Source organism: Fundulus heteroclitus, unplaced genomic scaffold (assembly GCF_011125445.2).
Source record: "Fundulus heteroclitus isolate FHET01 unplaced genomic scaffold, MU-UCD_Fhet_4.1 scaffold_79, whole genome shotgun sequence".
NCBI classification, from domain to species: Eukaryota; Metazoa; Chordata; class Actinopteri; order Cyprinodontiformes; family Fundulidae; genus Fundulus; species Fundulus heteroclitus.
The window spans coordinates 1,873-146,051 of NW_023397241.1; the positions used below are offsets into that span (position 1 = coordinate 1,873).

The 144,179-nt window shown below is 41.4% G+C and overlaps 2 protein-coding genes and 1 long non-coding RNA gene across 4 annotated transcripts; 2 read left to right on the forward strand and 1 right to left on the reverse strand.

Moving 5' to 3' along the window:
- The first annotated feature begins 5,740 nt into the window (after window positions 1–5,740).
- rnf2 (ring finger protein 2) lies at window positions 5,741–55,201 on the forward strand. Of its 2 annotated transcripts, none has more exons than XM_036134294.1 (9): window positions 5,741–5,838; window positions 17,107–17,203; window positions 31,870–32,030; window positions 37,308–37,390; window positions 38,053–38,185; window positions 38,271–38,370; window positions 43,763–43,935; window positions 44,277–44,466; window positions 51,852–55,201. In XM_036134294.1, exons 2-9 carry the CDS (start codon window positions 17,117–17,119, stop codon window positions 51,951–51,953), a joined length of 1,029 nt encoding a protein of 342 aa, XP_035990187.1. In that variant the 5' UTR covers window positions 5,741–5,838; window positions 17,107–17,116; the 3' UTR covers window positions 51,954–55,201. The 2 variants fall into 2 exon arrangements, with proteins under 2 accessions (XP_035990187.1, XP_035990188.1); XM_036134295.1 differs by having other exon boundaries at window positions 5,820–5,842.
- A 1,754-nt stretch (window positions 55,202–56,955) lies between these two features.
- Window positions 56,956–66,269, reverse strand: LOC105922680 (actin-related protein 2/3 complex subunit 5-A). The gene is made up of 4 exons (XM_012858613.3): window positions 65,996–66,269; window positions 65,413–65,485; window positions 62,564–62,740; window positions 56,956–57,554 (listed from the first exon to the last, which is right to left on the reverse strand). The coding sequence occupies exons 1-4, from the start codon at window positions 66,133–66,135 to the stop codon at window positions 57,492–57,494; spliced, it is 453 nt and encodes a 150-aa protein (XP_012714067.1). The 5' UTR covers window positions 66,136–66,269; the 3' UTR covers window positions 56,956–57,491.
- Window positions 66,270–135,732: 69,463 nt separating this feature from the next.
- LOC118562007 lies at window positions 135,733–136,231 on the forward strand. The gene is made up of 3 exons (XR_004930431.1): window positions 135,733–135,795; window positions 135,934–136,010; window positions 136,141–136,231. It is a non-coding gene; the product is annotated as an uncharacterized LOC118562007 (long non-coding RNA).
- The last annotated feature ends 7,948 nt before the right edge of the window (window positions 136,232–144,179 follow it).

Below are 144,179 nucleotides of genomic sequence, written 5' to 3' on the forward strand. Positions count from 1 at the left end.
CTATGTAATAAATATCAAATATATGAAGTGTGATGTCTGAAGTTTTTAAAATCCGTGTTTTTGGTCAGTTCCTGAAAAATAAGAGTATAGGACACAAGGGGTTTGCCCCGACAGCAGCATAATCCATAAATACTATAATGAACTGATTATTAATGTGCATGCAACATTATTGACAGCGTCTTTCCCAGTCTTTGATGTCCTAAACTATCACAGTTTTAACAGGAATGGGCAGAATTATTTATTAATTGAGGCTCCAAATCTACTGACGAGACTGAGAAACACACTGAACCCACAGAGGAACTTTGAGGGATACTGCAAAGTCTGCAACCGCAGTAAAATATTACACAAAAAGAAAAAGCTGAAGGGAATGAGGCTCCTCATTTTATTCATAGAGCTGTGACAGCGTGCTCTAACTGTGACCAGTGGCCAACAGCATTTAACACTGTTCCAAAACAAAGTATGAAAAGGCTCAACATTATACATCAACTATATCCCTGGTGTGACTCATTGGCTAAAAGCTGTGAAACAGAATAGCTGATATAGCAATAAAGCTAGCGTAGCAATATAATGGAGAAATAGAAAACTAATAAATGACAAAAGTCCTGTTGGTAGCATAGCTATAATTATCCTAGCATATATGCTAACAACAGAGCTAAGAAGACAAAGCTCTTACCTTCATAATCGAAAAGGTATTGTTCCACAAAGAACTTGTAATCTTTATCGAGTTTGGAGGCTGGTGTGGCCGAAAGCTTTTGTACCAGTCTGTGCACGTCTCCCAAACGAAATTTTGGTAGATTGGTGTAGGGACTGTGTGAATTCCCTATGTAAAAACACTGCTAGCGGAGAAAGCGGAAATAAAGATACCCTGCTTCACCACAGAACGGAAGTTGCATGACGTCACCGTGGAAAAAGGTCTATGGCATAGCTCTCAACTCTCACGCATTGACCGTGTGACACACGCATTTCACTAACTTCACACGCTCACACGCAACACATGACATTTCACACGCAAACATGGCATTTTCTCACGCATAAAAATCACAAAGCCCATCTGGGCTGCGGACGACAAAACTCCGCCTTCTGCTGAGCTGTTTCGGCTTCTTTCACAGCTTGTGGCCATCAGTAATTCCTGCTCCAGTTCGTGTTAACAGAGCAGCAGGAAGAGTGATCGGAGTTATGAATAATTTTAGTCTTAACAGTGGTGAAAGTGAGCCGGTAAGGTCCTGTACCGCGTACACAGGAGGAGGGGAGGGGGCGGAGCTGCTGCGAGATGACCGGTTCATTCAGAACCAGCCATGGCTGCACGCTGATCATAAAAACAGTTCTGCTAACCAGATGCAATTTAAAACGCCACTTGGTCAGTTTATAAGTTTCGTTTTATTAATTCTGCATTTTTTAACTACATGCACCGTATTTCTGTGCCTCCGTGCTTGCTGCTCTCCCCCCCTCCCCATCCCTCGGAGCAGGTGCTTTCTGGGCGCCCAGAGCGCACTGACGAGAGCAATAGAGATTTGTCTGGTCAGCGCGGCGACTGACTGAGAAACCTGTCGCTGTGAAAGGTGATGAGAATGTTATAAACTGTAACAGTCTAGAAGTGCATTGAGCTGAAAAGAGGGAAACATCAGCAGCTGGATTGTGCGTAAAGACGCAGCGGGAACCTCTGTGTGCTTCAGTGTTGCTGCTGAGGGGAACATAAAGGCTTGATGAAACTCAGCCTGAATCACCAATCAGGTTATAGATTTACAATGATAAACAACCCATAGATGAATGTGTAACAGTATAATAATTCGGTCAATAATTAACATCTACTTAATTTTATTCAGTATTATTTGAACAATTGTGTATTATATGTGTTTTAATCCATTAACTGAACAATAAAGTATTAATATTTCTCTTTCTCTTTTTAACACAAGTAATACATGTCTACTTCATTGTCTGGTGGGGTAAAAATGAGATGCAGCTGACTCCACCGGCTCTTCCAGGGTCCAGTTAGCCCCGCCCCCAAACAAGCCCCGCCCCCAAATTAGCATAATCTCACTCCTATCTTTTGATAAAAGTTGAGAGGTCTGTCTATGGCAAGAACATTTGCAAAGATCCATAGTTCAGATATGGATCAGACTTATTCCAAAAGTAACACTATAATATAATATGGATAGATAGATAGATAGATATGAAAAGGAGTAATAGCACTAATGGTTTAAAGGTCACTGTAAATGAAGAACATTCTACTGCATGTGTATATGTGTATGTGTGTGTACATTGCTGATTATTCTAAAACCCTAACAGATTTTAACATGTCCTTCATAACCCATACTCCAAATAAGATTCACATCCCGTGATGTTTCTAAGCGGAGCAGGAACTTGAAGAGGGAGGAATTGCAATTTGAAATCAGAAAAGCTCAAATTAATAAAGAAAGTATTGTAGCAGTGTTTTTGATATTGAAAAGGCAGATGATATGTTGTGGAAAGAAGGTTTATTAATTAAAATTATAAGGATGGGTATTACAGGTAGGATGTATTGGTGGATCAAAGATTTTGTAACTAAAAGACAAATACAAGTTTTAAATAGGTAATTATCATTCTGAGAAATATATTGTTGAAAATGGTACTCCACAGGGAAGTATAATAAGTCCTTTATTAGTTTCGATAATGATAGATGATGTGTTTCAAAATACAGATAATGGAATGGGTTTTTCTGTTTTTGCTGATGATGAGCTATGTGGAAGAGAGGAAGGAATTTGGAGTTTATTACTAAATAGATGCAAGAAGCTATTTTTAAAGTTGAAGAATGGTCATTAAAATGGGGATTTAAATTCTCAGTGGATAAGACTAAAACAATGTTTTTTTTTCAAGGAAGAAAATGAATGATGTTAAATTAAAATTATATAATCAAGAAATACAAAGAGTGAAACAATTCAAATTTTTAGGTGTTTGGTTTGACGAAAGAATAACATGGAATATACACATTTAAAGAGTCGTAGACAAATGCAAGAAAGTAATAAATATTATGACATGCTTAATTGGTAGGGAGTGGGGAGCAGATAGAATAGCACTAAAGAATATATATACAGGATTAATTAGATCAGTGATTATGGAAGTATTGTTTATAATTCAGCAGCAGAGAAAAATCTACAAAAATTAGATCGGATTCAGTATCAAGCATTGAGATTATGTACAGGAGCAATTAAAACTACTCCAACAGCAGCATTATTAGTAGAAATGGGAGAAATGCCGCTTGCATTTAGAAGAGAGCAATTAACATAAAAGGTCATAGAAAGGATCATCCAACTCTGCAGGTAATAAAACCCTGTTGGGAAAAAGAAGTAATAGATATTAGAAGTTTTGGTTGGACTGTGCAGGAAAAATAACAGAATTCAAAATAGATCAGATTAGTATAAGTCAAACAGTTCCATTATCAGTTATACAACCATGGATAATTCCAGATGCTAGGGTAGATTTTACTTTGTTGAAAAGAAGAAAGGATAAGAAATTTATATTAAACTCTTATATAGAACAGGAATATATTAATAAATATTATACTTATGTAAAAATGTATACAGATGCCTCTAAAAATATAACAAATCAAATAGGAGTAGCCTTTATCGTACCAGAATTTAATGTTAAAATTAGGAAACGAATAAGTGATGGACTTTCAGTTTATACAGGAGAAATGATTGCAATATTATTAGCTGTTCAATGGGTTGAAGAAGTTAAGGCAATAAGATCAGTCATATGTTCAGATTGTAGTTCATACTTAATTAGTTTGCAGTATAATCACTCAGAAAGCATCTCAGTCATCTCTGATCAGGCCCACCACCGTCGTGTCGTCTGCAAACTTCACGATGTGATTGGTGGTGAACCTGGGGACACAGTCGTGTGTCATCAGGGTGAACAGCAAGGGGCTCAGGACACAGCCCTGAGGAAAGCCTGTGCTGAGGGTGATGACATCAGAGGTATTCTGTCCGACCCGGACCAACTGAGGTCTGTTGGTGATGAAGTCTAGCAGGCAGTTGCAAAGAGGTGTGCTGAAGCCCAGATGTTCCAGTTTTGATGGTGTTGAACGCTGAACTGAAGTCCAGAAACATGCTCAAGGGGGCGGGGCGTGGGTGGGCTTGGAACCTGTAAATAACTGCTTGCAGTTCTAGTTATTTATTGTTATTGTGATCATAATTTTAATGTCAGAATAACGGACTTTCGCTCATGTTTCATTATAGATTTATTCCAGTCAAGAGCAGAGCGGCCCAAGCAGCCACAACTAAAATCTTCCCTAGAACCTGTCAAGGGGACAGAAGAAGATGCTTTTCTAAAAACTGGTACAACACATGTAAATGGCTTGAATTGAGCTTGGTAACCAGAATTGGAGACTATGGATCTTTGCTGGGAAGTTATTTTTGTAAAAGTAATTATTATTTTTGTTTCAGACTAAGTAAAGGTATAACTGTTTCTTACACATACAGTATAACCTTGTAATCAAAATATGACTGTTGTTCCCTTTTTCCCTGAGATTCCTGTTACATAAATAAAGATATTGTTTCTGTTCTTGCTTTTATTTTTATCTGCCCAGTATTTTTTAGTTTTCAATAAATTAATACATTTACACCCTATTCCTACATGACTACACAATATAAAGCAATTATTGTTCAACTCAAAATGTTAACTGTACTGTTATTGGTCTATGACTATGCACATTAGATCATTAGTAACATTAAAAATCACACAATTTTCTAAAGGCAGCTTTACTACAACTATAGAATACAATCCTGAATTTATGGCTTTTAGTTTCAGTGTGCCACCCCAAGAATTTTAAGTGGCCCCATCTGGCCACCCCTATGAAAAATTTCTGGAGGCGCCACTGTGTGTGCTCACAGATTGATCTACACATTTGCAAATCTCAGTACACATTTGTAGATGTGAATACAGATTTGTGGATTTTTTACACATTTGCAAAACGGATTACACACAAGTAGTTTTACACATTTGCAGATTGTTGTACAGACACACAAATCTCCTCACACATTTACCGATTTTTTTTACACATTTCCACTGAACACACACACAAATTGAGGTACAGACACACAACTCTCCATACACATTTGCAAATTATATTGCAACAATAATGGCCCCATACCTATGGACAATACCAAACAGACCATGAATTATTTATTAAACATTAACTAACTAAAAAAAACGTGTGCAATGGCACAATACAAGTAAGGCTAAATGTCTTAAAAAATGTATTGCCAAAATGTGGGATATTTTAAGACATGTTCAAGATGTTAGTATAATTCTGACAATGATAATTCAAGATATCTGAAATAAAAATGCTATCTGGATTTAAAAAAAAGTGTTCAAAATACCTCCAATTTATTTGGATAAACCTTAAAAGATATTTCAACTGGTCAAACATACAGTTTTAGATGCCTTATTTTTGACAACGGATGGATGGATCTTATGAAACATTTATAAGTTCTTGAAATTAGTAACTGATGTTCTGCAAACTGGAAATCAAAGCTACTTTGGCCTTTACTCAGGAATTTCACAATACGATTTTGGACTATAGGCTACTGAGGAATGACTTGTCTTAACTTGACTCAAAACATGACTTACAAAAGGGTGGCAAGTGTTTGTCCTAGCGTCTGATTTACACATTAAATGCAGTATTTCCCCAAAGCAAATTTTGTTTTAGGTATATTTTTAGCTGTGTACAAAAAATAAAATAAAAATCAGGGTTTATAATTTGCCTTCATTTCCCAGATTGCATCGCTCTTAGCGTGTCAGCCATATTGCCTTCGCCTCAACGCGCCTGGCTACATCGGGGCCGTGCTTAAAACATAACATGTAAGTACGTGTAAAATAATATTTCTCGCAGATTATAGCAGTTCTACTTTCGTACCTTAATTACTGGATGAAGCACATTGCTGAAATTAGTTCTCATTCGTTTAAAATTAGAAGATTGTATGTAAACCCTGCAGTGCAGACCTGCGGATGTCGTATCGACAGCCTCTCTGTTGTTGTTTTGTTTGTCACAGCGATACATTATACTCACGACTTGGTTACATCGGGTTCACCAGCTCACGGTCCATCTTTGCGGTCTCCAAACTGTGCTAAAACAGCAAATCTGCGCCTCCCTGCTGTTTCCATGTCCCATAGTAAACATGTTTTGCTCTCCTTAAGAGTCAACGCTCCGTAGTATGGCCACAGCAGCATCTGGAGCTGGATGCTAGTTAGCTTTAGCCGAGTTTCTCTTACAATCTCTGAGAAATCAGAATGAATGCGCAACATAAACTGGGTTTAATGTTGGTTTGTGGATCAGGTATATCAGGCCAGCAAGACTTTATCAAAGTCTGCGCTTACAGCTAATCGGATGGTGTTTGCTGACATCGACAAATGATTAGCTTACAGTGAGAAAGGAAAAACATAAATTCTTGTTGTTTTATTGACTTCTTGTTTACAGATCGACAGTTTTTTGTTTTTGTGGTAAGTGACTACTTCATGGTCACATGGTCACAGCTACATCTATGCACAGATTTTCTTCGCTGACGCTCAGGTTGGTGGACAACGTCAGACAAAAGATACGGATTTGGTACTCTTGGGGAATCTTGTCAGTTGCTTTGCCAGTAAATACCTCAATGACTCAATGTTGAGGCGAAAGGTAAAGTTAAAAACAATCACAATTAGTGATTTGACGCCCTTTCTCTCGCCTTTATGGCAGTTAAAATTGGTTGAGGCTGTGACTTCACTGGAAAAATAAAATATTTTTGTCAGTCAGGTTCCAACATTCTTAGCATTGTATGATGGAGCTCTGTTATAGACTTTCATTTTTCACCCCAGAGTTCATGTTTAGATTGAGATAAATGGTTTGCTGGCGTTGCAATTGAGCTGAGAAGAAATATTTTAAAGCCTCTTGCTGTGTGGCAAAATCGTCCTCAAAATCCTGTTTATCACCAAACAAACTTGGAATCAATGGAAATAAAAAGGTATACAATTTCTACTTGTGCTTTTCCTTCAGAGCAGGGATTCCCAAATGTGATGCTGGGGCGCGAGCTGAAAAATGTAACAGCTGTCTGACAGTTGTTTTCCCCCCACACCATAAAGACGTGTAAATAAACATTTCCTTTGTAAAAATTACAATCAAAAATTGTGAAATAAAAATGTATTGTAATGATCCGTATTAAAGTGCTGTTGCACACTTATTGTTTCTTTAAGTTAGGTTTTGGGTTTATACTGGAAGAAATGTGTGGCTTCTGGGGGAAGGAGTGGTGGTTCAGGGGACTGGCGGATTACTCTGTGAAAGCTGTCCCGTTCTCTTCGTCCTAAAATTATGTGTTGGTCTGGTGCTTGGGTGTCATAACGGAACAATACAGTATTCACCCGAAAATGTATTTATTTTGAACAAATCTTCTACGCTTCATTTGAAGATGAAATATACGCATTGTGCTGTATATGCGCACCTTGCTTGTGGCCTCTGCTTCAATCATTCTTGCAAATATGCTAATTTGGCTGAAATTAGGGAAACTGTCTGGTAGGTGAGACATCCAAGGTCAAAGTTTGTGATGAAGGAGGAGAGGAACAAAGAGAGAGTGAGAAATCAGAGGCAACAGAGGAGAGAATTGCAACGGATCCGGGAGAAGACAACGAGCGAGAATCTGTCTCTTTCTCTCTCCTGACTTTACATTATTTATGCCAGCAGATGAAAAGTAGAATTCTGGCCAAAAGTTTTATTCACGAGATTAAATTGAGTGTCTGTCTTTCTATGGATCGCGCAGCACTTAGAAACAGCGCTGCTGCCGTGACTGAACCAGTGACAAGCACCGATGCGCATGTCACGCCCACACCGCTGCAGCCTTCGCTGCTGCTGGTAAAATTGGTGCTAGACACGATTTCCTCACTATGTTTACGCACAGAGCTGTAATACTTTTCATTGTGATTCAGACTGGTGCAGTTCATTTTAGAGTGTTGTGCAATTATACACTGTTAAAAGTTATTTAATGTTTCATAAATAACTCTCTGTCTGTTAAGTATTGTCTGGTGATGATCAGCTCTTACGCTGATATCAAGACAACGGTTGAAAGGGATGAATTCGAGCACTAGCGATCTTTTAACAGCAAAACCTGCACACACGTAGAATAAAAGAGTGACAACTTCTTTTCAAGTTCAAGAATTTAATAACAGAAATAAAATGAACATCCAGAGAACATCACTATGTAATGCTGTTTACCTGAATTAACACAATATTTCGATTTAATAAATCCTCTCTACTAAGCTAGTGAAACCTAACTAAACTACCAAGCAAAATGAAGATAAAAAGAAGCTAAGCTAAGGAACTATTTACATGCAAAACACAAACAAAAGTGGTTGATCATAATCAGAATACTTCAGTGAATCCTGGTTCACTGCAGATCTGATTAACAAAAACATGGAATGGAGTTAAAAAACATCTGCCGTGTATTTCAATCCATTCACATTGCAAAGCCCAAGTCAAACAAAACATTATTTGTTGAAATAATATTCTGAGGACTGTTTTGTCCTGTAAAATCATTTAATTCAGAATCGCTTGCCTTTGTTTATGCGATTTTACATCCGGCCGCTAGGGGTCGCTGCAGCGATCGTCGCTAACCTGGTTAAAATCTATAGTTATCAAAATTATCTTGAAAACCGGCATTAATATACCATATTGATGCGGGAATAAGGCTCATAACACCATCGGGGGATGGCGGCGCAGAACAGTTACGCTTTATGCTTTAAAACGAACTTCTTCTGAACTGTCTGAAACCGGATGTTAGCAAGGCTAATTGCATGTTTGGCTAGCGCGACCTACCGGTTAGCCCTTTGTTCTAAACACCACGGTTTACAAACATTTCCCAATAAACCTTTTTCTTCACCCTCAGACCGCTGCCCAAACCTCTGTCCTTTGTTTTGTGTCAGTCTTGTCTAGTTTTGGCCATTCACGGGAGGAGCGTTGAAGGAGGGAAGTTGTTGACTAGCGGCTAGCGCTTGGCTCTTGGCAGGCTAGCGTTAGCCTTGCAGCAGCGTGTAGCTGACGGCGTGGTCTGGGTTGGAGGCCTGGTCCTCCAGGCAGACTCTGACCCCGGTTGCAGTCACAATTTAAGCAGATCTCTCCTCGGCATGGGGACGTTGCTTCTGTGCCGGCTTTTCAGCTCTGCGTTGCCTGGAACCAGCTCCGTCTGTGGTGCGCTAAGAAAGCAGAACAAAGCTGGCATAGACGGATTCCTTCACTTCGGCATCTGTTTTAAGCAGAAGTGAGAGACTTATCTTTGAATCGGCTGGCAGTTTCTCCCTATGCCAGGGACAGACCTCTCAGCTTTTATCAAAAGTTAAGAGTGAGATTATGCTAATTTTGGGGGCGGGGCTTGTTTGGGGCGGGGCTAACCAGACCCTGGAAGAGCCGGTGGAGTCTCAACTCCATCTCATTTTTATCCCACCAGACATTGAAGTAGACATGTATTACTTTTGTTAAAAAGAGAAAGAGACATATTAATACCTTATTGTTCAGTTAATGGTACTAAAACATAAAAACACACAATTGTTCAAATAATACTGAATAAAATTAAGTAGTTTTAAGTTATTGACCGAATTATTACACTGTTACACATTAATCTATGGTTTTTTTTATCATTGTAGATCTATAACCTGATTGGTGAATCAGGCTGAGTTTCATCAAGTCTTTATGGTCAACATTTTCCCCTCAGCAGCAACACTAAAGCACACAGAGGTTCCCGCTGCCAAAAAACGCATCCCCTGCTATCTCAGAGGAGTTGACACTTGTATGACTGTATTCCTGTATATCCATCTGTAATTAAAGGACAAGGGTCAGCAAATGCAAATTCTGCCCTGTAAAACAATGACAGCGCAATTGTCGCTCTATGATCTGAAGCCCCATTTGGAGCTTTTAAACAGGCTTTGAAAAACTTTGATAATTTGCTGCTGTAATATTATAGAATTTTCAGAATAAAAAGCTATCAGATGTGCAGAATCAAAACATAACAGAAATACAATTATAGAGCACTCAGTATTGTAAGAAAGCCCACACTGTTTCTGGATAAATAGATTATTGTATGAGTTAAGTTCTATTCCGTTTTATGCCTCTTTCCTTGTAAGTTTGAAATGTCCCATGCTCCTGAATGCACCATAGCTTTCTGACGCTCACGAATGCATCCCACTGGTCTATGAACGGTGTGTCTGCACGTTTGATCTTCCGCTTAAGAAAAAGCTTTTCAGTTTCAAAACTCACGTCGGCTCTCACGGTTTATTGTTTTGTGTGAATAACAAAAGACCACAACAAATAAATCAGCCGTACCTCGGATAAAAACTTTGGATTTCACACCCGTACTTTTGTAAACGAATCTGCCAAATACAAACAGTTTTTTTCACACTAGAAGTACATTTAAACGTTTTTATATAATTAATATAAGAACAAGTCGCTCCGTTGGTCGTATTTTAATTTGTTTTCCGTCGATATTCATTTGTACAGAGCGAGGCGCGCTCCCGCGACAGGGGATGCATATCTCGGCAGGCATGCACTTTTGAGCATAACACTGGCTCACTTTCACCACTGGTTAAGACTAAAATTATTCATAACTCTGATTACTCTTCCTGCTGCTCTGTTAACATGAACTGCAGCAGGAATTACTGATGGCCACAAGTTGTGAAAGAAGCCGAAACAGCTCAGAAGAAGGCGGAGTTTTGTGGTCCGCAGCCCAGATGGGCTTTGTGATTTTTATGCGTGAGAAATGCCATGTTTGCGTGTGAAGTGCCATGTGTTGCGTGTGAGCATGTGAAGTCAGTGAAATGCGTGTGTCACACGGTCAATGCGTGAGAGTTGAGAGCTATGGCCAGGGAGGAATTGAGTTTCAGAAAGGCTCATTCGGACTTAGCTCGCGGCCTCTTCCAGGCCCCATCGATGGTTCCCGGTGGCCTTCAGTCACATGGCTCCCCCCTCTCCTTGAGTGCTGGTCCTCAGAGGGTTTTGGAGGTGTGTGTCTCAGCAGCTTGGAGTCAGGGGAAGAGGTCTGGAGAAGTGGGGATCTTTGTCTGTGGGAGGAAAGTTTTTATAGCAAGCAGGGGTCACAGCTGACCTCCTGCTGGGAAGAAGGGCCGTCCAAACCTTGAGAGTCTCGTGTTACCGGCAGAGTGGAATTCCTTTGTGACCCTTCCACTGTTCAGAATTCATTCTGATATCAATTATTTTGATGATCCTGGCGGTAATATCACAACAAGAGTTTTAGCACGTATTCAGACTGAAACTGAGAAACCGGGGGTGGGGCTGCGGGGAGCTGAGGTGTGCTGCTATGGGCGTGTTTACCTGCTGGATGTAACCGCTGTGAAACAATCAGAACATATCGTTTTATTTTTCTGATTAATAATATCTTTATGGAGCGCTCTGTTATTGTTACTCTGTGCCACTTTATCAGTTCTTTCTCTGGCCCGCTCGCTGATTGGATGGAAAAAAACCTGTCTGTAATTGGCTGCTGGAGTGGACAGTTTTTGAAGTTGCGAGCTCAGAAACAGCTGAGCGAGCGCCGAGCGCACAGATGATGTTGAGCGAGGAAGGAGCAGGTCGAGTGCACGAGCAGAGATGGAACTGAGCGCGAGGACAGTGGGTTGAGAAGAGTTTTTCAGAGTTGACCGCACGCCAGACCGGTTTTGGGCGTGCGTGTTGTCTCACAGCGCCCTTGGATTGATTCCTGCACGCTCAATTAAAAGGCACACATATCGCTCCAAACAATCCCGGGTGGATGAGTGGCGCTCTGCAGAACGAAATCCATCTGTTGAGAGTCAGGTTACAAATACTCATTTAAAATACATTATTTCTTTATTCTGTATTCAAGAATAAAAATAACAAATATGAAATGTGACTTAGACAACTTTGTCATTTTGTATGTACAGAGTGCATTGCTGAAATTTCGTAACTGTTAGATGCCTGACTTGATATTTGTTTTGTGCTGATAAACAAAAAAAGATCCTAGCAAGAACAAAATACACAACTTGGACCCTTAATGACGGAACAATATAAGGTAATATGATAAGAAAATCAGAAAAATCTACATAAAATGTCATTGATTCCATTCTGGTCATATCTTAAATCAAGGCAGCGGATTGCTTTTTTTCAGTACCTTCCTTCATACCCGTAATCTTGATGTTCTAGTGCCTGCTTTGGTTCTCAAAACTGTCCAGAGTACTTTTTTCTCCGTATTATCCAGTCTTGGTGAGCTTCTTGTCGACGCGTCTTCCAAATCAACGCTGTTGTGCAGTACCCATTCTCTGCACTATGTTGTTAAACTTCTCTGAGAGTTTGGTCTTGGGCTAAAGGGTGGCAGCTCCTTTTTTTTGTTCAGCATTTCTTTAATATTCTTAGTAACTCTTAATATTATGGCGTCTTCTTTTAGAGTGTTAACTTGTTCCGCATGACTCTCCATGCTTCCCTGGTCTGTGTTTTCAGTCACACTGTCACAGCACCATCTTGCCTCTCTAGGCAAGCTACAGACATGCTAGCATTTTCCAACGCCAGTAAAGCGGCTGCAAAGAAGTTATCCATAGACATATCAAAGCTTACCACAGCTGTTTTACCACATCACACGGCAGGAACATTGACTCAAATAATAGTTTTACACTGGGTGCGATTTGCTGGGGGGGATGGGTGGGATTTACCCCCCCCCTCCCCCTCTGTTTGTGACGTCCCCCCCTCTGGTCATTCATGTTTTATCCCTGGATGGGATACATATTCCTCCCACCCTCTGGTCATTCATGTTTTATCCCTGGGGGGGATATATATCCCCCCCCCCCCCCTCTGGTCTGAATAGGTAATATTATGGATTTTCAGTTTTAACGCGTTACTAACGTGTTAGACCCACTGAGCTATATTATACACTGGAGTGCTAATCACCGGCTGTTAAAACGAGTCGCTTTGAAGCCACCAGCCGCCATATTGGTACTCCCTATTTTCCCCCAGTAAATAGGGAATATGTGCGCTACAGCATCGAATAACGAGGATTTTTTCATGTTCGGGGGGGCTTAAAACTTTTAAAATGTCAAATGCCATAAACTTTTATGTTATGTTCGAAAACTGTCAAGTACTGAGACAGTAATGTGCTGAAATATTTAGCATTTTATTTATTTAAATATAGATGTATAAAATTTATAAATATATAAATAACAATATACGAAAACATATATTTACATATATGTATACATAAATACATATACACATATTTATTTATATATATATATATATATATATATATATATATATATATATATATATATATATATATATATATATATATATTAGTGCTGTCGGCGTTAACGCAAACCCATTTTAACGCCGACAATTTTTTTTTTGTCGCCGCGCGTCAAAACACACACACTGTTCCCTAATGTTTTTTCCCCCGCCGCGCTCTCCGGACTGTGTTTCTTTTACCCTCGGCGCTTTCCGTAGTTTCAAGAGTGCTAGAGACCACAGACATATATACGTAGACGCGTCACAGGGCGCAGGTTCGCACGTCAACCTCACCGCCATATTGTATGTGGCAGAAAAAGTTGAGTTCTGTTATTGTGAACGTGGATCAGAGAAGATGCCTCATTCCTGTGCTGCAATAAATACACACACACACACACACACACACACACATATATATATATATATATATATATATATATATATATATACATATATATATATATATATATATATATATATTTTTTTTTTTTTTTTTTTTTTTTTTTTTTTTTTTTTTGTATGTGTTATGAATATAAGGATCAATTTCTTAAATCTAAACATTGTTGTCTTCATTATTTCGTAAAACCGTGTCACATATGAACCTTTAGGAACAGACTTTTGGGTGAGTATTAAAAAGGTAAAATTAATAATATGAGGATAAAAAGTCCAAGGTCAATAAAGTAAAAATAAACAAACAAACACAAAAGTGATAATGTTATGATAAAAACATCATATTATGAGAATCAAGGGGGAACATTTCCAGAATAAACACAGTTTGCAGAATTATTTCACTCCTGGAGTAATAGGGCCAGGTTAGATTATTTTAAACATTTTTATTCTTTAGGAGAATACATTCAGGAGAATGAAGCTAAAGGGATACGAAAATAAACTTGTAATATTACAAAAAAATACTACGAATACAAAGTATATTCAGAGATTAAAGTCCCTCTGATACTGTTTAAGTGACTGAGTAACTGCAGATTTGCCACATTTAAGATGGCGGACGCTCTGACGCATCGCAGCATAGGCAGAACCCGCCCAACGACGCGTCTACTCTTATATTATGTCTATGCTAGAGACTGTAGCAAAACAGACCCGCCCCGAAGGGTTTCTTTTACCCTCGGACACATGCGACTTTGGGCTTCTTTTTTCTAAAAGCGCTTCTAAATTTCAAGAGTCACGGGTTGCGTTTTTTTTTTTGGGCACGTTTCTGAAAGTGAAATCGCTTATTTGGGCTCTAAAATAAGTTACGAAACAGCGGTTATTATGAGACCTGCCTGCACTACATTAGAGTGTATCCAGCTGAAATATCCCTCCGCCATAGGAGCCGACGGTAGTAAAGGCAGACAGAGCAACTCTGCATGTATTTTCTGCAGTTTACGATGCAATAACCGGTGATAACTGCTGAAAGTAGATTACATGGTGCAGATCACCATTTTATCAGACATTGGTTCTGAAGATGAGCTTTTACACGTTGAAAAAATTGCAGAAACCCAACCCATAAACCGTACTTTAATGCTTATTAATTTGTTTTCTCTGTATTTGACAAACTAAGGCTGAATCACGTTGCCAAACGAAGGACCTGGAGTTACTAAACCATTGCTAATCAGTTTCATTCAGGGTACTGAGCTCCTGCCCATTTGCATGCAAAGTGTAAGACTGGAATGACCTGGAGATTTAAAACCTTTTTCATGCTTAAACTCTATGAATATGGATAGAAACAGCAAGCAAAAATATTCAAAGAAATTATTGTTGTTGGTGTGAAAACTCAGAATTAGATGTGTGAGAGAGAGAGCGAGTGAAGAAATGAACAAAACTTATGACTTTATTGAAATGTACAATTTTTATTAATTTATATGTTTATGCATAATACCATGTCTAGCTTTGTTTAAGAGGCAAAAAAAATATATCGGCATGAAAACAGGTATTTATTTACAAATTTATTTACACATTGTGTAAACATCAGGGTGTCATGATTAGTCATTTAGCCATTATAGTCCAGAGTTTAACATTTGGCACTAGGATGTTTTCATTCCAATTCTCAAAAGTGCTTGAAAAATAACAAAATAAAAATATTTTTTGTACAAGCATGTATTTTATTAGTGTCATTTATTGCAAAATAGCATATTAAAATGCCCAAACAGGCTATTACACTTTCAGAAATGAAAGGATAAAATATGCGATTAATTTGCGATTAATCTCGAGTTAACTATCGACATTATGCGATTAATCCCGATTAAAATTCTTAATCGTTTGACAGCACCTTCACTGGTGTGAAGGAGCTGCGGAAGCGCTCTCATTTATTGGAATTTGTAAACCACATTTTAATATGCTTAAATTAATTTTGAATTATATATTTAAATTGTTGATATTGTAAGAATTTACTTTTATTAATACGGTATTGTATATAACCAATTTTCTTCAAATAAATGTTCCAGGTATTCAATACCTTTTTATTTTTCCAGTATGGAAAGTTTATCATATTGTTTTTTTTGTGGGATATCAGGATTATTCCAGATGGGTGTAAGGCTGCACAGGATAAGTGATGCCTCTGTCATTTTAAGAAACTCCCACCATGCTGTCAGAGAAGAGCTGATGTTGATATTTCTGAAGCATGTATGCCATTTTATATTTGAGCTAATAAATGGCAATAAATCAAAAATCTTGATATTGCATATTTTCTGTTCTGTGTCTAGCTAGGGCTCATCTAAGGGATTATGTTTTAATCGTTTGTTTTCATTCCAATTCTCAAAAGTGCTTGAAAAATAACAAAATAAAAATGTTTTTTGTACAAGCATGTATTTTATTAGTGTCATTTATTGCAAAATAGCATATTAAAATGCCCAAACAGGCTATTACACTTTCAGAAATAAAAGGATAAAACATGCGATTATTTGCAATTATTCTCGAGTTAACTATCGATATTATGTGATTAATCGATTCAAATTAGAATTTTTAATCGTTTGACAGCCCTAATATAAATACATGTCTTGTGTCCTTCACATTTGTTAATTTAATTTTTTGTTGTCTGTTTTAAAAGAGTATTAATACATTTTCTGCTTGAAGCGGTTGAAGTAAACTAATACCCACTCCTGAGTCCAGACAGTAGATGGCACAAGTTTAAAAACAATAGTCTAACCTACTGGATCTAGCTATTTACCTGAAAGAGCAGCTGCTAGCTAACCAAGTAATGAATGAGAACGTGTGGCAGCATGAACGTCACCAAAGTATTTTGTCATATTTTGGCTTGAAAAATCAACAGAAATGGTAAAGAGTAGATGACGGGACAAACAGCCATGGTAATGTTACAGGACAAACTTTGGTGGATGATGAAGATTTGCAGGCAGTGTCACAAGACAAGAAGCAGCAGCAGCAGCCGATTTTGCCACCCTCCCGCCCAGGACAGGTTACATGCTGTCTCGAGCCAGACAGCATGCAGGTCACATAACCTTGTTGTTATGTTCATTTATAAAACAATTGAAATTATCCCCCCCTCTGGTTTTTTTTTTGCAAATCGCACACTGGTTTTACATCTACCTTAAGAGGAGATGGAAAAAGTCTACTGCTATTCAGTTAGTGTACATCATATGACCATTCTATCATGATCTAACATCAGCAAAGTTGTCCGCTCTTATTGTGTACCATCTGTTTACCATCTGCAAGCAAGCCAACAATCTTGCTTGCTGGAAAACAGCAAGCAGATTCTGGAGCGCTATTAGTAGGATAAAGTATTATTGTTGATGGGATCAGTCATCGGAGTAATATGCTCCTGTAGGATGAAACAGATTTTTAAAAGTTGATTTGCACTTTTGATTTTAATGCCAAACCCACTGTTAACTCTTCCACTGTACTTTGTTTTTCTGTTCCAGTATTGCAGTCATGACCCAGACAGTGCAGACAAATGGGGTACAGTCCCTCAGCAAGACCTGGGAACTAAGTCTTTATGAACTACAGAGAACACCACAGGTAAAGCCTCGAAGATCACTTTTCATATTTCATTTAGTTTTCTTCCATTTATGGAATGTAAAAAGTCCCTCTTCCTATGTAGCACTGCGGACTCTGGCTGGATGCGGGTGGGTTCTGTAAGAATTCCTATGAAAAAAGAGTTATAATCCAAACAGTGAATTCTGTTTCTGATCCTACTGGGATTTAAATAAATCTCCTAACTGATGTGTCCAAAAGGAATTTTGATAATTTGTATGGATCACTTTGACTGATTTCTGTTGATGGAGAGAAGTGGAAGCCTTTCTCTGTGCTTCATCTAAATGGCTGAGCCTAACCACAGTATATTGTCTGTCTAATAAACTAGCCGTTAATTACTGTATCTCAGTAATTATTAAATGTAGAACTATTACACCTATTTCCTAATCTTCTTTGTCCAACAATTGGGAAATTTTGGCGTGACAGTGGCAAAAACACAGAATTGCATACTAAATTAGTAATGAAAAAAAACAGGTAATCTGATATTAGATTGACTAATCTAAAAGTAATTCCAAAGCAACAGAGGATGAATTCATTAAAGGCTAAAATAAAAGTAAAAAAAAAAAATACAGCCACTGCTAGCTATATATATATATATATATATATATATATATATATATATATATATATATATATATATATATATATATTAGTGCTGTCAGTTAAACGCGTTATTAACGGCGTTAACGTAAATCTATTTTAACACCGACAATTTTTTTGTCGCCGTTAATCGCGCGTCAAAACACACACACCGTTCCCTAATGTTTTTCCCCCCGCCGCACTTTCCGGACTGTGTTTCTTTTACCCTCGGCACTTTCCGTAGTTTCAAGAGTGCTAGAAAACTGTAGCAAAACAGACCCGCGCTGCGTGAGCGCGAAGTTTCTTTTACCCTCGGACACATGCGACTTTGGGCTTCTTTTTTCTAAAAGCGCTTGTAAATTTCATGAGTCACGGGTTGCGGTTTTTTTGGGCAGGTTTCTGAAAGTGAAATCGCTTATTTGGGCTCTAAAATAAGTGCCGAAATAGGGGTTATTATGAGGCCTGCTTGCACTACATTAGAGTGTATCCAGCTGAAATATCCCTCCGCCATAGGAGCCGTCGGTAGTAAATGCAGACAGAGCAACTCTGCACGTATTTTCTGCAGTTTACGGTGCAATAACCGGTGATAACTGCTGAAAGTAGATTACTTGGTGCAGATCACCATTTTGAGCAGACATTGGTTCTGAATATGACCTTTTAACATGATGATAACATTGCAGAAACCCAACCCATAAACCGCACTTTAATGCTTATTAATTTATTGTCTCTGTATTTGACAAACTAAGGCTGAATTACGTTGCCAAACGAAGGACCTGGAGTTACTAATCAGTTTGTTTAAACAGTCTCTTTCAGGGTACTAAGCTCCTGGCCCAGTTGCAAGCAAAGTGTAAGACTGGAATGACCTGGAAATTTAAAACCTTTTTCCAGGGTTAAACTCTAAGAATATGGATAGAAACAGCAAGCAAAAATATTTTTGAGAGAGAGAGAGAGAGAGAGAGAGAGAGAGAGAGAGAGAGAGAGAGGAGAGAGGAGGAGAGAGAGAGAGATGATCGAGAGCGATCGAGAGATCTCTCGAGCGCGCTCTCGATAGCTCTAGTCGAGATCGATATATAGTATAGCGCGCTCTGCTATCGCGCTCGATCTCTATATCTCTCTAAGCTATCTCTAGATACCATCTCTCCCCCTTCGCTTTTATTGAAATGTACAATTTTTATTAATTTATATGTTTATGTATAATACCATGTATATCTTTGTGTAAGAGGCAAAGAAAATATATCGGCATGAAAACAGGTATTTATTTACACATTTGTTTATACACTGTAAACATCAGGGCGTCATGATTAGTCTTATAGCCATTATAGTGCAGTTTAACATTTGGCACCAGGATGTTTTCATTCCAATTCTGAAAAGTGCTTGAAAAATAACAAAATAAAAATATTTTTTGTACAAGCATGTATTTTATTAGTGTCATTTATTGCAAAATTGCATATTAAAATGACCAAACAGGCTATTACACTTTCAGAAATAAAAGGATAAAATATGCGATTAATTTGCGATTAATCTCGAGTTAACTATCGACATTATGCGATTAATCCCGATTAAAATTCTTAATCGTTTGACAGCACCTTCACTGGTGTGAAGGAGCTGCGGAAGCGCTCTCATTTATTGGAATTTGTAAACCACATTTTAATATGCTTAAATTAATTTTGAATTATATATTTAAATTGTTGATATTGTAAGAATTTACTTTTATTAATACGGTATTGTATATAACCAATTTTCTTCAAATAAATGTTCCAGGTATTCAATACCTTTTTATTTTTCCAGTATGGAAAGTTTATCATATTGTTTTTTTGTGGGATATCAGGATTATTCCAGATGGGTGTAAGGCTGCACAGGATAAGTGATGCCTCTGTCATTTTAAGAAACTCCCACCATGCTGTCAGAGAAGAGCTGATGTTGATATTTCTGAAGCATGTATGCCATTTTATATTTGAGCTAATAAATGGCAAATCAAAAATCTTGATATTGCATATTTTCTGTTCTGTGTCTAGCTAGGGCTCATCTAAGGGATTATGTTTTAATCGTTTTGAGATGTATTTAAGCCTATTTGCTAAGAAGTAATGATAACAGTTAGGCAGATCTAGTCCTCCTCTATCTTTACTCCTCTGTAGCGTCTTCAAGCTGATAGGGGGAGGGGGGGTGTCTTTCCATGGCCGCCAAAGTGGGGTGCTGGGGGTGCTGCAGCACCCCCTAGTGGTGAGAGGAAGATTTTTAACATGTATTGAAAATACTTTGCACAATTTATAAATTTCTTATAAATATTTTGGGAAATGATTTTGACTTTTTTATTTTACTATTACGTGTATTTGGATTTTCAATTCATTATTTTGAGGCCTAATCAACACAAGTTCACAGAAGTTACGTTGTCATGGCAACGTCAAGCAAGCTAGTGGTCGCCGAGTAAAGAGGTATCCCGCTCGTGGCAGCAGACTTATAAATTTACATAGTGTAACGACAGAAACGAGGAGGAAATATGGCACAGAAACGCATTTAGGATTTTTTTTGGAAAACCACCACCACTGAAGAAGAACACTAATACCGCAACCACAACAACAGAGAGCAGCCGGAGTGAGGAGACTGTCCGCCCGCCTCTGATGGCTGTTGTACCGGCAGGTCCAGCCCCTACACCCGCAACCTAACCTAGCTGTCAGGATTTGTCTTTGATGAACCCAGAACCACACACACAGGACTAAAGTTGAGGAGTTTTATTGACAGGTTTGATGGGATGGTGGGTGATGTAACCAGAAATCCAGGAACACACGGGTACAAGGGTGTAGGTGAAGGCAGGAGCTGACAGCCTGGAGAGAGAGTCCAAACAAAGCTGGGAGGCTTGGCACCGGGCAGAGCTTTCTCAGAGTGGCTAGTCAGGTTAACAGAACTTGAGAGACACCAGGGCACAGAGCTGAGTTTCTCCAGGGCGGCTAGTCAGGTTAGCAGAACTCTGGAGACACCAGGACACAGAGCAGAACCTCTCCAGGAGCAAACAGTGAACGAATAGTCTTTAGAGTGACTGGCAGGACTAACCTTAACAACAGGAGTGAAACAAAGCTTCCAAGGCAAACGGGAACTGGCATGGAGAGGTGTGGAAAGATGACGGACCGGCAAAGGAGTGACAGGCAGAGTGAGGCTTAAGTAGGGAGGCTGGCAGGTGAAGTGAGTCTGGCTAATTAGTGGCTGGCAGGTGTGACTAACTGCAGTGGAAGGGAAGGCTGAAGTGAGGGGATGGAGAAACTAAAAACAATAAATAAAGTCAAACCCTAACTAAAACAAGGTGGAAAAACCAAATACCAATGGCAACAAAAGCTGAATCAAAACTAAACCATGACATTACCCCCCCCCTCAAGGCCGGTCTCCGGACGGCCTAACAAGCCAAACAACAACCAACCCAGGGTGGGTGGATGGTGGTATGGATGGCGGGCTAGAGTCAAACCAAACTGATCAAAGCAGGGTGGGTGGAGGGTGGCACGGATGGTGGGCCAAAATCAAACAAAAAACTACCCACTCAGGGCGATCCGAAACAAAGGAAAAACAAAAGCGGACTAAAAGGGGTTTCTAACAACCCCTGGTAGGCAAAACAAAGAACGTCTAGCGGATGCTGAAAGGCCAAAAAAAAGGGCGTCTAACCGACGCTGACTGGCAAACATCGCCACCAGGCAAGACGGGCGAACATTGCCACAAGGCAAAACGGGCAAGGCCAGACGTACTAACGGCAGAGGGAAGGAGTAGGCGCGCTAATGTCAAAGGGTAAGTCCAGACATGCTAACGCCAGAGGGAAGAACGGGCGTACGACAGCGCCAAAGGCAAGAAACGGGCGCACGACAGCGCCAGAGGCAAGAAACGGGCGCACAACAGCGCCAGAGGCAAGAAACGGGCGCACGACAGCGCCAGAGGCAAGAAACGGGCGCACGACAGCGCCAAAGGCAAGAAACGGGCGCACGACAGCGCCAAAGGCAAGAAACGGGCGCACGACAGCGCCAGAGGGAAGGAACGGGCGCACGACAGCGCCAAAGGGAAGGAACGGGCGTACTTAACGCCAAAGGGAAGGAACGGGCGTACTTAACGCCAAAGGGAAGGAACGGGCGTACTTAACGCCAAAGGGAAGGAACGGGCGTACTTAACGCCAAAGGGAAACCCGCCGGGGCGTGAGGGAAGAGAATGTCGGGACGTGAAGGGAGCAGGAACATCTAAAACGCCTAGGAACAAGAACGGAGGGCGCACTTACACGCCGGGGAACCGAGAACAGAGGGCGTCCTAACACGCTGGGGAACCGAGAACAGAGGGCGTCCTAACACGCCGGGGAACCGAGAACAGAGGGCGTCCTAACACGCCGGGGAACCGAGAACAGAGGGCGTCCTAACACGCCGGGGAACCGAGAACAGAGGGCGTCCTAACACGCCGGGGAACCGAGAACAGAGGGCGTCCTAACACGCCGGAGAACCGAGAACAGAGGGCGTCCTAACACGCCGGGGAACCGAAAACAGAGGGCGTCCTAACACGCCGGGGAACCGAAAACAGAGGGCGTCCTAACACGCCGGGGAACCGAAAACAGAGGGCGTTCTAACACGCCGGGAAACCGAGAAGTCTAAATACTAGAAGACAGAGGAACAAGGAGGCCAAAAACAAACTAAGGAAGCTCGAACTAGCCAAAGCTAAGGAGCATGAAACAGCTCAGGACCAGGGGTCAGAAATCTAAACGAGCGCTAAAACCTAAGGAGCGCTGGAAACTAAGAACGCAGGACAAAAATAAAGAATCAAACCAAGAACTAGAAAATAAGGGCAAAACTAGAGCAGGGATAACACCACAAAACTAAAGCTAACCATTAAATCAAAACAAACACTAAAGCAGAAAATGAAACTAAAGCTAAACTACAAATAAAAGCAAAACAAGAAAACTAGGACTTGAACAAGTACACTATCGTGACAACCAGAGAGCTAAAGCTAAACTGACAAGGCTAAGCAAACCTAGAAAACTAAGGCAAAATCTAGAATCCTAAAACAGAGCAGGGAAAACAAAGCAAACAAAGACTAAGAACTCTAAGGAAACGAAGAACCCCCTACTAATTCCGAACTGAGGAATACTAAATAACTCTAAACTAAGGCCGAGCTTTAACAAAATAAACAGAAGGCACTGGCCTTAAGGGCGCAGGCAAAAACGGCTGCTAAGCAAAAAGAAAAGTGTTCGTGGAGGTCGTCCTGGACGAGGCATGCGGCGGAGCAGCATCGCCCGACTAAACCCTCGAGGAGGGCGGCCCCGACGAGGCAAAGTCAAGCGGCCCGGAGACCGCGGTCGGCGGCTCCGGCCGAACAGAAAAGTCAAAAGCGGGCGCCGTGGTGGACGGCCCCGACGAGGCAAAGACGAGCGGCCCGGAGTCCGCAGTCTGCGGCTCCGGCCGAACAGAAAAGTCAAAAGCGGGCGCCGTGGTGGACGGCCCCGACGAGGCAAAGTCGAGCGGCCCGGAGTCCGCAGTGTGCGGCTCCGGCCGAACAGGAAAGTCTGGTGCGGGCGTCGTGGAGGACGACCCCGGCACGATGAACCAGAAACAGGAGTAGCACCAACCAAAGCCTCGGCCTGAGGCGAAACTGCTCCCTCGGAGGCCTCGGCCTGAGGCGAAACTGCTCCCTCGGAGGCCTCGGCCTGAGGCGAAACTGCTCCCTCGGAGGCCTCGGCCTGAGGCGAAACTGCTCCCTCGGAGGCCTCGGCCTGAGGCGAAACTGCTCCCTCGGAGGCCTCGGCCTGAGGCGAAACTGCTCCCTCGGAGGCCTCGGCCTGAGGCGAAACTGCTCCCTCGGAGGCCTCGACCTGAGGCGAAACTACTCCCTCGGCGGCCTCGGCCTGAGGCAGTGCGGCTCCCTCGGAGGCCTCGGCATGAGGCAAAACTGCTCCCTCGGAGGCCTCGGCCTGAGGCAGAGCGGCTCCCTCGGAGACCTCGGCCTGAGGCAGAGCGGCTCCCTCGGAGACCTCGGGCTGAGGCAGAGCGGCTCCCTCGGAGACCTCGGGCTGAGGCAGAGCGGCTCCCTCGGAGGCCTCGGGCTGAGGCAGAGCGGCTCCCTCGGAGGCCTCGGGCTGAGGCAGAGCGGCTCCCTCGGAGACCTCGGGCTGAGGCTCATCGGCCGGCGGATCTATTTTCTTGTCGGCCGGCAGAGCGGAGCTTTCGGCGGCCGGCAGAGCGGAGCTTTCGGCGGCCGGCAGAGCGGAGCTTTTGGGTGGAGGCGGAACCATCTCCCCGGCTACCTCGGACGCCGCCGGGCTACAGGCTTCGGAGAGCGCCGCCGGGCTACAGGCTTCGGAGAGCGCCGCCGGGCTACAGGCTTCGGAGAGCGCCGCCGGGCTACAGGCTTCGGAGAGCGCCGCCGGGCTACAGGCTTCGGAGGGCGCCGCCGGGCTACAGGCTTCTGAGAGCGCCGCCGGGCTACAGGCTTCGGAGAGCGCCGCCGGGCTACAGGCTTCCTCGGCGGCCTTGGACTGAAGCAGAACAACATCCTCGATGGCCTCGGACGGAGGCAGAAGAGCTCCCTCTGAGACCCTTACACGCCGGCGTCTGCGCCGGGAGGAGCCAGATGGCGTAGCAGAGGCTGCTTTGGAAGCAGCAGCAGACCCATGGGGAAGAAGGTCATCCCGGTCACCATAATAGAAACTCCACAGCTGTTCCTCCTCGATGTGTGGGGCTCGGATAGGTGGAGCGTTGAGCTTTACTCGGGGGACCAGCTGTGAGTCATAGAGGCGACGACCGAGACGACAAGATTCTGAGCGGCTTCTCTTCTCGTGCTCCGGGGTAGCCGAAACAACGCCCACATAAAACATCCGGGGAGTGGAGTCGGCCTTGATCGGAGGCGCAGGATCCTGGACAGAAGCCGCCTTGGCGTACCTCTCTCTTCTCAGGCGTTCGCACATGTCCAGATATGCGCGGACCTCCGGGGTGTCAACCCCTGCAGGTAAGTCCCATGTGGTGTCTGGGTTCATCCTTTGGCCGGTCCGTACTGTCAGGATTTGTCTTTGATGAACCCAGAACCACACACACAGGACTAAAGTTGAGGAGTTTTATTGACAGGTTTGATGGGATGGTGGGTGATGTAACCAGAAATCCAGGAACACACGGGTACAAGGGTGTAGGTGAAGGCAGGAGCTGACAGCCTGGAGAGAGAGTCCAAACAAAGCTGGGAGGCTTGGCACCGGGCAGAGCTTTCTCAGAGTGGCTAGTCAGGTTAACAGAACTTGAGAGACACCAGGGCACAGAGCTGAGTTTCTCCAGGGCGGCTAGTCAGGTTAGCAGAACTCTGGAGACACCAGGACACAGAGCAGAACCTCTCCAGGAGCAAACAGTGAACGAATAGTCTTTAGAGTGACTGGCAGGACTAACCTTAACAACAGGAGTGAAACAAAGCTTCCAAGGCAAACGGGAACTGGCATGGAGAGGTGTGGAAAGATGACGGACCGGCAAAGGAGTGACAGGCAGAGTGAGCCTTAAGTAGGGAGGCTGGCAGGTGAAGTGAGTCTGGCTAATTAGTGGCTGGCAGGTGTGACTAACTGCAGTGGAAGGGAAGGCTGAAGTGAGGGGATGGAGAAACTAAAAACAATAAATAAAGTCAAACCCTAACTAAAACAAGGTGGAAAAACCAAATACCAATGGCAACAAAAGCTGAATCAAAACTAAACCATGACACTAGCGTGATTGGATTAGACAAGCCCTTCCAGCCAACATCCAGTTTTAAATATGCTGCACAGCGTTGTGGTAATGAAACGTTCTCAGGTTCTGTGGCACCGGCTTGGTTTGCTAGATGGCAGTGGCTGCATTATGTGGAAGAGACTGATCATATATTGTGTTTCGTTGAATAAACAAAAATGTATAATGTTGCCTTTTGCAAATTTATTGTTTCCTTTGAAATACAAAGTTACTTTTATTTTCACATTGCTGAAACTAAAAAAAAAGATTTATGCTTAATTAACAATAAAGTGCATAACGGCATAACATTCACAATTTAGATAACATACATAAATGGCTCAAAAAGCTAGATATGAAAACAACTTGGTATCAGAACAAACGTTAAACGTTAAACACATTTTTGGATGCCTCCAAGAACCTTATATGTTGCTATGCAGAAAAAGGAGTGCATCAACATTCTCTGGAGTGAGGTTGGAACGTCTCTCCTCAATAATTCTTCCAGCTGCACTGAAACTACGTTCAGAAGGTGTACTCGTTGCTGGGATTGCTAGCAACCTCTTGTCAACTGGCACTAGCCCACCTGACCTCTTTTTCCAGAAGTCAAGAAGAGACTGGAAGCGTGTCCAGTGGGAGTCAGTCATATAGTCAAGTACCAACTGGCGACCCCGTGGTTCCAAAATGCCACTTTCCTCCTCCCTCTCCTCCTCTACGACACAACTTGCGAAGAAATTATGCACTTCTGTGGTCCTTGTGGATGAGCTGGATGGGAGTGAACCTTGAGGAAAAGGAGAAATTATTATAGAACGTTGCCATTTGCAATATAGTTCTTTGTCATCCAAATAGTCTATTTATATGTCTATCACAGGTCATACCTATATAAAACATGACCTATTATTAGATACTGCACACACCTAAGTGTGTGAGTGTATGCCACAAAATAAAAGTAAGTCATTTTGCTATTTACTATTGCTCTGTGCTCTGTTCATGGTAGTGTTAGTCACCCGCTTTCTCCACACAGCCTGTCACTCCCTCCTCTGTCCCTGATGTTTCTATGAGTGCTGCCAGGTTGTTGATGACCTCCTCATACTCATGAACAGGGAGAGTTTTCTTCAAGAAACTCCTTAAGCTAGGTGAGAAAGCTGTGGCTAGCTTATGGTACAGGTGGATCTTGAACTTCAACTCCACTGCCTGGACTAACTTCACTTTCAGCTAGGGGAGGAGGGAAATCACATAATGATACATGCTTTGATATCATGATGATAATATATACATCAACATTTTTATGGAGCATGAGTTCTTAGGCACACAAGCAATGTGTTTTATTTTACTCACGGAACAGTTATGAATTTATTTAATAATTAACATGCCTGTTGGATAACATCAAACACACAATACTTTTCTTGTGTTTATTTGTCTGATATTAGATACGGCCAAGCTCCTGTCAGCAACTGCAGTCACCCCCACTTTAACAACCTAAATCACAAATGTTGTGTATTACCTCTTTCATAACCACACCATCTCCGTCCTGGATCGACAGACCCCTCAGTAGAGTTGCCTTGGTCGGGAGAACGAGTTGAAGGGTTGGTGTCTGCTCAGCAGAGAGGTGTCTGGTAGCCTCTTTAAAAGGTTCCAGAGAAGTTTGATGATGTCCTCGAGCAGATCACAATCTATGTTGTTCAGGTAACGCAGCTCGTTTCGACGGAGCAGGATCTCATGCAGCTTACCAGACCTCAGAGCATCATTAACTGATTGGAGCATTGCGAGTCTGGTATTCCACCTCGTCTCCACAGCTTGCTTCAATGACTGGTCCAGCTCTTTTTGTAGCCTGAAATTCAAAGAGGAGAGTCAAGATTACAGTGATTACAAATTGTAATTTGTTGGTCTTTTTTTTGGGAGGGGGGGGGAATATTTCATTTGAATTCATAATTAGATACAAGACAATATTTTATGGTATCTTACCCTGCTCTTTTGAAGTGTGTGACGAGAGTCTTTGTGTCCCTAAAGAGTTTGATGACGTGACTGTGGACTGGGTTGTCTTCATCCAAGTGGTCAAATACATGTTTTAAGATCAAGTTGGTATTATGGGCAGCACAGGAGATTCTGACATAATCCTTGAAAGCTGCTGTTACGTTGGAACCATTATCTGTCACAAAGACTGTGTCCTTTCTTAGGATGCCAAATTCCTGTTAGGAATTTTTTTTACAAAGACAAATAATAAAAGCTTAGTAAATAGAAGCCCAGACATGAGATCACCATATAACAGAATGATACATAATCATATATTTTACAGAGAACCTCTCAATAATTTCAGAATTATATATATTACTAAAATAACTGCTTACTCATATGCTTTTTCAGTATCTCGTGATTCTTTTGTGAAATACTCTTATTGTACTATGCTCTTTTTTGAAGTACATCTCTTAATAATTTTCCAGATTTTTATGAATTAACTGACAAGTTTTATTTTATATGCCATGCAAATAAAAGTTATCTGATTTAGAGAGCTACCTGAAGAATTCCCTCCACGGTTCTTCTGATGTTGTCACTGGTTTTGACACCCTCCATCTCCCTTGTTGCCAAAATCCGGTTCACTATCTTCCAATCCAGAATGTAATGAACTGTGACGGTGATGTACTGTGTGCTGGTCCTTTCCTCTGTCCAAAGGTCTGTTGTTACAGCATGGTCTGCAGTCTGCAGAAAAACAAATTAAATATTTTGTTTTTCAGCCTCAAATATCTTCTACATAAAATACATGACCCATTCAGAATATTGAAAAATTGACCAGTTAAAAAAATGAAACAAATCTATTGTTAGGATAATTATTGATTAGACTACTGAATGACAAAGTTTTTGTTTGACAAAATAGCTTTATGCAACATACCTGACAGAGCTCTTCCATGACAAGTTGTTTAACTCTGTCATACTCCTCTTCAACATGACGAGACACTGTGCGTGCACACGGCAGTATGTCTACTACTTGCACCTCTCCATACTTGCCTCAAATATCGAGCAGGACCTGTGCAACACTGATGAAGCTTTTCCCCTCAACTGTTGCAAACGGTCTCAAATCTTGACTGCACATGCCAGCAATTTTGTTAGTCAATTGAGTCTTCACATGTGATGGTACTTTTCGCTTGACAAACGAAGAAATGAAAGGCTGATTCTTTCCAGTATGAGCTTTACAAGTGTGTCTTTTGAGACCGCTCGTACCGGACTCACTAGTGTACTTGATTACGGTCAAGCACGTTTTACAAGCGGCATACTTGGTATTAACACCTTGATACTGAACTCTCGTGAAGTTCGGTAATATCTGCGACTTTCCTGTCAGCTCCGTGAGTTTTACAGATACGTCTTTACTTCTCAGCTTACGTTGCAAATCGAACTTTTCGAAGTCGAGCTCCCCACTAACGTTTGGCTCCTCCATTGTTGTTTTTGTGCGCGGGGGAAAAACTTAGAGCGGAAACACTGTTGAATTCTGGGTCGTGTAGTTTTTTGACTCGCATTATAGTAAAGGCTTCCTGGAAAAAAACTACAAAATGGCGGCGTTCTGTCTTTTTTATTTTCTATTTAATTTATTTTTTTTGGCATCGATCCTAGTTTATTGTACCTGCTATTGGTTCACTACCGCTTCCGTCTGCTCCCGTCAATATTTAATCCTGTACCGTCCCGATCACGTGATAATTACTATGTTGGCTCCCATCCCACAGGATTCTCGCGGGAATCACGTGACCCACAGGATTCCCGAAAAAATGTCAGTCTCTACTCCGGTCCCCTTTTTTAAATAGGGGGACCACCACCCCAGTCTGCCAATCCAGGGGAACTGCCCCCGATGTCCACGCAATGCTACAGAGCCGCGTTAACCAACACAGCCCCACAACATCCAGAGTCTTAAGATACTCAGGGCGAATCTCATCCACCCCCGGGGCCTTGCCACCAAGGAGCTTTTTAACAACCTCGGCAACCTCAGCACCAGAGATGGGAGAACCCGACCCAGAGTCCTCAGGCTCTGCTTCCGCAATGGAAGACGTGTTGGTGGGATTAAGGAGGTCTTCGAAGTATTCCGCCCACCGAAACACGACGTCCCGAGTCTAGGTCAGCAGCACACCACCCCCACTGTAAACAGTGTTGGTACTGCACTGCTTTCCACTCCTGAGACACCGGATAGTGGACCAGAATCGCTTCGAAGCCGTACGGAAGTCTTTCTTCATGGCCTCTCCAAACTGTTCTCACGCTCGAGTTTTTGCCTCGCCGATCTTCCGAGCCGCCCGGCGCTTCAACTGCCGGTACACATCAGCTGCTTCCGGAGTCCCACAGGCCAAAAAAGCCCGGTAGGACTCCTTCTTCAGCTTGACGGCTTCCCTCACCGCTGGTGTCCACCAGCGGGTTCGAGGGTTGCCGCTGCGACATGCACCGACAACCTTGCGGCCATTGCTCCGACTAGCTGCCTCAACAATAGAGGCGCGAAACATGGTCCATTTAGACTCAATGTCCCCCGCCTTCCTCGGGACGTGTTCAAAGTTCTCCCGGAGGTGGGAGTTAAAGCTCCGTCTCACAGGGGACTCTGCCAGACGTTCCCAGCAAAACCTCAAAGTACGTTTGGGCCTGCCCGGTCGGACCGGCTTCCTCCCCCGCCATCGGAGCTAACTCACCACCAGGTAGTGGTTGGTGGAGAGCTCCGCCCCTCTCTTCACCCGAGTGTCCAAGACATGCGGCCGCAGATCAAATGAAACGACAACAAAGTCGATCATTGAACTGCGACCTAGGGTGTCCTGGTGCCAAGAGCACATATGGACACCCTTGTGCTTGAACATGGTGTTTGTGATGGGCAATCCATGATGGGCACAGAAGTCCAACAATAGAACACCACTCGAGTTCAGATCAGGTGGGCCATTCCTCCCAACCACGCCCCTCCAGGTCCCACTGCCATTGCCCATGTGAGCGTTGAAGTCCCCCAGCAAAAACGAGGGAGTCCCCAGGAAAGGCACTCCCTAGTACCCCTTCCAAGGACTCCAAAAAGGGTGGGTAATCTGAACTGCTGTTTGGCGCATAAGCGCAAACAACAGTCAGAACTTGTCCCCTCACACGAATGCGGAGGGAGGCCACCCTCTTGTTCACCGGGAAAAACCCCAACGTGCAGGCACCGAGATGGGGGGCAACAAGTATACCCCACCCCAGCTCGGCGCCTCTCACCAGGGGCAACTCCAGAGTGGAAGAATGTCCAGCCCCTCTCAAGGAGACTGGTTCCAGAGCCAGAGCGGTGCGTCGAGGTGAGTCCGACTATCTCTAGTCGGAACCTCTCAACCTCGCACACGAGCTCAGGCTCCTTCCCCACCAGAGAGGTGACATTCCACGTCCCAAGAGCCAGCTTCTGCAGCCAAAGATCGGAACGCCAAGGTCCCCGCCCTCTACTGCTACCCATTGCACAATGCACCCGACCCCTTTGGCCCCTCCGACAGGTGGTGAGCCCATCGAAAGGGGGACCCATGTCGCCTCTTCGGGCTGAGCCCGGCCGGGCTCCATGGGCAAAAGCCCGGCCACCAGACGCTCGCCAATGTGCCCTGCCTCCAGGCCTGGCTCCAGAGTGGGGCCCCGGTGTCCCGCGTCCAGGCGAGGGAACACGAGATCCAATAATTGTACCCATCATAAGGGGCTTTTTGGGCTGCACTTTGTCTGGTCCCTCACCTAGGACCTGTCTGCCTTGGGTCACCCTACTAGGGGCTTATAGCCCCTGACAGCATAGCTCCTAGGATCATTGGGACACTCAAACCCCTCCACCACGGTAAGGTGGCAGCCCAGGGAGAGGGGACATCACATATGTGCTCGTAAAATTCAGCGTGCATGTGCCTGTCCGCGGACCGCCTTGTTATATGGAACCCTATAGACAGAAATCGCTCAAGATGCAATCTGGGGCTATTTAGAAAGAACACACAGAGACATATGATAATTTATTACATACTGTTGCCTTCTTAGGGTGATGGGCAATTTTGTTGGCATGGCGACGCCCTTGTAGAACGGTAGTGGAAACACTGCTGCTTCCCCGTGTTTTGTTCTGGTTCTGGGTATGCAGAGTAGATTCGGGCCAGAAGACCTGAGTGGTCTGGAGGGTTGATGCACTGATAACAAGTCTGTGGTGTATTTAGGTGCTAAGCCATTTAGGGATTTATAGACTAACAGAAGTATTTTAAAGTCTATTCTCTGAGCTACAGAGAGCCAGTGTAAGGGCTTTAGAACTGGGTCCATGTTCTCTACGTTCTTAGTCTCAGTGGGGACACGGGCAGCAGCGTTGTGGATCAGCTGCAGCTGTCTGATCCACTTTTTAGGCAGACCTGTGAAGACGGTAATCAATTTCTCTACAGATAAACGTGGATGTGTTTGCAACTGTTTCAGGAGGCTATAACAGACGGGCTGGAGATAGCAGTGTCACCCAGGTCTTTGCACAGTGAACTTATGTGTCCCATTTGTCTGGACATGTTGAAGAACACAATGACAACTAAAGAATGTCTGCACCGCTTCTGCGCCGACTGTATCATCACAGCTTTGAGATCCGGGTGAGTTTGTTTTGCTGTTATTTATATATTTTTTTATTTTTTGTTATCTAAACTAGACAGCTAGAAAGGGTTCTCTGATGTCCTGGTTTATGTTAGTCATACTTTTGAAATGTGAATACAGCAGCTCTCATCTGAATCCTGTGCTTGTTCTTTATTATTGATGCAACGGATTTCCGTCATTTGGAAAATGAGCGCAAATTATTCCGTCTACAAGGTTTTAAACTGAAGCTGCTCACAACCAATGAAACCTGGCAGAACCGGAACATTAGCCAATAAGAAAGAGTAGGGCGGGTCTTTGCAAAGCGGACATCTGCCAATCTGAGCTTTATCGGTGCTCAATCATTCTAACTTTTGGAACAGCATCTCAAACTGGCCACAGATGCATGAATGACAGTAGTGGTGGTCAAAGGTTTTCTTTGGGTTTATGCAAATCAGCAAGTCAGGAAGTGCAGCGGATTGACCATCTGACAACAACTTCCATCGGTAAGCAGTCTGTCGCTGCTCCTGCAGTTAATTAATGAATTATTTGTGGCCATGTCACCTTTCAGCGTTTATTCACTGGCTTCCAGCAATTTGGCTGATAAATGCGGTGACCAACCAGGGACCTCCTCATGATTCAATGTTATGTTTTATTTAAAACTCGAAGAGTAAAGCGTTAGCTCAGGCTAATTTAGCATGACACGCTTTTTTTTTTTTTTTCTTTTGAGGAAGGGTCTGAATGTGAAACAATGTCCCGCATTTGACTAGGTCCGCATTGGAAAAAGTAATAAAGAATAAATAATTTCTCCTGCGCTTTTCTGAACCAAAGAAGGCAGAGCTGCAGTCAGAGCGGCTATCAGTCAACAAACAGCGTCCAACTGGGTGAGGCCAAAGGTGATTCTCAGAGAGCTCTTATGACTAATTTTGCTCCGACCCAAAAACACCTGCCAGAGAGTACTGCAGCCAAGATTACCTTCAACAATATTTAACTTTACGAAATACATTAATAACATTTTGCTAATTAAAAATATTCATATTTAAAAGCAAGTTATGTTTTTTTCTGATAAACCTTGAGCAATTTTATTAAACTTCTTAAAAATGTAACATCCTACCCTTCATGGATTTTCTATACCGGCTTTTCCCTACAGGTGTGACGTCAAGCCGTATCTGATGGGGAAACGCAGCTCGACGTCACACAGGGTCGTGGGGGTTGTGGGCTCCAGTCTCCAGTCACTGGGCTAGGATTTAACAGTTTTATTAAACTTCAAAAAAATTAAATAATGCCTTTTTATAAACTCATGAGCTGTGATAATTAATTGTTGAGCAATAACTGGCAAAGCAGAGAGTGATTATTGTAATGTGCGATCTGTGTTAAACTAAAATGTATGACATCATAGTGTGTTTATGATAACTGTGGGAAAATCGTTATGAATCAGCTTTAATTGGCAAGTTTGTGACACAAATAATTTGACTTCGACTCCACTAAGGCTGCAACTAACGATCATTTTAATGATCAATCAATCAGCCGATTATTTTTACGATTAATCGATGAATTACCATTTCCTTTTTCCTAAATAGAACATTTGGACTGACCGATCAGCGCACAAAAAACAAGTTGCTACTCAGGTGTTCCGTTTAGATGTTGACCAATATATGGGCCGGTCGATATTTGTGTTTTTTGCATTGTATTGTATCGGCTGATCCATTAGCGCATTCAGCCGCCATGCTTTGACGTCACATGGTGAATATGAGTTGTTGCTGCCTCCCTGGCAGAGAGCGGCTGGTGATGTTATCAGACTGATCACCAACAACAGTAAGTTTTTTAACTTTTATTGTATTTTTAACCATATAATTGAGCTGTGTTTGCCTCAGTCACTGTGAGCAGGAGGGGACAGCTCTGTTTTACTGAGAACGGAGCAGCCGAGCAGGGCAAGGTTTTCACTTTCACCCACTGAAACTCTGGTGTCTGGTGGTAGTTGAGCTGCTTAAAGTCGGTACACTCCTTTCCCACTGTCTAACAACCCATGTCTGATCTCCAGCCGACCACCTGCCACCGCTGTGTGAGTGCGCGTTGCACAGACATTGTCAGCGCGTTGCACACATCTTGAAGAGTTGTGTATGTGCATGAAAACAATCACTACGCTTAAATTATTTAACTTTGCAGAAGATAATGTTCAGCGGTGGTGGGTGTTTTTTCTCCTCCTCGCCTCAACAAGAAGCTTTTTTCGTTCCGTGACAAGTTTCGTTTAAAAGTCACAACGCTATTTGAAGCAAGACAGTGTAGCAGAACAAGAAAGATGTGACAGAGTGGTGGTTAGGTTGGGGGGGGGGGGGGGGGGGGCAAACACAAAATCAGTACAGAGGGCACAAATGGTAACCTGATGAGCCAGATGAATTTCGTTCCGCTTAGCTCTGCCTAGCTTCACTCACATCCATCTGGGGCCTCTTCCATAGAGGGTGATTTCTTCAACCAATTTTATTGTCCAGCCAATCAGGACGCAGGGCTGGAGTTTCATAGATGTGACATGGTGGAGAAGCGACCATGAGACTGTTTTGATTCAGACAACAATGGCGGCTCGCATAGAAGAAGCAAGCGTTAACATTGATGCTGCTATTTCTTCTGTGTTGTCCAATCTACCTAATATTGTTTAATTAAAAGAACGTCAGAGAACAGCTCTGAAGGCTTTTGTTGGTGGAAACGATGTTTTCGCCCTTCTCCCGACCGGATTTGGCTAGAGCTTGATCTACCAAATGGCTCCTCTGGTAGTTAAGGAAATGGGACTAGTGCAGCACCCCATCGTCATCGTGTCCCTGCTGATTGCTCTCATAGAGGATCAGATCAGAGAGGCTGGAAAATTGGGTGTTACCGGTATGCAGCTGGGAGGAATAAACGAAATCGACATCCTCGACGGACGTTGCCAACTGGTATTTGGAAGTCACGCGTGGTGGCTCAACGAGAAATGGCGGAGCATGCTTGCTTCAGAGGTGTACCTGAAGAACTTAGTGGGGATCGTAGTCGATGAGGTTTACGTCACGTATAAATGGTAAGTTAAAAAAATCCTACTGTTGTCACTGAACAACCTATCGTTACTCGCTGAGCAACTACTCTACTATATATACTCTAGTAAGTAGTTTCCTGCGTCGCTCTCATCAGTGTCACGGGTTGGCTTCAGTGTGAGTGCTTGAAATAGCCACTCACACTGAAATAGCACAAGTGGCTTATCCAATAATATGCAAGGATTTTTGATAAGGCCCAGCCTTCTGAAACGCCATTCCTATGGATCAGTTCCAGATGGATGAGTGGAGCTAGGCGGAGCGAAATTCATTTGGCTAAGGTCAGGTTACACAAATGGCCCCCGAGCTGCACTTTGGACACGCCTGCTCTACAGGCTTCATTAGTCAGTTCATTAGAGAGTGAACAGGGCTGTGTTCTGTGAAACAGTGCACTCTCTCTCTCACCACAACATTGATGCTTATGTATCAATGTTGTCTCTGTCAACATTGATGCATTAGCTAGAGAACACAGCCTAACTTCACTATTTAGAGCTGTTTTATTTCAGACACCTCCAAACAAAAGAGCTGTGCAGTTGCAGCAGCAGATGCTTTTCCTCCTCTCCCATGCACAAAATTGTAGTGAATTTGGTTTGAATTAACACTTGTGTAATATTTGTTATCATTGGGTAATTTTTATCATGCAAATGGAAGAAGGAAAAAGCCACATCAGCTTCAGAAAAAGGCCCAATGTATCGGGTATTTGTTTGCCTGATGTCAAAATTATCGGTACCAGCCTTAAAAACCTGTATTGGTCGACCCGTTGACTCTTTTCCGTTACAATATTAGGTAATTATTATTTTTGCTTGAAATTATTAACTTTATGTTGACTATATTGCAAATCAATCATTTAATAGTCTGTGTTGTCTACACGAACAGCGATTTAATAACAAAGGTGAAGTTGTAAAACTGGTGTCAAATGTGGTTTGATTGAACCTCATCCTTGTGCTACTGCACCTAGGTACAAAATTGGCCATAACAATGCAACCAGTGCAAAAACACCGCTTCTGACAATAAAATAAACCACTAGCCCATTTCAGACTATTTCAGCACAAGCTGCAGTTTAAGTAAATACTACATGCTACATTTGTCCCTCTATGCATTTGTCTTCCAAGGACGTTTACTCTATACATGTTTCCCATTTTACATTCTTCAAAGAGTCAAAAAGGATGTTAGATGTTGAAAACTTTTCGTTTCTTCTGAGGGTTTTACATTTTTGAGAGTTTTCTCTTAGGGATGCTTATGTCTCGTTTTCCTGTGTTTTTAATTTACGTCTGGCTCTTAACATTTGGTGAGTGTCTCACCAAAATGTAATTATGGTTGCATAACAATAAAAACTCTTGATTCTTAAAAAGTTGGTTTAGGGCCCTGTTCATCTCTCCCATACATACAGTACCTTCACTCAGACATTGTCAGCAAATTAAAAGTTAAACCTTAATCATCAAGTTATCCCCATCAGAATGAAATAGTACTCTGATTGAGAGGGCTGGTTTATGATCCATAATTTGATCAGTTACCATCTAAACACTTGTTAACTCATGTTAGCTAACAAGGTATGGTATTTCAGGTCCTGCAACACTGTGGTGCTCTTGTGCCATGTCAAAACCCATGTTACTTAGTTTTTTGGTTTTGTGAAGCGTGATGTGCTCCCTATCTTTTGAGGACTTAGCTAGAGCCATGTTCTCTGTGTTGTCATGAGTAGAATTTACTACAAAAAAGCAGTATGGATAAAATGAATAAAAAGAAAAAATTCATGCCTCGCTTCATGAATGAAAAAACATCGCTCTGCAACCAGTTAGCATTGAGAACTGTCTGCAGGTGCGGTGAATGGCTCCACGATGTGGCGAGTGATGCATTAATCCAACGACTCAACAGATTGATGATGAAATTCGTTGTCAAAGTTTTTAATTGTCGATTTTTTTTTTTCTTTAGTTTTTTTTCTTTTTATTCATTTTATCCATTTGTTGTTGCAGCCCTAGACTCCACTTTGATCTCAATAAAGTGGATTGAGCAAATGGCAAAAGAATAAATCCCAACAATTTTCAGTTTTTACTCTTTGCAAACACCATTAAAGTTTATTGTTGTCATAATCTAAATTCAGTTCACCCACTGATTACAATGATCGTAATTGCCACTCCCTGCTCTGGGTCCGACCAACTTCTGATATGTAGCAGACTACTAAACAGCTTGAGTTATTTTATGCAATGATTTATGGTTAATGTCTGCTGTTGCCTTCTCTCCTTGCAGTAATAAAGAGTGCCCTACCTGTCGTAAGAAACTTGTTTCTAAACGGTCACTGCGTCCTGACCCCAATTTTGATGCTCTGATTAGTAAGTACACAGAAGAACAAGTAGGTATCTTTAATTCTGAAATGTCTCATTTAAATAGGAATACTTTGTTCGCAAAAACTATAATCTTTTTAAACATTTTTATTTTGACATTTTATTTTATTTTTACATTCTTTGAATCACTCTGTGGTTTGCCAATGCATTAATTTATTAAGCATGTATTATTCATGCATTGTACATGCACAGTGCATTCATATGTGAGAAGTGTTTTTTTTTCTCAAAACCACAGTCTGAATGAAAGGTACCTCTGTAAACCTATGGGAAAAGTTAGTTTCCTTTGTGCTAGTAAAATGTAGTGAAACAGCTCTTAAAAGTCTTCCAGGCAAACTTTTCAATGGTAAATTATTTTGAAATAACTGAGGTAAACTAACAAAACTGACGCTAAAAGAATAACCAGAGCAGTTTTGGATGTAGCAGCTTGCTGTGCAGAATGATTAAAGACAATTAAAACCTCTATACAAAAGCATGATTTTAATGCGAAAAAAATAACACATGCTAATACCTGAATTTAACACACACTTTGTCAAAACTGTGCAATCGTAGTGTATATTCAGGTCCAGAACACTGGAGAAATCTCTTAATTCAGCTGAGTAGCTGCAAAACAAAGTCGCTGCATCCAAAATCTGTATTTTGTCTTATTTCAGGTAAGATTTATCCCAGCCGAGATGAGTATGAAGCCCACCAGGAGAGAGTTTTGGCTCGCATTAGCAAACACAACAATCAACAAGCTTTGTCCCACAGCATAGAAGAGGGTTTGAAAATACAGGCTATGACCAGGTAAACACAACACTCCTCCAGAGTGCAGCATATCTGCTGCTCAGATATGCTATGTCTGTGTACTACGTGGTTCTCTCACTGTCAGGCTGCAGCGTGGTAAGAGACATACAGTGGAAAATGGCAGCGGAGCTGAGGACAACGGAGACTCTTCACACTGTAGCAATGCATCTGTCCACAGTAATCAGGTATGTCCTAGTGCAAAGGTTCCCAAACATTTCAGCTACTGACCCACAAAACGGTACCAGAATGGACTCATGATCCAAACCACTGGCTGAGTATACAAATACTTCTACCAACCCAATAAATCATAATAATAATTATAATAATAATAATGCAAACAGCATCGACAGCCAGTGGGTTTTGTTTTGCCTATTTTCAAGGCAAGGCAAATTTATTTGTATAGCACATTTTAGTACAAGGACAACGCAAAGTGTTTTACGTGATTAAAATCTTGGAAAATAAAACAGAATAGAAGCACAGTCAGTCATTCAATCACACATTCATGTTTGTAACAACATCTGCCCTGAGGCAGGCTGACAGAGGTGAGGCTGCCATACATCGGCGCCACCGCGCCCTCTGACCACCAGCAGGCAATTAGGGTAAGGTGTCTTCCCAAAGGACACAACGACTGAGACGGTCGGAGCGGGGGATCGAACCGGCAACCCTCCAATTGCAGGATGACCTCCTGTGCCACTGTTGCCTCCTGTCCCTGTCCTTTTTAAGTAGGATTTAAACCAGTTGAGAGCTGTACCAGAAAGGCCGACACAGTTCTCCAGGCGTTCTAACAGGATGGAGTGATCGACCGTATCGAATGCTGGACTAATGTCCAGTAGTACCAGCACTGTGGTTCTTCCACAGTCTGTATTTATATGGATGTTATTGAACACCTTGACAAGGGTGGTCGCTGTACTGTGGTGAGCACGGAAACCTGACTGAAAAACATCATAGGGGCTGGTCAAGTTAAGAAGGTGTTTAATTGTTGAAGCACAACTTTTTCAATAATCTTACTGATAAAGGGAAAGTTTAGGATGGGCCTGTAGTTCCAAGTAGTTTGTCTAAATTGTGGTTTGATAATTGCTGTTTTTAGAGACTGGGGGAAAATACCTGACAGAAGGGGACGTGTTTATTATCTGAGTCAAATCAGACGCTATGACAGGCAAAACTTTCTTAAAGCTGTGGGTAGAACATCAAGGCAGCAGGAGCAGGAACTTATCTTGATAAAGTCTCAAATAAAAAACAAAAGCTTTGAAGAAATTGTTAACCAACTAAGTTGTAGTTGGAGACAGTTTTCGGATTTTATCAGTAAAGAAATAGCAAATTGTTTGCAGACCCTGGTGGAGTGGAGTTTAGAACACCACCAAGCTGTTAGGATGCTGAACTCTCTCCCCCCTCCATCCACAGCTAAATAACATCCTGGACATTGGACCCACAGATGGCCGCCTTGCCTTGCGTTACTCCACCTGCACACTTGTGCACTTTGAAACTTGTTGTTTTTGTCCAGAAAATACAGCACTTCTGCTGCTCTTACATAATGACTCCTATTAATACTAAAAACAGAACTTTTGCACTAATATTTTACTTTTGCATTAATATTTTATTGGCTGTCCATGTACAATTTTAAAACCAAATTTTGCTGCTTTTATTTATTTCTTCACTGCATGTGCCCTCTTATTTACTTTTATCTGAATTTTATGTTGTCTGTGTACTTTGTGTCTGGTAAATATGTCTTGTCTTCACCGTAGGATAATGAGAAACGTAATTTCGATCTCTTTGTCTGTCTGGAGCATATGAAGAAATTGACAATAAAGTTGATTGATTGATCCAGGTTCATCATTAACCTGGAGTCTGGTCTTTCTCCACCTGTGTTCAGCTTTTCAACACTCTTTGTTCACTTCCAACAACTGGAGCACTTTTCCACTGAGAATTTTTCTTCCCAGAAACAACCTTCGCTTTAATTGGAGCAATGTTGTCAATTATGTCTGACTGTCTGTCATTGTGTCACTTCACCCGCATTGGCGTGCCTGCTGGCGATGGTCAGAGAGCGGCGATGTATGCAGTCTCGCCTCTGTCAGTCTGCCCCAGGGCAGCTTTGGCTACTAACATAATTCCAAAAAAGTTAAAAAAAACAATGACCGTGACCTGGATGACTGAGAATCTTCACCAGTCTACTAACATAGCTCACCACGGTCAAGTTGTGAATCATGAATGTGTGTGTGAATGGGTGAACTGACTGTAGTCTAAAGCGCTTTGGGGTCGTCGGACTATTTAAAGCGCTATACAAGTATGCCATCTACCATTTAACATTAGAACCAGGCCATAGTTAAAAGACAGATCAACACCTCTGTGCTCTTCTTGTTACAGAAGTGTTTAATGTCCAGGTCCATTGCACAATATTCTTGGTCCTGTGGCCTGTTTTTTTCTCTGTTAGCTTAGAGTGAAGATAGTTTACATACCTTTGATTGTTGTCATGATCTTCCTGGGTTTCATGTCAAAGCGGAGTGCATCTGTTTTGTAGTGAAATTTCAACATTTCACATTAAACAAACACAACATTAAACAAAGGTTTATGCCTATCTTTGTCGTGAGAACAGCCTGTTGTTTCGCTTTTCATAGGACACTTCTCTTTCAAGAGGCAATAAAGTTAAAGTTGATTTAATTAAACAAAGCTGGGATGAGGTTTATGTAGAAGATGTAAACATGGCATACAATATTTTTTTAAATACTATTACCTTGTGCGAAAAAAGTTGCCCCCTAGTCCATAAGGAAAAGAGAAATAAAAATGTGGAAAAGTCATGGTTAACCAAGGGTATTCAAAAAGCTTGTACAAAGAAAAATAAATTGTATAAAGACTTCTTGAAAAATAAAACTCAGGAAGCAGAACAGACATATAAAACCTATAAGGATAAATTAATAAGCATTATGAGATCTAGTAAAATAAATTATAGGAAAATTGTTGAAGAAAATAAATCAAATATCAACACTTGGTTTGTACTAAATCAGATAATTAAAAAAAATTAAAAAGGGTAGCAGTCCTAGTTTTCCTAATTATTTTTTAACAAAAGAGAAGTGTAAAATCAACAAATCTAATGACATTGCAAATTAATTTAATAAATTATTTTCTGATATTGGGCCAAACTTGGCAAAAGGGATACATTCTAATTGTGATGACGATAATATTGTTGGTAAAATAACAAATTTAAATAAACTATATTTTTACAGGGTACAACTAAAAATAAAATTATTACAATTGTTAAAATACTTAAAAGTTTAAAAACTCAGAAGACTGGAATGGATTAGATATCTCAGTATAAAAAGAAGTCATTGAGTATATTGCCAAACCACATGCACACATTTGTAACCAATCCCTGCAGTTAGGCAGGTTTCCAATTAACATGAAGATTGCTAAGGTTATCCCTATTTACAAGGCTGGGGATAAGCATGACTTTTATAATTACAGGCCGATCTCCCTTTTATCTCAATTTTCAAAAATATTGCAAAAAATATTTCAAAAGATTATATAATTTTACTGTGTAAAACAATATTCTCTGTGAACAGCAATGTGGGTTTAGACCTGATAGGTCCACTGCTCTGGCACTGATCTTGTGGAAAAAATATCTGATGCCATTGATAATAAACAATACACTGTAGGGATGTTCTTAGACCTAACTAAAGCTTTTGATACTGTTAATCATGAAATATTACTTAAAAACTTTGTAGATATGGAATTAGGGGTGTGGCTCTTTCTTGGATCAAGAGTTATTTAGAGAATAGATCACAGTATGTCCACATTAAAAATACTGATTCACAGTTACTGACAATGACCACTGGTCTCCCGCAGGGGTCAGTGTTGGGTCCTTTATTATTTATCCTTTTATATTAATGATATATGTTTAGTCTCAAAAATATAACATTTTATATTATTTGCAGATGATACTAATATCCTTAGTTCTTGTAAAGATTTAAAACCTCTAATGGAGACAATTGAAAAATAATTAAATATATTGTTGGTTTGATTCAAAAAAATTAACCTTAAATCTAAAGAAAACTAAATTTATAATGTTCAAAAATGGTGCTATTAATGTGCACACAAAACTGAAAATAAATGACACAGATATCGAAAGAGTAAGTGATGTAAAATTTCTTGGGGTAACAATAGAAAATAAGTTAAGTTGGAAACCACACATTGACTATATCAAATCAAAGTTGTCTAAAACATTGGCAGTGTTATACAAATTTCAAGAGCTTTTAACTCAAAAAATATATCTCTTGTACTGTTTGTTAGTTTTGCCTTACCTGATGTACTGTATTGAAGTGTGGGGAACACCTATAAAACTGATTTAAACCCTTTGTTCATAATTCAAAAGAGAGCTATTCAAATTATAAATAAAGCAGATTATAAAGAGCATACAAACCAACTTTTTGTTATTGTTACATTAAAATTTAAAGATTTGGTTGACTTTAAGACTGCTCAATTCATGTACAAAGTAAAGAATAATTTGTTGCCAGTACATATTCAGGGTCTGTTTTTGATCAGGGACAGTGCTTCTGATCTTAGAGGGTATAAAATGTTCACAAAACCAAAAGCAAGAACAAATGTAAAACAACATTGTATTTCTTTTGTTGGGGTTGATGTGTGGAACAAATCAGGAGCTAAAAGACCATACAACGTTAATAAGGTTTAAAAACATTTAAGAATAATGTGATTTAAAAATTCTGAATCATGTGAATGCAATTAAGAGCAGTAGGTATTTGGCGCATTACCTTTTTTTTTTCAAAATGTTGTTATTGTAGAATAATCATTTTCCTAAAATCAGTTTTTGGTATTTATTATATAGGGTAGCCATCTGTTTTCTTTTATCTTTTTCTTTCTTGTCCAATGTAAATTGGTTTTTGAGGGTGGGCATTATGAGATTATTGCTTCTGCCAATTCGCCTTTTCAGACTTTTAATTTATGTTACTTGAAAATATTTATTATATGCTTGTGTCTGAAATAAATATCGTATTAAACTAAAACTAAACTAATAACATTTCGCCACATCAGATCCACTAACGTTCATGTATCTGTTTGGGATTTTATGCGATTGACCAATAAATATAAAGTAAATAAAATATGCGGTAAAATCGGACAGTTTTCTAGGTCTAGGTGTGGGGTTACTTGGTCTTTGTTGGCCTTGTGCCTAGCTTGTTCCAGGGGGGGGCTGCAGGTGGGTTTATTCTTATTTCCATCAGGGAGCGGTTTGTTCGCTGAGGGAATAAATAAATAAATCCAACTTTCTGTAGTTTTGGCTAAGAGATAAAAAATTTAAAGGCAGGAAAATCCAAGCAGGCAGGGAGCAGAGGAAAAGGTGCTCGATCGGGCAGACGACAAAAAAAACAACAACTATAATATAAATATTATTCATCTTTTATCATTTATATTGTTTATTTTATTTAAAGGATATCATGACCCCAACTTTGGGAATCAGTGGCCTAGTGGTCAGTAGTAAATGTGCGTAATTCCAGACATTTTTGTTGTAGAATGGCATGTCTTGTAGCATAAAACAAATGTATATGTTCTCATGCTGTTTTGGTTCCCCAGGAGGCAGGTCCAAGCATCAAGCGCACCAAGACGAGTGATGACAGTGGTTTGGACATGGATAATGCTGCTGAGAATGGGGGAGGAGACTCTGCAATTGATGGAGGTGCCAGTGAAATAGAACTAGTGTTCAGGCCACACCCTACCCTCATGGAGAAGGATGATGGTCAGAACAGGTGTGTTCACCAAACAAGTAATGTATGGAGTTTTAAATTGTCAACTTATTGTTGTTCAGAAGTGAGCTGCTGAAGGTAGTGTCAAACAAACATTTAGATCTGGTTTTGCATTTTGTGTGTGTGTGTGTGTGTGTGTGTGTGTGTGTGTGTGTGTGTGTGTGTGTGTGTGTGTGTGTGTGTGTGTGTGTGTGTGTGTGTGTGTGTGTGTGTGTGTGTGTGTGTGTGTGTGTGAATGACTGACTGTAGCGTAAAGCACTTTTGGGTCATCGGACTTGATAAAGTGCTATACAAGTACAGGCCATTTACCATCTATAAGGCTGTTTCTGACTGTATCTTTGCAGTGTGGAGTTTGTTCCTCGCTACATAAAGACATCTGGTAATGCCACTGTGGATCACCTGTCTAAATACCTGGCTGTCCGACTGGCTCTGGAGGAGCTGAGAAGAAATGCTGATGCCAGTCCTGTTAATGTTGAGGGAGCGTCAGAGAAACAGTACACCATCTACATCCCTACGGCTGGAAACCAGTTCACTGTGAGTATACTGAGGCAGGACTGCACTGGGACTAGAAAATGCCAGGGCCATTTTTGGTCATGGCATTTATTTATACAATATAACAGAGGCTCACCACATACCAGGGGAGATATGGACACATTGTGTTGTTTCTTAAATGAAAGTAACCATATATATATATATATATATATATATATATATATATATATATATATATATATATATATATATATATATATATATATATATATATATATATATATATATATATAATATAGTATACACATATATATACACATATATATATATATATATATATATATATATATATATATATATACACATATATATACACATATATATATATATATATATATATATATATATATATATATATATATATATATATATATATATATTAGGGCTGGGCAAGTTAACGCGTTAATTTCGCGTTAATTCATTAGACTATTAACGGCGATATGTTATTTATCGCGCATTAACGCATGTTGCTCACATGCTTTCAGTCAGTGTCAGTCAGCACGCGCTGACTGCAGCGCGCTGTCACGGCAGCACTCTCCCGCTCCCCCTCCCCTCTCGTACATGGCTCAGCGGCGCCAGCCAATCAGCACACAGGCTCAGCCTGGCCCGCCCACTCAGCTCTCACACAAACTTAACAAACAAACAGCTGAGAGAGACCGCAGCAGCGAAAAAACTTGAACAGGGGAAGTAGCACCGTTTGGCTTTATTTTAATACCGTAAATGAAATCAAGCTGTATGTTTTGTAAAAAGCCGGTTCATTTCAGTGGAAACACAACAAATTTATCTAAGCACGTGAAAAAACATGAAAACGTCGAGCCCCAGAAACGGAGAGAGGAGACGAAACTTCTGTCATTGCCCCGACAGACCCACAGACGTCTCTGACTGAGGCGTTTCAGTCCTCCAGGGAACATCCAGGTAGATCAGTGGATGGATGGATGGATGTTACTGGAGCCCACACATAACATGTAATTAAGACCTTGAAAGAACCCAGTACATATATTAAAAAGTGTTATTTAAGATAAGATAACATTAGCTAATCCTTTTTTTATCCCACGACGGGGAAATTTATAGGATTAAAGCAACAGGCAGGTGCACACAACACAGACAAAATTACATAAGGATTGAAATATATAAGAGGTGGATTAGCGAAAAAACACTGAACATAACATTATTATTATTATTATTATTATTATTATTATTATTATTATTATTTAATTGTAATAATAAAATAAAAACCACAAAACCCAAAATGTCAACAGTTTCATGATACATCAAGCTTAGGGACTGGCTAATATACAGCAGGTCAAAAAAGGCCATATTTTGGCTGCAGTGCTTGCTGTTCTCTTATGAAGAAAAGATCAACTAGTGCACTAAATTCAATAGATGGGTTGAAAATATCCAGTATAAAATAAGTGCTACAAATGTTACAACACTTTTGTTCATATGGCAGCAGAACATTAAAATAAAAGTGCTCTTTCCCCTCTTTTTGAATTCATTCTTGGAGTTTGTAAATACAATGCGATTCTTGGAGTTTGTAAATACTTCTTGGAGTTTGTAAATACAATGCGATTAATCGTGATTAAATATTTTAATCGTTGCCCAGCCCTAATATATATATATGTATATATATATGTGTGTATATATATGTATATATATTATATTGTATTCATATTATATATATGATGTATATTATATGTATATGTATATATATATACTCTCTATATCTATCTCTGTTATCTCTCTATGTGTATCTCTATACCTCTCTATATCTCTCTCTATATATCATCTATATATCTCTCTATCTATTTGTGTATCTCTATGTCTCTCATCGTCTCTCTTCTGTCTCTCTCTTCTCTCTTATGTGTCTGTCTCTCTCTCTTCTCTCTCTTGTCTGTCTTCTCTCTCTCTCTACTCTCTCTACTCTCTCTCTCTCTCTGTCTGTTGTTCTCTCGTACTCTATCTCTCTCTCTCTTCTCTCCTATCTCTTCATCTCTCTCTTCTTCTTCTCTCTCTGTCTGTCTGTGTCTGTCATCTCTCTCTCTCTCTCTCTTCTATCAATGTCTGTGTTATCTATACTTAGGGCTGGGCAAGTTAACGCGTTAATTTCGCGTTAATTCATTAGACTATTAACGGCGATATTTATTTTATCGCGCATTAACGCATGTTGCTCGCATGCTTTCAGTCAGTGTCAGCAGGCGCGCTGACTGCAGCGCGCTGTCTCACGGCAGCACTCTCCCGCTTCCCCTCCCCTCTCGTACATGGCTCAGCAGCGCCAGCCAATCAGCACGCAGGCTCAGCCTGGCCCGCGCACTCAGCTCTCACACAAACTTAACACACAAACAGCGGAGAGAGACCGCAGCAGCGGAAAAACATGAACAGAGGATGTAGCACCGTTTGGCTTTATTTTAATACCGTAAATGAAATCAAGCTGTATGTTTTGTAAAAAGCCGGTTCATTTCAGTGGAAACACAACAAATTTATCTAAGCACGTGAAAAAACATGAAAACGTCGAGCCCCAGAAACGGAGAGAGGAGATGAAACTTCTCTCACTGCCCCGACAGACCCACAGACGTCACTGACTGAGGCGTTTCAGTCCTCCAGGGAACATCCAGGTAGATCAGTGGATGGATGGATGGATGGATGGATGGATGGATGTTACTGGAGCCCACACATAACATGTAATTAAGACCTTGAAAGAACCCAGTACATATATTAAAAAGTGTTATTTAAGATAAGATAACATTAGCTAATCCTTTTTTTATCCCACGACGGGGAAATTTATAGGATTAAAGCAACAGGCAGGTGCACACAACACAGACAAAATTACATAAGGATTGAAATATATAAGAGGTGGATTAGCGAAAAAACACTGAACATAACATTATTATTATTATTATTATTATTTAATTGTAATAATAAAATAAAAACCACAAAACCCAAAAGGTCAACAGTTTCATGATACATCAAGCTTAGGGACTGGCTAATATACAGCAGGTCAAAAAAGGCCATATTTTGGCTGCAGTGCTTGCTGTTCTCTTATGAAGAAAAGATCAACTAGTGCACTAAATTCAATAGATGGGTTGAAAATATCCAGTATAAAATAAGTGCTACAAATGTTACAACACTTTGGTTCATATGGCAGCAGAACATTAAAATAAAAGTGCTCTTTACACTACTTTTGAATTCATTCTTGGAGTTTGTAAATACAATGCGATTAATCGCGATTAATCGCGATTAATCAGGGCGATTAATCGCGATTAAATATTTTAATCGTTGCCCAGCCCTAATATATATATATATATATATATATATGTGTATCTATATCATATGTGTGTGTATAGCTATCTATTTGTATATCTCTCTATATATAATATATATATGTTTTATCTATATACATATATCTGTAGTCGTATCTCTCTATACTTCTCTCTCTATGTTCGTCTCATCCTCTCTCTCTCTCTATATCTGTCGCTCTCTCTCCCTCTCTCTCTCTATCTGTCTGTCTGAGAATCTGTCTGTTGTTCTGTCTGTCTGTTCCTCTCTCTCTCTCTCTCTCTCTCTATCATCTCTCTCTCTCTCCTCTCTCTCTCGCTCTCTCTCTATAACTCTTCTCTCCTCTGTCTGTCTGTCTGCTGTCTGTCTCCTGTCTGTCTGTCTGTCTGTCTCTCTCTCTGTTCTGTCTGTCTGTCTCTCTCTCTGTCTGTCTGTCTCTCTCTCTGTCTAGATCATCTCTGTCTGTCTCTCTGTCTCTCTCCATACTCTCTCTCTCTATCTCTATCTCTCTCTCTCATCCTTCTCCTCATCTCTCTCTCTGCTCTATGTCTGTCTGTCTATCTCTCTCTGTGTGTCTCTCTGTCTCTCTCTCTCTCTGTGTGTCTCTGTCTCTCTCTCTCTCTCCTTGTCTTCTGCTCTCTCTCTCTGCCGTGTGCTCTGTTCCTCTCTCGTCATCTCTGTGTGTCTCTCTCTCTCTCCTCTCTCCCTCTCTCTCTCTCTCTGTGTGTCTCTCTCTCTCTCTCTCTCTGTCTGTGTCTCTCTCTCTCGCTCTCTCTCTCTCTCTTCTCTCTCTCTCTCTCTCTCTCTCTCCTCTCTCTCTCTCTCTCTACTCTCTCTCTCTCTCTCTCTCTGTGTCTCTCTCTGTGTCTCTCTCTCTCTCTCTCTCTGTCTCTCTCTCTCTCTCTCTCTCTCTCTGTGTCTCTCTCTGTCCTCATCTCTCATCTCTGTGTGTCTCTCTCTCTCGCTCTCTCTCTCTGGTGTCTCTCTCTCTCTCTCTGTCTGTGTCTCTCTGTCTCTCTCTCTCTGTCTGTGTCTCTGTCCTCTCTCTCGTGTCTCTCTATCTCTCGCTGTCCTGCTCATCTCTGTCTCTCTCGCGGGTCTGTCTCTCTCTCTCTCTCTCTGTCCTCTCTGTCTGGGTCCTCTACTTCTAGTCGGTGTCTCCTACTCTCGTCTCCTGGTGTCCTCTCTCTCTCTGTCTGTCTGTCTACATACTCTGTCTCTCCTCTCCTGTCTGTGTCTTGCTCCTCTCTGTCTGATCTGTCTCTCTCTGTCTCAGTCTCTCTCTGTCGCTCTCTCCTCTCTCTCTGTAATATATATATTATGTCTCTTATCTATATGTGTGTATTTATTGTGTTTATCTTATATATAGCTCTTATCTATCTATATTAGAATATATATATTGTGTCTATATAATATATGTGTGTGTATATATGTGTGTATTATCTGGTGTGTATATATCTATATCTATATAATATATATATATATATATCTCTTATTATATATGTGTATATATATATGTGTGTGTATATATATCTATATATATATATATATATATCTATTATATATATATATGATATATATTGTATGTATGTATGTATGTATGTATATATGTATATATATCTTAGGGCTGGGCAAGTTAACGCGTTAATTTCGCGTTAATTCATTAGACTATTAACGGCGATATTTATTTTATCGCGCATTAACGCATGTTGCTCACATGCTTTCAGTCAGTGTCAGTCAGCAGGCGCGCTGACTGCAGCGCGCTGTCACGGAAGCACTCTCCCGCTCCCCCTCCCCTCTCGTACATGGCTCAGCGGCGCCAGCCAATCAGCACGCAGGCTCAGCCTGGCCCGCCCACTGAGCTCTCACACAAACAGCTGAGAGAGACCGCAGCAGCGAAAAAATATGAACAGAGGAAGTAGCACCGTTTGGCTTTATTTTAATACCGTAAATGAAATCAAGCTGTATGTTTTGTAAAAAGCCGGTTCATTTCAGTGGAAACACAACAAATTTATCTAAGCACGTGAAAAAACATGAAAACGTCGAGCCCCAGAAACGGAGAGAGAAGACGAAACTTCTCTCATTGCCCCGACAGACCCACAGACTGACGTCTCTGACTGAGGCGTTTCAGTCCTCCAGGGAACATCCAGGTAGATCAGTGGATGGATGGATGGATGGATGGATGGATGGATGTTACTGGAGCCCACACATAACATGTAATTAAGACCTTGAAAGAACCCAGTACATATATTAAAAAGTGTTATTTAAGATAAGATAACATTAGCTAATCCTTTTTTTTATCCCACGACGGGGAAATTTATAGGATTAAAGCAACAGGCAGGTGCACACAACACAGACAAAATTACATAAGGAATGAAATATATAAGAGGTGGATTAGCGAAAAAACACTGAACATATTATTATTATTATTATTATTATGATTATTATTATTATTATTATTTAATTGTAATAATAAAATCAAAACCCAAAAGGTCAACAATTTCGTCAATAAAACTTTTGGCCAGAATTCTACTTTTCATGTGCTGGCATAAACAACATAAAGTCAGGAGAGCCCTGTTCATCTCTCCCATACATACAGTACCTTTACTCAGACTTTGTCAGCAAATTAAAAGTTAAACCTTAATCATCAAGTTATCCCCATCATAATGAAATAGTACTCTGATTGAGAGGGCTGGTTTATGATACATAATTTGATCAGTGACCATCTAAACACTTGTTCTGATTAACTCATGAACTTACAGCACCTGCATGTAGAAGATGGGCTGCAGTGCTGTGTAGCACAGAACATTTTGGGAGGATCATAAGCTCCTCCCGCTCCCAGCATGAGTTCTCAACCACTATCAGAACCTGATGCGGTTCCATTCTATGTACTTAGAACAGTCAGAACCAACACACCTCCGCGTTTGTTGTTGGTCTTTTTTTTTTTTTTTTTTTTTTTTTCTTGAAGAAGTACAAAACCTCTGTTTTTTTATTTTACGGAAATTCAACAACTCTGCTAAAGTCAGAGAGTTTGTACTCTGAATAAAGCTTGGTGCAAGTAAGTGCAGGTTATGACCGGATTATTCGATTTTTTTAGGTCATATAAATGGTGCTTTCAGAATACTTTTTTCCTTTTTTAATCCGGACACTTTTCAATCCGATCAGAAAACGTTGCGTATGTAAACAAGCTTGTCTAATGCGGCCGCATTAGACAAGCTTGTTTTGCATATGCAACGCATTATACTTTACAATGCGTTATACTTTACAACGCATTATACTTTAAGAACATTAACACTTATACTATCAGTGTTATCCTGTCTACTGTATTTACTCTTAACTGGGTGTTAAGGATTTATCTACTACTAGTCTTAACAATACTTCCTATATATCTGTTTTTTTATCGATACTTAAAAAAAGATCACTGATTATTTTGTTTGCTTTTGTTCCAAATGTTTAAAAAATAAACCAAAGTACAAAAATATTTTTTTATAGAAAGAGCAAAAAAAAAAAAAGGATGCAAATAACTTTATATCTAAAAATAACAACAAAGATGGTGTCATCTATTATTGCGGTTTTGTTATGGCTGTTAGCAGGATCCTCAAACTCTTCCTAACAAGGCAGCTCTACACAGCGCATTTCACATGAGTTGTCTGCACATGCTGTTTTTTTTGTTGTTTTTTGCATGTTTCTTTGGCAGTGTCACAGCACATGGGTCCTCTGGTGTGGACACACGTTTTTTTCTTAATCATTTAGGAAAATGTATCATGTTTTCTCTGTGTAGATTTGGAGTAAATCACTCTATTGTTTAGTAGCTCAGTTGGTAAAGCAGCTGCACCATTGACAGAGGCCACCACTAGGCCACCAAGGGAGGGCTGTCTCAGTGGTTATAACTGCGGCCTTGGGCTCTGCGAAGGTTGCAAGTACCCGGTTTGATCCCCATCCACTGTGTCCCTGGCTCCCCGGGTACTGTAAAAGCTGCCTAACTGCTGCCTAATTGACGGCTTAAAGACAGAGGACACATTTTGTTGGAATGTACAATTGCAATGACAAATAGAAGAAGAAAAAATCTTGTAAATGTTAAATTCTGTTCACAGGTTCTGAATGGGTCCTTCTCCCTGGAGCTTGTCAGTGAAAAGTACTGGAAGGTCAACAAACCCATGGAGCTCTACTTTGCCCCCACTAAAGAACACAAGTAAACACATACACCACTCCATCCATAAAAATACACACCAGATGGAGGTAACAGATGGACATGACTACAGCTGCACACACAAGCAAAAGGAGAAGAATGTGTGTCTGACAGAGACCAGGAGGTTTGGTTAAGCCTTCAAATAGACTTCTGTGAAGAGAAAAAAAACCTCTGTTTTATACTTTCTGTATCTTTGTCTCTTGTTATACAGCAGCAGATCAGCACAGCAGATTAAACCTCAAACAACAAGTACAGAGCCAAAAATAGGCTTCATTCATTGGTTGAATTGTAGATTTAAATGATAGAGGAAAAATACTGGCATTTGTCCCCTCATGTGGTAAACTTTGGTTTCTGTGACAAACATGGGATGCTGATCCTGTTCCTGATTGTGTCTAAAAACATCTTGTCCAGAATTTATAGCAGAATTTGTTAGGTCACAACTGTCATGATACATGTCTGCAATAACGAGGAAAAAGACGAAGAGACAAACTCTGCTCAATAATCCATATTTCTCAGTTTCCAAACTCTACATGAGAATGTAAGATGCATCTGAACTACATTTAAGGGTGTAACTGTAAATATAAAATGAATATGAAGCTTGTTATTGATCCTTGGAGAAGTTTTTCTGATTATACATTATTTGTATCCCCCTCTTTGAGACCTGCTTGTTTTTTGGCCTATATTTTTTAAAGGTCCTGAGGCAGAATGAGTTACAGGGATTTTTCTTGCTCATTTTTTAATTTTGTGTTCAAATTGTTCATAATTTATTTTAGGCTCCTGAAATGGGATCAGTTGGAGCCTATGGGGACAATCAGTTTTTCTTCATGAATAACTGTAATTACTAGGCACTGATGTTTGAGTTGTGATGTTCTAGAAGGGGATTCAAATTGCATGTTATTTTTTCTCTCATAGTTTTTTAAACAAAGTGTGTTCTAACAAGTGACGACTTGGAGCAGCAGCAGGCTGTACAAGCCTAACATATGTAGAATCTTTGGTTTCTCTTTTTTGTCATGTGTGTTGCTGAAAAGTCTGAGAAGATTTAAATGTGTGTGTGAGGGCTGACTGGCCAGGCTGATGTTTGTCATCTGGAAACCTGACTTGTTTGGTTTGAGCATCTTCTTTCTGTTGTCTTGATCTGTTGCCATAGAAACTGTCTTAAAATTTGTGGCTGCTTTCTGTGGCTCAACCTTTTTATAAATGTCTTTTGTAACATGGAGAGGAAGCAATGTGTATTATTGGGGGTGGGTGGGTGGGGGTATTGGGGTTCTTTGTTTGTTTGTTTTGTCTGACCACTACAGTATTCAATGTCCATAGAAATGTCCACAGCTTTGGTTTTTTGACCAATAATGACACAACGGGCTCACACAGCACACAAGGACTGAAAGCCAGTAGAAAAGTTACATTCTGTGTGTAGCTAACTAAAGGATCTGAACGGGAATAGAAGAGTTCTCTCACTTGACTGAAGTTTGTATGTAAACTGTTCTAACTTAATTTTCTTTTGCATCTTATTTGTTAACAGTGAAAATCCTCAAGGCTCTTTATTGCACAAACCACAATTAAGATGGCAACACAACCACATTTAAAGGGGTTTAGGCATTTTTCAGATACTAAGGCTGCTGCTGTCAGCAACAAGAGGCAGCAACACTAAATGGACGGATGTGAGGAGAGATAAGTGTGTAGGTAGAGTTGGGGTCACAGAAAACTTTAATATTGATGTTCATTTCAAAACCCTTGAACTTACTCATCTGTTCAGAAAAGGCGCTGGTCATTCCTCCACTTGCTTATTTAATACATTTGCAGGATGGCTCACTTCAAACCAACTGGAGCCATTTACCGCAAGCTGTTTTGTCCTGATTATGCACCAGTTTATACCTGCCAGGCGATGTTTCTTAGCTGCTTTGACTAAGGATGATTTAAACATACTTTCTTTATTTGCTCACAGTGGACTATAAGGAAATATGGCTATAGGACTACAATAAAAATATCCAGCAGCAGGAGGTCATTGTTCATATATCTGCTGGGCCACAAACAGGAATCTGAACCACTATCTCAGCTTTTCAATAATTACCTCCACAATTAGTAAAGAAACTTTCCTACTAAGAAAAGTAAACTGAAATGGATGGATTTAAGGTATGTGTGTAAAAGTGTCCATAGAATTGGAAGTGAGTGAGCTTAGATGTAAGGACAAATTACTAAAAAGGGAAACTGGCCTGGTTCCTTCACTAAACCTCAACCATCATCTAGGGAGATCTGCAGGTTTGGGAAACAGGTTCTCAGCACATTTGAAAGTCCTATTGAAGAATCATATTATGTATTGGTTGTCCCACATGTCTATCTTTGTGACGTGCTCACTTAACACCAATGTGCATGTATGTTGCTGGTTAGTCTCAGCTTGCTGGCTGCGCACTTCTACTGTTTATGTATCCAGTTAGCTTCGGTTTCAACCTTTCATTGTACTCCACTGCTCTTAACATATATTTTTGCAACTCTGACATTTTAAAACTATGAGAAGAGGATGAAGGCCTCTGTAGAAAGAAATGAGACCAGGTTGTTTGGGAGATTCCGTCACGTGATTCCCCCTGAGGAGCGAAACAGCAGGTAGGATGGAACATGGGAAAAATGTCCACTATACCTTTTTTTAAAAACTACATTATGGAACCTAGATTTTAATTATTTCATATTGACATTTAAAACAATGCCATTTCATAAATCAGGAGATGAGATTAATTCCTAAATTTAAATCTTGTAAAACTAGAAAGTATTTTTTTTTTAAGGTCAGAATTTTGGACAAATAAACTTGATGTTTATTCCTGAGCTAGGTGAGCCTGTGTAAAATGAGTGTACAAATGCTTGAATTTTGTACATACCCATCATACGGCATCTTTAACTGTGGAATTCTAATACCAAAATAGCCTGTTTTCTTGTTTCCTTTTTTCACTATTGTAAGATATTTTTCAGAATGGAAACACAAACACTGGCAGCTTCGTGTTATAAAGAAACTTTCAGACAAACCTTTGGAAACTAAAGATGTATCGCTGTGGAGAAAAGGCAACCTGGTAGAAGAACCTTGCCGTTCAGATTTTTTCATCCATAAATGTGCCAACTGTGAAATCATGAGGATGACCCCAAATGAAAACTGTCTATGTTGTGCTTTATGAAAGAGAAAACTCCTTCATTCTTATATTTGGTACCAGTGTGTGTGGATCTGTACAGCTTTTTTCTGGTTGGACAATAAAACAATGTTTTAACATAAAACTTTATGCTTACTGTCTAAAACCTGTCTGGGACTGGTGGATGGATAAAAATTTGTGCCTGTATTCATAGATTCTTAGTTCTCTCAGAGAGCTCATATCTTAGACTAAAAATGGTGATGTCTCTCGTTTTCCTATTTTCTCGGAAAAGCTGCGTCAATCCAGTAAGTTGTTGTGTTATCCGTCAGTGTTTGGTTCTTGGCTGTGACTGAAGTTAGTTGTTTCTGGGTGAACTCCAGAGACTAGAGCTGGATGATATAGGGGGGAAAAAATCAAAATAGAATTCATATTGGATCAATATTGATAATCAACAAATTCAAAACATGTATTTTAAGTGCAGCCCTGGCCATTTTATGCTGTTGCTTAGCAACCTATTTTTAGATACAGAACTCAAACACTGAATTCAAACTCAATCCTTTATTCAACCAACATCTTACCAAAACTACAAGTTTTCAAAAAAGAAAACTTAAGCTCTCTGTACCCTTTGAAGGGGGCAGAGCTTAGTGACAGCGCGTTTCCTAGGTCTTGCATTTGTGTTTGGTTGGGATGATGTAATCACTAATATTAACCTGCATGGTTAAAATGCATAAGGAAGGAAGGACTTTTATTCTATTGAACTTTTTATTGACCCTTTTTTCTATCATCGATATGTCGCTATTGAATTATCGTCCAGCACTAACAGAGACTCCTTCAGAGCCTGAAACTCCTTGTGGAGAATCTCCACCTGGGCAAAACGAGCATCCAGGCTAGTTGGCTTCTTGTCTATAGTCCAGGGTTCTCATTTATAAAACTTTGCATAGACGTTTGAATGATGCTTGGAGTTTAAAGTGCCATATTAGCCAGTTGTCATCATTGACCAGGAAATTTTTCATCCCTGAAACTGCATTCCCTCTTAATTCTTCTATTGGTAAAGGTGTTCCAGCAGTGCCAATGTATCCATCGTGCACAAGTGTATTTGATCGCTTACAACAAATAAAGTAACTGGCTTATACCTTGTCACAATGTATGTGTTAATCTGTGGTACACGTTATCCTGGTGATCATCAGGAGAGCAATCGGATGGTAGAAAACTCCAATAAAATGTGGTGGACTTTTAAGATTTAAGTTGACTTATGGGCATTCATTTGAGAGGTCCTAGTTATGTCACCAGTGCAAACATGAAAAACACAAGTTTTGAATGCTTTAACGACAGTCAATCTAGAATTAAAGTCTGATATGGAGTGACATTGAACGTCCGAGTGGATCATGATGCAGTTTGCTGTAATTCACCATTTTAACATCAGCGTCGTCAATTTCCCCAGTTCCCAGAATGAGCGTAAGCAGGGATCAGAGTTCCTGTCAAGTTTTTTAATAGACCACAACTTTGGCTTGAATAGTGATATGCAATTTTCAGGGTCCATTTTGTACATACGCAAGCTTTATAAAATGAGACCCCAGGACCTTAGCTTTTCTCTGGAGAAATGGTAGTGCTCATTGAGCACTCTAAACACAGAATAATGTCCTTAGTTTGCCCTGTGGTGTCGAATGGACTTAAAAATGAATCAAACCTCTTGACCATGCTTCTGTCCCACATAGAACAGAGTACATTGATAATGATGAATAAATTAGTGATGACATGTTTAGTGGTAGCATGAACAACAGCTATGTTCTATTAAACAACCATCTACTGTATTGATGTTTTGACAGATTGAAAAAAAGCACATCTTTTCCTCACCTGTCAAAACTCTGAAAGCTCCGCCTTTCAAGAATAAAGGACCAATCAGTGTTAGCTCTGTATTTTATTTCAGATAAAAAAAGCATCCACACAACAGTGCCACATGAAAACCAGGTTACACAAGCTGTGGTTTTTGTAAAGTAGGAAAAAAAAAAGACCAAGCAAAATTGTTTACAGTGAGGTAAAATGAAGTTCAGTCCAAGCATGCACTGGGAAGAAGACAGGAAAAGCGGTCAATGAGACTCCCATCCACCTTTCCCACTCTTCCCATCTGACAAGAGTTGGAGGCCAAGAAATAAGGAAGATTAGATTGTGGTAACTATCAAGCTGAGCACATAGAGGAAGGCGCAGTGTTGTCATTAAGAAGAAAATTGGAATTCTGCACAGCTGGCAGACATCAGCAGTTTGAGGTGCCAGCACCTTCCTGCATTACTGCTAGTGCTTCTGAATCCCAGAGGTGTGGGTGAAAACAGGAAAAAAAAGGAATGGATCAGAAAGTCACACAGCCCCAGTTTCTTTTTTAAAAAGACACGAGTCCTGAACATCTCTGGTGACTTGGACCAAGATGGATTTTGGGATCATCAAACAGTCTTCCTTGCAGTCAGAACTCGGACAATGGAGCCAACTCCACCCACTGCTAGAGCCTGGGGAAATAAGTCAAATGGAGAACAGGACTCCAGGTCAGGAATTTGCAGCGAGCACAAAAACCAAAACGTTTTAAGCACATTGGAGAAAATATTTGCCCTGGAAAAAACAAAAACTTTGCAATGTCAAGGATTGCGTTCATATTTCCTATACAGTGTGTGGAGGAAGTACTCCTGTCTGCATCCGGGAAGTTTTCTATTATTGCAAACTGACATTCAACAAAAGGTTGAGCGTATCTGGAAAACTATAAATCACTCAATGTGGTTTCAGGGGGTGTAACAGAAGTGGAAGGGAGACGAGACTGATCTGTGCTCCAAATTTTAACTTCATTCCGCAAACTTTAGAGTATAATTTTCCCTCAACCATGGTGAGAACGATAGGAGCAAGTTTTGAGTACAGTACTACAGACTTTTGATCACAGCAAAATTATTTTTACAGGTTAAAGGATATACGCAGTCTCTTTCACTTTTTCTACTATAGGAGGAGGAAAGCAGAGCCTGCTCCACACACACAAAACAGACGGTGGTTTGATCAACAGACTAAACTTTCAGTGCCAAATCCAGAGATCTCAAATAAATACAGCGCACCTGTCTGTGTCTAACAAGCTGAAAAGGCCTTTATCTTTTCTTCTGGGTTTGTAAATTTTAAATAGTAAAATAGTTCACAGTCCGCCAACTTAGTTTTACATGAAAAGTCAGTCTTAAGGGTGGTTTACACTAGGGCTGTGCATAAAAATCGATATAAAGATTAATATCGATATTTTTAAAAACGATTTAATATCGATATTCTGGCTTTCAATATCGATATACCTCCCAACCTCTAGGGGGCGTTATTACAGCGCAACCATTACAGTTCACAGCGAAGGAGAGCAAGTGAGACGAATTTGTGGAACGGCCGACAGGATTTTAGAAGCTCCTTTGTCCCTAAAATCAGATGTTTGGGCACATTTTTGGTTTCTGTGACACGTTAAATGCATTGAAGCAAATGCACTTTATTTTCCTGTTAATATGTCTGTGATCAATAAATAGAACATAAACATAATATTTGGCTGATTTTGGTGATTGAATCACTGAGCATTAATTCAAAGTAATAAATATCGATATTGGAATCAAATCAAGATGAGCTATGTATCGAGAATCGTATCGTATCGTGAGCTGTGTGTCGAGAATCGTATCGAATCGGCTCATCCTAGATGATACCCAGCCCTAGTTTACACGGCAGGATTCTCAGCCCGATTTTCGCCCTGATCTCCCCCTTCCGAGAGCCGCCTATTATCAGCGTCTGAAGACAATCTTAAAAGAATATCCTGCCGTGTGTGGTGCATTCATTTAGAGCCATCGGATCTGCTCGGTGGAACGTTGGGCCGCTTCAGCCTCAAGTCAAAGATATTCAACATGCTGGATTGTCTTGCCCAGATATCCTAGCATGTGTGGTCTCCTGAGGACAAACGAGTATGCAGCCTGTGGAATGTGACGTGCAGCCAACACGAAAGCAAAGTGAGGGATTCCCCGACAGAAAAAACTAATTTCATAGTGCAGCAAGCGTAGAGCCCCCGGTCGTGTTGTCTCCCCTTCTTTAACCACCGTCTTTTCATTTTATGTTTTTTTTTTCCTCAGCTAAAATTAGTCCACAGACTATCAGCATTATTCTTCCTGGTCATCCATGTTTATTTACTCTGAACGCATGTTTGATCTGAAGAGGATTCGCGAGATTTTCCGTCTGAAATCTGAATGATCTCAAGCGAAATTTGTTTGTGTGAGGTGTGTTGAGCATGCTGTCTGACCAGAAATCACAAACTGTATGAGCAAACATGTTTTATCTAAAAAAAAAAAAAAAATCGTTATGTGTGGCATCTCTCAGGTTTTGAAAATCGGCAGACAATTTTAAAATCCTGCCGTGTGAACAAGCCTTTAGGGAAGTGTGTTTTTGTGCACAAGGAAAATTAAAAGGGCTCTGTTTGATCATTAGTACTAAAATAGTCTAATTACAAGACTGTGGAGAAACAGTTTATAATTACCTTAAAACCCAGGAAACATCCAGCCAAGATTTTCACTTTTGATATCTGGTATTATGCAAATATTCCCCACAAACTTAGTAAACATTATATTGACTTTTCAGCAGCGACGAACAGATCCAGTCTGCAGGAAATCATTGCCTGTTTGGCCGACTAAACACTGCAACAACATGGTTTCCACTACCAGACCAGCCTGTCTGACGATCATAATAAGTCCCAGCAGAATTAAAATTAGCTTATAATTCTGATGAATTGACAGCACAGATAGTTTGGAGGTGTACTTTCTCACCTAAAAACATCTTAAAACTACTTTTTTCTGATAAATTAAGGGTATAAAATCAATACGCCATACTGTTCCTTCACCCTCTTGTGGGAGACTATTTAGTCTTGCAGAACACAACCCTTGACCTGAATCTCGCCAGATAGATTTTGTTCTGCAGAACTTCAAACACCCACCTGGAATTGCTCCATTGGAGATGTATTTCAGAAGGGGGGCCTTATCAAAAATCCTTGCATATGATTGGATAAACCACATGTCCATCGTCTTTACTGACGTGCTACTTCAACCACCCGCATTGAAAACAACCTGTGCAGCAAGGAAAACCAAAACAGAACAGGCACTATCATTCATGCTGGCAGTAATGACACTCGGTTACGCCAATCGGAGGTCACTAAAGTTGGTGTTGCTTTGGTGTGTAAGTTTTCTAAAACAATGTTGGACTCCGTAATTTCTCTGGTCCCCTGCCTGATCTGACCAGTGATGACATGTTTAGCCGCATGTCGTCATTCAACCGCTGGTTGTCTAGGTGGTGTCCAGAAAACGACGTGGGCTTCATTGATAACTGACAAACTTTCTGGGGAAAACCTGGTCTGATCCGGAGAGACGGCATCCATCCCACTTTGGATGGTGCAGCTCTTCTTTCTAGGAATCTGGCCGGATTTATTAGTTCTCCAAAATGCTGACAACCCAGGGTCCAGACCAGGAAGCAGAGCCATAGTTTAACACACCTCTCTGCAGCTTCTGTACCATTACCCACCCATTACCCTATTGAGACGGTGACTTTCCGACAGCCAAAACTAAAGAGATTAAAAACTGATCTAAAAGGAGCAAATCATAAAAGTCTCATTAAAATCAATAAGTCAACTTGAACCAAAAAATAAAACTATTAAATGTGGTTTATTAAATATAAGCGCCCCCCCCCCCCCCCCAAGACTCTGTTAGATAATGAATTAATTTCTGATATGATTGATTTATTTTGTCTCACAGAAACCTGGCTGCTAATCATTCAAATGTCTACATTCCCAGAACTACAGGACGAGGAGCAACAACACTCTTTCAGTCTGATTTATTAATTGGTCCCAGGCCAATTAACACTGACAAGGTTATTACAGTGAGGGATTTTATGTGATGACCCTAATGTAGCCTTTAATACTATCCTAGGTTCAATTAGTTTTGCTCAAAATGTGAATAAACCAATGCACTGTTGCCTTCATACTTGTACCTTGTGCTGATATATGGAATTGATTGTGAAGAATTAACAGTATTTCCTCACAACCCTGTCTTATCTAACCATTTTTAATAACCTTTTGAGTTCAATTTAACTGAGCTCTCCACCCACCAAAAGAATTTTTATTATAGTAGATCTTTATTACATAATGCTGAATCAAACTTTAATGAGTCTGCCCCCTTTTAATTTCCTTGGTATCACAGAAATGCCCAACAGATGGCAGCAATGCTGTTTCTTCCCATTCCCAAATTGAAGCTTTTGTTGACAGTGTCGCTTCCTCTACACATCTAGAGAAAGCCTTCTTAATCTAGAAAAAACAGTCTACTGTTGTATAAAAATACCCTTCACAGAGTTAAAACAGCATATTTTTTATCATTAATAGAGGAGAATAAAAATAATCCTAGGTTTCTCTTTAGTACAGTTGCCAAACATACCCAGAGTCACAGCTCTGTTGATCCATCCATTCCTTTAGCTCTCAATAGGAATGGCTTTATGGGATTCTTCATAAATAAAATTTATTCTATTAAAAATAAAATAACTGGCATCTTCCCAAACATGGTTACCCCGTCCTCAGTAAGTGAGGCAGCGTTGGAGGAATCTTTACAACCTGATCGGTTGGCAGCGGGTCCAGATGGATGTGTGGGGACGTGTGGAGCTCGGCAGAACTACATCCATCTGGCGAGAGTTAGGTTGAACAACCCTGCTTATTGAACAAAGCCCCAGGCTTCTTGCTAAGTCTTACCCCAGAGCAGGGTCTTTTTACAGGGAAATACAGCCAGGAAAATGTGAAAATCCAATAGTTGAAACACTACATGGGCTTTTGAAAGGCCTCGGGCTGTAGAGGTCTAATGGAAAAGGGCAGTGGCAGTTCTATATTAAAGTGTGTGGTGGTGTCCCTGAACACCACCACATAACACAGATTTGGGAATCCTCCAGAACCTCCCGATGGCCACCACACCCGACACTTGCTGTGACTGACTTTAGCCCACTAATTTAATTAGACTATTGCACCAGCCTTATGAACAAGGCCAAGAGCCGCCCGTGAAACTGGACACTGTCTCTCTCCCCCGTTCAGGACTTACAAGCTTCTGCGTTACATTAACGCGCAGTTTACTGAGTGTATATAGCTTCTGTATATATATATCCATTTTATTTCTATTTTATTGTATTTTTATTTTTTGTTTGCACCATCAACACCAAGTCAAATTCCTTGTAAGTGCAAACCTACTTGGCGATTAAACTTGATTCTGATTCTGTAGACTTGATCCCCCACAGCCCACTTGTCCATTCACCAAGACCCAGAGGTGAACTGGCCCTCCTCATGGCCTTTTCTCATCTCATTTAGCCTCGAGCAGTGTGCATGACTACGGCATGCACACTGCTGAGTTTATAAATATCAGTCATTCCGCCATGTACAATTTCAGGATATACAAGTTTTCATGATATTCTAATGTGTTGAAATGGACACACACACATTGGTACTTACCTTTTCATGCCACTGCAGCAGGACAGCGCTGCTGTTGTCAGATGGTTTCTCAAAGCCTCTGTAAATATATTTCATCAGCAGGTCTACCCCCGCTTTGTCCAGTGAGCCCACAGCTTTTTCTATGTCACTACTCTTAAACCCACTTAGCACTTTGACCACCAGCAACTCCGCTCGGTCCTGCCACACAAACAGAGAGAGGGATATTGTCAGTCAGGCAATGTGCAGCTAAACTATCAGTTAAAAGCTGTGTTGTTACAGCATCTATCAAGTGTAATATGCACAGGAGCCATGTAAGAGTTCAAGTTTGTAGATGGTGAAAAACCTCCAACATACAGTGTCTGGTTAGGTTATCAATATCAGTTGTTCACAGATTTCCAGCTACAGGCAGAACGCTGCACTAACTGGCTGTTTGGCAACTAAAAGATTGTCCTAACAGGAGCCAAAGATCCCACCTTAAAATAGCTTAGTGGATAATTAAGATTGTGCATGTGTCCTGTTTGAAGAAGAAAAAAGCTGTGTCTTTGGAAAATTATAGAGTCTAGATTTATCAGATGGATATGCGGCATTGGAAGCATTTGAAATGTGGGGCGCACCAGCAGCATGCGGCTTTTCTCTCCGTCCCGTGTGGCTCACGTTTACTGGTCTGTACTCATGTTGTCGCAAATGGTCTCATTAAGCATACTTGCAGTTAGTAGAGAATCTAATTTAAAAAAAAATCTTTTCTTTTGAAAAATATGAACTTCCACCACCTCCGTTCAACACGTCTGAAGTTCAATCATCACTACAGTAAAGTCAACCGAACCACTGACATAGTAGCACCAATGCTCGGTACCAGGGGAGCAATTTAACAATTTTTTATCTCCTTCGATTACTGTAAGTCCCCAAAGTAAAACAGATAGATGTAGCCAAAGAAATGTCGAATCTACACCTCCCTAAAAACTAAAAGCAGTTGAATCAGAAGGCAAAAAAATAAGTTCCAGAAATGCCATAAGTCCATATTTAGGTCCCAGCTGACTGCTTTACAACTGTTATAACTCCACATTATACCTCCACATATCGTCTCAGCCCAACTTAATGTGCTCACAGAAACGATCAGTTCTGTCCACATTTTCTTCAGCCTGGGATTTACCTCTTCCCACTCACGTCTTTATTTTAGTGAGGAGCTTATGCTTCGGGGTGGAAGTGAAGCGAGCGACAGAGGGGGGTGTAGTGTTCATCTCTAGGCAACTGTAAAAGAAGTGTGGGTGCAGGGGTCCTCAAATCCTGCCACCATCATTTTGCTGGCCTTGTTTCCTGGATTTTATTCTGTTTATATTAGAATTGATGTTGATATGTGTGTGACCAGGAGCAAAGCTAGGGGGTGGGGTGCAATGGCCCCCCCTCCAGAAATCTGATTACCCCCCACCACCAGGGCCCCTAGATGATTGACATGTCACAATACCAGGTCACTTACTGTACATAATTGGCGCTACTTAACACAAATGGTTGCAATCCAACCAACTAGAGGAGGAAAGTATATAAAAGTAAATTAGAGCTTAAACAAAGTCTCTATCAAACACTGAAGAAAGAATTTAAGAAAAGATATGTGGAAGAACAGGAAGATGCTTCTGTAGGATTTAAAAGGCATGAAACAGGAAAGATTTAAGCATACTGGGCCTGATTATAACTGTACTTCATTAAATACTAAAGTATAATACATGGAGTTTTGACCACTGTGGGGATAATGAAACAGTACAACTTGTTGGTATATTGGTATGTCTAAAATATAAGCATGAAAGAGGATTTAGGGAAGAATTTAAAAAGATTACATATAAGTTTAATATATTAGACACATTGTAAGTTAACTTATAGAGCAAACTGAAATTAATATAAAAAGGAATAATAGAATTAGATCTAGTATTTGTATATACATATGCTGCTTAAAAAAATAACGTGAACACTTATACAACACAATGTAACTCCAAGTGTTCCCTTTATTTTTTTGAGCAGTATACCTATTGAGGGAAATTTGATTTGAACACATACATCTATTTTAATAAAATATTTTTTTTTTTTGTTTTGAGCACACATTTGATTGAAATTAATTTTTGTTTGATTGAATATTAAGAACAAATTTGTCTCAATACATATACACACTTGAGATACAAAACCATCAAGAACCTCACTCCAATCAGATGGTGGCTGCAATGCACATCTCTAGTTTTTTTTGCCAACCTCTAACAACTAGGGGATGAAGAAGAGCCATAAAGAATGTAGAACAAATGGAATATTAGGAACAGAGGGGAAAGAGGAAATCATGATTATAAATAAACCATCGTTCTGATTCTTACAGATAAGTACAAAACTAACACATAGAATATAGTAGGTGAAGGCTGTAGTTACAACTTCATGTACAGTGAGTGGCGGTATGCACCACTAATGTTTGCAAACTGAATAAGAAGAATGATTGTGCTGTGTTTCTAGAATTGAAGATGTCAAAGATATGGACACATCGCTTCCTGAAAAGGAAGCCAGGTGTGTCCCAAATGTGGTGCTGATCCTAAATTGGACAAATGTGAAGATGATGTGCAGGAAAAGTGCTGTAACTGTGGTGGTAAGCACAGAGACATGGGGAATGTCACTTTGTGTCACCTCTGCTTTATGAGAAGTTGCTAAAAAGTCCAGCTTGTTAAACTCTTCTGACTGGCCTCTTTTCATGCCGCAGAGCGAGCCCGAATAAGAGCTACCGATCTGCTCCATGTTCTTTGGTTGCTTTTTAAAGGCAGGTGCTTGGTAATGGCATAAATATTCTGAAGACAAAAGATAAGACACAGAAGAAGGACACAAGGGAGCATGCCAGATGTTTATACCTTAGCATTCTGGTTCTTGGTATTGATTGGAGGGTTCTTCAGTACAGCATGGAGAGCTCCAGTCATGTTCCCTTTGCAGATAATTGGTCAAAGATCACACACAGAGAGACAGGAAGTACACAAGCGTCCATGACATGAGTAAGAGAAGCTGCAAGATTACCTTATATGGTAAAGAACATCAGCAGCTTCTGGTTGTTCTAAAAGTAATAAAGGTGAAGTCAACAGACTTCCAGCTGCGCAGACTGAAGGCGGCTTTAATCGCCTTGATGCTATAAATTGAAACATCAAGAGGAATTTTTTAAATGTAAGATAGTAACAGTCTGCGAAGCAACAGTGTAAACTGCACTGATGATCAAGTTATGCTCCACAACTAAAGCAGATCTGGCAACTTCACAGAAAATGATAATGTCCAACCATAAACTTATAAAGTAAACAAATGCGATAAAAGTTTGTTTTTGCAGGGACCACACCCTCCTGTTGCTGCCACCCGGAAGCAGCTAAGCACAGCACCCCGACCCGCTGACATGCAGGGGCTGGCGGACCCCCGAGCTTCTTCCCGTCACCACATCATCTCAAAGGATATTGTCTGAGAAGAGAGTCCACCTCAGCTTCGTCTGGACCTCCCTGGTTCTCACCCCCGTCCTCCTCGTCCACAAACTTGTTTTCGTCATATTCATCTACGTCTACTTTCCTGAAGCGATCAGAAACGGTGTTCTTAGACATTCTGGAAGACAAAGAGACAGCAGTGCAAAGGAAATGTTCGGGAAGGAAAAAGCCCTCTGTGAAAACAGACACCCAACACTGTGTGATGACCGAGCTCTACTTCCTCATCCCAACACTTCTGCCTGTCACTACCACAGACATGAATACGTAGACGCCGCGTCCTCGGGTGAGAGGCGTGCCGACAGAGCGGCCATCTTAGGTCAGACCTAGCTGCGCTCAGAGAGAATACAAGTCAATTCAGAAAAATGTACTTTATGTTTTCAGACACTCTGAATGCGGTGAATTCTCACCCGATTTCCAGATAAATCAACTGACTGAAACGTCACCCCTTTAGGGGCTACATGGGACCAATTGAATGAAATTAAATTATTGTCTAACTTAATATATAATTTCGATTTTGTATTGAAAGTAAGCAAACTTCCAGAGCTACGTCCCAGGAAGCCTGACTTTTACTCCGCTTATGGGTGCGCAAATAAAAGGATAGGCCTACTAGAAACCAGATCCAGGGGAATTACTTTCCATAAGTAAGATTTTATAATAGATATTCCTCATGCTTTACAGTTACAGTTTTTCTGGCATAAACACAATATGTGCTAATGGGTAGCAGGGATGGAAGCAGAGAAAAGTACATTAAACACCAAAAACAAACAAAATGGTCCTAAATTACTGGATAGACATGATTTGTGGTGGGGGGGATATTATACAGTTTTTGCTATGATTTTGTAATGTATTTGATTCTTAGATGCGTAAGGTTTTTTGTTGATTTATTTCCCCCCAGATTGCGGTTTGTAATATATAATTTTTAAATGCTGTTATGAGCACCTCTGCTCTCACTTGTCTGTATATAGTTTTGCTCCTATGTAGATCAGTGCTGTTGTCTGTAGATCGGTGTCTGTGTACATAGCCTATACATACAGTATATATATATATATATATATATATATATATATATATATATATATATATATATATATATATATAGGAAGAAAGAGAGAGAAATTTATGTGTGTATAAATTGTGTGTGTATATTAGATTAATATATAACTGCAAAATATGTAAGTGCATGTACATTTTTCATCCAGTTTGACTTCAATTTAAATAGTTTTGGTTCTGAATAAATATATGTAATTTGTCTGAAATGTCACGAGCGTTGTGAACATATGATTAAAATGAGATCTGAGCTGCCTCCTATTCATTTTGACAGCAGATGTCTGATCTGTGGTCTGACCCAAGATGGCCGCCATGTAGGCACGTCGGCCCAGCGGCCGGCAGCGTACAATGGGGCGTCTACGTATATGATGTCTATGGTCACTACCCGATCCGTACCATCAGCTCATTTGCGCACGCGCGAACAGAATAACTTCCGGTAGGCAATATTTCGTTTTTCTTACTTTTTTTTTCTTTTGTATTTTTTTGAGGCGGGGATTTCTTTATGTATATCTTTATATTTGCGTAAATATTGCATATTTTACAAGTGTATATATATATATATATATATATATTTCTTTTTTTTAATAGCAAAGATGTTTCCTAGTTGTGGTTAGGGAAATAACAATATATACACCATTTCTTAAAGTACATAAAACCCCCCAGCTGTAAGCACGTTTAGGAGAGGAAGAATCAAGATTGCGGAATGAGCAGCTGCACTTTTAGCAGGGTCTGAAAGAAAAAGTAATTTTTGTCCTAAAAACTGTCATTCTAGAAAGTACAACTAACCCAAAGAATCTTTGAGACCTTAACCAAACTACAAGCAAGCTTTCAAGACTCCAGCTGCAGATAAAAGAAGAAGAAAAGAAAGCATTTACCAGGGGCATGGAGAAAGCAAAAAGGCAAGCTATTATCCAGGACCATGATTATAACTTGGGAGCACTGAAAGAGGCGTGTGAGGAAGAAGACTTTCCAGTGTTGGAAGACATGGAAGAGAACACGGTAACTCCTTTGAATGAGCACACACCGCTCTCTAGTGCTGACCCCAAAAGACTTAAAAAGAAAAAAACTAAAATAAGTGACGAAGAAGCTAACATTAGCAACGAGAGCATATACGAAGCTATTCAAACAGTCCTGCAAAGATTTGACACTCAGGACAAACGTTTCAAGAGTTTTGTACTCCGCATAGAGGCTAACGCACAAGCTGTAAAAAAAAATAAGGAGGAAACTGGAAGACTACAAAACCAAATAACTGCTCTGAAGAAAGAAAACAGCACTGTGATGGAAATGTGTAAAGAAAATGCCAGATACAAGAGGAGATGGGACCTGAGGCTACTGGGCTTACCGGAGAAAGACAACGAGGATGTAAAAGAGACTGTAGTCAGGATCCTGACCAGGGTGATTCCAGTGGCAGTGGGCAAAATACGGGAACTGGTTGACACCGTGCATCGGCTGGGCAAGAAGAACGACGCAGCGTACAACAAAATGCCAAGGCCTATCATCATTCAGTTTGCAACGCGAACGGCCAAAAATGAGATATGGAAAAAATCTAAAGATGCAAGAGTCTGCAAAGAACTAAACATCCACTTCAGGGAAGACTTCCCTAAAGAGGATCGAGAGGTAAGAGCCAAGCTGTGGCCGAAAGTGGAAGAGGCCAGACAAAACGGGAGAAAGGCTTTCCTGAAAGAGGGATATGCTATCATTGATGGCAAACGAGTAGAGCCCTGATAAATGGACGAAAAAAAGAAGAAAAAGAAAAGCAAGTGCCTTTGTCTCAGGTAACATGAAAGGAAAAATGCTTTTGAATATGCTTTAAAAGGTGTTGATTATTGGTTTAAAATTAAGATATAATTTCAGAAGAAAATACTTCAGAGTAAATGTTAGATTCTGTAAAAAATGTTGGTTAAGAAATAAGGGAGAAGAAAGGTCGAAGGCTGACATAGCCCGTTTTTTTTTGTTATTGCCTTCAAAGAGGATATACTTAAAGTTAAACTGTTTAAAAAAGTGGAGTTAAAAAAATGTTGTTTGGGTTGGTTTAATAAATATTACCAATTTAGGACTCTATAAACATTCCTGCGTCTAGTAAAGTTAAAAAAGGCGTATTCAGGAGTTTTTCTAAGCTATGTCTTTATCTTTTGTTTCTATAAATGTTAGAGGTTTGAAAAATATTGTTAAACGCAAGGCTTTCTTTTTGTTTTGTAAGGAACAACAGGCAAATTTTTTTTTTCTACAAGAGACACACTCAGAAACAACAGATGGAAAATTTTGGAAACAGCAATGGGGAGATGAAATACTTTTCTCACATGGAACGTCTCCCTCTGCTGGAGTGATGGTGCTTTTCAATAAATTTCCAGGAAAGGTAATTGGACACAAAAGTGACCCAGATGGACATTGGCTTATTATGGTAATAGAGATGCATGATCAAAAATATATTCTACTTTGTGTGTATGGCTACAACAACAAAACAATTAACAGGGTCATGTGGCAAATCTAAGTTCGCTCATAAATGACTGGAAAGTTTACTTTTATGACAGAGAAAGTTGTAATGGGTGGTGATTTTAACATAGCTCCTGATTCATGGCTTGATCATAAACCTCATAGAGGTCAGCAACCTGAATATGATGATATTTTAAGTAATCTATGTACATCAACACATACAGTGGATTATTGGAGAATTTCAAACCCAACATCTGTAAAATACACTTGGACTAACTCTGCAGATAACAATATGCGTTCAAGATTAGATTATTGGTTAATTTCTCAGATGATAGCTAAAGATGTTTTAAAATGTGAAATTTCCGTTTCCCCCTAACAGACCATTGCACGATTGAACTATCATTAAAAATAATTCAACAACCCAAATCATCAGAAAATACCTGGAAATTCAATAATAGTTTACTACTTAATGACGAATTGTGTAGACAAGTTAAAATTCTCTTTCAGAACACAAATAGACTTGACATGTCGCATATGAACAAATGGGAGTGCTTCAAATTTGAACTGAAACAGTTAGCGATTGGTACAGGGAAAAACATTTCACAAGCAAGAAAACAGAAACAAAAATAAATCTTTTTTTAAAATAAATGAGATAAGTGGAAAAATTGACACAACAACAGAGGAAAAGGCTGAATTGAATGCTCTTCAAGTTAAACTAGATGTATAAGGAAAAAGCTAATGGAGCGTTTATGAGATCAAGAGCAAGATGGTTAGAACTTGGAGAAAAAAATACATCATACTTCTATAGATTAGAAAAACAGAGGCAGAGCAAAAAGAGAATAAATAAATTGAAGAAAAATGATACCATTATTGACGACCAAAAACAGATAAACATGGAAATAAGGGACTTTTATAACAACCTGTATAAATCCAATTTCCAAAAAGAAGACTGCGACATAATGTTTGAAACAAAGACAACATAAAAATGCTAAATGAAGAAGAAAAAAAGGTATTAGATAAAGACCTAACTATATCAGAAATGGAAACCGCACTAAAGCAGATGAAAAATGGGAAGTCACCAGGAATAGACGGCATAACATCAGAATTTTATAAACACTTTTGGAATGACATTAAAGATCTGCTATATAAAGCTTTTCTGGAATGTATAGATAAAGGATGCTTATCCCCCACAATGAAAACTGGGCTTATAACTTTATTACCTAAACCTAATAAGGACTTACTGAACCTGAATAACTGGAGACCCATAACTCTTCTGTGCAATGACTACAAATTATTAGCTCTTGCATATGCAAATCGACTCAAAAATGTACTGGCAAAACTAATTGATGAGGTTCAATCAGCCTTTATAAAAGGCAGACATATCCATAATAATGTGAGGCTAATATTAGATTTGATAGATTATCAGTCGCTCATAAATTCTGAAAGTCTCATTCTTTTCATTGACTTTTTCAAGGCCTTCGATTCCATATAACACCCTTTTCTGACTCAGACACTAAAAAAATTTGGATTTGGGGAAAAGTTTTGTAAAGTGATAAATATGTTGTATAAAGACATAATCAGTTATGTTTCTCTAAACCCAGGAATGACCCCTGGAATAGATATTTCCCGTGGGATCAGACATTGTTGTCCAATATCACCAAAACTTTTCATTTTATGCACACAGATGTTGGCTTATTTGGTTGTAAATAACTCGGAATTCAAAGGTATAAACATTTTTGGTTATAAATTTCGCATTAGTCAATTTGCAGATGATACAGTTTTCTTTTTAAAGGATAAAACATTAGTTTGCAAAGCTTTGAACATTATCTCTGTCTTTTCAAAAGCATCTGGATTAAATATAAATTTACACAAAAGTGAAATACTACCACTATATCCATGTACAGATACACAAATAATGTCCATACCTGTTAAATCGGAAGTCAAATATCTAGGCATAAAGTTAATAAAAGAGACAAACATAAGGGAGGAAGAAAATATGAATGAAAAAAATGAAAAAACGATTGAATCTCTGGCTAAATGAGAGATTTATTCATTTTTGGTCGTAATTTGTTATCGAAATCTGAGGGGATATCAAAATTTATTTATCCATGTAGCTCAATATATGTTTCTCCAAAAAACATTAAAAAGGCAAATTTTATAATATATAACGTTATATGGAGAAACAAAACACATTATGTTAGAAAATCCCAACTGGTTAAAGATTATAAAAAAGGAGGCTTGAAAACACTGGATTTTGAATCAATGGTAGGAGTTTTAAAAATCAATTGGATAAAACCTTTCATGTCACAAACAGAATCCATCTGGTTTCATATCCCAAAAATTATTTTTTAAAAAGTGGGAGGATTGGATTTCGTACTGAAATGTGATTTTGAGATTAGGAAGCTGCCTGTCAAATTATCTGAATTCCATAAACAGATTCTACATTTTTGGAAAATGATTTTTTCCCATAATTTTACCCCGCATCACTCCACACTGTGGAATAACAGAACTATAATGATAAACAGGAAAATCATATTTAAACAAGTTTGGTTTGATAAAAGAGTGATATTTGTTACATATCTAATGGCAAGCACGGAAATTTCCTACATTTTAACGCTTTTAAAGAAAAATTTGGTATCCACTGTTCATATATAAAATTTAACAAAGTATGCAGAGCAGTGCCTGCTGCTCTGCAGCACTTGATACGGTGCACACTATCCCAATCAAATATGCAAGCTGTGTTGCCAGAATTAAAAATTGCTTATTGGAGATAAAAAAATGTAACAACCATTTTATCGGGACAGCCTTTAAATGTAGAACCTTTCATAATTTTACTGGACGGACAAAAATTTGAATAATTATTGAATCAGGCAACAAAGGAAACTATTTCACATATTTAAAATGGCCCATTCCACCACAAGTAAAAGAAGTACAATTTAAAAATTTAAATAGTTATTACCCAACAGCAGAAAATCTTAAGAAGAGATTTGGATTTGAAGTTGATGACTGTGTTTTTTGCCAAAAAGAACCTGAAACTATTGAACACCTCTTCTTTTTGTGTAGTGCCACACGTCATTTTTGGCAGAACCTGCACATTTGGTTAAGTACAAAAATAGAGAATATAACACCTTTTGATATGAAACAAATATTGACATACAAAAACGACATTGCGAAGGTTATATCTAACATGGTCAATATTGTCATGAGTATGGGAAGATATCATATACATGTATGTAAATGGAAAAATCAAAAACCTTCAATTATATGTTTTAAAGACAAACTCAAAATCTTCTTTGTGTCTTTATCTTTGTTAGCCGACAAATATGGACATTTACAAAAACTTTGTAATGACATGTCACAGTTTCTTTGCTTAGACTGAAGTTAACATGGAAATGTCTCATTGTTAGCAAGGAATGTCTCATTGCTTAAATGGATCCATCTGTTAATTATTGATTTTAAATCCTACATATGTCATATGTATAATCTTGGGGATTGGTCGTGTATACTTCCAATGGTGTTATTGTAAATGCCTGTTCATTAATTAATTAATTTATTTATTTTATATTGTCTTTATGTTAATTTATTTAATTTTCTTCCTTTACCTTGCAAAAAATAAGTTGATCTCCTGTATATAACTGCTATTTACTGTTATTGTTAAAATGCAACTTGAGCATGTAACTAATTTGTGATCAATAAAGTTGGGGAAAAAACACGTTTAGGAGTATAGAAACATATTTTATTTCGAATATTCTTCAGGTTTTTTTTTTTTACCATTTATTTGATTTGCATATGTATTTGTGTATTTTGTACTTAATAAATGCATTTAAAAAAAGTATGCCTTGGCTTTGTTATGTGTTCTTTGTTCTATTCCCTGTTCGGTTTTTGTAAAAAAATAAATAAAATAAAATGCGGGTAATTATATGACAGGGTCTTCTCTTGTTCATGATTTGAACCCCAGAGGGCGCTAAACTCTTAATCGATAGTTTTAACTTTCTAATAAAACTAATTTTTAGTACAAGATTATTTGTATAAAACAAAATTCACCTTATAATTAAGGATGAAAATATTTTTCCCTATCCTGTTTGAACAAATAATAAATCATTTAGACAATCATTTAATTCAATCAATTGGTCCCATGTAGCCCCTAAATGGGTGACGTTTTCAGTCAGTTGGTTTATCCGGAAATCGGTTGAGAATTCACCGGATTCAGAGTGTCTGAAAACATAAAGTACATTTTCCTGAATTGACGTGTATTCTGTTTGTAGCTTGGTCTGTCCTAAGATATACACAGACATCATATATGTAGACGCGTCACAGGGCGCAGGTTTGCGCGTCAACCTCACCGCCATATTGTATGTGGCAGAAAAAAGTTGAGTTCTGTTATTGTGAATGTGAATCAGAAAAGATGCGTCATTCCTGTGCTGCATTGTATCTGCCTTCTACATATATATAGAAGGCAGATACATGATATATATATATATATATATATATATATATATATATATATATATATATATATATATATATATATACATGATATATATATACATATATATATATACATGATATATATATATATACATGATATATATATATATATATATATATATATATATACACATGATATATATATATATATATACACATGATATATATATATATATATACATGATATATAGATACACATGATATATATATATATATATATATATATATATACATGATATATATATACACATGATATATATATATATATATATATATATATATATATATATATATATATATATATATATATACTGGGTGTGATTTGCTGTGGGGGATTTACCCCCCCTCTGTTTGTGACGTCCCCCCCTCTGGTCATTCATGTTTTATCCCTGGGGGGGATACATTCCTCCCCCCTCTGGTCTGAATAAGTAATATTATGGATTTTTACAAATGTATATAAATTAGGGCTGTCAGTTTTAACGCGTTAGACCACAACGGCGACATTTTTTTGTTGCCGTTAATTGCGCGTCAAAACACACACCGTTCCCTAATGTTTTTTCCCCACCGTGCTCTCCGGACTGTGTTTCTTTTATCCTCTGCGCTTTCCGTAGTTTCAAGAGCGCTAGTGACTGTAGCAAAACAGACCTGCGCTCACTGTTGCACAGACTGTTTATTTCATGCGCTTGCAATTTTATTTCAAGGTGCTTGTAAATTTCATGAGTCAGGGGTTGCGGTTTTTTTGGGCATGTTTCTGAAAGTGAAATCGCTTATTTGGGCTCTAAAATAAGTGATGAACCAGCGGTTATTAAGAGACCTGCCTGCATTAGACAATTTGAGTGTATCCAGCTGAAATATCACTCCGCCATAGGAGCCGACGGCAGTAAAGGCAGAGAGAGCAACTCTGCAGTTTACGGTACAATAACCGGTGATAACTGGTGAATATAGATTACTTGGTGCAGATCACAGTTTTGAGCAGACATTGGTTCTGAAGATGAGTTTTTACACATTGATAACATTGCAGAAACCCAACCCATAAACCGTACTTTAATGCTTATTAATTAGTTTTCTCTGTATTTGACAAACTAAGGCTGAATTACGTTGCCAAACGAAGGACCTGGAGTTACTAAACAGTCTCATTCAGGGTATTAAGCTCCTTCAGTTGCAAGCAAAGTGTAAGACTGGAATGATCTGGAGATTTAAAACCTTTTTCCAGGCTTAAACTATGAATATGGATATAAACAGCAAGCAAAAATATTGTTGGTGTGAAAGCTCAGAATTAGATGTGTGAGAGAGAGAGTGAAAAATTAACAAAACTTATGACTTTATTGAAATGTAAAATTTTTGTTAATTTATATGTATATGCCTAATACCATGTCTATCTTTGTTTAAGAGGGAAAAAAAATTATCGGCATGAAAACAGGTATTTATTTACAAATTTATTTACACATTGTATAAACATTAGGGCGTCACGATTAGTCATTTAACCATCATAGTCCAGAGTTTAACATTTGGCACTAGGATGTTTTCATTCCAATTCTTAAAAGTGCTTGAAAAATAACAAAATCAAAATGTTTTTTTTTTTTGTACAAGCATGTATTTTATTAGTGTCATTTATTGCAAAATTGCATATTGAAATGCCCAAACAGGCTATTACACTTTCAGAAATAAAAGGATAATACATGCAATTAATTTGCAATTAATCTCGAGTTAACTATCGACATTATGTGATTAATCGATTCAAATTAAAATTTTTAATCGTTTGACAGCCCTAATATAAATACATGTCTTGTGTCCTTCACATTTGTTAATTACATTTTTTGTTGTCTGTTTTTAAAGAGTATTAATACGTTTTCTGCTCGAAGCGGTTAAAACTAATACCCACTCCTGAGTCCAGACAGTAGATGTTGGACTGTCTGGACTGTCTGAAGTTTAAAAACAATAGTCTAACCTACTGGATCTAGCTATTTGAAAAGGAATAGCTAGATCCAGTAGAAAGAGCAGCTGCTAGCTAACCAAGTAATGAATGAGAACGTGTGGCAGCATGAACGTCAACAAAGTATTTTGTCATATTTCGGCCAGAAAAATCAACAAAAAAGGTCAAGGTTTGTATTGTATTATTTTTAGATGCTGTTATGAGCACCTTTGCTCTCACTTGTCTGTATATAGTTTTGCTCCCATATGATAAGTGCTGTTGTCTGTAGATCGGTGTTGTCTGTAGATCGGTATATATATATATATATATATATATATATATATATATATATATATATATATATATATATATATATATGAAGAAAGAGAGAGATTTATGTGTGTATAATTTATGTGTATATTAGATTAATATACACATAATATAGACTTGCTTTTCATCTTTAAGAAATAGTGGTATCGTCCGCCAGTTGAGATATAATAAGCTCTCTACCCAATATATTGATGCCGTTTATCTCACTCGATTTAATGTGTATGGAGATAATTTCTTGACAAAACGTTGTAAGCAAAAAAATGTGTTGCACACAAATAAAACTTGTTTTGCACACAAAAAGATGTTTCACACACAAAAAATTGTTTTGCAAACTGTTCGCCAACCTTGCACTCAAAATATCATTTATAAGTTTTCCTCGGGTACAAAACGGTCTGTGCTCGTACAAAACTGCCTCTGCTCGCACAAAACAGCCTCTGCTCGAGTACGAAACAATCCCACCACCGCTGCGGTAAATTTGTGCCAAAAGTCACGTGATGCATTAAGAGTTGTTGTTGTTGTTGTTCAGACTTCCCGACAGCAGGGGGCGCACCCGAAAGAAACTGAAACGCGCCGGTTTGGCTGAGGAAGAAAGACGTGACACCATAGCTCAGTGCAGCTAACAGCATCAGCACCCCACAGGTAACTTTCAAAGCTTTCCCGGTGAAAAAGTAACAGCTCACTTTGCAGATAGAACATGTAAGATTTCAGTTAAAGGTACTGCTGTGTTACAGTAAGGGACCATGTTACGTTTTAGAGCAAATTACATGAAAGCTAGCCTTAGGTTGAACGCCATGCTAAAACAACTTTTGCTTTGTAATGTAACCCCACTGGTTGGCTTCTCCCTTTACTTTGTTGTCAAATAAATAGTACCTGAGTGGATACCCAGATAAATGCATTGTTAACAGATTATAATGTGTTTTTATGTTGTTTTCAACTGACTGTCTGTTGTTCTTATTGGTGTAAACCTAAATTGGTGTTTGGATATGATAATTTATCCTAAAACTGTTACACCAATGCATGTATGCTTATGTGCAAAACGGATTCTTAAGCAATTTAAAATAATTGCAACGAGTGGGTATTGATTATTTGAAAATTGGTAAGGAAATTAATTAAAAATTGCGTTTTCTAACATAAATATGAATGTTACAAGTAAAGCATATAGCAGCAGATCTAGATTATATCTCACTACCTTTCTAACTCCTTAATTTCTTCAAAGTAAAAATTAGGTCATCTGTGCCCAATTGCAAATATGTGTTGTGCACTTAATAAAATTGGTTTGGCCATGGCAAAAGCCACAGCTGGAATTGGCCACATGGGCAGATATTTTCTTAAAACGTTTGTTTTCCTCTTGGTAATTTTTTTTTTCTTTAAGAGGAGTATTATCCTTTACATATCCATAACACATATCTGTTTTCCAGCATCCACTGATGAGGTGAAGGTCATCAAAGTTCTGGGCTGGATGGAAGGCTACCAGATCATCAACCTGCTTTGAGACACGCCGACTTCCATCACAAGACTACCAAGACTTGAACAATTCAAAATTTTATGTAATCTTTAAACATACGGCAGATGATTTGAGCTTGTTTAAAAATAACTTAATATGTAACCGTTTTAGTTCCCAGTATTAACTACTTTGATCACTAACTGTTGCAGCATGTCCTTCATAGCTCTTAGTGGAGCCGTTTAGGCTGGGAAAAAAAGGCCAGGTTTGAGGTTCTAAATTTCCTGACAGTCTTACATGCAGAAATTGTTTTTCATAGTCCTGTTTTCGGCTTCATCCATTTCATCAGCCAGTTTGTTTTATACAGCCCGCTTTATGGTAATACATGGATTGTTTACTGGGAAAAACCTGGAGAGTTAATGGAGTTCTTTCAGTCTTGATTTCAACAATAAAAGCAATCCTTGTGGAAAGGTGTATTCACTTTGATTGATATTGGTAAGAATTGGAAATGAAGACTTTATGAAAGGGTATGTTTATTATGCAATGTGGAAAATAAAGGACTGTTTAATTTTCCCACACTGTTTGCATCCTCAGGTTTATTAACAGCTCCATGTGCCCTTTTTTCCAATAACCTCAGCATTTTCAAAATTTTTATACAGTACCATACACATTTACCATCATAATCCCAGCAGTTCTACACTTTTATTCAGTGAATGCACTAACTTAGTTACATTTCCCTGGCTAGCCCTCAGTGCTACCAAGTTGTTCAGGGCTCAACACATTGCCAGTTTCAGAAATAGTGACCCCACAGTGTGGGTCATCCAGCAGTCCACTGTTGTCCCAGTCAATATGAGGCAGGCAGAGTCCCTGCAAGAAAGATATATAGAGAATAAAAAAGAGGCCGTGATTCTGTTGCTACAACTTACTGAATATAATTAAATTTATGAAGCTAAGGATGGAAAAGCAAATGACTCCAAAATCCATTAATTATTTTGAAGGACCATAATAAACAGATTTCAAAGAAACCAGTTTCAGTGCCACCTCTCTGATGTACTCAATGTTTTGTTGTATTGGAGTGATCAGATAAATGATCAGATAAATTCATTTCTGGTTTGAAATATACGCATTAATGTGAGAAACTGTATAATAGCCAGCACAAAAAAATCCTTCTTACCTCTGTGATTTCTGGTTCTACCACAGCATGCTGGATGCTTCCCAGAGTGTTAGATTCCCCTCAGTTCTGAGTGAATTGTCATCCCAGCCACTGCTGATGGTGTGAAAACTTAGTTGTAGTCTTGGGACAAATAAATGGTGACAACAGAAGTTATCTAACATGTTTGACAGGTCAAGTGAATTGTTGTCCTCTCCTGAGTGCAGCACATTGTTGTGTATGTTAGTTCCTGCGCACCACACGTCTCCAAAGACGTTTAATTCTGAAAGGAGAGTAAAGATCAAATCATAGTCTAAATACATTATTTTTCAAAAGTCCGTTACACAGCATTTTTAGATCAGAGATAAAACTAAACAGGGCCTTTAACTAAAATCTTACATGATCTATCAGTGAGCTGTTACTTTTTCACCGGCAAAGTTTTGAAAGTTACCTGTGGGGTGCTGATGCTGTTAGCTGTGTTATCACGTCTCTCTTCGTCAGCCAAACCGGTGCGTTTCAGTTTTTTTGGGTACGCCCCCTGCTGTCGGGAAGTCTGAACAACAACTCAATGCATCACGTGACTTTTGGCACAAATTTACCGCAGCGGTGGTGGGATTGTTTCGTACTCGAGCAGAGGCTGTTTTGTGCAAGCAGAGACCGTTTTGTACTCGAGGAAAACTTATAAATGATATTTTGAGCGCAAGGTTGGCGAACAGTTTGCAAAACAATTTTTTGTGTGTGAGACATATCATTTTGTGTGCAAAACAGGTTTTATTTGTGTGCAACACATTTTTTTGCTTACAACGTTTTGGCAGGAAATTATCTCCATAAATGTGGTCAGACAAAAGCTGGGCTACCAACAGGAAGAGGTAAGGCGAAGCCGGGCACCCTTGTTGGATGCCTCTAGAGACATTGAACTTGGAAGACATACCACCTGATAGTCTGATTGAGCTATTACTATTGTTATACAGACTCACCAAATCCGAATTTTTTAAGGGACTGTAAAATGAATGGATGTTCAACGGTGTCAAATGCTTTGTAAAAATCTACAAACAGCATGAGCCCACCATCCTCTACCAATTCTGGGTAATACAAAATATCTAGAATGAGCCTCATGTTATTTCCTGTATGCCTTTTGTTCATGAAGCCTGATTGTGTTTCATCTATGATAGAGTCCAAGACAGAATGTAATCTTCTAGCCAAAATGAGAGCTAAAATTTTATAGTCGTTGTTGAGTAAACAAATTGGGCGCCAGTTAACTAGAAATAATTTATCCTTGTTTGGTTTAGGAATTAAAAGTGTTATTCCCTGAGTCAGAGAGGTGGGAAGGCATTTGTTTTTAATGGATTCTATGAAGACTTTCAATAAGAAAGGGGACAGTTCAGCAATAAAAAATTTGTAAAATTCTGAGGATAGCCCATCACACCCCGGCGATTTGTTATTTTTTAGATGGTTTATAGCTTGCTTTACTTCTTCAAGTGATATAGGCATGTCACAGTGCTCTCTATCCGTTTCACTTATCATCTTCACTGACAGGGAGTTTAAAAAATTATCAGACGCAGTTGGGCTAAATTGAGAGCTATACAAGTCCCTATAAAATTTTTAACAAAACTCTGAAATTTTGCAATGATCTTCAGTGATGACTCCATTAATATTTAACTTACTAATACTGTTGTTGATGGAACGAGATTTCTCTAGACTAAAGAAAAAATTAGAGTTTTGTTCACCTTCTTCTAATCACTTAGAGCGAGACCTAATAAATGCCCTTTGCTTTTTGCTGATACCTTTCATCAAGTTTGATTCGTGAGTAAGATAACTCTTCTTTTTTCTCCCTTGTCAGGGAGTCAAAATCTCTGCAGGATAATTTTGTTATAATAGAGATAATCTTTAATTCCTCCGCATTCTGTTCTGGTCTGTTCTGTCTCTCTTCGAGGCCAGTCGTGTTCATCCCCCCCCTCTTCTGCTTTGCTATGTCTTGTCTTTCTGAGCACTTTCTTTATATCAACCAAACTCTAAAAAGCTTGGATCTGGTAAGCTGGTCTCTCAATACTATTGATAAATTTTTTTCGACGGGTTGGCAACGAAAGGGGGACCCGTCCGGTTCTTTTTTGACTCATTTCGTGAGATACACCCTAAATTCCTGGATGGAAAACGGTGTGTGTTTTCGACTTTGTCATTCCTGGACGTTTGAAACTTTTACATTTGGATTAAGGATACTTGGATCTCTACTTATTGGTTTTTGTGGATTTTTGAAGTATCAGCAAATACAGCGGATGTCGGTAGCCATTTGGCCTTGATCAGGCTGCTAGCTGCATATGACGCGCTCACTATGCTGTGAACGGACAAACCTGGAAGGTGGAGGAGCAGAGCCGAAAGCTGTCTGTGCTGGAACGCAGACTGGCTTTGGTGGTTGAACTCATGGGGGTGATGGGATAAAATTTGGATGTGAAGAGCCCAACAATTCGGATAATTGGATTTACTGTGTGAAGCCAGCAAAAAGATTTAAAGCTGACAAGAAAGGCAGTGCAGCTTGCCCACATAACAAATAACATATTTGCATTTTGCCCTCCCTATCTCCCGGATTGTTATGGCGGAGAATGCTCAGAAAAGTTCCCAGCTACCTCCCTCCCCGCTGACACCTGTGGATGAACTGTTGGCCGGCTGATAACATCAAGGACAATGGCCTCTGGAGAGTGTTCACGGAGATATAAACTTTCACCCAAACACACACACATAACTGATACTCATAAAACTGAAGAATTTGCACGTGATGGGTCTCAATGTCACCTTCTGCATATATGTTGTCTTGTGTTATTTGTGCTTTTTTGTGGTATGAGGTTTATTTTTGGCGGTTGTTTGACTCTTTATTAATGAGAGCATAAGGGTTAAATTCACGAATCCTCTTACACCCACGAAATAGGCCGTTTTTCCTTCCTCCCGAGCTTTCTTTCTGTCTGTTCTCCTTGTCTTCTTGGGTTAAGTCCTCTGAGAAGCGAAGGCCATTGTTTTGGAGAAAAGAGTTGTTTTTTGCTGCTTTCCAAACAGCATCCCTGTATCTTCGAGAGATAAATCTCAAGATAACGCCTCTAGGTTTTGACTGATCTTTTTGAGGTTTTCCCACCCGGTGCACGACGTCTATAGCAGCAGGGAGACTTTCCTTTTCCTCCGGTAGAATAGCCTGACACACGCCGATTACTCGAGCCCGCACATCCTCCTCCCTGTCCTCTGTCAGCCCTCGGAGCCGCAGGTTCCACCGGCGGCTGTATCGTTCCAGCTCACTGACCGGATTCGTGGTTATCACAGCAGACTCCTCGTTCCTTTGCACCCTCTTCTCAATGTAAACCACTTTTGCATTTAAGGCTTTAATGTCGCCGCATAAGATTCCACCATTTTTTCGAGGGTGTCGCACCTGCTGTTAATAAGATCCGCCAAGGAGCGCACTGCGTCATCTGAGCCGAGCCCGACTTCTCTAGTTGGTTTCTTATGGAGTGGAGGTTTACTTACCGTTATAGGCAAGGGAGGGAATTCTTCTACAAGGCTTGTTTGCTGGTTGCAATTCATTCCGTTGTTGGTATAATCGTGGTCGCTAGCTAGGCAGCTAGCCCCCTCCTCGTCGGGCATGGAGTCGTTAGGACGCTTCTGTCCGGATTTCCTAGGCATTATAGGCGTGTTGGTTTAGTCTTTTGCTGAGAGTTTGTGTTAATATTTTCTAGTAAATTATTTGCAGCTGCATTTACAGAAACTGGTGGCCAATGTGTGTATTAAAATCAGTCTGATGCAGAGAGCTCATTAGGTTACGGCTATTCACTCCGCCATCTTGCCGGAACCCCAGGTCAGACCACAGATCAGACAGCTGCTGTCAGAATGAATAGGAGGCAGCTCAGATCTCATTTTTATCATATGTTGACAATGCTGGTGACCTTTCAGTTACTCATATTTTTTCAGAACCAAAACAATTTAAACTGAAGTCAAACTGGATGAGATATATACACGCATTTATATACACGCAGTTATATATTTTGCAGTTACATATTAATATAATAAACACTCAAATTATATCTTATATATATATATATATATATATATATATATATATATATATATATATATTATTTTTTTTTTTTCATAGACTATTCATCGCAATGCCTTTTATCATAAATCAGCTCCGACAGGGTAGCTTCCTACTTCATGTACATTTACAAATGGCACTTTAAACTGTACAAAAAACAGATACTCATCAGTGACCATCTGCCACTTTTTAAGGCAAGGCAAGGCAAGGCAAATTTATTTATATAGCACAATTCAGTACAAGGGCAATGCAAAGTGCTTTACATGATTAAAATATAGCAAAATCACAGTTGATCACAATATTCTCCTACAAAGACTTGAACATACTGTAGGGATTAAGGGGAAAGCATTAGGCTGGTTTAAATCTTATCTGTCAGACAGATTCCAATTTGTTCATGTTAATAATAAATCTTCCTCAAACTCTAGGGTCACCTGTGGAGTACCACAGGGTTCAGTCCTTGGACCAATTCTCTTTACTATATATATGCTTCCGATAGGCAAAATTATCAGACAGCATGGGATTAATTTCCACTGTTATGCTGATGATACTCAGCTATATTTATCCATAAATCCTGATGAATCCAATCAATTACTTCGACTGCAGTCATGTCTTGATGACATCAAAAGTTGGATGACTTTAAATTTCCTGCATCTAAATTCTGACAAGACCGAAGTTTTAATCTTTGGGCCAGAGTCCTCAAAAAATAAACTTCTTAACCAATCACTTAATCTGGGTGGCATTAACCTGGCCTCTGGTAATAAAGTAAAAAATCTTGGTGTTATTTTTGACCAAGACATGTCATTTAAATCCCATATTAAACAGGTTTCCAGAGTTTCCTTTTTTCACCTCCGGAATATCGCCAAAATTAGAAACATTCTGTCCAGGAGTGATGCTGAAAAACTGGTCCATGCATTTGTTACTTCAAGGCTGGACTATTGTAATTCTTTACTATCAGGAATTCCACAAAATGCAGTTCAAAGCCTTCAGCTGATCCAAAATGCTGCAGCAAGAGTTCTGATGAAAATCAACAAGAGGGATCATATTTCTCCAATTTTAGCTTCCCTTCATTGGCTTCCTGTTAAATCAAGAATAGAATTTAAAATTCTTCTTCTAACGTATAAAGCCCTTCATAATCAAACTCCATCATATATCAGAGCTCTGATTACCCCGTATGTTCCTAACAGAGCACTTCGCTCTCAGACTGCAGGTCTGCTGGTGGTTCCTAGAGTCTCTAAAAGTAGAATGGGAGGCAGATCCTTCAGCTATCAGGCTCCTCTCCTGTGGAACCAACTCCCAGTTTTGGTTCGTGAGGCAGACACCCTGTCTACTTTTAAGACTAGGCTTAAAACTTTTCTTTTTGACAAAAATTATAACTAGTGACTCATGTTACTCTCAGCTACCTTTATAGTTTTACTGCTATAGGCTTAGGTTACTGGAGTATATCAGGATCTAATTTTCTCACTATATTGAGTTCTACTGTTCTTCAATTATGCATTATGTGTTGTCATTTCTGCTTTAACTTTCTGTTCTCTCTCTTTTCTCTTCATAGTAGGTACACCTGGTCTGGCGTTCTGTTAACTGTGACATCATCCAGAGAAGACGGCTCACCCGCTACTACCATCTAATGTAGAACAGATTACTAGATCAATGTGTGCTTCTGTGCTTTTTTGTTTCTCTTGTTGTGTCTCTGTTCTGTCTTCTGTAACCCCAGTCGGTCGAGGCAGATGACCGTTCATACTGAGCCCGGTTCTGCCGGAGGTTTTTTTTCCCGTTAATGGGTGGTTTTTCTTCCCACTGTCGCTTCATGCTTGCTCAGTATGAGGGATTGCAGCAAAGCCATGTACAATGCAGATGACTCTTCCTGTGCCTCTACGGTTCCCCAGGAGTGAATGCTGCTTGTCGGGACTTTGATGCAATCAACTGGTTTCCTTATATAGGACATTTTTGACCAATCTGTATAATCTGACCCAATCTGTATAATATGATTGAACTTGACTTTGTAAAGTGCCTTGAGATGACATGTTTCATGATTTGGCGCTATATAAATAAAATTGAATTGAATTGAATTGAAAATAAAACAGAATAAAAGCAAGTAGGAATAAAATGTAGATAGAAAATACAACAAAAAAGTGGTGCTTCAGTTAACTAGAACAGTTGAAGGCAATCCTAAACAAATGTGTTTTTAATCTTGGTTTAAAGGAACTCAGGCTTTCCGCACCTTTACAATTTTCTGGAAGTTTGTTCCAGATAAATGGAGCATAGGAACTAAATGCTGCTTCTCCATGTTTGGTTCTGGTTCTCGGTATGCAGAGTAGGCTGGAGCCAGAAGACCTTAGTGGTCTGGATGGTTGATACAATGATAACAAGTCTGTGATGTATTTAGGTGCTAAGCCATTTAAGGATTTATAGACTAACAGAAGTATTTTAAAGTCTATTCTCTGAGATACAGGGAGCCAGTGTAAGGACTTTAGAACTGGGGTGATGTGCTCTACTTTCTTAGTCTTAGTGAGGACGCGGGCAGCAGGGTTCTGGATCAGCTGCAGCTGTCTGATCCACTTTTTAGGCAGACCTGTAAAAACACCGCTGCAGTAATCAATTCTACTAAATATAAACGCATGGATTAGTTTTTCCAGATCCTGCTGAGACATTAGTCCTTTAATCCTAGAAATGTTCTTCAGGTGATAGAAAGCCGACCTTGTAACTGTCTTTAGATGCTTTTGGAGGTTCAGGTCTGAGTCCATTACTACACCCAGATTTCGGGCCTGATCAGTGGTTTCTAGCTGAAGCAGCTGAAGCTGTGTGCTAACTTTTGATCTCTCCTCTATTGGTCCAAATATTATTACTTCTGTTTTGTTTTTATTCAACTGAAGAAAATTTTGGCACAGAATAAACTGGCCTACATGGACCCATCGGACGACAAACAGTGGCGTGCTGGGGTCACTACTCTTCCGCCTACGTCAGCCTCCGCCGCTGCGTCATCTGTTGCCGGGCAGAATTACCCAGAGCCGCGTCTATCGCCTCGTGAATTTTTTAAGGGTGATCCAGACCAGTGTCGGGCCTTTATCACCCAGTGTGAGATCCACTTTGAGCTCCAACCATCAGTTTATCCAACTGATCGGTCAAAAGTGGCTTATGTCATCTCGCTGTTGTCAGGAAAGGCTAAGATTTGGGGGACATCTGAATGGCAGAATAACCAGGCTCTCTGTTATTCTTATCGGGCTTTTTCTCAAGAACTTGTCAGGGTTTTTTGTCCGGTTCTTCCCAGTCGAGAGGCTTCTAGAGGGCTTAAGGCGCTTAAGCAGGGTGGACGATCAGTGGCTGAGTATATCATTGACTTTCATTTACTGTCTTCAGAGAGCACCTGGAATGAGGATGCTCTCATGGACACTTTCATTGGAGGACTCAATGAAAAGATTAAAGATGTGCTCTCTACACGCGAGTTCCCTCTGACCCTGAGACAGCTCGAGGAGATGGCCACCCAGATTGACCTTCGGTTGACGGATCGTCGCAGAGAACGAGGAGCACCGATGTCTGCTAGTCCTCAACCGAGGTCCGACACATCTACAGCTTCTGCTCCCGCTCGTATACTGGATCCAGAGCCGATGCAACTGGGACGTACCCGGCTGACACCACAGGAGAGAAGCAGACGTCACCAGCTGAACCTCTGTCTCTACTGTGGCGGAGAGGGTCATCGCGTCAGCTCCTGCTCTCTAAAAGGTACAAGCTCTGTAGAGAAGAGGGAGACTCTGCTGAGTCGCACCAGACTTTCCATCTCTCCTGAACTCCTTTTCCCAGTAACTCTCTCGTTCAGTTCCAAGAGACACAAGTTGACAGCATTTGTGGACTCGGGGGCAGATACCGAGTTCATGGATGAGGGTCTGGCTAGGCGACTGGGAATTAGGCTTCTTCCATCGCCAGCCTCTCGTAGGGTTTTAGCTCTAGATGGTCACCAACTGAATCAGTCATCGCTCATTTCTGAACCTGTAGAGTTTTTGGTGGGGGGTAATCATTACGAAAAGTTATCTTTCCTCATAATCGATTCACCTCAGGTTCCTATTATACTAGGTTCTACATGGTTGCGCAAGCACAACCCTCACATTGACTGGCAGAGGTTGGAGGTTCTTAGGTGGGCACCTGCCTGTTCAGGTTCTTGTTTACGCTCCGCTCAGCAGGATCATACACCTGAGAACGAGATTGAGGAGGTTTATCCGGACCTCTCTAAGGTCCCAGAAGTTTATCATGACTTGAGGGAGGTGTTTAACAAATGTAGGGCCACTGCGTTACCTGCTCATCGGCCATATGATTGCGCCATTGATTTGCGACCTGGTACTACACCTCCCAGGGGGAGGTTGTACTCGCTGTCGGCCCCTGAGTCCCAGGCCATGCAGAGATACATTTCTGATTCCCTTAAGGCAGGGATTATCCGTCCTTCTTCCTCCCCAGCTGGAGCAGGCTTCTTTTTTGTTGGTAAGAAGGATGGTTCCCTTTCACCCTGCATTGATTACAGGGGACTCAACGAAATAACGATAAAGAATCGTCATCCTATTCCCCTCATAAATTTAGCCTTCGAGCAGATTCAGGGAGCTAGGGTGTTCACTAAGCTCAACCTCCGTAACGCACCTGCAGTCTTCCAACACCTCGTGAATGAGGTGCTCATGGACATGGGACAGTTTGTGTTTGTTTACTTAGATGATATAATTATTTACTCCCGTGATCTGGATTCCCACAAGAAGCATGTCAGGGCAGTTTTGTTACGTCTTCTGCAGAATCAGTTATTTGTCAATGCCCGAAAAGTGTGAGTTTCATGTCTCTACCATGACTTTTTTGGGTTTTGTCGTTTCCCCGGATCAGATTGCTATGGACTCCTATTCTTATCTCGCCTGACCCTGAGAAGCAGTTCACTGTTGAGGTGGATGCTTCTAGTACTGGAGTTGGGGCTATCCTTAGCCAGGAGGCTAAGGATGGTAAGATGCATCCATGTGCCTTCTTCTCCAAGGGACTTTCAAAAGCCGAGAGGAACTATGACGTAGGGGACCGGGAACTGCTAGCTGCTAGCCCTTGAGGAGTGGAGACATTGGCTAGAGGGGGCCAAGTTTCCATTCTTGGTGTGGACGGATCATAAGAACTTAGAGTACTTGAAGTCAGCTAAGAGACTAAATCCCAGGCAGGCGAGGTGGGCACTTTTCTTTGGACGCTTTAATTTTTCTTTGTCTTACAGGCCCGGGACAAAGAATGTAAAGCCTGACGCACTTTCTCGGATGTTTGAGGTGGACGAGGAGAGATCTAGTGGCGCAGAGGAGTTTATTTTGCCCGAGTCTATAAGATGTGCTATTACTATGATAGATTTGGAGAGAGAAGTTAGAGGGGCTCTTTGTAACCTCCAGCCTCCGGAAACCTGCCCTAGAAATAAGTTGTTTGTTCCTGACGGTCTTAGAGGAAAGGTGTTAGAATTTTGTCATGGATCCCATCTGTTCTGTCATCCTGGTGTTACCCGAACTATCAAATCTATCCAAACACAGTTTTGGTGGCCTTCTCTGTCAGCCGATGCACGGGAGTTTGTGGCAGCATGCCTACAGTGCAATCGGGCGAAGACCTCTAGAAGACCCCAATCCGGCTTGTTAAGACCCTTACCTGTGCCGTCCCGACCATGGTCCAATATTGCCATGGATTTTATTACGGGTTTGCCCAGTTCCAACGGTAATACAGTCATCCTCACGATCATTGACAGATTTTCCAAAATGGTTCATCTTGTGCCACTGCCCAAACTCCCGTCCGCTAAGGAGATGGGGGGGATCCTGGCCCGAGAGGTTTTTCGGCTTCATGGTCTCCCGACAGACATCGTCTCCGACAGGGGTCCCCAGTTTGTAGCTCGTTATTGGAGAGAATTCTGTGCCATGCTGGGGATCTCTGTCAGTCTGTCATCGGGATTCCACCCCCAGACAGACGGGCAGACAGAGAGGGCCAACCAGGAAGTAGAGACGAAACTGCGTATCCTGTGTGAGTCAGATCCCACTAAGTGGGTCGGTCAGCTGCCTTGGGTGGAACATGCTTTAAATTCCACTCCCTCCAGCGCTACTGGGCTCTCTCTGTTCTATATTGTTTTTGGGTTTCAGCCACCGGTGTTCTCCCTTCAGGAGAGAGATTCTAAAGTTCCTTCGGCCCGATTATCTGCTCTGAGATGCCAGCGAGCCTGGAGGAGGGCTAGAAGGACTATCCTTAGAACAGTGGAGAGCCAGACTAAAACTGCTAACTGCCGGAGGATTCCGGCACCTGAGTACAGGGAAGGTCAGAAGGTCTGGCTCTCCACCAAGGATCTGCCACTTAGAGTGGAGAGTAAGAAGCTGGTACCTCGGTTCATCGGGCCATTCCCTATTTCCAAGGTAGTGAACCCGGTGGCCGTCCGCCTCCAGCTTCCTCATGCCATGAGAATTCACCCAACTTTTCATGTGTCCCGGGTTAAACCTGTATTGACTTCTAGGTTTGTGCCCACCTCCAGACCCCCTCCACCCACCCGACTCATCGACGGCGATCCTGTTTACACTGTTAATCGTATTCTGAGGTCTAGAAGGAGAGGCAGGGGGCTCCAGTACCTGGTCGATTGGAAAGGGTACACATCTACAGGTCTTGGATCCCTGCCAGGTTTATCTTAGACAAGACTTTGATTACAGCCTTTCCTAGGGCTCAGCCTCAACAGCCTAGAAGGGCGTCTGGTATCCGGGGGGGGGGGGGGGGGGGGGGGGGGGGGGGGGGGGTTCTGTCATGATTTCGGCACTGTTGTCTGGACTTAATTCTCTATTATACACCTGCTTAGCTCCGCCTATTTCCCATTACCACAGATTTGTTCCACCTGCTTCCACTAGTATATAACCAGCTCTAAGACCAGACAACAGTGCCAGTTTATTTAATCAGCCTTTTGATCGACTTATTCCAGCATTCTGTTTCCTGACTACCTGATCGTGACCTGTTCTGTCCTCCGACTTCCGAGCTAGCCTAGCCCCACCTGATCCGTGTACCCGACCTGTCTTTAGACACCCGACCGACCTGAGTTTCTGCCTGTTCCTTGCTCGACCGTGTACCGAACCCTGAACTGCGACCTGACTACGATTTGGATTATCCTTTTGTACTTCATCGGCTTTCTGACCTCCCGGTTCCGACCTTCTGCCTGTCCACCGACCTTCGACTCTGCTACACGGACCCTCGAGGCTTCACATCGTGCCACGTCTGGCGGGCTGCTGATCAGCTGGAATCTCGTCCCGCCCCCGGATCCACACTGGACATAAGGACCAGAGGATCCAGCTGCTAGCGCTGACGTCGGTCACTTCCGGTCTTTCTTAAAATAAACTGTTTGTCGCCTCGAATACTGGGTCCTTCTGTTCTATTCGTAACACGTATTGATTTCTTCTAGGCATTTACTCAGTGCTTGAACTGGTCCATAGTCACCTGGTGACATGGTGATGTAGAGCTGTGTGTCGTCTGCATAGTTATGGTAGCTGATGTTGTGGGTTTTTATTATCTGATCAAGAGGGAGCATGTAGATATTGAAAAGGAGGGGACCCAGGATGGACCCTTGGGGAACCCCACATGTGATTTTTGTCATTTCTGATGTAAAGTTACCTACTGATACAAAAAAGTCCCTGTCCTTTAAGTAGGATTTAAACCAGTTGAGAGCTGTACCAGAGAGGCCGACCCAGTTTTCCAGACGCTCTAACAGAATGGAGTGATCGACAGTATCAAATGCTACACTGAGGTCCAATAGAACCAGCACGGTGGTTCTTCCACAGTCTGTATTTATATGGATGTCATTAAACACCTTGATAAGGTCGGTCTCTGTACTGTGGTGAGCACGGAAACCTGACTGGAAAATATCAAAGCGGCTGGTCGTTGTTAAGAAGGTTGTTGAAAAACAGCTTTTTCAATAATCTTACTGATAAAGGGGAGGTTTGAGATGGGCCTGTAGTTCTGGAGTAGAAGTTTGTCTAAATTGTTCTTTTTCAGCAGTGGTTTGATAATTGCTGTTTTTAGGGACTGGGGGAAAACACCTGACAGAAGGGACGTGTTTATTATCTGAGTCAACTCAGACGCCTGTCATGGCAAAACCTTAAGAAAGTTTTGCCATGACAGGCAAAACTTTCTTAAGGAAAACTGTGGGTAAAACATCAAGGCAGCACGTAGAGGAACTTAGCTGCTGAATGATCTGCTCTAAGCTTTTGGAGTTTATTTGGCTGAATTGGGACATTTTGTCAGGATAAGTCCCAGCTGAATACGGCTTTGGTTCTAGAGTTGGTGTGGATGTACAAACTGATCCTCTAATTTTTAGGATTTTCTCAGTAAAGAAGTTAGCAAATTCATTGCAGGCCCTGATGGAGTGGAGTTCAGAAGCCACTGACACAGGAGGATTTGTTAATCTGTCAACTGTGGAAAATAAGACACGAGCATTATCAATGTTTTTCTTGATGACCTCTGAGAAGAAAGATTCTCTTGCATTTTTCAGTTGTAAGTTATATCTGTAAAGTCTCTCTTTATAGATGTCATAGTGAACCTGGAGTCTATTCTTTCTCCACCTGCGTTCAGCTTTCCGGCACTCCCTTTTTTCACCTCTAACTGCTGGAGCATTTCTCCAAGGAGATTTTTTCTTCCCGGAAAAAACCTTCACTTTAACTGGAGCAATGCAGTCTATGATGTCTGAGACTTTAGACTGAAAGTTATCTACTAGCTCATCTACTGAGTTGCAGCCCAAGGTTGAAGTATCAGAGTAAGCTTGAATAAAATTTTCTGTGGCATTGTCCTTAAAGGTGCGTTTTCTTACGATGTCCCTTCGGCTAAATGAGTAACTGGAAATTATACATTCAAAGGTAACGGAGAAGTGATCGGATAAGGCAACATCAGTTACATTGACCTGTGAAATGTTTAGACCTTTAGTGATGATCAAGTCTAAAATATGTCCCTGTTTGTGTGTTGGCTGTTTAACATGTTGAGTTAAACCAAAGTTTCTAAGTGTGTCACACAGTTCTTTTGCACTTCTGTCTTCAGGGTTGTCAACGTGAAAGTTGAAGTCTCCCACAATAATTAAACAGTCATAATCAACACATATCACAGACAGCAGGTCACTAAAAAAATTTAAAAAGTTTGGTGTGGACTTAGGAGACCTGTAAACATTCAGAAACATAGTTCGTACCGGGCTCTTTACCTGGAGAGCCAAATGTTCAAAAGAGTCAAATTTTCCCAAAAACACATTTTTACACTTTAGTGAATCATTAAACAATGTTGCTACTCCTCCACCTGTCCTTTGTTGTCTGCTCTCACAAAGGAAATTGTAGTTTGGAGGTGTCGACTCCAACAGAATGGCTGCTTCATTAAATTCATCTAACCATGTTTCTGTTAAAACATCAAGATTATTGTGAATAATGAAGTCATTAATTAAAAGGGATTTTCCTGACAGAGATCTAATGTTTAGTAAACCCAGTTTATATGATTTGGTGGTTGATGATGTCTCTGTGGCAGGTTGCATCTGACAGTTTATGACTTTTAAGTACGACTGATTATTCCTGTCTGTTTTCCTTTTGCTTTTCTTGTTTCTGCCACGTATCATAACAGATATTCCATATTCTCCATCAGGAGGCCCAGGCTGATGCTGGAAGCGGTTTTGTCTGATAAACGTGTGGCCAGGGCCCAGTGTGTATCACAAGGAAGTTATCCGAAGGTCTTCAGGACAGGCATGTTCTGTGATATGTAGAGGAGGAGGAGGATCTGGACCTCTGCGTCCTTTGGAAGATGCTGATTTAGTCACAGAACTGCGTTTTCAGAATTAATATGTGTAGAGGATGTCAACTGTAGACCAATCTTAAGGACTTTGTTCATGTTGTGAGAAAATTCCAGAAAAGGAACTTCTGGGCTTTGTGGAGAAGAAGGGGAGGCGGGTCCAGTCTGGACCGGTGTTCGTGACGATGGAGGTTCTTGGTCCTCTCTTTGTCCTGCTGAGATCTGGGATGAATCCTCCTATAGTTCTGACATATCCTCTTTCTGTGTCATCTTTCTGGCTATCTTTATCTTGGCTTGTTCGGGCTGTACTGGGCTTATCATTTGTTTTGGCACTGGTTGAGCTTTGTTTTGGAACAAAGCTGATGGTGCATGGTTCACAGAATAGAAGATGTTTGAAATCAGCCGTTTTGCACCTGACCTATTTAGATGGAAACTATTGTCGCTGAACAGATGTCTTCTCTCCCAAAAGATGTTAAAGTTGTCTATGAAGGTTACAGTTGTTTGTTTGCATGTTTTTTCCAGCCATTTGTTTAGCATCAAAATTCTGGAAAAAATCTCATCTCCACAATTAACGGGCGCACGAGGCCCACTAAGAAACACCTTGAAATTTAGGCAATGAACTAAGTTCAACAGACAAATGTAATCCTCTATCAATACTTCTGATTTTCTTATCCAGGTGATGTCGCCCAGGGCTTCAGCTTGTATTATAAGTTTTTCCAAGGTCGGGTGTTCTTTCAAGATCCTTGGAAGGATGTCTGTTATATCAGACACTAGGCCACAGGTCCTATCGTTATAAATCAACACCTCTGTGTTTTTCCTGTTACAGAAATGTTTAATCCCACTTACAGATTGATTGCATAAAATCAGGGTCCTTGGCCCCGTGGCATGTCTTTTCTCTGGTAGCTTAGTGTTGACATACCTCTGAATGTTGACATGTTTCTCCTGGGTCACATTTTGGAGTGGAGTGAATCTGTTTCGTAATGGAATTCCAGCATTTCCAGCAGGTTTACTCCTATCATTTGTTGTGGGAACAACAAGAGTATGTGATGACAGCAGCACTGATCTACATAGGAGCAAAACTATATACAGACAAGTGAGAGCAGATGTGCAAATACCAGCATTTAAAAATGATATGATACAAACCGCAATGTGTAAGAAAAGAAAAAAATCAACAAAAAACTAACTAATGTATCTTAGAATCAGAGAGATTACAAAATCATAGCAAAAAGAAAAAATACTCTTATTTTTTCCCCATAAATCATGTCTGTCTAGTAATTTAGGACCATTTGGTGTGTTTAGTTTTATATATATGTATATATATTGAACCCACTGGTGGACACCAGCAGTGAGGGAAGCCGTCAAGCTGAAGAAGGAGTCCTACCGGGCTTTTTTGGCCTGTGGGACTCCGGAAGCAGCTGATGTGTACCGGCAGTCGAAGCGGCAGGCGGCTCGGCTGGTCGCCGAGGCAAAAACTCGGGCGTGGGAAGAGTTCGGAGAGGCCATGGAGAAAGACTTCCATACGGCTTCGAAGCAATTCTGGTCCACTATCCGGCGTCTCAGGAGGGGGAAGCAGTGCAGTACCAACACTGTTTACAGTGGGGGAGGTGTGCTGCTGACCTCGACTCGGGACGTCGTGCGTCGGTGGGCGGAATACTTCGAAGACCTCCTTAATCCCACCAACACGTCTTCCATTGAGGAAGCAGAGCCTGAGGACTCTGGGTCGTGTTCTCCCATCTCTGGGGCTGAGGTTGCCGAGGTTGTTAAAAAGCTCCTCGGTGGCAAGGCCCCGGGGGTGGATGAGATTCGCCCTGAGTACCTTAAGGCTCTGGATGTTGTGGAGGAATCACACTCTTAAGCAACCCTGGTAAGGTCTATTCAGGGGTTCTGGAAAGGAGGGTCCGTCGGATAGTCGAATCTCGGATTCAGGAAGAGCAGTGTGGTTTTCGTCCTGGCCGTGGAACACTGGACCAGCTCTATACCCTCAGCAGGATTCTTGAGGGGGCATGGGAGTTTGCCCAACCAGTCTACATGTGCTTTGTGGATCTGGAGAAGGCATTCGACCGTGTCCCCCGGGGGATCCTGTGGGGGGTACTCCGGGAGTATGGAGTACCGGACCCTTTAATAAGGGCTGTCAGGTCTCTGTACGACCGGTGTCAGAGTCTGGTCCGCATTGCCGGCAGTAAGTCGGACTCGTTTCCGGTGAGAGTTGGACTCCGCCAAGGTTGCCCTTTGTCACCGATTCTGTTCATAACTTTTATGGACAGAATTTCTAGGCGCAGCCAAGGTGTTGAGGGGATCCGTTTTGGTGGCCTTAGGATTGCGTCTCTGCTATTCGCGGATGACGTGGTCCTATTGGCTTCATCAGGGCGTGATCTACAGCTCTCACTGGAGCGGTTCGCAGCCGAGTGCGAAGTGGCCGGGATGAAAATCAGTGCCTCCAAATCTGAGACCATGGTCTTGAACCGGAAAAGGGTAGAGTGCCTTCTCCGGGTTGGGGAGAATGTGCTGCCCCTAGTGGAGGAGTTCAAGTATCTTGGGGTCTTGTTCACGAATGAGGGGAAGATGGAGCGGGAGATCGACAGGCGGATTGGTGCAGCGTCTGCTGTGAAGCGGGCGCTGTACCGATCCGTTGTGGTGAAGAGAGAGCTGAGCCAAAAGGCGAAGCTCTCGATTTACCGGTCGATCTACGTTCCTACCTTCATCTATGGTCACGAGCTTTGGGTCGTGACCGAAAGAACGAGATCCCGGATACAAGCGGCTGAAATGAGTTTTCTCCGTAGTGTGTCTGGGCTCTCCCTTAGAGATAGGGTGAGGAGCTCAGTCATCCGGGGAGGACTCAGAGTAGAGCCGCTGCTCCTCCACGTCGAGAGGAGCCAGTTGAGGTGGCTCGGGCATCTGGTCAGGATGCCTCCTGGACGCCTCCCTGGTGAGGTGTTCCAGGCACGTCCCACCGGGAGGAGGCCCAGGGGAAGACCCAGGACACGCTGGAGGGACTATGTCTCCCGGCTGGCCTGGGAACGCCTTGGGATTCCTCCTGAGGAGCTGGCCCAAGTGGCTGGGGAGAGGGACGTCTGGGCCTCCCTACTGAAGCTGCTGCCCCCGCGACCCGACCCCGGATAAGCGGAAGAAGACGGACGGACGGACGGATGACGTTTTTCTCATAACATTAACACTTTTGTGTTTTTTTTTTTACTTTATTGACCTAGGATTTTTTTTCTCATATTATTAATTTTACCTCTATAATACTCCCCAAAAAAGTCTGTTCCTAAAGGTTTACATGTGACACGGTTTTATGAAATAATGAAGACCACAATGTTTACATTTAATAAATTGATCCTTATATTCATAACACACACACACATATATATATATATATATACACACACATATATATATACACACACACATATATACACACACACATAAATATATAGAAAAAATACATTATAGAAGAGATTAGATATAAGACATATAAGAGACACATACACAACACACACAACACACATACACACACACAGACACACATATATATAGATATAAATATATATATAGAATATACATATATAGATAGACATATATATATACGACACACAGTAAAATACATATATATAACATACGATATATATACGATATAGAGAGACAATACATAGACAATAGACAAACATACATATATATAGATACATATACAGAAGAATACAGATAATAAATACAAAAATATACATATACATAATACATAGATACAATATATATACATATATATATATATATATATATATATATATATATATACATACATATATATATATATATATATATATATATATATATATATATATATATATATATATATATATAGCGCCTGTGTTGCCACTCTGCAGCTTTACTGTGTCCAGTTTTGTAACATGGTGCAGCCTTAGTTTATAGAAGGCAGATACAAGTAGTGAAATCAGCCAGAATACATTTCTATGCAGCACAGGAATGAGACATCTTTTCTGATTTACGTTCACAATAACAGAACTCAACTTTTTTCTGCCACATACAATATGGCGGTGACATTGACGTGCGAACCTGCGCCCTATGACACGTCTACGTATATGATGTCTGTGGTGTAGATGGGAGAAAGCGGAAGCTGGTTTTTGTCAGAGGAGAGAGCCAAGTATAATTGCAGTAGCGCGAAGACAGAAAAGTTTGGAACTGAAGTTTTGATGATAAATGCGACTCAAATTAGAACATGGCAACAATGGACATAGAAAGAAGTGACTGGAATAGTGTGGATTGTAGTGACGAGGAAGGGATGGGGGGTCAAAATGAAGAAAATGAGTGGGAAAAGGTGGGTAAGGGTGGTAAGAAGCAGCGAGCCGCTGAAAGAAAGAGGAAAAAACGAATTGAGGAAAGTACAGAAGATACATATAGTGAAGGCATTGAGGAAAGAGCAGAAGAATTAAAAAATCTAACTATGAATATTATAGTAAGATTTGAGGAAGGAGAAGGGGTCAAGAAGATTGATCCACTTAAGTTAACAAAAACACTTAAAGCGCATGTTGGAGAAATTAAATATGCCAAAATATTGAGAGACGGAAATCTTATGATTGGATGTAATTCAGAAGTTCAGGTGGAAAAGGCAAAGAAACTTGGGTGGTTGTGTAAAGTCAAAGTTAGAACAGTTGTTAGAGTGGGTGAAAAAAGAATTGATGGAAGTAAAGGAATTATCACAGAAGTGCCTTTAAATGTAAATATAAAAGATTTAGTTGGGAATATAAAAGAAAGAAATAGGGAAGTATAAGGGGCACGAAGGATGACAAAGGGTCCAGAGAAAGTTGAAACAGAAACTGTCTTGGTAGAGTTTGAAGATCATAGTAATCCTGGAAACTACAGACCGATTGCTTTAACATCTAATATGTGTAAATTGATGGAAAGGATGGTGAATGAGAGATTAATACAATATTTGGAGTCAAGAAATATAATTGCGCCTTATCAGAGTGGCTTTCGTAGAGGGAGAGGAGCAATAGATCCTGTATTATGTTTAGAAGATGATATTAGAAAAGCTCAAATTAATAAGGAAAGTGTTGTTGCTGTGTTTTTTGATGTGGAAAAAGCATATGATATGCTATGGAGAGAAGGGCTAATGATTAAATTACATCAGATAGGGATAGGAGGTAATATGTTTAATTGGTTATGGGATAGGGCTGTACAGTGGCGCAGTGGGTAGCGCTGTTGCCTTGCAGCAAGAAGGTCCTGGGTTCGAGTACACCCTGGGTCTTTCTGCATGGAGTTTGCATGTTCTCCCTGTGCATGCGTGGGTTCTCTCCGGGTACTCCGGCTTCCTCCCACAGTCCAAAAACATGACTGTTAGGTTAATTGGCCTCTCCAAATTGTCCGTAGGTGTGAGTGTGTGCGTGAATGGTTGTTTGTCCTGTTTGTCCCTCTGTGTTGCCCTGCGACAGACTGGCGACCTGTCCAGGATGTCCCCCGCCTCTCGCCCGGTGAACGCTGGAGATAGGCACCAGCAACCCCCGCGACCCCATGAGGGATAAAGCGGTTTGGAAAATGGATGGATGGATGGTTATGGGATTTTTTATGGGATACAGTCTTATGGGATAGTGTTGTAAAATAGAAAATGGAACTCCTCAAGGAAGTGTGGTAAGTCCAACAATATTCTCAGTTATGATTAATGACATTTTTAAGGACTTATCAATTAGTTTTGGCAGCTCACTCTTTGCTGATGATGAAGCATTATGAAAAAGAGGAAGAAATATAGAACATCTTTGTTAGGCTCAGAACAGGTGGACTCAGTATTCAAGGCAGACAAACAGTTCAAGTTTAACAGTTTATTGAAATCAGATGTCAGCGTTCTCAGCGGGATCCTCTGCAGGAGGAGACAGCAGGTTAGTGACCACGCTTTTCTGGGAGTGTTTGCACACAAACGTGTCGGTCACTAACCTGGTCTTAATGTCCAGTTCAGATCCAGTAGATCTTAGGCGACGGGTCGTTCATCCGGTACGGATAACCGTGAGGGCGAACGTGAGCAGGATGAGCCCTAGAGCGAAGCAAAAGACGAAGTCGGTTCCAGGTTCGATACACAGAGGGCAGAGATCCAGCGAGTAGTCAGGTCAGGCAGAAGTCAAATCGGGCAAACAGAATCGGACGGGAACAAGCAGGCTCAGAGGTCGAAAGGCAAACAGGTCAGGATCAGGAATCAGAATAATAAACGCTGGAATAAGTCTCACACAAGGGTCGAAATAAACTGGCACTGTTGTCTTCTTCTTCTTCTTTATGTTTTTTTCTGGCGGTTGGCACGCAACGAAACGGTGCATTACCGCCACCAACTGGTTTGGAGTGTGGATCAGAATGACTTATAAATTAAACCAAACTACTAAAACAAAACAAACAACCCAAAAAAAATAAAAAAATAAAAATAAATTAAATCCTATCAATTAAATTACTTAATCTAAGATAATGAAACATAATCCCATAACATTCATCTCTTGAATTACTTCTAAGCATTTCTATTAAATCAAATTTTATTCTTTTCCTTTTTAAATTTTTAACCATTTCCCTTCTTTCTTCTTCATATTTCTTACAGTATATCATAATATGCTCAACTGTTTCTTGTTCCCCAAAAAACTCACATCTTCCAGTGTTATGCTTCCCTATTTTGAATAATGTTCCATTTAATCCTGTGTGCCCAAATCTAAGTCTTGATATGATTGTTTCTTCCCTTCTGCTCCTCCCTGCACAACTCATTTCTCCCACTCTCCTCTGAATCATGTACAGCCACCGTCCTTTCCTCTCTTCCTCCCATTGCTTTTGCCACCTTTCCTTTATCTTCTGTTTAATAATGCTCTTTACTTCCATCTTACTAACTTTAATTGAGATATCTATGTTTTCTCTAATTGTAGCCTCCTTTGCAACCTTATCTGGCATTTCATTTCCTTTTATTCCCATATGTGCTGGTACCCACAAAAATATAACTGTAATTACCATCATTTGAATTCTGAACAATGTTTGCTGGATTTCTATTAAAATATCTGGTCTTCTATCTGAATGACTTCTCTGTAAACTGATTAATGATGAAGATGAATCTGAACAAAATATTACTGTGAGAGGTCTTATTTCCTCTACCCATTGTACTGCCAACAGAATTGCTACCATTTCTCCTGTATATACTGATATGTTATCACTGATCCTCTTTCCTATTGTAATTTTAAACTCTGGAACAATAACTGATACTCCTATCTTATTAACTAAACTTTTGATGCATCTGTGTATATCTGAATGAAACTATAATAACTGTTAATATATTTCTGTATTGTATCTGAATTCAAAATAAACTCCCTATCTTTGTTTTTCTTTTTTAATAATTTAAAATCTACTTTTGTTTCAGGTACTATCCAAGGTGGAACTGCTGGCATTGGTACTGTCGGACTGAAAATTAAATCAACTAATTCTAACTCAGTTGCTTTTTGTTTAACTGTCCATCCAAAGCTATTTCTCTCCCTTTTCTCCATTTCCCAACAAGACTTTAAAGCTGGCACTGTTGTCTTGTCTAGGAGCTGGTTAAATACTGGTGAGGACAGGTGGAACAGATCTGAAGTAATGAGGAATGGGTGGAGCTAAACAGGTGTGTGACATTAAAGAGACTAGACAACAGTGCCAAAATCATGACAATCTTATTTTAAAGCTCCAGGAAGGCATAGATAAAGTGGGTAAGTGGGGGATAGAGTGGGGTTTAAAATTTTCAATTGAGAAGACAAAAGTAATGTTTTTTACAAATAAAAAAATTGGGGTTATTAAAAAGTTGTATTTATATGGGAAGGAGTTAGAAAGGGTTGATTGTTTTCGTTTTTTGGGAGTAGTTTTTGATAAGAAACTAACTTGGGGAAATCATATAGAACATGTTATTGAGAAAAGTAAAAAGGTTCTTAACATTATGAGGTGTTTAGCAGGGTTAACATGGGGTGCAAGTTTTGAATCACTTAAAAATGTGTATGTGTCACTAATTCGGTCAAGAATAGATTATGGGAGTGTGGTATATGGTTCAGCGGCTAAAAGTAGGTTAAAAAATTAGACGTTATTCAAGCTAGAGCATTGAGAATTTGTTTAGGGGCAGTTAAATCAACTCCAGTATATGCTTTACAAATAGAATCAGGAGAAATGCCATTATGTATCAGAAGGCAACAGATAATGGTTAATTACTGGATACATTTAAAAGGACATAATGAAGATCATCCAGTTAAGAAAGTATTAGAAAGTTGTTGGGAAAGAGGAAAGGGTCAATTTAATAGTTTTGGATGGATTGGGGATGATAGAGCAAAAACATTTAATGTATATAACAAAGAATTGAGTCCAACAGTATTGTGGCCTTTGAGACCTACATGGATATGGAAATATATTAATATAGATTGATCATTATTAAATATTAAGAAAAGAAATATAATAGATATCTGCCAGGAATTTTATAATCAAATACAGATTAAATATAATGATTATTTGCAAATGTATACTGATGGTTTGAAAAATCCAAAAAATAAAGTAACTAGTGTAGCTGTAGTGATTCCTGAATTAAAAATTAATATTTCAAAAAGAACACCTAATTATCTTAGTATATATGCGGTGGAATTATGTGCTATATAATTAGCTTTAGAATGGGTGGAGGATACAAATATAAATAAAATAATAATTTGTAGTGATTCATTATTAAGTATTGTCAGGATGCAGCTTGTAGGCTGCATGCTAAGCCTCCCTTCCTCTCTCTCTTCCCTGCGCAGCCTGATTGGTTCCACCTGTCAGGCTGCAATTATCACTGATCTGTTGCCACCTGTGTTCACCTCTATATATACTCACCTCATTCTGTTCTCGTTGCCGATCCGTAGTGTTCAACTCCTGCTCTGTTTCAGCCAGAACCCTATGTCAGCTTTGTGTTTTTTGTTCCAGTCAGCCAGAAGACTTACTTCAGCCTTATTTTTGTTCAGTCACTGCCAGAGACTCTGCTTCAGCTCTGTTCCAGCCTAGCCTCAACCCAAGACACTGTTCCTTCCTGCTTTCAAGTTCTCAACTCCTGGTGAGCAGTCCTTGTCTCAAGTTCTCAACTCCTGTGTTCCGTCCTGGCCTCAAGTTCTCAACTCCTGTTCACGACTCCTGGGTTCCGTCCTGATCTCAAGTCCTCGTCTCCTGTGTTTCGTTCTGGTCTCAAGTGCTCCGCCCTGGTCTCTAGTCTTCGGCTCCAGTGTTCCTTACTGGTCAGTCTCTTCGCACTCCTCCTGACAGCCAGCTTCTGCACCCTACATCTCTGTCAGTTAAAAGACTCTGGTTTCTCTCGTCATCATCATCATCCACAATGTTCAATAAACTCACTTAAAAGAACTTGCTCTGTGTGTGCGTGCTGTGTCCGGGTTCATCCTAAGACAAATCATGACAAGTATAGAAAAGGGATGTACAAATAATCATCAAAATATATTATATGAGATTATGGCTGTTTATTATAGAATATGTGAACAAAATAAAAATGTAATATTATTTTGGACTCCTGCTCATGTAGGCATTTTGGGAAAGTAAAGAGCAGATAGGTTGGCTAAGGAGGTTATTAAAAAAGACATTGATATGCCAGTAAAGTTATCAAAATCTGAAGGCAAAAGTATAGTTTGGGCAGAAAGCAAGAAGATGTGGAAAATTAGATGGGATAATGAAATAAATGGAAGGCAGTTGTATAGGATACAAAAAACAGTTGATGTAACAAGGATTAGAGGAATAAACAGGAGGGAGGAGATAATTATTAATAGAATAAGAACCGGTCACAGTTTATTAAATGGCACTCTTTTTAAGATGGGGAAACATCTTACTGGTTTTTGTAGTTAGTGTGGAGATGTAGAATCAATGGAACACGTTTTTATTAGTTGCAGAAAATATGTAAATCAAAGAACATTATTAAAAACAGAATTAGGTGTTAATGGGGAATTGAAATTTGAGAATGTGGTTGAAAAGTTAAATAGTATTGAGGGGAAGAAGAAGATTTTTCGTTTTTTTTTTTATTCTGGGATCATGATGAGGATTTGAATGATATATATTAGGATCCAATAGATGGCAGTAATGCAGCAACAATGGATGCAAGCTGCCGTTAAAACCTGAAGAAGGAGTGTGAGTGAAGGAGCGGAAGAGAGAGCGAGTGAGAAAGATCAGTTTGAGTGGTTCTTCTTACTTTTTTCTATCCTTTTTCACTGAGTGTGTGTAAGTATTGTGTATATAGCTGTTTTACTTTTTTTTGTTGTGTGGGTTTTGTGTGGTTTAGTGGCCGTCGGGTCGGCGTCTTGAATGCCATGGTGGTGGGTGGTGGTTCTGGCATCTTCTCCACGCTGACACGGAGGAACGGCATCAAGGTGGGTGCAGCGTGGAGGACGTTTGTTTAGCGGTGGGTGTGGTGATTGGGCATGGTTGCATCAAGTCCGCGGCCCGTATGAACAGTGCTGCGGTGTTGTTTGTTGAGCGGGTTGAGCAGGTGAACCTGTTGGTCGAGTCGGGCATCTCTGTGAACGGCTCGTTCCTCCAGGTGTTGCCGCTCACGCAGCCCGCTACCAGGGTGATTTTATCAAATGTCCCTCCATTCATTACTGACGAGTTCCTCGTTAAAGAGTTGTCTCGTCATGGAAAGGTGGTTTCCCCCTTTAAAAAGATTCTGTCGGGGTGTAAATCACCTTTGTTGAAGCATGTTGTCTCCCACCGGAGACAACTCTTCATGATTCTCAATAAATGTGATGAGGAGTTAAATTTGCGTTTCTGGGTGAGAGTGGACGACTTTGATTACATCTTGTTCACCACCTCATCCAGAAGTGCTTCGGCTGTGGACAGGAGGGACATTTGATAAAATCGTGCCCAAATAGAGCCGGGTCGGCTCCATTGGGCTACGCGGAGCAGCAGCTTGCGGCAGCTGGGGAGCAGGTGGGTGTGTCCAGCGAGGCTGGATCACCTGCCGCGGTGGAGGAGTCTGGCGCTGCGGGGAACTCCAGCGTAGCCGCGGAGGAAGCCGTGGCGTCGGGTACCGTTGCTGGAGACCAGCAGGGGAGTTTAGTGGAGGAAAGCATTGTGGATAAAACATCTGATCCACAAAAGAGTGGTTGTGTGGTGGGTGAGGGGAGCACGGTGGTGTGTGGTGGAGAAACTTGTGTGACTGGTGAGGAGGGGGAGAATTAGGGTGAGATGGAGCAGGATGGTGTGTGTGGAGATCAGGGAGGGTGAGACTGGTGGTGAGGTGACTGGTGTGTGTGGAGATCAGGGAGGGAAAGGTGAGGTGGTGGCTGGTGAGTGTGGAGGAGCCTGTGGTGGCTCCTGTGGAGGAGAAAGGCGAGGGGGAGCAGGTGATGGAGCAGGAGGCTCCTATGCATTTAAAAAGACGTAGTGAGAGAAAAAATGTAGTAGCTGTTGTCCAGACCAGTAAGCAGGTCAGCAAGCTAACCACAGAGAGAAAAGAGGTGTCAGACAGCAGTGACAGTGAGGGTGAGCTGTCTGACAGCAGTGAGGTGTCTCTGTCCTAGGGTAGCAGTGCAGAGGCACGTTATCCTGTTGAATCTTTTAATAATTTTCTCCAGGAAACAAAAGGATTATGAGGGATAAAAGTAGAAAAATATTCTTCCAATTTAAAAATATTTAATTTTATCTACGAGATATTATATCAGAAGAAAAGAAGAGTCTGGGTTTTCTGATCAGGAGGTTTTTAGACTAAAGAAAATTATGGGAAAAGTGAGAAAACAATTTTGAATATAATGATGTGCACTAGCTTCTTATTATTTGTATTGTGCGTATTTTATTGTGGTGTTGTTTTTAGCCTTTTACCCAGCATGGATCATTTTAAAATAGCTTCTTTGAATGTTAATGGAGCTAGGGAGGCTGCAAAACGCACCATGATTTACGAAACAGTAAAACAGACAAGAATCAGTGTTTTATTTTTACAAGAGACGCACAGTGATCTTAACAATGAAGCAGACTGGGTCAAGGAATGGAAGGGAGAAGCTTTTTTTAGCCACGGCACCTCCCAGAGTTCTGGGGTGGGCCTCCTCTTTTCCTCGGCTTTCACCCCGAACTCTTTTAATGTAGAAAGTATCGTCCAGGGAAGGTGTCTTTTAGTAAAAGCTAAGTTTGACCATTTTAACGTGGTTTTTATCAATATTTATGCTCCTAATTTTGGTGCAGAGAGGAAGCGTTTTTTAGATAAAATTGGGAAGAGGATGGGAGATTGCAGGTCTGACAATTATGGGGTTTTTTTTAGGTGGGGATTTTAATTGTACAGGAAACTAATTGTTAGATAGAAATCATAAAGAGCCTCACCCAGCCTCCCAACAAGCCCTGCGGCAGCTGGTCTCGTCCCACGGCCTGGTGGATGTATGCAGGAGGATGCACACAGGCTCCAGACATGGTCCCACGTTAAAGAAGACTGCATCTCTTTAGCTCGTATTGATCGTTTTTATTGTTTTAAACACCATTTTAACGTGTTTAAAACATTAGACTTTACCAGTAGCTTTTACAGACCACTCTTTGCTTTTAGGGAATGTTTTTATTACAAACATTTTACCTAAAATTGCCTACTGGCATTTTAATCTGGCTTTAATATATGATCGTAGATGGTGGTTTACAAGTCCCAACTAATATAATAGAGTTCTTAGATTTAACCTCCCCCCAAACTACTGTCTAAATCATACAGGACACTGACTAAAATAGATGATTCGATATCTCTTCCTATAATGAAGTGGGAAAAAGATTTATCAGGCACCTTTGAACAAAATTTCTGGGCTCAGACATGTCTAAGAACTTTCAAATTGACTAGAAACACCAACTTACAACTAATACAATACAAAATCCTTCACAGAGTACACTACACAGGACAAAGATTATTCAAGATGGGTCTGGCACAATCTAATATCTGCCCACACTGCATAGGCAATCATCCTGATAATTATTTTCATGCGTTATGGTTATGCACACCAGTCCAGAGGTTCTGGACACAGATATGTAAGGACTTATCAGGGTGCTTGAGCTGTAAAATTACACCATCCCTATCAGTTTGCCTGCTCGGTAATTTTGAGGAAAGTCCTCTGAAAAAAGAAATAGTTTACATGGTTTTTACTGCTTTATGCATCGCAAAGAAAACTATCCTCATGAATTGGAAAAGTAAACAAAATCTCAGTATCAATCAGTATAGAGATCTTTTGTTGGATCATATTAATCTAGAGACAGCATCTGCTTCCACATCTGATTGGTCTCTTTGGGCTCCTCTGATCAACACCATCACTTAGTGGAATAGGGGGCGGTGGGTTGCTTCCTGCAGGGCGCAGTGGCTGGATGGAGGGGTTCCTGGGGCCCTGGGGGCACTTGGAGTAGGGCGCCTGGTGGATCCGGCTCCGGGGTCTGTTGCCCCCATCTGGGAGGAGTTTGGGAGGCCTACGGGTGGCCTACAGCAGCCGCTTGCGGCGCTCTTTGGGAGCTGCGTGTTGACGGACGTGGGTTACTGACCTGGTAGCTGTGCTGCCGCTGGGTGGGGCCGGGGTGGGTCTGGGGGTCTGGGGTCCCTGGGGCGCGCCGCCCTCGGGCGCGGGCCCCGGCGGGGCCTCGGGGGTTCCGGTTCCGGGGGGTGTGCCGCTTTTGGTGTGGGCCGGCGCGCGCCCGGGTGTCCGCCCCTGCACGGGGCCTCTGGTGCGCTGGGGGGCCTCGGGGCCCGTTGGGCTGGTAGGGGGGCATGGTCATTAACACCTCTGGGCAGATGCTCTTCTCCTTCATTGGATAGGCACTCTGCCAGTGGGGGGAGGGGGAAAGGAGGGGGAGTAGGGATCTACCCAGCCTGGATGTCTACTGTCGAATGTATGGTGAGTTGTTTGAACGTTAGTGTTGGGGAGGGATTAAATCCACGGGTGGGGGGGGGGTTGGGGGGGGTTGACGTTCTGGTGGGCTTGTGTCCGGTCCCCTGTCCCGGTCCTGGTCCGTGTCGTCTTCCGGTGCGGGTTTCACCTGGGGGGTGGGGTTTGGGATGGCTCGTGCGGGCCGGCTGGCCAGGGTCCCCCCCTCTTATTATTATTATTATTATTATTTATTTATTTAGTTTAAGTAGGCTTGGTGGGTGGGCTGGGGGGGGGCTGAGGTGTTGGTCCTGGTGGGTGGTTGGCTGGCGGGCCCTGCGGCCTCTCCCTGGCCCCCGGGCTACGGTGGTGCCGCTGGCGAGGCCCCCTTCTCTGGGTGGGGCTTTCGGGGAGCGGGGGTGCCTATTGGAGTCAGTAGGGGAGCTGGCTCCCTGGGTTGGCTTCCCAGTCATTTGCTCCCCATCCCCGGACTCCTCCCTCTGCCTACTCCATCACGCCGCCACACATGTAGGTCATGAGGGAGGGGGCGTTACTGGAGGTTGCCACTTTCTGGTGACGCCCCTCTCCCCAATTTTATCATGCATCTTAGACACTTTCACTTCAAACATTTTTCACATCGCACACTCATATAGGCCATGGTAGGGGGGGGTGGGGGGAAGACGTCTGGGGGGGGGGCTTATGTTGTGTGGGCCTCACCTCGGACGGCTCCCTTCACCTCCTCTCCCACTTAGACATTGAGGGTTCTGGGCAGTCACACGGAGGGGGTGCGCTGGCAACAGCTACCTTCCGGAAGGGGGGTGGGCTGTGCCGTGCATCCCCTTCGGCGCTCCCAGTTTTTAAACGCACTTGAGAACAACATGCAACAACACAACATTTGAGCAGGCGTAGGGAGGGTCGGGGTCTTCTGCACACCCCCGTTCTCCGATGGCGGCAAGGAGTCTGGGGCCTGGAGGAGGTGCGGGCCACTGTGTCCGGGGTCTTGGCGGGGGGGCTGCGGTGTGCAGTCAGCGGCTTGCCAGGTCTGGGGCTGATGCCTCTGCTCCCCCCAGGGGGCGGGGGGCAGGGATGGCAAGGGTAAGGTGGGGGGAGGGAGGGGGTTTATTAGGTATTTAGGGGGAGGGGGAACTCTGGCCGGGTGGCTCGTGCGGGTCGTGTTGGCCCGCCCTCTTGGGGGGGCCCGGTCCGGGGGGCGTCTGGTCTGGGGCCGGGGGTCGGGCACAAGCAGTCGTATAGTCGATTTGGGGTGACCCCCCCCCCCTTTTGTCAGTGTTGGATGTGAGTGTTATGTGGGAATGTGTGTACAGCGTCTTTTTTTTTTTTCTCTGTGTGTGGTGAGTGGGGCACAAGGGAGGGATGGGGTGAATGAGTTTTTTTTTTTTTCCAGGTATGGGTGTGGTCCGCTCCCTCTCCCAAGAACATCTCAAGTCTCCGATAGGTGCGGAGCCCATCCCCCCACGTCCTGCCCTCCTCCACTTCGTTGGCGGGTGCCTTGGCCCCCTGGCGCATTGGTTGGCTTCGGGTTTGGGGCGGGTTCCCGGGCGTGCGCCGGCCCACTCCCGGCGGCCTCTTCGCGGGGCCTGGCCCCCCGGGGGACGGCCGGGGCCCTCGTCGCGGGGGCGGGGCGCCCCTGGGGCCTCTGGCCCTCAGGGCCCATGGCCGGGACCACTTCAGCGGGGCTAGCTGCCGGCGGAGCCCACGGGCTCGTCTCCGCGGCTCTTGAGGGCGTCGGCATTGCGGTGGCTGGGGGATTTCCTCGGGGTCATCTCTGCTCCTTCCTTGGGGGGGGGGGGGTTGCAGATATCCTGTGTCGGCCCCTACTGGGCAACCTGCGTTAGGGACCCCTCTGGGAGTCCGGGGTTACGGGTCTCCTGACGCCTGCCTCTGTGCTCGGGGAAGGTGGGTCTTCGGTTCTCCACAATCACTATCAAGCTATTTCTGGATAATCTTCACCTAAACTAGTGCACTTTCACATCTCCCACAGGTGCTGGGTCCCAGGTATTAAGTGTTCACTTATATACAGTAATCTTATAATTTATTTATTTATTTATTTATGTTTTTTCACTTTCTTTTTTCAAATATCACATTACACATGTCAGCTTACATAATAATATATATGATTTAGCAATGGCATCTAGGTGTTATTCGAGTGTATCTGTTGCTTTATGTCTGTTGGTTGTGCTGTTCTTTTTGTGTCTCTTTCCAGGTGATGGAGCAGACAGAGGACGTTTTATCATTCTCTTCCTTTTATCTCCTCTTTCTTTCACCTCTACTCTTTTTTTTCTTTTCTTTCACTTTTTGTTCTTCCTTTACTCTCCCATTGTCATGTCCATATAATTTGAAATTCTCCTTGCAGGAATCAAAATAAAGCTATTTACAAGCATAAATCAAGTGGAGCACTATGGCGAAAGCTGTTTGCTCCACTTGTAAAAGCAAAATCTGTCGAGCTCTATCTGGCATTGAGATAACAATTCCTATTGCCATATTGCTAGACAGGACACTGGGCAAAAAAAAAAAAAAAAAAAAAAAAAAAAAAAAAAAAAAAATTATCGTAGTTTTAAAGAAGCTTTTATTTTTGGACTGTTTTTAGACAGAGAAAGGGTGATTTTACTTGCTTAAGGCAGTGGTGGGACCATGGAAAAGTTCAAATAAAACAACTTTGTCAGCAGCACACTCTTAATGTCACTTGTGACGTCACTAGATCTATCAGAAATCTGGAGATGAACATAGTGGAACTAAAACATTTAAGTGAGTCCACAGGAAATCAAGAGCATATTGAAGCTCTCAAATCCAAAAGGCTAGTTTTAGCCAACCTGCAGGAGTCTAAAGTCCAAGGCGTGTTGGTCAGGTTTCTCGGGTTCAGAACATTACAGAGATGGATGCTCCCTCTAGCTTCTTCTTCAGCTAGGAGAGGAAATGCAGGCAGAGAAAGGTGATCCATTCCCTACTATCTGACACAGGGCAGCAGGTGAGTGAACCAGGCCAGATTAGGAGGAGGGCTGTAGAGTTTTACTCCTCTCTGTTTGAGAGCGAGTATATGGAGAACAAGGAGCTGTTTGGGGAGTTCTGTGGTGGGCTGCCCCAGGTCTCTGAGGAGACTAAGATACACCTGGAGTGTCCCCTGGGGGTACAAGAGCTCCACACAGCCCTCCTGAATATGCAGGGCCAGAAGGCCCCAGGCATCGATGGTCTTACGTTAGAGTTTTACAAAGCCTACTGTAAAGCCTACCGTAGGAGGTCTATAATGAAAGTTTGGCCGCTGGTTCACTCACGCTTTCGTGCCGCAGGGCAGTCATTACCCTCCTGCCCAAGAAAGGGAATCTGCAGGACATTAAGAACTGGCGCCTTGTGTCTCTCCTCTGCACAGACTACAAGATCCTCTCCAAAGCCTTGGCTACTTGGCTAAGAGAAGCTATGGAGCAGGTCATCCACCGGGACCAGACCTACTGCGTCCCCGGCAGGTCCATGGTAGATAACATCTACCTAATTCGGGATGTTTTGGAGGTATCCGGTTCATTGGGTCTAAGAACGGGCTTGATCGCATTAGATCAAGAAAAGGCGTTTGATCGCGTCGAACACGGCTTCCTGTGGAAAACTATGGAGAGGTTTGGATTCGGCGCTGGTCTGATCGCCAAGATCCAGGTGATGTACAGTGGCATATGCTAAAGATCAACGGTGGTCTGTGTGCTCCTTTTAGGGTGCGTAGAGGCGTTTGCCAAGGCTGCGCTCTGTCCGGGATGCTCTACGCGCTCTCCCTGGAACCCCTGCTTCAAAAGATACGTTCTAGTGTTCATGGTTTGGTTTTACCTGGTTTTAATAGTGGAGTGGTTTTATCTGCCTATGCTGATGACGTTGTTGTTTTTACTAGAAACCAGCAAGATGTCGACGTACTGACCGAGATAACAAATAAGTTCTCTGTTTTATCTTTTTCGAGGGTGAACTGGGGGAAAAGCGAAGCCCTGGCAGTGGGCGAATGGAATGAAGGGCTCCTGGTTCTCCTTCAAGGACTTTTATGGAAAAAAGATGGTTTTAAATATCTCGGTCTGTTTTTAGGCAATGAAAACATTGAGGAAAACAACTGGGAAAAAATGGAACAGAAAATAGAATGTAAACTGGAAAAGTGGAGATGGCTACACTCCCACATGTCGTATAGGGGAAGGGTTTTGGTTTTAAATAACCTTGTTGCATCACAGCTGTGGCACAAACTTTCCTGCATAGATCCACCGTCTGGTTTGTTGGCCAACATACAAGCAAAAATGGTCAACTTTTTTTGGAACAGTTATCAATGGGTGCCACAGTCTGTGTTGTTTTTACCCAGAGAAGAGGGGGGCCAGGGCCTTGTCCCCCTGGCCGGGAGAACAGCGACTTTTAGATTACGCTTTGTTCAGAAATACCTGGCAGGGTCCCCTGACTTAGTGTGGAGGGACGTGGCCAGCTGCATTTTAAGACGTGGTATTAACCTGGGGCTGGACCCACAGCAGCTCCCATCGGCTCATTCCCCGTGGGAGCAGGTTCTGGGAAGATGTTGGAATGAACAGTTTAACTTTTACGGGCTCTAATATCTAACCCAAAAACAAAACCTCATGTGTTTAGACCTCGTTCAAATCAAATATCAGCAGAAGTGACATGATACTATTAGACGTTAAAAGGAACCCATGCTTTTGTGTTTTCTTTGCCAGTACTGGAACATTTTTCAGCAAGATGGCTAAATGGCTAATATTAGCAAAGACCACAACTACCACCTAGCGGTTTTACAGCAGGCATGTGATGATGAAGACATTGAATGGATGGAGCAAAAGGAATACACAGCACAAGACCAGATGATTTTTTTTAAATGAATCAGTCGAAAGATTAAGTGTGAAACACAGTACTCTTTAATGTTATTCAAATCCTTAAAGTGAGCTCCTTAAGGGATACGAATTCCTTCTCCAAGAGAACACTGATGCTGTGAGGTAAGTGAAGAAGTATGTGGATGCTAATACTGAAGCTGTGAAAAGTGTTGCAGAAGAGTCCAACTGGCTCAAACCACAGATGGCTGTAATGATCCTGGCACTGGAGCTGACCAGTCTCTTTATCAGCAGCTACTCATTCTTCACCCCTCTGCAATTAACCTTTACTGGCTCCACCTGTTTCCAGCTGCATAAAGGCCCAGTCAGTTTCAGCCTCCAGTGCCAGATTGTCTCGAGCTTCACAGTAAGAACCTTCCAGCATTATTCGACTAAGCCTGTTTGTTATCTGACTCCGACCTGTTACCTGTTATTTGAGCCTGCCTGTTCCCAGCCTGTGTCTGTCTGCCTGGTCCCCCGTCTCCTGGAATCCCTACCCTTGCACTGCCTTCTTGTGTATCGGATTTGGATTTGGACCTGGACCCCCCCCCCCGCTCGGATTCTCCTCTCCCTGTGCTTCGTTTGGATTGCTGGATTCCCCGTTGCCGGACCTGGATAGCACTTGGACAACACCCTTCTCAGAAAGCCCCATTCGGACTGACTGCCTTCCAGCCGCTCAACGGCTCCAGCCTTGCTCAAATGCGGACGGATCCAGCTCTCAGAGAAGCGTTTTCGAATTGCCCGGCTCTCCTTATTACAAGGTTAGTTACTCAGCAAGGTTTTCATCATTCACCTGTTGTGCTGGGTCTTAACCATTGCCTCTACCTCCAGGAGGTTCCCCAACGAGAGTGAGCCGCAAATCCTGAGAGCCAACGCCTGCGTCTCCTGTTTTTAAATAAACTCTGTAAGAACGTCACTGACCTGTTGTGGTGAATCTTGGGTCCAGCTTCCGGTTCATTACAGAACAATCTGGCCATAAAATGGATTCCTCATCCGACAGTCTCTCAGTTAGAGACTGGTTTAGCCGAGATCTTAACCCATCTCCGCGGCCAGGCTGCTCAGACTCCCGTATTTCCGCAAACACAGTCTCCCGTCATTACGTCACACGCAGTGACGCCCGCTCTCCCTGAGCCGCGTCTCACATCGCCCGAGCTGTTTAGAGGCGATCCTAATCAGTGTCGTGCCTTCCTCACTCAATGTGAGATTCACTTTGAGCTGCAGCCTTCCTCATTTTATCTGATCGAGCCAGGGTCGCTTATGTTTTCTCCCTGTTGGCCGGTCGGGCTAGACTTTGGGGAGCCTCCGAGTGGCAAAATGACTCCTCCATCTGCCACTCATATCATGGCTTCTCCCATGAGCTGATTCGAGTTTTTAGCCCATTATTACCCTGCCGTGAGTCTTCTAGGTGCCTTTTGTCCCTAAGGCAGGGAGAAAGATCTGTTTCCGATTATATTATTGATTTTCATCTGTTGGCTGCTGAGAGTTTGTGGAACGAACATGCTCTTATGGATGTTTTTATTTTTGGGTTAAATGAGGGGATTAAGGATGAGCTTGCTACCCGGGATTACCCAAATTCTCTAAAGCAGTTAGAGGAGTTAACCACCAGAATCGACCTCCGCCTGACCGAAAGACGAAGGGAGCATCACTCAGTTTCTCCTCTCCAGCCCAGAGCGCCCTCTTCTGCTCCTGCCTCGTTATCGCCCCCCCCCCCCCCCCCAGTGTTCTCCTGATCCCGAACCTATGCAGCTGGGTAGGGCAAGTTTAACCACAGATGAGCGCCAACGCAAACATCAACTCAACCTCTGTCTCTACTGCGGAGAGGGCGGGCACCGAGTCAGGTCCTGCCCCAGTAAAAGACTAGGCTCGTTAGGAGGGGGGAGTTCGCTGCTGAGCCGTCCTAAACTCTCCGTCCCCCCGGACCTGCTTTTACCTGCTTCATTAACGGCCTCTGTTTTGGTTGACACTGGGGCCGATACAGAGTTCATGGACAAGGCATTCGCCAGGAAGCTGAGCATCAAGCTCCATCCTGGACCGGCTCCTCATAGCATCGTCGCCCTGGATGGCCACAGACTAAACCAGTCCCGCCTCATCACGGAGCCATTGGAACTGCTCATGGGAGGAAACCACAGAGAGAGATTAACCTTTATGGTCATCGACTCCCCACAGGTTCCCATTGTGTTGGGTGCCACCTGGCTCCGCAGACATAATCCCCATGTTGATTGGCGGCGGCTGGAAGTTATGGAGTGGGCTCCATCCTGTTCTGCCTCCTGTCTGCTCTCCGCCCAACCTGTCAAGTCCTCGGAGGGTAAGGCTAAGGACTATTACCCTGATCTGTCCAGAGTTCCCCCGCAGTACCACGACCTTAAGGAGGTCTTTAACAAGGCGAGAGCCACCAGACTTCCTCCCCATCGTCCGTATGATTGTTCGATCGATTTGCTACCTGGGGCTACCCCTCCCAGGGGTCGTCTCTATTCTCTCTCTGCTCCTGAGTCTCAGGCCATGCGTGATTACATTTCTGAATCACTCAGGGCAGGTATTATTCGCCCCTCCTCATCTCCTGCTGGCGCAGGTTTTTTCTTTGTGGGAAAGAAGGACGGTTCTCTCCGCCCATGTATTGACTACAGGGGGCTTAATAATGTTTCTGTTAAAAACCGTTACCCTTTTCCCCTCATGAACTCGGCCTTTGATCAGATCCAGGGTGCTAAGGTGTTTTCTAAACTTGACCTCCGCAACGCCTACCATTTAGTTCGGATTAAGGAGGGCGATGAGTGGAAGACCGCCTTTAACACTCCGACGGGCCACTATGAGTACCTGGTCATGCCGCTTGGATTTACCAATGCTTCAGCGGTTTTTCAGAATCTGGTGAATGAGGTCCTTAGAGATATGATTGGGCGCTTTGTGTTTGTCTATTTGGATGACATTCTCATATACTCTGAGGACCTCGCCACTCACAGAGAGCATGTCCGTGCCGTCCTGTTCCGACTCCTGCAAAATCAACTTTATGTCAAAGCCGAGAAGTGTCAGTTTCACGTCTCCTCCACTTCATTTCTCAGTTTCATGTTATCACCAGGTCAAATATCGATGGACCCAGCCAAGGTTCAAGCAGTCACCGATTGGCCCACTCCATCTGATAGAAAGCAGCTTCAGAGGTTTCTGGGCTTTGCTAATTTTTACCGGCGGTTCATCCGCAATTTTAGCCAGGTTGCGGCTCCTCTTCACTCATTAACTTCTAGCAAGGTTCGTTTTGCCTGGAACGAACAGGCCGCTAAAGCTTTCAGACGTCTTAAAGAACTGTTCACTTCTGCTCCTGTTCTCATCTCCCCCAACCCAGAGATACAATTTATTGTCGAGGTTGATGCTTCCAGCACTGGTGTCGGGCCGTTCTCAGCCAAAAGGCCAAGGATGGACGGATCCATCCTTGCGCTTTTTTCTCCAGAAAGTTGTCCAGTTCAGAGTGCAACTACGATGTGGGAAACCAAGAGCTACTGGCTGTCAAGTTAGCTTTGGAGGAGTGGAGACATTGGTTAGAGGGGTCCAAGCTTCCTTTCCTGGTTTGGATGGATCACCGGAACCTGGAGTACCTCAAGACAGCCAAAAGGCTCAACCCTAGGCAGGCAAGGTGGGCTCTTTTTTTTGACCGTTTTAATTTTGCCCTCTCTTACAGACCAGGCTCCAAGAATGTTAAACCAGACGCCCTATCCAGAGTCTACGAGGCAGGAGAGGACATAAAGGACCAGGTTCAGGACTTTATCCTTCCAGATTCAGTGAAGTGTGCGATCACCAGTCTCAACCTCGAGAGGGAGGTCAGACATTCCTTAGAGGGAGCACAGGTCCTTGAGGCTTGCCCTAAGAACAGGCTCTTCGTTTCGCTCCCTTTAAGAAGGAAGGTTCTAGAGGTCTTTCACAGCTCCCGCCTCTTCTGTCACCCGGGTATCACTAAGTCTTGTCGCCGTATCCGTTCCCAGTTCTGGTGGCCGTCACTGGCTCAGGATGTCAGAGAGTTGGGTAATGCTTTTCCTCTTTGTAACCAGGGTAAGGTCTCTTGTCAACCCCCGTCCGGTCTCCTCCGCCCCCTGCCTGTTCCCTCCCGGCCGTGGGCTAGTCTCTCCATGGACTTCAAAGGACTTCCTACTTCAGATGGAAACACAGTCATCCTCACCCTTGTTGACCGATTCTCTAAAATGGTCCATCTGGTGCGTTTACATAAGCTGCCCTCAGCCAAGGACATGGGGGGATTCTAGCCCGAGAGGTTTTCCGTTTGCATGGCCTGCCGGCCGACATTGTTTCTGACCGTGGTCCTCAATTTGTGGCCCAGTATTGGCGAGAGTTCTGCGGCATGTTGGGCATCTCAGTCAGCCTCTCCTCTGGGTTCCATCCGCAGACCAATGGCCAGATGGAGAGGCTGAACCAGGAGGTTGAGACCAAGCTCCACCTCTTTTGCCAGTCTGACCCAACTAAGTGGGCCCAGAACCTGCCCTGGGTGGAACATGCGATCAATACCACGCCGTCAAGCTCCACCGGCCTCTCCCCATTCTATGTAGTTTACGGTTTCCAGCCACTGGTGTTCTCCATTGAGGAGGTGGAGTCCCGGGTTCCTTCTGCCCACCTGTCTGCCTTGAGGTGCCAGCGTGCCTGGAGAAGGGCTAGGAGAGCCATTCTCGCTTCCTCCCAGAATCAGGTTCGCAATGCCAACCGCCGGTGGGTCCCAGCCCCTCAGTACCAGGTGGGAGACAGAGTTTGGCTCTCCACAAGGGACCTTCCCCTTAAAGGCAAGAACAGAAAGCTGGCACCTCGGTTTATTGGACCGTTCTCCATCTCTAAAGTGGTGAACCCGGTGGCGGTCCGTCTCCGTCTACCTCCGTATATGAAGGTCCACCCCACATTCCACATCTCCAAAGTCAAACCATTGGAGACCTCTAGTCTTGTTCCTTCTTCTTCGTCCCCCCCGCCCACCCCTTTCATCGACGGTTCCCCTGCCTACACCGTAAAACGCATTCTGAAATCCCGTAAATGGGGCAGAGGAACCCAATACTTGATTGATTGGGAGGGTTATGGGCCAGAAGAACGCCAGTGGGTCCCTTCATGTCACATCTTGGACAAGTCCCTTATTAGGGACTTCCACATGGCCCACCCAGACCAGCCTAGGGCGTCTGGAATCCGCCCTTGAGGGGGGGCTCTGTAATGATCCTGGCACTGGAGCTGACCAGTCTCTCTATCAGCAGCTATTCATTCTTCACCCCTCTGCTCCTTAAGGGATACGAATTCCTTCTCCAAGAGAACACTGATGCTGTGAGGTAAGTGAAGAAGTATGTGGACGCTAATACTGAAGCTGTGAAAAGTGTTGCAGAAGAGTCCAACTGGCTCAAACCACAGATGGCTGTAATGATCCTGGCACTGGAGCTGACCAGTCTCTTTATCAGCAGCTACTCATTCTTCACCCCTCTGCAATTAACCTTTACTGGCTCCACCTGTTTCCAGCTGCATAAAGGCCCAGTCAGTTTCAGCCTCCAGTGCCATATTGTCTCGAGCTTCACAATAAGAACCTTCCAGCATTATTCGACTAAGCCTGTTCTTGTGTACCGGATTTGGATTTGGACCTGGACATCCCCACCCCCCCCCCCCCCCGCTCGGATTCTCCTCTCCCTGTGCTTCGTTTGGATTGCTGGATTCCCCGTTGCCGGACCTTGATAGCACTTGGACAACACCCTTCTCGGAAAGCCCCATTCGGACTGACTGCCTTCCAGCCGCTCAACGGCTCCAGCCTTGCTCAAATGCGGACGGATCCAGCTCTCAGAGAAGCGTTTTCGAATTGCCCGGCTCTCCTTATTACAAGGTTAGTTACTCAGCAAGGTTTTCATCATTCACCTGTTGTGCTGGGTCTTAACCATTGCCTCTACCTCCAGGAGGTTCCCCAACGAGAGTGAGCCGCAAACCCTGAGAGCCGACGCCTGCGTCTCCTGTTTTTAAATAAACTCTGTAAGAACGTCACTGACCTGTTGTGGTGAATCTTGGGTCCAGCTTCCGGTTCATTACAATGGCTGCACTTAAAAGTGAAAATACGGCCCTTCTTGAGATGTGTCTGAAGCACACAAGATACAAACAGAGGTGGTCTTTGCGGCTAAATGGAGTTCCAGAGAGGGAAGGAGAGAACACAAGGGAGGAAACAATCAAAATCCTGGCCAAAGTGATTCCATCCAGTGAGTAGCAACTTCATAATACTGTAGATACAGTACATCGGCTTGGCCAGAAGAAGAAAGGTGACAACAAACCCAGGCAAATTATCATACAGTTTGCCATGAGAACTGTTGGAGGGCACGTGTGGAAGATGTCCTAAGATGGCAAGATCTGTAAAGAAACAAATATTCCCGTAAGAGAGGATTTCTGGAAGGAACGTTGTGAAGTCCGTCAGCGTCTCTGGCCAAATATAGAAGAGGCGAGGGGAAGGGGGCTTAAGGCTTTCCTTAAGGATGCCTATGCAATCATTGATGGGCGTCGACACTTCTCTTTAACCCATCTAAACACAGAGGTAAAATTGCACTGAAGCTGCACAAGTTTATTTCAAAGTGAGTGAGTTAAGTAATTTTTTTATTTTTCAATTTGGAAGTCTAACCGCAAACAATTAAAAAATTTTAAAAAGGTGAAAGTCATGTTATAGCCCTGCTAAAGATAAGTGAATTCAAGCTACATATCATGGTTCTCTCTTTTTCTATCTTTAAACTTTTGTAGTTTAAGAAATGGCATAAAGCGCAAGGCAGTCTTTTTTTTATGAGGGGCAACCAAAAGCAAACTGTTGTGGCTATTTTTCTTAACCGTTTTGATGGTAAAGTGTTTGCCCATAAAAGTGCTTATCAATCCAGATAAAATTCATTATACCTGTAGTAACTTAGCATGTTCCCAATGCTCAAGATTGAATTATTGGTTGATAACCAGTAATTTACTCTCCTTAGCTTCCAGCTGCAGTATTCTTCCCTCTCCTCTTACTGATCATCTTGCTATAGCAGTTTTAGTCTCCCCTGATAACAGGTTTCTAGAACCAGGATTATCACATTTGAAATGTAATAGAGACTTTTTTAAAAATACATACTTCCAAAATAACTGGATCATTTATCACGGAAATAAAAACTATGGATAACTTAACTCCTACTAGTGAATAGGAATGGTTAAAATTTAATGTTGGAAAAAAAATCGCTATTGAAGGAAAACTAAGGGCAAATACAAAGGAGACGTCAGGCAGAAATCATTTCCAAAATAAACTCTTTGTGCAGCTGTTTTGAGAATGTTTTTCTGAAGTCACTATGGCCTCACGCCACTCGGACATGTGAGCACAGGCCTGCTGAGTGCAAGGCCAAATGCTGCGTAGCTACTGTGCGGGATTGTCTAGGATAGACTGTCTTTGTTTTGTCTCATGCCAAGGCCACTATGAAGTATAAGGGAGAGCGGAAAGTGAGGAGAGGCAGAGACAGGGCAGACGCAGACTGCAGCGGGACCGCGTTGTGCGATTACTTTCCATATATGTGATCTCTGCTCTGTTTCTCAATAAAAGTGCTCGAACTTCATTACCACCGTCTCCTTATTCAACAACTCTGGGAAGTCAGTTATTATTGTTTAGAATTCCATCCACAGTAGCCCAGCTCAGTTAATTGAGGAAAAGGCTATTTAGTAAAACCAGCTCTAATCCAAATAAGAACTTTATTTGGAAAGAGAAAAAGGTGCCTTTATCCATTCAAAGCCTAAATGGATTGAGGATGGGGGGAAAATACAATATATTTTTTATTTAGAAAAAACATTTAGTAAAAAAAAATAAAAATCAAAAAGTTGCTAATTAATAATACTCTAATTGAAGATCAAAATGTCATAAGAAACCATGTCATTGACTTTTACAAAACTCTTTATATGTTCCATCACTCTGACCAAGATTGTATCTCCTTTTTCAAATCGATTCAAGGTGAAATACCAAAGATACCAATTTTAAAGACCTCATTGAATCTAATATAATTTTGGCTGAACTTGGTATAGTCGTTTACCAAATGGCTAGTGCCAAATTGCATTGTGTAACTGCTCCCAAAGGTTTTTCGTCTGGTTCAGATTAAAGCCACGCTCCAATTGATGTTTGACCAGCTTTTATTTTCTTAGTCACACAGCAAATTTTCTATTTTGCACCATGAAAAACTATAATGAATGAACATTATAAACACAGATGTTAGCTTAAAGGCATTTACAACAAAACAAACCTTACAGAATAAAATACATAAACATACTGTCTGCGCCTTCTGACTAAACATTTAGGAGAAGTTTTTCAACCATATGTCTGTGTTTTGAATCAAAAATGTCCAGGGGCCCGATCTTCGTACGTCGCTAACTCAGTTAGCTGGATTTGATTGTTGACGATTTGGCATGATCTTGGATTGTTTGGTTCTTCGAAACTCATCCTGGACTTGCTGTCACAGCAACATGTGCGCAAACTTAAGCCTGCTCGCGAATCACGATCGATACATTTCCCCTTTTAAAGAAACGCATGAACGCGCAGTTTTCTCAGATAACGCAATCCAGCCATACTAATCATAAACAACAGGTGTGTTCTAAGAACCCCATTAGCCGGATCAAGATTAGCTGGATGAAATCATCTTGTGTCATTTGATCTTGGATGTTTTAAGCAACGTACGAAGAACGGGCCCCAGCCACCTATCTTTGTCTTCTGTCTGTACACTGCATGAAAAGTGTGATTTTCGTCACTATGTGGCACTGTAGATTGTCGTGGAAGTTCAGGTTAACGGCTGTTCACGGTAATTTGCACTCAACACCGAAAACTGCCATGAATTGTCAGAAATTGATGTGGGCCTTGCTTGGCAGTTGTCTCCCCATGACCCCCCCTCCTCCTAATTGTAGGGGAGGCTTTAACATGTAAATGAAAATGCTGTGAGCTATACAAATGCAAATCAGGGTTGCAGGGGGAGTTTACCCCACATCTCGCGTTCAACTCGCCTTCAACTCCTCTTGGATGCGATCCACAGCATACAACACAGAGAGAACCACACTACTAGAAGACGTCAAAGGTTTCGGGTACACACATTTAACAGTAGAGGGTTTACTTTCTTTTTCTTCAGTTAAACCATCAGCATGGCCAGCTCTCATGCGGTATTTAAAGGAAACAGGTCTTTTTAATAGAATTTAAGATTACACCCCCAGTCCTTTTTTTTTTCTCGAATAATACAGGCGTCTAATTCCGCATTGAAGCTCCACATCCCAAACAGTTGGTGGCGGTAATGCACCAAGTTGGTATGCCAACTGCCATTAAATTTAAAGAAGAAGAAGAAGACGCGATCCACAACTTTAAGCCAGTCCGCAGACTGACGAGAAAAAACTGCTGATTGCTATCAGTGGACTGTCTCGTCAGCTTAATCAACATATTGCCGATATGAATGAGCGGTTCACTCAACTGCAGAATTCGGTAAACTCCAGATTGCTGTCCATGGAGGACAAGTTGGCGGCTCTGCAGTCGAACAACTGTGCGGGAGAGACTAACTCCAAGAAGAGAAGACGGGCACACAATCCCAAGCATGCGGTAAGAATATGTTCAATGACTGCTAGCTAAGCTAAAAGTAGCCTAGCCTAAAACCGAAGCTAAGAGTAGCCTAGTAGCCTTGCAAAAGAACAAGCTTTATTAAAGTGTATTTTTTTGTCATTTACAGGAAGCAGTACGCCGTCTTCACAACTCGGAGAAAAATTGCAGGTGCTATGAACCGGAGGAAGGGTAAGATTTAAAGAATATGCTTTCATTCTGCGGTAAAAGGAAATAGATACGTATAAATACCATAGGATAGATACCAATCATAACTGTACATTTTTGAGAAGGGAGCTGAATTGGCTGACTTCCTGTTTGCGGTAAGGCGTATTGTGTCACTTCCTGTTGTTGCTGTGTGAACGACGGATTTTTGCTCCAGGCTCTCTCGCTTTTTATCTTTAAACCTCTTTGCTGTAACATCTGTTTCCAAACATAAGCGCTTTTAAAACATCTTCTGTGGCTGCTCATCACGTTTGGGAACTCCTCGTGTTTCACACGGTTTGTTCTTTGGCGTGATAACAGGGTGCTAGCCTAGCGTTAGCCTAGCGTTAGCCAAGCCTTAGCCAAGCCTTAGCTTCATAATGGCTTCTCCATCTCTTACTAAGTCTCCTATCTGCTGCTCTTTGTGTCAGATGTTCAGTTATTCCTCTGCCTCCTTTAGTGATTATGGTACATGTAATAAATGTAGTGTTTTTGTAACTTTGGAGGCGATGGTGTCAGAATTGGAGACCCGGCTCTGTGCTGTTGAAAAACCAGCTGATAGCCGCTCCTTTGCTAGCGCGGAGCCGCATAGAGTAACTTCACGTAGCGAACCTAAAGCAGTAGCACCCGACCAGACGGGTAACCAGGCTGGCTAGGTGACGGTTCGTAGCAAGCATAGCTCTAGATCCCAGTCTGTGTTTCTAATAAATTTTCCCCTCTCAGCGACAGTCTCGCTGAGGAGCCGACCTTAATTATTGGCAGCTCCATAATAAGAAACGTGGCACTAAAAAAAACAGGGACCATAATTAAATGCCTACCAGGGGCCAGAACGGGCGACATAGAATCCTACCTAAAACTACTGGTAAGGATAAGCGTAAATACCACAAAATTGTTATTCACGCTGGCGGTAATGACACCCGGTCACGCCGATCAGAGGTCACCAAAGTTGGTGTTGCTTCGGTGTGTGAGTTTGCTAAAACTAAGTCGGACTCTGTAATTTACTCTGGTCCCCTGCCTGATCTGACCAGTGATGACATGTTTAGCCGCATGTCGTCATTCAACCGCTGGTTGACTAGGTGGTGTCCAGAAAACGACATGGGCTATATTGATAACTGGCGAACTTTCTGGGGAAAACCTGGTCTGATCAGGAGAGATGGCATTCATCCCACTTTGGATGGTGCAGCTCTTCTTTCTGGGAATATGGCCGGATTTATTAGTTCTCCTAAATGCTGACAACCCAGGGTCCAGACCAGGAAGCAGAGCTGTAGTTTAACACACCTCTCTGCAGCTTCTGTACTGTTACCCACCCATTACCCTATTGAGACGGTGTCTTTCCCACGGCCAAAACTTAACAGATGAAAAACTGATCTAAAAGGAACAAATCATAAAAATCTAATACAAATCCACATGGATCACTTTGAACCAAAAAAAGAAAATAGTTAAATGTGGTCTATTAAATATAAGGCCTCTCCCTCCAAAGACTTTGTTAGTTAATGAATTGATTTCTGATAATCAGATTGATTTGTTTTGTCTCACAGAAACCTGGCTACAAGAGGACTACGTTAGTATAAATGAGTCAACTCCCTCCAGTTATTCAAATTTCCACATTCCCAGATCTGTGGGAAGAGGAGGAGGAGTGGCAACTATCTTTCAGTCTGATTTATTAATTAGTCCTAGGCCAACTAATAATTACAGTTCTTTTGAACATTTAACCCCCAGTTTCCCTCATCCAAACTGCAAAGCAATAAAACCTCTTCTGTTTGTTGTTTTGTATCGTCCACCAGGCCCTTACACTCAGTTTTTGGATCAGTTGTCAGATTTCTTATCTGATTTGGTGTTAAATACTGATAAGGTTATTATAGTGGGTGATTTTAACATTCATGTTGACACTGAATGTGATAACCTTAGTGTAGCCTTTAAAACTATCCTAGATTCAATTGGTTTTGCTCAAAATGTGCATAAACCGACGGCTCCATACTTTAGACCTTGTTCTGACATATGGCATTGATTGTGAAGAATTAACAGTATTCTCTCACAACCCTGTCCTGTCTGATCATTTTTTAATAACATTTGAGTTTAATCTAACTGAGTTCTCCACCCCCAAAAGAGGGTTCCATTATAGTAGATCTTTACTGGATAATGCTTTATCAAAACTTAAAGAGTCTGTCCCCCTCTTAATATCATCAGTATTGCAGAAATGCCCTGTAGATGGCAGCAATGCTGTTTCTTCCCAATCACAAATCGATACCTTTGCTAACAATGTGATTTCCTTATTGCGTTCTGCATTAGACAATATAGCTCCCTTGAAAAGGAAGGTGATTAAACAAGTTAAACTTACAGTGATAGAAAATGGATCATCTTAAAAGTTCTGGGAATAATGAAAGCGCAGGAGAACATATAGTGGCTGAAATGGTTTCCAACAACGTTACGTAGCTTTCAATCAAACAGACAAAAAAAACAAAGAAAGAAGAATCAAAGGAACACTTATGACATAATAAGAGCACAGTTTGGTGCTGAACAAAGTAAAACATTTCACAAGCTTTTAGCAATAAATAGATAAGGGAACGCCTCCATCTTTGCTGGCTTTACTGCGGCATGTTGACGTAGCAGGACAGAACTAGCATCCTCCTGGGGGGAGGGGGGGGGAGTGGTGGTTGACACACAGCCCCCCCCCCAGGCGTCTGCAGTCAGTCAGCCGGAGTCCGTCTCTTTCACTCGCACACAGAACAGAAGACGCCATTATTGATTATTGGACTGGCAGACCTCACAACACATCGATAAACTGACAGTGCAAATTATTATTCTTTTACATGGCTGCAGAACATTAAAATAAAAGCTAAGACAATCAAGTTGAAATGACAAACTTTCCATTTATACTATTCTTAAAGTTTTATTTTGGTACTTTTTGGGTAAAAGATGGAATGAAGCTCCAGAGACGCAGGGAGGGAAAATAACAGCATTTTCAATTTGGGGGGACATCATTATTAAATTGAGATTTTATATATATATATATATATATATATATATATATATATATATATATATATATATATATATATATATATGGCAAGTTTTAAATTTAATGTCATTTTACCTTCTTTTTCCTAAGCCTTCATTACCAACACTAAAAAAAAAAAAAAAAAAAAAAGGATCTAAAACCCCAGATCACCACCAACCCATCTGCGTTTCTAATAAATTTTCCCCTCTGAGCGACAATCTCGCCGAGGAGCCGACCTTAATTATTGGCAGCTCCATAATGAGAAATGTGGCACTAAAGAAACCAGGGACCATAGTTAAATGCCTACCAGGGGCCAGAACAGGCGACATAGAATCCTACCTAAAACTACTGGCTAAAGATAAGCGTAAATACCGCAAAATTGTTATTCACGCTGGCGGTAATGACACCCGGTCACGCCGATCAGAGGTCACCAAAGTTGGTGTTGCTTCGGTTTGTGAGTTTGCTAAAACTATGTCGGACTCTGTAATTTTCTCTGGTCCCCTGCCTGATCTGACCAGTGATGACATGTTTAGCCGCATGTCATCATTCAACCGCTGGTTGTCTAGGTGGTGTCCAGAAAACGACGTGGGCTACATTGATAACTGGAGAACTTTCTGGGGAAAACCTGGTCTGATCCGGAGAGACGGCATCCATCCCACTTTGGATGGTGCAGCTCTTCTTTCTAGGAATCTGGCCGGATTTATTAGTTCTCCTAAATGCTGACAACCCAGGGTCCAGACCAGGAAGCAGAGCCGTAGTTTAACACACCTCTCTGCAGCTTCTGTACTGTTACCCACCCATTATCCTATTGAGACGGTGTCTTTCCCACAGCCAAAACTTAACAGATCAAAAACTGATCTAAAAGGAACAAATCATAAAAACCTAATAAAAATCAATATGGTTCACCTTGAACCTAAAAATAAAATAATAAAATGTGGTCTATTAAATATAAGGTCTCTCCCTCCAAAGACCTTGTTAGTTAATGAATTGATTTCTGATAATCAGATTGATTTGTTTTGTCTCACAGAAACCTGGCTACAAGAGGACTACGTTAGTATAAATGAGTCAACCCCCTCCAGTTATTCAAATTTCCACATTCCCAGATCTGTGGGAAGAGGAGGAGGAGTGGCAACCATCTTTCAGTCTGATTTATTAATTAGTCCCAGGCCAATTAATAACTACAGTTCTTTTGAACATTTCAATTCAATTCAATTCAATTCAATTTTATTTATATAGCGCCAAATCATGAAACATGTCATCTCAAGGCACTTTACAAAGTCAAGTTCAATCATATTATACAGATTGGGTCAGATTATACAGATTGGTCAAAAATGTCCTATATAAGGAAACCAGTTGATTGCATCAAAGTCCCGACAAGCAGCAGTCACTCCTGGGGAACCGTAGAGCCACAGGGAGAGTCGTCTGCATTGTACATGGCTTTGCTGCAATCCCTCATACTGAGCAAGCATGAAGCGACAGTGGGAAGAAAAACCACCCATTAACGGGAAGGAAAAACCTCCGGCAGAACCGGGCTCAGTATGAACGGTCATCTGCCTCGACCGACTGGGGTTACAGAAGACAGAACAGAGACACAACAAGACAGACAAACAAGCACAGAAGCACACATTGATCTAGTAATCTGTTCTACATTAGATGGTAGTAGCGGGTGAGCCGTCTTCTCTGGATGATGTCACAGTTAACAGAACGCCAGACCAGGTGTACCTACTATGAAGAAAAAGAGAGAGAGCAAAAAGTTAAAAGCTGAAATGACGACAGTCATTTCAATGTAATACAATGCAAAACTGGAGAACAGTAGACTGAAGAACAGTAGAAATCAGTAGAGTGAGAAAATTAGACCCTGATGTCCTCCAGCAGCCTAGGCCTATCACAGCACAACTATAGAGATAGCTCAGGGTATGAGCCACTCTAACTATAAGCTTTGTCAAAAAGGAAAGTTTTAACATTAGTCTTAAAAATAGATAGGGTGTCTGCCTCACGGACCAAAACTGGGAGTTGGTTCCACAGGAGAGGAGCCTGATAGCTAAAGGATCTGCCTCCCATTCTACTTTTAGAGACTCTAGGAACCAGCAGCAGACCTGCAGTCTGAGAGCGAAGTGCTCTGTTAGGAACATACGGGGTAATCAGAGCTCTGATATATGGTGGAGCTTGATTATTAAGGGCTTTATACGTTAGAAGGAGAATTTTAAATTCTATTCTTGATTTAACAGGAAGCCAATGAAGGGAAGCTAAAATTGGAGAAATATGATCCCTCTTGTTGATTTTCATCAGAACTCTTGCCGCAGCATTTTGAATCAGCTGAAGACTTCGAACTGCATTTTGTGGACTTCCTGATAGTAAAGAATTACAATAGTCCAGCCTTGAAGTAACAAATGCATGGACTAGTTTTTCAGCATCACTCCTGGACAGAATGTTTCTAATTTTGGCGATATTCCGGAGGTGAAAAAAGGAAACTCTGGAAACCTGTTTAATATGGGATTTAAATGACATGTCTTGGTCGAAAACAACACCAAGATTTTTAACTTTATTACCAGAGGCCAAGTTAATGCCATCCAGATTAAGGGATTGATTAAGAACTTTATTTTTTGAAGACTCTGGCCCAAAGATTACAACTTCTGTCTTGTCAGAATTTAAATGCAGGAAATTTAAAGTCATCCAGCTTTTGATGTCATCAAGACATGACTGCAGTCGAAGTAACTGATTGGATTCATCAGGATTTATGGATAAATATAGCTGAGTGTCATCAGCATAACAGTGGAAATTAATCCCATGCTGTCTGATAATTTTGCCAATCGGAAGCATATATATAGTAAATAGAATTGGTCCAAGGACTGAACCCTGTGGTACTCCACAAGTGACCCTAGAGTTTGAGGAAGATTTATTATTAACATGAACAAACTGGAATCTGTCCGACAGATAAGATTTAAACCAGCCTAATGCTTTTCCCTTAATCCCTACAGTATGCTCAAGTCTTTGTAGGAGAATATTGTGATCAACTGTATCAAATGCAGCACTGAGATCTAACAGGACAAGTATAGACACAAGTCCATTATCTGAGGCCATGAGAATATCATTAGTGACCTTCACCAGAGCTGTTTCAGTGCTATGATGAGCTCTGAAGCCTGACTGAAACTCCTCAAGTAGGTCATTACTTTGTAAATGTTCACATAGTTGATTAGCAACTACTTTCTCAAGAATTTTAGATAAGAAAAGAAGATTAGATATAGGTCTGTAATTTACTAACTCATCTTGATCAAGAGATGGTTTCTTAAGTAAAGGTTTAATAACAGCTACTTTAAAAGCCTGTGGTACATATCCATTTACCAAGGATACATTAATCATGTCTAAAATAGGACCACTGATCAGAGGGAATACCTCCTTAAACAACTTGGTTGGGATTGGGTCTAACATACAGGTAGAAGGTTTAGATGAAGCTAAAATTTTAGATAACTCAGAAAGCTCTACTGCTTTTAAACAGTTCAGACACTGCGCAGGTTCTAAGGATTCCTCCAATGCTGCCTCACTTACTGAGGATGAGGTAATCATGTTTGGGAGGATGCCAATTATTTTATTTTTAATGGAATCAATTTTATTTATGAAGAATCCCATAAAATCATTACTGCTAAGAGCTAAGGGAATGGATGGATCAACAGAGCTGTGGCTCTGAGTAAGTTTGGCAACTGTACTGAAGAGAAATCTAGGATTATTCTTATTCTCCTCAATTAATGATGAAAAATATGCTGCTCTAGCTCTGCGAAGGGTCTTGTTATACAACAACAGACTGTTCTTCCAGATTAGGTAGGATTCCTCTTGGTGTGTAGAGCGCCATTTTCTCTCCAATTTCCTAACATTGTGCTTCAAGGAACGCAGCTCTGAATTAAACCAAGGAGCCAGCTTCCTGTGAATAATCACCTTCTTTTTCAAGGGAGCTACATTGTCTAATGCAGAACGCAATGACGAAGTCATACCGTTTACAAAGACATCTATTTGTGAATTGGAAGAAACAACATTGCTGCTATCTGCAGGGCATTTCTGCAATACGGAGGATATTAAAAAGGGGACAGACTCTTTAAGTTTTGATACAGCATTATCCGATAAAGATCTACTATAATGGAACCCTCTTTTGGGGGTGGAGAACTCAGTTAGATTAAACTCAAATGTTATTAAAAAATGATCAGATAGGACAGGGTTGTGAGGAAATACTGTTAATTCTTCACAATCAATGCCATATGTCAGAACAAGGTCTAAAGTATGGAGCCGAGAGTGCGTCGGTTCATGCACATTTTGAGCAAAACCAATTGAATCTAGGATAGTTTTAAAGGCTACACTAAGGTTATCACATTCTGTGTCAACATGGATGTTAAAATCACCCACTATAATAGCCTTATCAGTATTTAACACCAAATCAGATAAGAAATCTGACAACTGATCCAAAAACTGAGTGTAAGGGCCTGGTGGACGATACAAAACAACAAACAGAAGAGGTTTTATTGCTTTGCAGCTTGGATGAGGGAAACTGAGGGTTAAATGTTCAAAAGAACTGTAGTTATTAATTGGCCTGGGACTAATTAATAAATCAGACTGAAAGATAGTTGCCACTCCTCCTCCTCTTCCCACAGATCTGGGAATGTGGAAATTTGAATAATTGGAGGGAGTTGACTCATTTATACTAACGTAGTCCTCTTGTAGCCAGGTTTCTGTGAGACAAAACAAATCAATCTGTTTATCAGAAATCAATTCGTTAACTAACAAAGTCTTTGGAGGGAGAGACCTTATATTTAATAGACCACATTTAATTGTTTTATTTTTAGGTTCAAGGTGAACCGTATTGATTTTTATTAGGTTTTTATGATTTGTTCCTTTTAGATAAGTTTTTGATCTGTTAAGTTTTGGCCGTGGGAAAGACACCGTCTCAATAGGATAATGGATGGGTAACAGTACAGAAGCTGCAGAGAGGTGTGTTAAACTACGGCTCTGCTTCCTGGTCTGGACCCTGGATTGTCAGCATTTAGGAGGACTAATAAATCCGGCCAGATTTCTAGAAAGAAGAGCTGCACCATCCAAAGTAGGATGGATGCCGTCTCTCCGGATCAGACCAGGTTTTCCCCAGAAAGTTCTCCAGTTATCAATGTAGCCCACGTCGTTTTCAGGACACCACCTAGACAACCAGCGGTTGAATGATGACATGCGGCTAAACATGTCATCACTGGTCAAATCAGGCAGGGGACCAGAGAAAATTACGGAGTCCGACATTGCTTTAGCAAACTCACACACCGAAGCAACACCAACTTTAGTGACCTCCGATCGGCGTGATCGGGTGTCATTACCGCCAGCGTGAATAACAATCTTACTGTATTTACGCTTATCCTTAGCCAGCAGTTTCAGGTAAGATTCTATGTCGCCCGTTCTGGCCCCTGGGAGGCATTTAACTATGGTCCCTGGTGTCTCTAGTGCCACGTTTCTGACTATTGAGCTCCCAATAACCAGGATCGGCTTCTCAGCGGGTGTGTCGCTGAGTGGGGAAAATTTGTTTGAAACGCAGACGGGTTGGTGGTGAACTGGGGGCTGAAATCTAGAGCTATGCTTCCTACGAACTGTCACCCAGCCGGCCTGCTTACCCGGCTGCTCGGGTGCTTCTGGAGGACCACTAAGTGAACTAACGCTAGGTCTATGTGGCTCCGCGCTAGCAGAGGGGCGGCTATCAGCTGGTCTTTCCATAGCACGGAGCCGGGACTCTAATTCTGACACCCTCGCCTCCAAAGCTACAAAAACACTACATTTATTACAAGTACCATTATCACTAAAGGAGGCAGAGGAATAGCTAAACATCTGACACAGAGAGCAGGAGATAAGGGGAGACTTAGTCAGAGACGGAGAAGCTGAAGTAATAGTAGGAGAGGAAGCCATTGTGGAGCTAAAGCTAGGCTAGGCTAAAGCTAGGCTAGCGCCCTTCTACCACGCCAAGAGAGCAAACCGTGAAACACGAGGAGTTCCCAAGCGTGATGTGCAGCAACAGAAAATGTTTTAAAAGTGCTTATGTGTTAGAAACAGATGTTACAGCAAAGAGATTAAAGATAAAAGCGAGAGAATCTGGAGCAACAAACCGTTGCTCACGCAGTGAAAACAGGAAGTGATACAATACGCCTTACCGCAAACAGGAAGTGACGTCAGTCACATTTAACCCTCAGTTTCCCTCATCCAAACTGCAAAGCAATAAAACCTCTTCTGTTTGTTGTTTTGTATCGTCCACCAGGCCCTTACACTCAGTTTTTGGATCAGTTGTCAGATTTCTTATCTGATTTGGTGTTAAATACTGATAAGGTTATTATAGTGGGTGATTTTAACATCCATGTTGACACTGAATGTGATAACCTTAGTGTAGCCTTTAAAACTATCCTAGATTCAATTGGTTTTGCTCAAAATGTGCATGAACCGACGCACTCTCGGCTCCATACTTTAGACCTTGTTCTGACATATGGTATTGATTGTGAAGAATTAACAGTATTCTCTCACAACCCTGTCCTGTCTGATCATTTTTTAATAACATTTGAGTTTAATCTAACTGAATTCTCCACCCCCAAAAGAGGGTTCCATTATAGTAGATTTTTATCGGATAATGCTGTATCAAAACTTAAAGAGTCTGTCCCCTTTTTAATATCCTCAGTATTGCAGAAATGCCCTGTAGATGGCAGCATTGCTGTTTCTTCCCATTCACAAATCGATACCTTTGCTAACAATGTGACTTCCTCATTGCGTTCTGCATTAGACAATGTAGCTCCCTTGAAAAAGAAGGTGATTATTCACAGGAAGCTGGCTCCTTGGTTTAATTCAGAGCTGCGTTCCTTGAAGCACAATGTTAGGAAATTGGAGAGAAAATGGCGCTCTACACACCAAGAGGAATCCTACTTAATCTGGAAGAACAGTCTATTGTTGTATAACAAGACCCTTCGCAGAGTTAGAGCAGCATATTTTTCATCATTAATTGAAGAGAATAAAAATAATCCTAGATTTCTCTTTAGTACAGTTGCCAAACTTACCCAGAGCCACAGCTCTGTTGATCCATCCATTCCCTTAGCTCTTAGTAGTAATGATTTTATGGGATTCTTCATAAATAAAATTGATGCCATTAAAAATAAAATAATTGGCATCCTCCCAAACATGATTACCTCGTCCTCAGTAAGTGAGGCAGCATTGGAGGAATCTTTAGAATCTGCGCAGTGTTTGAACTGTTTAGAAGCAGTAGAGCTTTCTGAGCTATCTAAAATTTTAGCTTCATCTAAACCTTCTACCATGTATGTTAGACCCAATCCCAACCAAGTTGTTTAAGGACATATTCCCTTTGATCAGTGGCACTATTTTAGACATGATTAATCTATCCTTAGTAAATGGATATGTACCACAGGTTTTGAAAGTAGCTGTTATTAAACCTTTACTTAAGAAACCTTCTCTTGATCAAGATGAGTTAGTAAATTACAGACCTATATCTAATCTTCTTTTCTTATCTAAAATTCTTGAGAAAGTAGTTGCTAATCAACTTTGTGAACATTTACAAAGTAATGACCTACTTGAGGAGTTTCAGTCAGGCTTCAGAGCTCATCATAGCACTGAAACAGCTCTGGTGAAGGTCACTAATGATATTCTCATGGCCTCAGATAATGGACTTGTGTCTATACTTGTCCTGTTAGATCTCAGTGCTGCGTTTGATACAGTTGATCACAATATTCTCCTACAAAGACTTGAACATACTGTAGGGATTAAGGGGAAAGCATTAGGCTGGTTTAAATCTTATCTGTCAGACAGATTCCAATTTGTTCATGTTAATAATAAATCTTCCTCAAACTCTAGGGTCACCTGTGGGGTACCACAGGGTTCAGTGCTTGGACCAATTCTCTTTACTATATATATGCTTCCGATAGGCAAAATTATCAGACAGCATGGGATTAATTTCCACTGTTATGCTGATGATACTCAGCTATATTTATCCATAAATCCTGATGAATCCAATCAATTACTTCGACTGCAGTCATGTCTTGATGACATCAAAAGCTGGATGACTTTAAATTTCCTGCATCTAAATTCTGACAAGATCGAAGTTTTAATCTTTGGGCCAGAGTCCTCAAAAAATAAACTTCTTAACCAATCACTTAATCTGGGTGGCATTAACCTGGCCTCTGGTAATAAAGTAAAAAATCTTGGTGTTATTTTTGACCAAGACATGTCATTTAAATCCCATATTAAACAGGTTTCCATAGTTTCCTTTTTTCACCTCCGGAATATCGCCAAAATTAGAAACATTCTGTCCAGGAGTGATGCTGAAAAACTAGTCCATGCATTTGTTATTTCAAGGCTGGACTATTGTAATTCTTTACTATCAGGAAGTCCACAAAATGCAGTTCAAAGCCTTCAGCTGATCCAAAATGCTGCAGCAAGAGTTCTGATGAAAATCAACAAGAGGGATCATATTTCTCCAATTTTAGCTTCCCTTCATTGGCTTCCTGTTAAATCAAGAATAGAATTTAAAATTCTTCTTCTAACGTATAAAGCCCTTAATAATCAAACTCCATCATATATCAGAGCTCTGATTACCCCGTATGTTCCTAACAGAGCACTTCGCTCTCAGACTGCAGGTCTGCTGGTGGTTCCTAGAGTCTCTAAAAGTAGAATGGGAGGCAGATCCTTTAGCTATCAGGCTCCTCTCCTGTGGAACCAACTCCCAGTTTTGGTCCGTGAGGCAGACACCCTGTCTACTTTTAAGAATAATCTTAAAACTTTCTTTTTTGACAAAGCTTATAACTACAGTGGCTCATGTTACTCTGAGCTACCTTTATAGTTTTACTGCTATAGGCTTAGGCTACTGAAGAATATCAGGATCTCATTTTCTATATATATATATATATATATATATACACACACACACACACATATATATATATATATATATATATATATATATATATATATATATATATATATATATATATATATATACACATTGTTATTGAGGATCTGCCAACCAATCACGAGTGATTTTACTTGTTTGAAAGTTGTGGTTTCATCCAATACTGAGTAAGGAAATTCAAGCCTGGCATGGCCAGGTGTGGTTTTGCTGCCAATCACGAGTGATTTTTCTTGTTTGAAAGTAGTGGTTTCATCCAATACTGAGTAAGGATATTCAAGCCAGGCCTGGCCAGCTGCGGTTTCGCTGCATTCATATGCTAATTAGGGCCATTAGCACTCTGAAAGCTCTCCACATACGTCATTGTCCGGCACTGACAAACGGCGACCGAAAATGAGGGAGATCTCTGGTCGTTTACGGGGACGAAAATCACACTTTTCATGCAGTGGTATATGCAGCACGTCTCTTAATTAGGCAACTGCCATAGCATTTGCAATGCAAATGCATGGCCAGGGCTTATTTCCCTGCACCTAATAAGGGTTTCTTTATTAGGCGACTGCCTAATAAAACACACAACACACAATATCAGGATGCAAGAGAAAAAAGCATTAGCGAGCGGCTAACAGAATTAGGACTACCGCTGTCTGAAAATGTTTCTAGATCAGGTCGTATTTGCTTGCGTTGCTTCTGCTTGATTGGTAGAGAAAGACTCAAACGCAGCAGAAGCATCAACCTCAACATCACAGGCAACTGCCGAATCTTCAAACCCATCATCAACAGGCAAGAAACGCTCTGAGAAACAGGACAGAGTGCCGACCCCTTCCAAGACGTGTCTCCAACCCCAAAGACGGCACGGCAAAGTTTGACGGAGGTAATTTGAATTGAATGTGAAACATAACTTGTGTTTGGTTAAAGTGCTGATATCACTGATGTATAACGTCAGACCCAGTATACGGGTAGGAAATGTAGCAGCTAGGATCCCAAAGGACTAAAAGAAAAGCTCATCCTCGAACATCAAACGCCATAACCTACACAATAGACTATGTAAGAGAATCTTCTTGAGCCTTGATTGTCTCACCATCATGTTTTTATTATTATTTATTATAGCTATAGCATTCCCTCCCATGTTTCTTATATCCATATGACATACACAATTCAACCACACCAGTACCTTGTATTTATAGTGTACAGATCGGCTGTAATTAAAAAAGTGTATCTTTTTCTGATCTGTAATAAACACTGTTGTCTTGTGATAACATCTTGATATCGGGAATTTAGCTACACTGTTGTCAAAGGCTTGATGCATCAGGATTTTGCTCCCCAGGATAACATATTATTAATTGTCTGAATCTGAGTATACTAGTAGTTTACTAATGAACCCTTTTTATTTGTGTTTCAGGTTATTATTCACTACCCATCCCATCCAAAGGGTGACAGAATTGTATGTCAGGCAAACACGGCAGCAATTGTTGAAAATACTGCAAAGCAGAATTGGTCACGGGCTGCCAATCAGATGGTCAAAAACAAAGACCTCTTAGAAGCACTTAAGGAAAACATCCTTCAAGTTATTGAGGATGAGATAAAGTTCCTATGCAACCCGCTTAAGGGTTTCATGCTTTGGCGGTCATAAGCTGCTGATTTGAAGGCATTTTCTTTCGCAAACCTTCAGTCAGATCTTCAGTCTATGGCACCATTCACATATTCCATATTTTCTCAAATCACCAAAGGCTCTCCCCATCCCACTTGTGCTTCTGCTGCTATAGCCTTGCGAGGAAGGGAACCACGCTTGTCGGCCTTTGCCTACTACGTAAACAGTGTGCTGCAGTATGGTGGGGCCAAAAAAGCTGTTTACAAAAGCTTAAGCAAACTGTGTATAACAACTGCACACAATCATGCTGTTGGAAAGCAAAAACAGTTCGCAAATACATGCGGTGAAGAATTACAGCTACTAAAAGTAGCCCATGAAGTCTTCCTCATGTCTCAAAAGGAACATGGAGGCACCGATGTGGAGGGAGCTAGTGCAACAAGAACACTAAGTGACACAGTGGACCTGGACACAGCTACGCTAAGCATGGAACATTGCATTTTAACAGGTGAGAGGGACCAGCCATTAAGATGGCCAAATTGCTCTGTCCAGGACAATTGTCAGTGATCTTATTCATGCTTTTGGGGTATTAATGTGTCAGCGCTCAATGCTAACTTGTGTAGTCCACTTATACATTGTGTTGCTTTTTTTCTTTGTTTCTCTACAGATGAAACTACAGTTCAGGTGGCACCATTGTGACACATGGAGCTACTGGCACCACTACCAGCACTTTACAGACGGATCAGCAGACTGACCAGGGGCCTGCCGATGGCACACCTGTGTTCACCTTCGGTTCACTTACTGATGAGGAAATGGCACATCTGGGTGTTGCAGTATTGCCCTTCGAAGCATCACCAACATGCTCAACTCCACCACCTACATATGCCATCATATTTGATAATCTTGACTTCTTTGTTCGCACACACCACCAGTTTGTCGTCCGAGGGAACAAGTCACTTTACCGGATCCACCACCTTGCGGTGGAAGATAGAGTGCCTTCACAATATCTCAGCAAGACAAGCCTACTCAGGCAATCATGGAGTACGACATTGGGGACTCCCTCCCGGGTCCTGAAACCCAAGCCCATATGCGCCGTGAACACATAGTCCTGGGCAGCCGTATCCTCACACAGCATGGCTTGAAGATGCCTTCAAGCCATTCTCAAGAGTCATGGTTCATCACATCCCTCACAAGTTTTCAAAGATTATGTCAGAGGCCTCCACCCACGTAAGTATTTATGATATACACAACATTGTGCGTTGGACATTCATTTAACTTTGTGTTGCTTAAGAAGTCACCACTGTACTGGTGTGTTTTTTCAACACAAACCTTTGTCGCCCCAATCCATGCATCCTCACTTTATAGTACCCTCTTGGAATCCTGTTCAAGGATGAAAACAAATCTGGAGACTTGGTGGATGTTCTACAGCACCTCCAGAAAGAGTATGTGTGAACTAAGGCAGCAGTGGACAATTTCACTTTTTGGAAAATTTGACAGTCGGCATTTGGCACAAGGGGCAAGCTGGTTAGCTGGTATTGATAAAGCATGAAAATCTACTTATGTGTCATGTAGGTATGCTCCAAAGGGCCCAGATGGAGAGCATTCTAGTCGGCGGTGACCGGCTGACGGAGGGGAAACGTAGGAACCTTCAGTAGAGCTTTGCTGAAGGGGAAAGTGTGGAAGACCGACTTGAAAGGCTTGTTTTTATGGGGTAAGAGCGCTTTCAAAATAGATTTGTACATAAAAGGATAGTTGTGTCCAGGGTGCGATTTGCTGGGGGGGATGGGGGGGATTTCCCCCCCCTCTGGTTGTGATATCCCCCCCTCTGGTCATTCATGTTATATCCCTGGGGGGGATACATTCCTCCCCCCTCTGATCTAAATAAGTAATATTATCAGGGGTTAAAGTTCTCTGTCGCTGCGACAGATTTCCGTCATTTGGAAAATGAGCGCAAAATGTTCTGTGTAGACTTTTTATTCAAGATTTTAAACAGAAGCTCCGCTCAACCAATGCAATCTGGCAGAGCCAGGACATTAGCCAATCAGAAAGAGAGTAGGGCGGGTCTTTGAAACGCGGAGGTCTCCCATCTGAGTTTTATCGGTGTTTAATCATTTTAACTTTTGGAAGAACATCTCAAACTGACCACAGATGCTATGAATGAGAGTACCGATGGTCAAAGATTTTCTTTGGATTTATGTGAACCACCAGGTCAGAAAGTTCAGTGAATAGAACAGCTGATGATAACTTCGCTCGGTAAGTATGTCTGTTGCTGCTACTGCAGCTAATTAATGAATTATTTCCACCTGTGGCCATGTCGCCTGTCAGTGTTTATTCCCTCGCTTCCAGTCATTTAGCTGATAAACCCAGCGACTAACCAGGGATCCCCTCATGATTCACTGTTATGTTTTATTTAAAACTGAAAGAGTAACGCTCCAGCACGGCTAATTTAGCATGACACGCTTTTCTGTAAGAAAGAAGGCAGAGCTGCAGTCAGAGCGGCTGTCAGTCAATAAGCAGCAGCTACACCTCATGAGGAGCTGAACCAGGACACTTGTTAAATAAAATCACAAGGATTTTGATGCATACAGATTATTAAGGAAACTACATCAAAAATAAACCAATAAACTGCAGCTACAACATGGACTGGAGAACGGGTTCTAACTGTGTGAGACCAGAGAAAGGCGATTCTCAGAGTTTTTGTAGTTATTTGTTTTTTTTTCCACGGAGTGGAGCGTGATGTGAAGCAAGTCGCACCAGAAACATGTTAAATAGACTCCTGTGAATCTATGGACTCATTTTACTCCAACCCAAAACACCTGCCAGACAGACAAGCTAAACCAGCCAAGATCAACTTAAACAATATTTAACTTAGCAGAAGCTTAATACATTTTTTTAATGTTCTTTGAAAGCAAGTTACGTTTTTTTTCTGACAAACTTTAAGCAATTTTATTAAACTTTTTAAAAATGGAACCTCCCATCCATGGATTTTCTATACCTGCTTTTCCGTACAGGTGTTACGTCATGCCGTATCTGATTGGAAAAAGCGGCTTGACTTAACACAGGGCCGTGGAGGGGCTGGTGACTCTCCAGCAGTCAATGAGCGAGAGGTGGGGACACAGAGTCCATCCTGGACATGTCACTGGGCTAAAATATAACCGTTTTTATGAACGTCAAAAAAGTTAATGCCTTTTTATAAACTCATGAGTTGTGATAATAAATTGGTGAGCAATAACGGGCAAAGCAGAGACTGATTATTGTAATGTGCGATCTGTGTCGTGTTGGTTTTGTGTCCCTCTTTGTCCATGGCTATTGTTGGCCTTGTATGATCATAAGATTGATTTATATTGAATGTGACAGTGGAGTTAATGTACAGGTGTGAAGAAGATGATGTAATTATGCAAGCTGCTCTCTTTTGAATTAGCTGCAGTTTATGGAGGGTTTTCCGGGGGACAAGGAGGGAAGGGTTTTGAAATTGTAAAGTGGAAAGGTGAGTGGACAGTGGACCAGTTTGGCAAAAGTGCGAAGGAAGAACTTGCTTGATGCTGTAAACATGAAAGTTAACCAGGTGATGTTATGGATGTGGAAAGTGAAGGAGATTATGGAGAGGGCTGTCCAGGATGGTGCCAAGGCTCTGAAGCAGAAAGGTGGGAGAGAGACAGGAATTGTCAATGGAACTACCAGATTTGGTTAAAGAGGACTTTGCACAATAAGCAAATGAGATTATTAAGGTGGCATGACGTCCACGGCCCGGGAATATATGGGCTGACTAGAAAAATTTGAGTCAAATTGATATTTTTGCTTTAACCCCTGAATATTATGGATTTATATTAATACATGTCTTGTGTCCTTCACATTTGTAAATTAATTACCTTTTCTGCTCAAAGCGGTTAAAGTAAACTAATACCAACTCCCGAGTCCCGACAGTAGATGGCGAAAGTTTAAAAACAATAGTCTAACCTACTGGACCTAGGTAACTACCTGAAAGAGCACCTGCTAGCTAACTTTTGAAATGATCCCCCCCTCTGGTTTTTTTGCAAATCGCACACTGGTTGTGTCCATATTAGTCAGAAGTTGTGCATAACAAACATTTGTAAACTCATAATAATTGAAATCTCATTCAAAACATTCAACATACAGTTTAAATAGTTACATCTTCAATTACTAATAAATACAAATTTCAAGTTTAAATTTGTGCTTTATTCTTTATGAACACAAACAGCAGCAGCTGTTTAAAAATACGGATTTTTTTCTTTGAGAATACGAATTCACAACAGTGGTCTGACGTCACGGTTTTGAAGGCTGGTTAATGGAGCACAGAGTGCGAAGTTAGGAGCCGTGCATTCGTTCTTCAGACTGACCGTCTCAGAATGCACCGCGGCCGCAGCTTCATTCCAGACAACGCAGAGATCACAGTGGTAAGTTAAACACTCCCTTTTCTGCTGCTGTTGTTCTTCAAAAGTACGTTTTCAGATTGTTTGAGGCGAGAACATTATACTTTTAAGCTTCCCTACGTGGCCTGTTTACAGAGTTAGTGCGTAATTTAAAAAAAAGAGTGATTTATTTGTTGACGTGTGTTGCTTTATTAACTCAATAATTGCTGGAATAAATTGTAAATGTCTCCAAAGAATGACAGCAGCATTTAAAAAGGAGCTGGACCATAATTTAATAACAATATATATCAGTCGAAAGACGTGTGGCACAATAAGGGAAAAATGGGTCGATAAAAGTTGGTTATAGAGACAGTTTTCCTTCCTTCCTCTTAGCCTATTATATTAGTTGATGCTGCAGTCACTGCTTCCTCTCAACCAATCGTAATCGCGGACCCAGGCAAGTTGGTTGCGTCTGGTAACGCAACCAACTTGTTTCATCACGTAAGCCGCTCACTGCCGCAGCAGCGTGAGCTGTGTCAGCCCTGCGCGACTCCGCGTCATCTTCTTAGGAATCTTCTGGAAGTTCTTCCAAAACAAAGCTGGTACAGCAGCTAAACTTGGCTCCCTTCTTTGTGATAAAATGACAAAGCATCTAAGCGGCATAAGGACATCACACATGCAGTAACATGCTTCATAGTGATGGATATGTTGTTGTCTGCAGTTGAAAAACCTGGCTTCAAACAACCACTCGCCACTCGATCCGCGATATAAAGTTCCGAGCTGCAAGTTTTCGCTGTTAGGGAGCTGGTCACTAAAGTGACCAGCTCCCTAACAGCGCTGGTCACTTTAGTTTATTCTTTGTCAGTATTTAATAACATCACCCAGGTCTCTTAAGTTACGTTATTTTTCTTTAAAAAAAATCAGTTATGTTTAAAAATGTTGGGTAAATAAGAATTTAATTGGGATTGAGTGTTTGTGTGTGATATATTAAAATTAAGTCATTTAGCAATATTATAAGAGCCAGGTTTTAAATCTTTTTGATAATTAAGTTTGGGGTTGAACTCAAGGGGAGATGGGATAAAATCTGGGAGTGAAGCGCGAAAAAGCCCAATAATTTGGAAAATTGGATTTATGTGGAGCCAGCAAAAGACTTAAAAGCTGACAGGAAAGGCAGAGCAGCTTGTCTCATAACAAATAACATATTTGGATTCCCTCCCTATCTACTCCTGGATTGTTATGACGGAGAGTGCCCAGAAAAGCCCCCGGCTACCCCCCTCCCCCGCTGACACCTGAGGATGCTTCTCTGAACTGTGGGCCGGCTGATAACATCAAGGACAATGGCCTCTTGAGAGTGTTCACGGAGAAAAACACTTTCGCCCATACACACACGCATAACTGATACTCATAAAACTGATGAATTACACACACGCGACAGGTCTCAAATGTTTACCTTCTGCATACATGTTGTCTTGTGTTTATTTGTGCTTTTGTGCTATGAGGGTTTTTTTGTGTCGGTTGTTTGTCTCTTTATAGGTGAGAGCATAAATAGGCAAACATCTGTCTCTTTTTTTTCTCCCTCCCCTCTTCCCCATGTTGTTGCTCTTTCTTCGAGAGTTTCAAGGCAGCGCCTGTAAACTCCGTTTAGGCGGGGTCTGGTTTGGAGGAATGTGGCCTTGACAGCTGCGCTTTTTAGCAGCGGCTGGCTGGCTGCGTTCCTTGGCAACGCAAGGCCTCAGTCAATCGTTCCCCCCAAATGTTTGTTTGTTAAGTGTATGTGATGGACGGTTGTACTGGAACTGACTTTTCGATTGCAATGCAAATTGTCATTGACAAATAAAATTTGATTGATTGACTGATTGATTGATTGATTGATTGATTGAATTATCTATCCATCAATATGCCTTTTTTTATCAATATGCTTTTTTTTCTATATTGTCCAGCCCTAATATAAAATCTATAAATAAATAAATAAATTCTATAAATGTTTTTCCTATCTAAGTGAGTTTCCTCTGAGTGAGGACACGAAGAATTGAGAGGAGGAAGAGGGAAAGAAAACAATAGTAATATATGAAAAAAAACAGATATTTATTTTAGACAAATGTTTTAACTTTGGAACAGAATGAAGGTGTAACATATTCAACAAATTAACAGTTACTAACGTGGTTTAAAACAGAGAAATAACTTCTATTAACATCTTATACAAATAGACAACACCTACAAATATACAATTAAAAATAGTTGAAATGGAAATTAATTTACTGATTATTTTATGTATTTTTACAGGTAGTGGAAAAAAATTAAATGAAGCAGCATGTGTACATGACTACTACAACTGATCTACGTTAGTTCAGATGTAGTCATGTTCACTTAAACATGCAGCCAGCTGGAGCAGCTCCCTGTCTTCAGCCGCCGGATGGCCGTTCTCCTCTGGGTCAACCTCCTCGTCCTCCACGTCTAGCGTGTTCCCTGCCTCTATATTCAAAAAAATAAATAAAAACAAAGCAACTGGACTTGTTTTCCGTAGTGAAGACGTTTCACTTCCTCTCTAGGAAGCTTTCTCAATTCAAAAAGTCTGGAGTAATGTGGAGTAACAAGCTTTGTTACTCTACATTACTCCACATTACTCCAAAAAGTCTGGAGTAATGTGGAGTAACAAAGCTTGTTACTTTGTTTTTAATTTTTTTGGAATGACCATGACCTGGATGACTGAGAATCTTCACCAGCACCCTGCCTCTATACTAATATTGTGGAGGATGCAGCAGAGGGCGATTACTTTTGGGGAAAACGGCGGGCAGACCTCCAGCGCCCTTAAGAAGATGGAACGCCACCGTGTCTTCAAACCACCAAAGACACGCCCAATGATGTTTCTCGCCTTGGCGTGGTGCCTGTTGTAGGGTGCCTCCACCGGAACTGTACCAAATATAAAATTAACTTGTAATTTAGGTAATATGCTTATATATCTTAATCTTCTGTCCAATTAATATAATCTATTTATTAATTGTGTGTCATTGTTGGCTCTATTTAAGGACAAGAAGGTAAGAGATCTTACTGGCAAACTGTTTCCCTATAGGATGCACCGCAGGTCAGCCAGTAGAGGGTCACCAGCACCTCTATCTCCCGTGGCCATCCATGGACCTTCTGGATGGGCAGCAGCTGAAGGAGGAGGACGATGGTGGCCCTTCTTAGCCTGACGGCTGGTTTCAGGTCCCCTTCATTAAAAAATACTTGGAGGATTGGCACAGAAGTGTTTATCCTCACATATTTTGTTTCTGTTTCTTCCTGTAAATAAAAAATGCCAAATGTTACCATAATTGTTTTTTCAATTCTCACCTTTTCACACCATAAAACTATATGTGGTTAACATGCAGATTATTATAGTTCTCAAGAAAGAAAAGGTCAAATGTTTAGTAGTAAATGTAACAAATGGCTTCCCTTCTCTGGTATTTTTACCATTTCACTGAAAGAATTAACTGAACTGACTGCACATAATTTATAGATTAATCACTGTAAAGGTGGGCAGACAGAAATAACTTTTCCTTAATGATCAATGCTGTGAAGGTTAGTAGGTGCAACAAAGTAGCTTAACCCTACTCCCTTTACTGTTACTAATATATAAAAATTATGTTTTCATTTTAATTATTTACAGATAAATAGTCACAATTTCAACGTGATCACATGTTTAATACCATCCTCAATGTTGTTTTTTAAAGATAAAAGTAGGAAATAGGCTGTCAATCTTAAAAAACCTACCAGTTGACACAGACGCTCAACGTTGGACTTTTTATTAAAATTACGCACTAACTCTGTAAACAGGCCACATAGGGAAGCTTAAAAGTATAATGTTCTCGCCTCAAACGATCTGAAAACGTACTTTTGAAGAACAACAGCAGCAGAAAGGAGAATGTTTAACTTACCACTGTGAGCTCTGTTTGCGCTGTCTGACTCAAGCTGCGGCCGCAGTGCATTCTGAGACGGTTAGTCTGAAGAACGCATGCGCGGCTCCTATCTTCGCACTCTGTGCTCCATTAACCAACCTTGGAAACCATGACATCAGACCGCTGTTGTGAATTTGTATTCTCAAAGAAAAAATCTGTATTCTCAAGCAGCCGCTGCAGTTTGTGTTCATAAAGAGTAAAGCACAAATTTGAACTTGAAATTTGTATTTATAAGTTATTGAAGTTGTAACTATTTAAACTATGTTGTATCTTTTGAATGCGATTTAAATTATTATGAGTTTACAAATGTTTGTTATGCACAACTTCTGACTAATATGGACACAGCTATCCTATTATGTACAAGTCTATTTAGGAAGTGATCTTACCCCATATGTTTTCAAGTTTGAGGACTGGCATGCAATCCAAAACTTGTTTGAGGTGAGTGAAGCAATAAGATAGATAAGGTATTATAGTGAAATGCACCATTAAGACAAAGAAGACCTAGGAAAGGTGAAATGCACCCCTATTTAACATGTTTAATGAGCATGCTGATTAAAGAAGCAATCAGTACATCTACATCTATGTCAGCACTGTAGGCTTAAGAGTTATTTTTATCTTCTCAACATTTAGGAGGTATTTACCAAACAAAGAACTACCCCAAGAGGCATAGGCAACCACAGGTCATTAAACTTAAAGTTGTGCATAAAATGTAATTGAGTTACTCAATTTTGGATGATAAGGGAAAACAACAAATATCGACAGATTAAATTTGGTATTATCTCAAAGACAAAGAACAATGTTTAAATATACAATTATTACATACTGTTCAATAAATGATAAGCTTTTTTAATTAAGAGTAATTTTCATTTGAAGGTCCTTTTATGGGGGCCACCATCTTGGTGAAGAACAGTACTGCCCCTCCCAGTTTGTGACGTCACTGTGCGGTATCGGCTGTAGAGCAAGTCCCAATGCCCTATCTGTCCCCTTGTAAATAAATATCCGTTTTCATGCCAAAATATTTTTTTAACCTCTTAAACAAAGATAGACGTGGCATTAAGCATTTAAATTTGAATTAATACTAATTTTACATTTTAGAGACATAAAAAGACAACAAATAAGCATTAAAGTACGGTTTATGGTTTGGGTTCTGCAATGTTATGAGTATAAAACTCATCTTTATAACCAATCTCTGCTCAAAATGGTGATCTGCACCTCCTAATCTACTTTCAGCAGTTATCATCAGTTATTGCAACTGTAAACTGCAGAAAATACGGCCAGATCAGCTCTTTCTGAGTTTTCTCTCTGC

Bases quoted from the DNA above. Each gene is read 5' to 3' on its own strand.
- rnf2 (XM_036134294.1), top strand. From the start codon at position 17,117: ATGACCCAGACAGTGCAGACAAATGGGGTACAGTCCCTCAGCAAGACC. The intron at 32,031-37,307 runs GTGAGTTTGTTT...CTCTCCTTGCAG, and splicing joins ATCACAGCTTTGAGATCCGG to TAATAAAGAGTGCCCTACCT. The intron at 38,186-38,270 runs GTAAACACAACA...TCTCACTGTCAG, and splicing joins AAAATACAGGCTATGACCAG to GCTGCAGCGTGGTAAGAGAC.
- LOC105922680 (XM_012858613.3), bottom strand. From the start codon at position 66,135: ATGTCTAAGAACACCGTTTCTGATCGCTTCAGGAAAGTAGACGTAGAT. The intron at 62,741-65,412 runs GTATAAACATCT...TTTGTGTGGCAG, and splicing joins CCAAGAACCAGAATGCTAAG to GACCGAGCGGAGTTGCTGGT. The intron at 57,555-62,563 runs GTAAGTACCAAT...TTATTTCCCCAG, and splicing joins TGCTGCAGTGGCATGAAAAG to GCTCTAGCAGTGGGTGGAGT.